We start from the raw sequence: 144,179 nt of genomic DNA on the forward strand, positions 1-144,179 counted from the left end.
GCGACCAAGCTGAGAATCAGAACAAGAGCTCAACCCCTTTTACAATCGCTGCAAATAATAATAATAAAAAAATACTTAGGAATACATCTAACACCTAACCAAGGAGGCGAAAGACCTCTACAAGGAAAACTACAAATTGCTGCTGAAAGAAATCATAGATGGCACAAACAAATGGAAACATCACATGCTTGTGGATGAGTAGAATCAATATTGTAAAAATGACCATACTGCCAAATTCAATGCAATTCCCATCAAATTACCATCATCATTCTTCACAGAACTATAAAAAGCAATCCTAAAATTCATATGGGACAAAAGAAAAAAGAGTTCACATAGCCAAAACAAGACTAAGCAAAAAAAAAAAAAAAAATCTGGAGGCATCACATTATCCAACTTCAAGCTATACTGTAAGCATATAGTCACCAAAACAGCATGGTACTGGTATAAAAATAGGCACATAGACCAAAAGAACAGAATAGAGAACTCAGAAATAAAGTTCAATACAGCCAGCTGATCTTTGACAAAGCAAACAAAAACATAAAGTGGGGAAAGGACATCCTATTCAACAAATGGTGCTGGGATAATTGGCAAGCCACAGGTAGAAGAATGAAATTAGATCCTCATCTCTCACCTTATACAAAAATCAACTCAAAGTGGATCAAGGACTTAAATCTAAGACCTGAAACCATAAATATTCTACAAGATGACATTGGAAAAACCATTCTAGACTTTGGCTTAAGCAAAGACTTCATGACCAAGAACCCTGAAACAAATGCAACAAAGATAAATAGATGGTACTTAATTAAACTAAAAAGAAAGAAAGAATCAGCAGAGTAAACAGACAACCCACAGTGTGGGAGAAAATCTTTACAATCTATACTTCCAGCAAAGGACTAATATCTGGAATCTACAAGAAACTCAAATCAGCAAGAAAAACAAAACAAATAATCCAATCAAAAAGTGGGCTAAGGACATGAAGAAAAAATTCTCAAAAGAAGATATACAAATGGCCAACAAACATGAAAAAATGCTCAACATCACTAATGATCAGGGAACTGCAAATCAAAACCACAATGCGATACCACCTTACTCCTGCAAGAAGGGCCATAATTTAAAAAATAAATAATGTTGCTGTGGATGTGGTGACAAGGGAATCCTTTTACATTGCTGTTGGGAATATAAACTAGTACAACCACTATGGAAAGCAGTGTGGAGATTTCTTAAAGAACCAAAAGTAGATCTACCATTTGATCCAGCAATCCCACTACTGTGTATTTTCCCAAAGGAAAAGAAGTCATTTTATTTAAAAAAAAAAAAAAAAAAAACACTTGCACATGCATGTTTATAGCCGTACAATTTGCAATTGCAAACATATGGAACCAGTCCAAATGTCGATTCAGCAACGAGTGGATAAAGAAAATGTGGTGTGTGTATACACACACACACACACACACACACACACACACACACACACACCATGGAATACTACTCAGCCATAAAAAGGAATAAAATAATGGCATTCACAGCAACCTGGATGGAGTTGGAGACCATTCTAAGTGAAGTAACTCAGGAATGGAAAACCAAACATTGTATGTTCTCACTTATAAATTGGAGCTAAGCTATGAGGATGGAGGCATGAGAATGATACAGTGCACTTTGGGGACTCCGGAAAGGGTGGGAGTGAGGGTAAGGGATAAAATACTACACATTGGGTAGTCTACTACGCTGCTCGGGTGTAACAGCAACAGTGTACGCTGCTTGGGTGATGGATGCACCAAAATCTCAGAAATCACCACGAAAGCACTTATCCATGTAACCAAACACCACCTGTTCGCAAAAAACTATTGAAAATTTAAAAATACCATTATGGTAACTGAAGCCATTTGTTTCTCTTATTTTTTAGTCATTGGATTTTGAATTCTGGTGTGCTGGAAAAATTTTTAAAATCAAATACCAGATGGTGTGTAATAAAAATTATAAAGATTATTTGAAACTCTAGATGATGTTATCATTCTCCAGAGAGAATTTACTTTCGTTTCTGGTGGGCAGTTGAGGTAGAGGAAGTTCATCTTAATTCCTTATCTGGGATCAAGCTGATTTATAGCTGGGTTCAGTCTTTACGAAGGCTAGTGTATATCTTGTTTGGTCTTACTCTCTAGACTTTAGCTCTTAAATGCCCCAATTTAAAGTCCAGGGTGTTTATCAGGGCCCTTTCTGGCCCTGGTCTTACTTTTGTCCCTTACACCCCATGAGGCCACCTACAGCTCAGCGTCTTAGCCTCTAGGCTGTCACTCACTGTCCGCCAATGTCTGGAGGAGAAGTCATGCTGAATGTTGCATCACCTTGGTGCTTGTCTTCTGCCTAGACTTGTGCACAACCCGCCTCAAGGTCTTACCACCTCAGTAGCTCTCCAGTCCCTTTGAATATATATTTATATAAATATAAAATATATATATTTTAATCTAGTGTTTATTTTGGTAGGAGAGACATCAAATCTGATACTAACTCCCCCCCCTCAGACAGAAGAACAGGGAAGGAGGAGATAGAGGGAACAGAGGAGACTGAGGCTACTGTGCCTTAAAACCCTGTTTTGGCCTGTCCATGTGGAACAATCACAGAGCTGTCTCACCATCCCAGTCACCTGGAGCCTTCCCTGTTCTCCACGAGAGTCAGCATGCGGGGCTGCTAACAGGATGCCCAGCAGGATGACGCGAGAGCCTGACAGGTGAGGGTGCACCCAGCTCACACCTTCTCACGGTGCAGATCTCAGCCTAAAGGCCCCTCCTGGGAGCTGCCATCCTGGACCCCTCTCTCCAAAGCAGATCTGTCCTCGCGCCCTCCCTCATACATTGTCTCTACCATGCTCTGAAATTCTCTTGTTTACTGTTTACTTGTTTATTGTCACCCTTCCCCACCTCAGCCTCATATCAGCATCCGCCCCCCCAACCACCACCACCACCACCAGCCTCGGGACTCAAGTGTTCTGGTAAGAGGGGGAGAGGACTGTGGCTCATCTCGACACGTAGACATCATCCCCAGCATCTCCTTCACCTGCAGCAAGGGGCCAACCCTCAGTACCAGCGTGCGCCACCTCCACTGTTTCCCTAAAGTCTGCCCACTCCCGAGGTAGGGTAGCTCCTATGGCACTGAATCCCATCCCAGAATATGCCTATTACGGATGATAATCACCTGTGTACAAGCCTACCTCCCCACGGAGACCATGGGGGCAGGCACGTGCCTTTTCTGTTCTTCATTCAAGTGTTCATGCCTGTCTCCCTCACCTGATGAGGCGGGGAGGAGTTTCTGCTCACTAGTCCTTCCCCCGCCCCCGGGGGCCGCAGAGCACCTGACACCATCCAGAGGTTCCCGTGGCTGCAGGCTTCCCTCCATGCTACCAGCCAATTGCTGAGCCCTGCCTCTGAGCCAGACCCGCGCTCGGTATGTACACGGAGTGCGTCATTCCATCGTTCCGACCTAGGAGACAGGAACTGCCATTCTGTGAGGTAGGGGCCGTGGGCCTCGTTTTACAGATAAGAAGGAGGAGGCACGGGAGAGATTAAGTCGCTCAGCCAAAGTTACGGCAGGGAAGTCCCGGGGCAGGGACTCATACCCAGGCTGTGTGGCTGTGGCTCCCACACCCTGAGTCCCTATTCGAGACCGCGCCTATCGCAGCATTCATCACACTGTGTTGTAGTTGTTTCTCTCTTCCCCTCCACAGAGCTTCTCCTGGAGGGAGCCAGTCGACCAGAAGAGTGAAGAATGCAGGAACGGGTGATTGGAAGGAGGGAGGCTTTGTCTTGCTTAGCTGACATTGTCCACCAGGTGGCAGTCACAGCTCTCAGATAAAGTCGTCCCGTTCTTCCCCCCTTCCCCTTTAAGAAGGAAACCCTTTTTTCCCCCGACACCGCCTCCCTCAATTTTTATTATTACCAAGAAGTGAAGTGAGTAGCCTCAATTCAAAACACGACTCCCTGCCTGAGCTTTTTGAAAATGGCACTTGGAGAAGGTGCGTCTCCAACCCGTGAGCCGCGGCGCAAGCGGAGAGAAGCAGGCGGGCTTGGGGATGCGCAGCCCGGGAGCCCAGGATCCATGATGTGAGATGGAATTTCAGCCCACAAAAGAGGTGACTGGCTCCTCCCTCCCCACCCCTCATCAAACAGCTGCGGGAGCCGAGTTAACCAAACGGTGCATATTCCTAGTCATGAATTCCATTTGGCCAGCGGCAGGTCTGGGACATATGTTCCCCTGAGGGACACCTCGGGAATGGCTGTCAGGAAAGGGCCTTCCCGCCTCATCTGCCTGAAATGCTGTTCCTTCACCCTCCGCTGGTTCTGCCACAGCTTCTGGCAGCTTCCATTGTGATTCCGGGTGAGTGGGGAGCTGAAACACACCCTGCTCCTAAGTCCCCCAACTTTCAAAATGCCAGCCCCAGGACTGCTCTGTGAAGGAAAGAGGCCCCAGGCCAATTCCATGGGTTGAGGGGAAGAGAGATTTCCTTTTTTATAATAAAGCAATTGTGGGCCGGGTGCGGTGGCTCACGCCTCTAAATTCCAGCACTCTGGGAGGCCGAGGCGCGCGGATCACCTGAGGTCAAGAGTTCGAGACCAGCTTGGCCAACATGGCGAAACTCCGTCTCAACTAAAAATATAAAAATTAGCCAGGTGTGGTGGCACACACCTGTAATCCCACTTGTTCAGGAGGCTGGGACGGGAGAATCGCTTGAACCTGGGAGGCAGAGGTTGCAGTTAGCCGAGATGGCGCCACTGCACTCCAGCCTGGGCGACAGAGCAAGACTCCATCTCAAAAAAAAAAAAAAAGCAGAAATTGATATATTTTAAATGTGTATGTTAAATAAATAAATGCTATTAACCCTCAAAGTACAATGTAACATCCTTGTGCTCTTGTTGAGAATTAGGGGAAGATTGGATTCTTTGTGGGTTACCGCAGAGGGTGTGATAATGGTACCAAGTTGAAAGGTGTTCAGGGCTCAGTGCTATGATACTAGGCAGTGGAGCTCTATGGCTATTGTTTAACCTTCAGATAATGTCAGCTGTCTCCATTTTCAGTCCTTTGTGAATGAAAGGACCCTGGGCCCAGGGGACCTGGCCCAACCCTGAAGGAATGGGAGGGCTCCACCCCTACAGGGAACTGAGATACAATTCTCTAGACCTGGTAGCAGGGAAACTGAGTGTTTCCTCCCTCCCCCTGCTGCCTCCACACCATTAAACCAACACAGACACACACCTGGGTTTTGCGCCCAGTCTCTAAATTAATTAAATTGCCTGCATCATCACTTCTATCTCATTTTCCTCCCAGAACCGTCCTTCCCGCCCCCGCCAAATTAGAGCAACGCTTGATCAGAATTAGAGTCTGTGTCATGCAACTAAGTATTAATACCACTCCTTACTTGTTGAAGCAGGATCTCATACCCTTTCAGATAAGCAAAGAATTTCAATGAGACTTCAGAGAACAGGGAGGGGATTGGGGTAACAGTCTCCCTTTGTAATCGATACCTTCCTTTTGAAGGTTCTGTGTGTCTAGGCAGGATTAGAACTGACCTTGTTTCCTTCTGACTTCATGAAGGTTTTGCCTCTGCTGAAGTGTTCCGAGGGAACGAGATTAGTAATGCGTTGTAAATTGTGTTTCCTCCCAAAATAGTAGGGCATGTGGGACTTTGCCAACTCTCAAGTCACGCGCACGTGTCTTCCTCACTGCCCACGTTCTCTCTGACACAAAGAGCTAACGTGGCCTGGTTCTGCTGCCATCCTGCACTGACACCAGCGACACCAGCGCCACTGCTACCCCCTCCTAAGGGCTTCTCCTGCCCCACTCGGGCTCCTTTACATTCTATTCTTCCCACAGTTGTCCTGGTGATCGCAAATCAGTCCCATCCCCCTGCCCCCCACAGCTACTTTCACTGACTCTCCCTCCGTGTAATTACAAATAAAATCTAAAGTCTCTACTGGGCTAACAAGGTCTTGTCTTGTGCAGCCCCTCCACCTCTCTGAGCTCAGGACCTGGTGCGCCCCCTGGCTCACTGTGCCTGGCCACACTGCTCTTCCTTGCACATTTATCAAGCTCAGTCTTGCCCCAGGACACTTGTACGTGCTATTTCCTCTGTCCAGAATACTTTCTCCTCACACTTCAGCATGGCTTGTGTTTTCTCATTATTCAGATCTGTTTAAATCTCACCTGTCAAGGAGGCCTTCTCTAATCGCCCAGTTAACATAGCCCCACTCCTTCCTAGTTTGCACTGTATTAGCTGGTTTAATTTCCTCAAGGCATAGCACTAATATTTTCCTACTTATGTACGTGTTTACTTGGTGACCGTCTGATGAGTTCCCTTTCCCAGGACATAAATGCCAAGGGAACAGGGACTTTGCTGGATTTGTCCCCACAACGTCCCCAGAGCCTGGGACAGTGCAAATACTTGTTGGATGAATGACTGAATGAATAAAGAAACTCCCTGATGCAATGTTCTTTTGCAGATCAACAACTTCGGGTAACAGTTATAAAGTTGGAAATTCAGATTAGTGGTTCTATGCATAACAGTAATGCCTTATCTTTTCAAGGCATTCTTTCCCGAGATCTTCCCAATAACGCCCATCACATTTCACTAAGGCTCCATTGCTGAAGCTGAAGTGACTCACCCAAATCCGACACAGCAACACACACACACACACACACACACACATCCCAGGGCTCAAATCCAGGCCTTTGTCTCCAGAACATAAATGCCAAGAGGACAGGGCCTTTGCCTGTCTTGTCCCCACAGCATCCTCGGGGCCTAATAACAACAAATATTTGCTGAAGAAATAAATAGATGAATGAATGAGCTAACTCCCGGATGGAATTCTTTCCCTGGGACTAAGGCAAATTCTAGAAAACAGATTCCAGCCTCAGCTGGCTGGTCTGCTCAGGCATAGAGAGGAGCCAGCCCTTCCTTTGCTTTTGCCCTCCCTGCCCCTAGGGCCTGGGTCAGGCAGGAGGCGCACCCACAACCCACCCAGGCTCTGCTCTCCCGGCCGCTGTACTCATTCTGACCGCGTTACTCCAAGGTCTGAAAGTTCACGGCTTTCTCAAGAACTAACTTCTATGGAGAAGCAGTAGCATGGAGCCCGCTGGACGGCTTGTTAGAGATGTAGTCTCAGGCCCCCCCTGCTACTGACTCCGAACCTGTGTTTTGACAAGATCCCCAGGTGAACTTTTTGCCTGTACTTCTCTGAGTGAGTGCTCCAAGCTACCTTTATCAGGCATTCTGATCTCCACTTTCCTTGTGAAACATCCAGCCTTGGGGCCCCAGAAGCTGTGGGCCTCTACTCCTGAAGCACAGCCCTCCTCTTAATGGCAACTTTGAAAGCAGGTCTAAGAAAGAGAGCTCACATAGGGATCCTGTTAGTCACTCATTCAGCAAACATTTAGTAAGTGCTTACCAGGAGCAAGGCACATGATGGGCCCTGAGGACACAGGCAAGAGAATATTTGTCTCCTCCCCCAAGAAAAGTAAACAAACGATAGGCAGTGACAATTATGCATCCTATTCAGTGCTGAGTCAGGAGTGCTTCTGATAACAAGTAAAAAGTGATGGCCAGGAGGGCTTCAGAGAGACCCAGGAAGTCCTCTCAGAGGGAGGAGGTGATGGTGATGTGCCAGCTGACTGTAGAAGGAGAAGTGAGGAGCCAGCTCCACGTGGAGCTGGGTCGAAGCAAGGAAGGGGGCAGGGCAGGAGCAGGCAGAGACTTTCTTAGGAGGCAGGTGAGAAGGCGGTGCACCAGGGAAGGAGACCTGCATTACCAGAACGGTGGTCCAGGCAGAGTGGTAGCAGCCCACCATCAAGAAGGAGAAATAGAAGGGCAGGTTGGGAGCCAGGGCCAGATCTTGCAAGGCCTTGGGGCGGATTTTATTTCCAGGGCAATGAGCCGCTGCTGGGGTGTTTTGCAAGGCAGGGGCAGAGGCGGTCAGGTTTCTGTTCCACCCTAGCTGTGGGGTGGAGGCTGGAGACCATGTCTCCATCTCTCTGAGAGGTGAGGGGACTTTCCTTAGGTAGCTGGGGCCAACAATGGTCAGATCTGGGGCAATAATGTTAACGATACTGGGGGCCCATAATGATTATGACTGAAGCACATTTTTCATGAATACTTTGTTGAATCCTAACCTCAAACCAGTGATGAAGATATTATTTGCCCTTCCAGTGCATGAGAAAGCCGATTCTTAGAGGTTACCTAATGTGGTCAAGGTCACTTGGTCCGTCAGCAGTAGTCCAAGGATAGAAACCCCATTGGTGTCACCCCAAAGCCAAGTCCCTAACCGCAGTGCTTCCTGTCTTTGGCGTTTGAGCCCAGCTATGCCCAGCTCCCAGGTGCAAGTCAGGTCTACTATCCCACATGGTGTCTGGGCTCCCTTCACCCACCTTTTGCACTTTATAAGGACAAAGGGGAAATAATTGCAGAACTAAAAATTCTGTTTCCTCAAAGGCAGTGTCATTGAGCTGTCGCTGAAGGACACAGGGCCTAATTTCCAACTCTTCCCACCTCCTGATTCTTTCCCTAAAGGGAAAGATTTGGGGCTTATCCAAAGTTTCCAGAAAACCAGTCCCAGGACACAGCCCCTCTGGAGTTTATGTCCAGTTTGGTAGCACACATTCAACCCCCTCTGCTGCCGCTCATGACTCCCAGACATGGGAGGAATCCTCCAGTTCCTAAGATGGAAAGAGGGAGACAGCGAGAGCTGGGCACTGCAGTAGCAGCAGGGCCTGGAGTCGCAGAGCCTTCTCGGCCACCATGGCAACTGTTGTAGGCTGGATGGGCTGGGAGCCAGAGAATCCACAGGAGGAAAGGAACATGGGACAGGGGCATCCCGGGGTTCCTAGCCCCTGCACTTGGCAGTGACCCTGCCACCCACCTCTGCCCTCAACTCAGCACTGGGACTGGCACTTCGTAAGCGGATAGATAACAGCAGCAAACAACAATGATGATGCTAATAATGAGTTAACACTTACTGAGTGCTTACTCTGTGCTAAACACAGTGCTACGTGCTACCAGAATCAGATGATAGACCCCGACTTCCAACCATTATGGAGCTCCACTCTCCATGTAGAATTCAAAGGAAAGAATATTACAAAACGTGTATAAGCAAAGCCAAGAAAAAATTCCAGTTTTTCCCCATTATGAGTGATAACTGTATTAATGAAAAATTGCCCCACCCTGGGGAGAACGATGAGGGTGCGATCAGGAGTGTGAAAGGCCTTAGATCCCTAGTTATGGGCCGTGTGTGTAGAGGGTGCTGTTGCCTTCTGGACACAAAATTGCATGCAATAGTTAAATTCTACTCCTCTCTCTTCTTGACCTCCTCATTCTCCCTACTCTCCCCCTTAAACTCCTCCTCCTCACCCTCCGACACCCCTTATGGAGGGCTGCTGATCCTAAGTACAACACTTATGAGACTAAATCTGATTTCCCAGGTTGCATCCTCTCCAGCTTTTAGAATTTCATGTTTGGTCTTTGTAGGAATTGAACTTTGGGAAGAGGCAAAGAAAAAGGAAGTTGCTGATGACTGTATTTGACCATGGTCTTAACGTCTCCCTCAGAAGGGCATTTTGCTGCAAATCTGGGTTCAGAGATTCTAAGTTGATTGTTCCAGGCTCTACAGCATCACATCTGCTCAAGAACAGCTGTTTAGGCTGCGGCAAGGATCAAAGCCATGTGTAATGCAAAGCTCTGCTGCTCTAAAAATGGCAGACACTGCCTCTCTTTACATATATACACATATGTATATATACACACACATATATATAAAAAATCAGGAATATAAATTCTCTGTAGAAATCTATTTTGATGCTTCTGACATCCGAATCCAAAAGCAAAACGTTCAAGTGCTGTTTTAAAATTCACGAGGACACATCCGTAAGTCTCTCCCCCATTCCTTTGGATTTCAGGACTATTTTTGTGAGATTACATGGACCGTGCAGATATCAAAGGATCAGATGCATGAGATGAGGCTTGATTTTCTATATAGAGCATGTTGGTCAATTATAGTTCTATAGAAAAAAGTAAAACCCTTTCTTCTTGGTGGGATTTTTCTTTGCATCTAAAGAACAGATACCTGAGATATATAGAGATATACATATCTCTATATATACACATAGATATATAGATACACATATAGAGACCCTGTGTCTACAAGAAATAAAAAATTAGCTGGGTGTGGTGATGCTCATCTGTGGTCCCAGCTACTCAGGAAGCTAAGGTGGGAGGATCACTTAAGCCCAGGAGGTCAAAGCTGCAGTGAGCCATGATGGTACCACTGCACTCCAGTCTGGGTGACAAAGTGAAACCCTGTCTCAAAAAAAAAAAAAAAAAAAAAAATAATAAAAAAAAATAATATATATATATATATATATATATATCCCTCCATCCACCTACCTATCTATCTGTTCATTATTTAGCAGGCTGGATAGACTTCCTCAGAACCTATGTGATTTGGGTTAGTTGGGCCACATCTTAGTCCCTTGATAATTTGGGGATGGCATAACTACAACACAGATTAGCTGTCACACTATTCATTGGTGAGTTTTTAACCAATGCAGGGGAATAAATGGAATTTTAATAAAATTTCTCCTTCGGTTGGACGTTTCTAAGGGGTGCGGTGAAACAGGCAGGACCTGTGTGCCTAGATTCGCATCCTGGCTTTGCAGATTAGTTAACGTTTTTGAAGCTTGGTCACCTTAAAGTGAGATACTGTATAATGACAGTATCTATGACATAGGATTGTGGGGAGGTAGAAGGGAGACCCCTGTATCAAATGCCTAGCACTTGGAAAGCACTCCACCAACGTTGTAGTTATTATTATTATTATTATTTTGAGATGGAGCCTTGCTCCGTCACCCAGACTGGAGTGCAGTGGTGCCATCTCGGCTCACTGTAAACTCCACCTCCTGGGTTCAAGAGATTCTCCTGCCTCAGCCTCCTGAGTAGCTGGGATTACAGGCGTGCACCACCACACCTGGCTAATTTTTGCATTTTTAGTAGACACGGGGTTTCACCATGTTCATCAGGCTGGTCTCGAACTCCTGACCTCATGATCTGCCCACCTTGGCCTCTCAAAGTGCTGGGATTACAGGCGTGAGCCACCGCCCCTGGCCTTATTATTATTTTTCTCACTCCTAAAATTGTGTTTCTGGAATTCTTGGGTTTACAATACTAGAGAAAAGGGCCCTCCTTTTTATTTGTTTCTTGCCCCAAACTGATGCGTCTCTCTTGGTGGTTGGATCAAACAGAAAGAATATGTACTAAGTCTATACTGTACTTCCTCAGAGTGAATAGAAATGTCATTTCAACTACCTTGTCCTTACTCCTAAAATGTATACCCAGTTCTGGCCTCTGAGCCATACTCATGGGCCAGTAAGGCAGACAAGAACTGCAGAGGTAGGCCTGAGCCACCTGAGCTTGACAGAGCTCATGGACTTCCCTCTGGCCTCCTTATCTGCCTCCCTACTAAGTCCTCAGTGGGACTTCTGGCTCCATAATGAAATGCATGGGGTTTTATAGATGAGCTTGAGGAGGCGTGTCTGATTCACTTAGGGCCAGAGAGATTGGTCGGACCAGGTGTGACACTTGCATCACGCACAAAGCAGCTGGCCATCCCACCCTAATGTTTTATTATGCAGATGGGGTCTCTACCTGGCCAACGCCATGTTGCCTGCCTTTCTACTGTACACATAGCGACAAAGAAAAGGAAGAGGGAGCCTCTCTTAGCTGAGAGTCAGTTTTTAAGAGAGGAAGTGGCCACATTTTAGGACTCACAATCATTTGCTCTTACAAAGTTTATTTTTATTTTTTATTTTTAAAATTAGAGACAGGGTCTTGCCATGCTGCCCGAACTCCTTGAACTCCTGGCCTCAAGTGATCCTCCCACCTTCCAAAGTGCTGGGATTACAGGCATGAGCCATTGTTCCCAGCCATTGTACAACTTTTGAGTTTTTTTTTTTGGTTTTTATTTTGTGGTGTTTTTTTGTTTTATCCCCCAAGACGGTCTCACTCTGTTGCTCAGGCTGGAGTGCCATGGTGTGATCGTGGCTCACTGCAGCCTCCACCTGCCGGGCTCAAGCAATCCTCCATCTCAGCAGCCCCCTTCCCCCACAGCAGCTGGAACTACAGGCACACACCATCATGCCCAGCTAAGTTTTGTTTGTTTGTTTGTTTGTTTTTTGTAGAGATGGGGTTTTGCCGTGTTGCCCAGGCCGGTCTTGAACTCCTGGGTTCAACTGATCCTCAGCCCAGTGCTCCGGGAGTGCTGGGATAACAGGCGTGAGCCACCATGCCCAGCCATCTTACAACTTTTGTTTTATCATCCTATCGCTATAGTTTCAAATATGACACTTACACCCAGATTAGGTTTAGGAATGAAACTTTTGTTTTAGAAACAAAACCCAACTTAAATAAAAAGCCCTGATCCTGTTAATTGCTAATCCAGCGGCAAGAAGGTTTAAAGGAGAAGATTTGAGATTAGTAGATGAGAATTGGGACCTAGGCACATCCCAGCCTTGGCCAAATCACCCACCTTCTCCATGAGACAGTTCTATGATCTGTTCAATACCTCATGGAAGTGTTATCCTTGCTAATGTATGTAAGGGCCTGATATATAACAGGTGATCAGCATTTACTAGTTTCTTCTGAACCAAATCATTCCGTCACTGCAGTCAGGAGTGCTGCGAGTCATCTGATGGATGTGACTATTCCACATTCCCCACCCCACCCTCACCCCCCACCCCCCACCCTCACCCCACCCCACCCCACCCCCCCCCCCCCCCACCCCACCCCACCCCACCCCACCCAGCATGCTGTTGAAATCAAACTTTCTGTCACCAAACACGCAAGGGCCCACAGCACTTTTCCCTCAAACATGAAAGGGGAATTGTGCCTTTGAAGCGGCGTCGTGGTCTGGGGTAAGTACCCGAGGTTCATCATCTCATGCCACGGGAAATCAACAACGCGGACATACAAGAAGTGAGTTTAACAGTGGAGGTTCAATAGGCAAAAGAAAGAGAATGGCTCTCTCTCTTACGAGAGAGAGGGGGTCCTCAGTGGGACTTCCGGCTCCATAATGAAATGCATGGGGTTTCATAGATGAGCTTGAGGAGGCGTGTCTGATTCACTTAGGGCCAGAGAGATTGGTCGGACCAGGTGTGACACTTGCATCACGCACAAAGCAGCTGGCCATCCCACCCTAATGTTTTATTATGCAGATGGGGTCTCTACCTGGCCAACGCCATGTTGCCTGCCTTGCTACTGCACACATAGCGACAAAGAAAAGGAAGAGGGAGCCTCCATGTTGAACATGCCTGGCCCCCAGCTAGCTTTTTCCTGTTGGCACAGCTGCCGGCATTTACCTATGCAGGCTTCCAGCTAGCTTATTTATGTCTGCAGCTCGATTTTACAGGCTGCTCTTTGTTAGAAAAGAAATGATTTGGGGGCTGCTTTTTGTTAAAAAGGAAGCCTTACTGAGGACTCTCTTACCCTCGCTAACTGCCTAAATAATTTCCTTTTAGCTCCTGTATCACCTTCATTCCTCCAAATAAGGAAGCGCCAGGTCTTTCCTGGATCCTAGCTAAAACATTCTTTACAGCTTCACATAATTATTTTACCACCACCCCTCCCGGTTCTCTTCCTGGGTAACTTATTTCACGAGTTTAAAATGCCCTATTGCCTTTGGTGGGTTCTGGGGAGTCACTCCTAGGTCTCACAGGGAGGTGGGAGAAGAGTTGAAAATAATCTCTTTAAAATGGTGACATTTGCTTGATCACATTGACATTTTTATGGTATCAAAGCCGGGCTTCCTGAAATAGAACTCCGATGAAAAGGATAAAGAAAGCTCAAGCTTAGCTGCTGGCATTTGCATGCACTGATTCACCACCTCCAGCCCAGCTACCCACAGGCAGTTTTTCCCTGACACTGAATCAAATTACACGCAATACTAAAGGCTGGAGGTTTGCTCACATTCTGATTTGGGATGCTGCTGTTCATTTTTAACTTCCTGAGACAATGTGTACTTTCCCAACTCTGGTCACCACGCTGAATCACAATAAGACACTTTTTCCAGACAGCCAACAATGACACCCAACTTGACTAGAGAAAGATGGTAACTCAAAATATCCTGAGAAGACTCAAGGCACGGCAAAGTAAAATGTTCTCTAATGAGGACGACTGAATTGGTATTGCAAGATAAGAGCTCCTAGTGGGGCGCCAATGTTCATTTCCTAAATTCTTAGAATTTATTCAAAGCCAGTGGCCCCTATTCTCAAGAGAATCAGCGGGTGCTGAGGGAAGTTTGCAAAAGAAAATTTTGAAGGAGGATATAGGAATGATGAGACAGGGAGACAGCATATCATAGAATGGCAGATTCAAAGCACAAGCTGCTTGTCTGAAGTGGCATCTGAGGCACTCGTGAGAAACAAGGGCTGGTCTGAACCAGTGAAAAGCATAATCAAAATAGCTTTATTGTGCAAAGTAACTTCTCTTTTTCTTTCTTCTGGGATGGGAGTAGAGGGAAGACGAATTAAGAGGATGCATTGGAACTAGGACAGGGGTTAGAAGCTAGGTAAGTACCTAGAACTCCAGTAAAGTAGGTGTGGGCAATGAAAACAGCTCTGAAAGTGGCTCACAAGTGGCAGGGCCAAGCACCCTTCCAGCACACATGTATGGATGCCAAAAAACAAAGTGGGGTTTCAAAGCTTCTTGAAACATAGCAAAATGTTACAGTGGTATATCCCAAAGTATGTTCCATGTGTTACCTGTAAACAGAATCTGTAGTCAGAGAAATTGGAGTGAGGGGGACACTTTCAACAAAGTAAATAGATTTCTAGATGGGCGCAGTGGCTCACACCTGTAATCCCAGCACTTTGGGAGGCCAAGGCGGGTGGATCACCTGAGGTCGGGAGTTCGAGACCAGCCTGACCAACATGGAGAAACCCCGTCTCTACTAAAAATACAAAATTAGTTGGGCATGGTGGCGCATACCTGTAATCCCAGCTACTTTGGAGGCTGAGGCAGGAGAATGGCTTGAACCCGGGAGGCAGAGGTTGCGGTGAGCTGAGATCACACCATTGCACTCACTCCAGCCTGGGCAACAAGAGCAAAACTCCATCTCAAAAAAAAAAAAAAAAGATTTCTTCATTGTAGAACTTCTCAAAGTCTTAATAAGCTAATGTGCAAATGTACATTATTTTGACTTTGCAAGAAACAAGGTGACCCATTTTCTAAGTGTATTTAATGGTAAAACTTTGTATTTTTTTGTCTTTTTCTTGTGGAAAGGACTATCCTAGTCCTCTGAAGATCACAGTCTGAAATATTAAGAGTTTTGTCTTATTATTTGGTCATACACATTTCAGAAAATAATTACACCTTAAAAATTTCTAACTCACTTCATTGACACCGTCAGTATTCTTCAATTTTTAAAATCAGAGATTACTTTCCCCATGACTTTTGATCAAACTATTTCCCAAACTTTAAAAAAAAAAAATCCCTAGAAAAATTACTTACTTTCTGACCTAGCTGTGGACACAAACCCGTTACCAAAAGGGGTTATGAAATAACTTGATTGTTAAGAATGTGGTAGAGAATTTCCACTGTTTATTCATCTGGTTAGATAGTAAAAACAAAAGATAAAAATAAAAAGAATTTTCCTTGTTGGGTAGGTTTAGGCAATCAGTGAATACAGAAATATAGCCCAGGAAGCCTCTTACGCCCTTCCAGACGCACCATTCTGTGATTTAAAACACCCAAAGCAATGCACCTATGTAATTTCAAGATAGAGTTGTTATATCACGTATCATTGATATCTCACTTACCTGAAATAAACATTTCCTAAAATAAACTAAATATGCTTGGGCTATCTTTTTTTTTCTTAAAATAGTGAAACCATCCCAGAATGCCTAGGAATATTTATAGACTTGATAACCAAATGCCACCCACATCTCCAGTGTCCCATCCCTGGGGTTTCCTCAAGGCCCTTCATTGAATGCTCAACATAAGGTTTGGGAATTGCCAGATAAGAGAAAGGGGAAGCTGTCCAGCCTGCCCTTACCCTCAGTAATCTCTATAGTTAGAAGAGCTGCATGTTGGGAAAGACAATTTAGAAGCCAAAGATCTCATAGTCCATTTCTCTCAGGACAAGAACCTCTTCTAGTCTTGAGAATACTATACTCAAGAAAGAACAGATATTAAATTTGACAAAACAGGATATTCTCAGTGTTATATTTTGTTACAATAAATCCTTATGTTAAAAGTTTGAGAATGCAGTTTACAATATAAATACTAACACATTACAGTACTTGGTAGTCCACATGATTAGTGGGTCAAAGATAATATTTTCAATTGACATGCCATAGAGATTATAATCCCACATACCGTATCCTATGACATTAAGGTCTATGGAGGAACTGGGAATTGGAAGTCAAAAGAGACTTGTTTTCAAGCCCTTTGGTAGTCTGGCCACAAATCAAGACTATTCATTGACAAAGACTCAAAACTGAACCTCCCAGACACGGACTTTCATTATTAACTAAACATTAGGTGTTTCACTTTTGTTGGGCATTTGGCCTTCAACTGATAACTGAATGCTTAGATCCTGGGCTTACTCCCCGTATACATATTGAAGGCTACAAATAAAAAGAACTCTGCAGGGCAGGCAGCAGATGAACTAATAGTACAGGCCAAAGACACAACCACCCACCGACGCTTATAGGCTTACATAAGAATGCACACTGGCCACAGTACTTATATGACTGAAGATTTTTTCATACTGGTTTGTGCTGCATTAGCTCAACAGTATATTCCTAATACTTTAAATTGTTATATTCCCAATCAAGAAAGCATCATCTACTTGTGTTAAAAAGAAATAAGTATATTAAAAGAAATCTGAGTTAAAAGTTTTATTCATTCAACATCTCACATTACAAATATTTAAAAATTATATGCATACTGGTATAAATAGTCATTTGCAAACTATTTAATAACATTAATTTTCCACTAGCACTTCAACAAATGAACTCTTTTAAAAAAGGAACTGTGTTATATAACTTAAGAGTAGAACATACAAAAATAGGAACTTAACGTGAAAATGACTTTAATAAAAAATGAATTACCCTTATTTAAAATGCTATAATAAATACTACAACCTCCCCATACACAGTAAAAACTATATGGAAATTCAGCCAAGTAGTACAATTAACTGACATACTTAAATAACTTTTCCTTCTGATAATATGAGCAATACACTGGAAAAAAAATTAGGGATTAGTAAAAACTAGACACCCACTTGCTAAAAGTTTCACTTCCAAAAAATATAACAAAAATCTGATGAAAATTATAAAAACTAATTATACTTTAAATTTTAAAAATATAAAAAATAAAACAGTTGAATACAATATTGTCCCGATTCTTACAATGCTATCAATCACAGTAGCTTTAAAATAATAAAATAAAGCAAATGACCAAAACCTCTTTTATTCCATTTTTAAAAATAATCTTAAATTTACATTAGTAGAAAGATTGATTTCTGATTCTTTTCTTTAGAAACACCAGCAAGAAAGAGGATTACTCTTAACAGTAGAAAATGACATTTTTAAATGTCTGCAATTAAAAACAAAGAATTACACTGCAAAGATCTTTCAAAAGTTTGAAATAAGTATTGCACATAACTTGAAGTTAACTTGCCACAATTCATCACATTCAAGTTTTAAATCACCTTTTAACAGAAGATTCAACTCTTCAAAACAAAAGGGGTGAATTATCAAGTCTTTCCAACAGCACTCTCATAAAATGCTAAATTCATTCACTGCAAGTTTTATTTTGCATTCTGCAGAGGTCTGTGTATGGAGAAGTATATATATTATACCAAAGCGCGGGGACCAGAAGGGGAAAGGAGAGGGTTCCTTTACATAGAAAATAATCAGAAACACTTTATTTTACATTGCAAAAATAACCATGTAATTACTCTGTAACTACATTGTAAGTACATGGCTGGTGCCATGCTAGTGCGCGAGAACTACATGCTTGGTGAATTGAAGTGATGCCCTAAAATCTGTAAACTAATTACATGTTAATTATGTTTGAGTTACATGGTAACTCCCAACTACAATCCCATGTAATCTGAAGAACATGTAATCAATAAAGTTCAGAGTAATAGATAATCATTGTTTATGCCCTGTAAATTGAAGTGTATCCAAATAATCTGTAAACACACTTGTCACACGATCACAAGTAAATATTAGTAGAATAACAATTTCTTACATTAGTCATGCATACTAACATTACACACCTGTCCCAAGGCAGGCTATTTTTTTTTCCTTCTATATAAAAGAGCAGACATCTCTGAATCAAACACTTAACATCAATTTATTAATATTAAAAATGGCTAAACATTCACCAAAAATGTCTGCATTTTATGAATAATTTTAAAAACTTAGTAAGAAGCTGTAGACAATTTTGTTATTTTAAATTTCTACCCTATGCTTATGCATTTAATTTTTCTTTTTTAGGAACTACAGTGTTATCTGTCATTTTCATGCGAATTTTTTTTCATTAATTTGTGACTTTACATAGACTATTTCTTAAATTATAGGTACACCAATAGCTGGTGCTGGGGAAGGATGTTTAAGCAACATGCTTTCTCTTCTCTGCAGACTCTAAAATAGCATTGCCAGTGCACGACATTCATAATTTAAAATGTATGCAGAGCACTGAAATGTATAAAAAGCAGAATATAAGAAAATAAAATTTATTAAAATTATTTATATTAAAAAATGAAGTATATGAAGATCTCTCAGTAATAAAAGTACAAAAAGCTACTCTTTGCAATATGAAAAATTGAGGTATTGCATAAAGAGATATCCCGTCAGTGAAAAGTGTGCCTAAAAATGTTCACTGTTGGAAAAACAAGATATACAAAAGTAGTGCATAACAAATATACATTATGTGCATGACAAAATAAGTTAGCTACAAAAACACTGTACCGAAATTCAGCAGGTCATGTACAAAGGGAAAAATTATTATTCAAAGCTAGTTCTCAAACAGTGTTATTTCTTGTTAACTCATCACACCAGTTTACTGAGTAGGAACAGCACGATAGCACACCCCAAGCCACCTACAAGCATTTAAAAGAGTAAAAAGAGGCAAATGAACATTCCAATTAGAATCACGTAGTTCAGGAGAAAAGAAAAAAAAGTCCCTGACCAGCTACACAAGAGCACCCTCCATTCGCATGACTGCTTTCAGTATTTGCAGGGAATTCTTTAAAAGCAGCTCCCTTTCTATGTTTGAATATTAGACAGCAAATGCCTCCATTTTGACCTTTGGAACTTAACAGGTATAGTTCATTAAAGCCTGTATTAAAAGTAAAGGGCTGCTTTTCCTAAAGATCATCCATAGGGGTCATAAGCCAGGTGGTTCCACAGCAGTGCTGGGGCAAGTCTTTGGTTTTGAAGGATCCAAGATGGTACTGTTAGGTAGCGCAACTAGCAAGATTGCCATTCGATCATATTATTTCATGTTTTGCCCACTGATAATAATCCTTTTAATGATGGATAGGGCATTTAATAAGAGAATGTCAATTAAAATAAAAGTTACTTCCATGACTAGGGCTTCAAGAGACTATTTTAAATTTACCCCTGAAGCATACTGTTCAACACATAACGCCTTTCAAAGCTAGAATTTTATTTATAATAAAGCATGCATTACTTGATGAAGTTGGCACTTCAAACACTGACTATGTCCCATGCTAAATTCTGAAACTGTAAGGTTATTTTAGTTTATAGGAAGAGTAAGATAAACATACGTACCTTTGCACAGATTTACACAGTTACTTAGTTCAACAGTGCAAAACACTTTGCAACTACTTAACTTTAACTTTTTTTTTTTCATTTTCTATGTTACAACTAAATTACAGGATACCCAAAGTAACTTTAAATCTAAAAGTAAGCCAATCAGCAGCCAAATTCTATATTGGTTTTGTCTTCCAGTTTTGGCTACAAGTGTACTGTAACACAAAATCAAAAATGATATCCTTGAGGTATCTCTAGATCTGTTGTTGTTTTTTAACGTCAAAATGGAGAGCAAAGGCTGACACCTGATGAGTATTAGTAAATTAGGATATAGAGTTTATATATAAACATCAAAAATAAAATTTATACATTTGTTCTTCAGGAGAGGAAATGCTAGGTTTCCCACCAGTTGTCATTAATTCTAGCTTTGGTAGGTTTCCTGGGGCTTTGACCAGATAAGTCAGTTAAATAAATAAGTGCACTCCCCTCAGTAGTAAATCTACCCAATTTCTACATTCTGAATTTTAAAAATTGTTTAAGAGAAAATAAACCTAGCTCTGCCTACTTTACTATTTTTTTTTTATTTTTTCTGATGTGGTAGTAAATTTTTGAGGGATAATGAAATTATGTTCAGCCTCAAAACCCTGAAAATTAATTATAATGCTGCTCAATCTTGCTTATGCATTTTTTGCTCTAACATGCTCTTTCCATTAAAAATTGTTAACTTCCTCCATTGCTGTTAAAAAAATTAAAAAGGGATGGAAAAAAGAGACAAAAAAGATGAAAGGAAAAGGCAAAAGCACTTCCCTGGGGGAAAAACTGTCAGATAGACCGATAGTGTTATTGTTGCATGGTTATTTTAATAAAAGTATTCTTATATGTTATATTATTAACAATAATTTAATTAAAAACCCAAAATACTCTATTGTTTCATTTCTCTTTTAATATTTCTCTCTCTCCTCTAAGAAAATGTTGCAGGAAGTTTGGATCCTCTTGGTTTCCAGCAAAACAAGAGAATAAAACTTCCATGCAACCCGATGGCAATACGAAAAAGGAGTTCATATTGTTTGCAGTGACACAAGAATCTACAAAACACCTATATTATAGGTCATTCTTTTCATTATACTATAGTTAAGTTACAGACTGCTACAAAAGGACATGCCAGCGTGAAGAGGTTGAGGAAGGGGTCAGAATTAACAGAAGAGTGCACTTATTCTGAGGCCTGAAAATGAGCACTGTAGTTATCCTTTAGTTCCAGCGGAATGAAATATGCCGAGGGCGGTCACCGCCTTCCTTCACCAGGGGCTTGTGGAATTCCCTGCCAGCGCGAGAATGGATAGCAGCCCAGCAATATTCACAGTAATACTGCAGACAGGTAACATTAGCACAGAAAAATGGAGCAAATTTCCCCCCACAACGGGCCCCCTGACATTCATCACACAGCTGATCATCCAAGACATATGGCTTAACTTCCACCTGCAATCAAAAATAAGAGTTTACATTTTTCAGTGACTAGGCCAGCAATGCTTACCATACATGTACATTTCCACCCACTATCTGAATGAATCTGTTCCAAGGTGCCCAAAGAGGAAGGACCAATTATTCATTTACTGAAATACGGATAGTTCATCTTTTAAGAACCTAGTAAGGCTTTTATTATCTATCATTTTACATTTTTTTCTTATTAAATAAACATCCTTCAAAGGAAAAAGGATTTCAGCAGACATCATGAAGTGAAGCCAACTGTTTAGACTAGAATGTTATGAGATTAAACCCACAGGAGATTTTTCATAGACACAAACCCTCATTTTAATTAGAGGATCTGGATTTTTGTCATATGTGGAATCATAATTTAAACAAAATCAACTAAGAGGATCCAAGTTCCACACAACTGCACTTCAATATTCAAGTTGGTGGGAAGATGCCTGACTACTGCGTCACAAGATTCTGAGCTGTCGTAAAGCCTGGCTCGTGGTTTCTATTTATAGTGTACACATGTTGGGTTATAATCACAAACCTGGAACTCTGTTAAAAAAAAAAAAATATGCAGCCATAGGATTCACAGTCTAAAACCCTGCTTTGTTCTTTCTCAGTAAGAATGGTTCACCTGAGTCTAAAAGTCAGAGGTGAATTTCTAAAACTGGGCCTGTTCCAGCGTTCTATCGGCCAACCTGTCATGTGAACCTTTCAAGCATTAACAGTCACCTGGTTATTAATTCATCAGCTAGAAAAGAGCTGGTTATTTTTAGTCTGGAGAGATTCATGGCTGAAACTCCCTTACAGCAGGCTGTCACCACCACTGGTGCCATCCAACTCTGACAAGGAATCCCGACCAAGATTAGCCATGAACAAAAGGAGAAGAACATGCAGTGAGTCATGATTGTGATTCTGTGCTCCAGCCTGGGTGACAGAGTGAGACCCTCCCTCTAAAAAAAATTTTTTAACTAAAAAAATAAAAGTACAAAAGGAGAAGAAGAGTGTCACGAAGTCCAGGAAGAGCAGGCATAAGGAGAGCACTGGGCTTCTGGCCTCTAGGCTGCTCCATAATGTCTACAGAGTGACAAGAACACTGGGCAAAGGATTTCATTGCAGAGGAACACAAATTCAGTCGGAATTTCTAATGACCAATCCCACAGCTCTGAAACTTATGTTGGAATGAGGCAGTGAGATGTAGGTATTTTTTAGTGTGCATAAAAAAACAAGTAGGCCGGGCATGGTGGGTGGCTCATGCCTGTAATCCCAGCACTTTGGGAGGCCGAGGCAGGTGGATCCCTTGAGGTCAGGAGTTTGAAATCGGCCTGACCAACACAGTGAAACCCTGTCTCTACTAAAAATACAAACATTTGCTGGGCATGGTGGCGTATGCCTGTAATCCCACCTACTCGGGAGGCTAAGGCAGGAGAATCACTTGAACCCGGGAGGCAGAGGTTGGAGTGAGCTGAGACTGTACCACTGCACTCCAGCCTGGGTGACGGAGTGAGACTCCATCTCAAACAAACAAACAAAGTAGGCATGTTAACATACTAATCTTGTCCCTCCCCCACGCTTGTAATAGAATAGGTACTTTTCTCTTTAATATATTCACCGTTTGTAGGCTGACCACCACTATCTTAAATTTTTTTACTGCCAATGACATAGACTGTACATGACATGAAACATAAAAAGCAGAAACTGCTACTGACTTGATCATTTTTACATCTTGAATTGAGAACAACATGATAAAATCAATCTATTTTAGCACAATGCCTCAGAGTGACGGATATCAAAGTCAGCATGCATGTGTTCTCACTCACAGGTGGGAATTGAACAATGAAAACTCATGGACACAGGAAGGGGAACATCACACTCCGGGGACTGTTGTGGGGTTGGGGGACGGGGGAGGGACAGCATTAGGAGATATACCTAATGCTAAATGACGAGTTAATGGGCGCAGGAAATCAACATGGCACATGGATACATATGTAACAAACCTGCACATTGTGCACATATACCCTAAAACCTAAAGTATAATAATAAAAAAAAAGAAAGAAAAAAAAAAAAAAGTCAGCATGCATGAAAGTGCCAGTGTGCCATGAAATAAAAAGGTGACCCCAAAATATAAATCAATATATTGCTTCCCTCATCAACAAAGGCTTTCTATGAAAAAAAAAATCGCCAGCTGGACCAAACATTGTGCCCAGTAATGTAGTTGATTACACGTTCTGGTCTAAATTCCTATCTCACTACAAACTAAGTTTACAGACTGGTGGTCAGTCCACAGGCTACACTTTGAGTAGTACTGGCAAGTGATACAGTTCTATCTGCTAGGAAATAAACTCATGAGGACAGGAACTTCTTGCCCTAAGCACTAAAACGTTTGTTGAATGCATGAAACACCAAGCTAAGGAATAAATTGATGAGAGGCAGTGGCTGTGGAAAAAGAAAAAAAAAGAAATCTATGAGTGCAGTTCATTGAGAAATAGGGCTTGCTGAGGTCTTTGCTATGTCCCAGGATTAAAAAACAAACAAAAAAAAAGGGCAGGAAACCTCAAGGGCATTCCTGTTTGTACACTTGATATAACACAGTACAAAGGATTCAGTAAATATTTATTGAATGACTTACAAACTAAGTGAATGAATGGATGGATGGATTGAGATTGAATGGAAGTTACAGTTTAGAGAAGATTAAATTAACTCAAGTAAATTGTAGTGTTCTGATTAGGCTACTCAAAAAACTGAAAGACAAAAGAAATTCACAGGAAATTCTTTCATGTATTATAGAGCATAATTAACTCTATAGGCAAAATTGTCAGCTGTCACTTTATTGTCATAAAATCCTCCCATTCTAATATTGGTAATCACACATTTAGAGGACCATTTCTAGAATTTTCCAAAATGTAGTGTAAGGCTTACCCGTTTATCTATCTCTCCATGCTGCAGCTGAACAAAGCGGGCACTGATAGCAGCTATGTAACTCTGTTGATTAGAGAATGCAACTCTCCCAGCTCCTTTTGGGTATTTTAGCTCAGGGTCAGTATCAATCCCAGCGTAACACACACCTCCGTATAGCCGATCCATTATCATCGCAAGCTCCACTAATTAAGAAAGGAACAAAGAGGATATTTAAAATCAGGAAAATTCATCTGGCTCACCAACGGTTTCATCAAAAGCAATTCATCTGTACTCTGAGCTCACATCATTATAATAATTATAATAATTATTAAAATGAAAAATTACTACTACCAGTCATCCATTGTGTTAAGCCTTAATCTTTTAATTGTGGGCAAGGGGTTGCTAGGTGTTTTCTAGTATGTTCTCTTTATTCTTCTCACAACTCTATGAAGTAGGTAGTAATTTCCCGAGGAAATTGAGGTGCTGAAAGGGTGATCCATCTGTCCAAGGTCATAGGTCACTAAGTGATAGTACTCCCATGTTTGCCTGCTCTGTGCCATGTTGCTGCCATAGATTTACCAGTTAATAATGTACTGATTAATGTAATAATTACTTGAACACTAGAAAACTAACTGGTAGACTCTTTGTGGGCCCTCCTGGCTTATTTCCATCAAAACCCTTTCCCCAATTTTTCATTAAAAAAACCTTGAAATAATGACTGCATTTTCTTCTTTATGAAGTGTTAAAATCATGCAGCTACATTCCTGTTCATGTTGTGTCTTTATATCTCGTTTATATTATTAAACCTCAAATTACTTGAAGTTAGGAATTTAATTTGTTCTGTAAGTACTACCCTAAAAATATGATGCATTGCTGAGAAGTCTATTATATCCCAGAGCTCAGTCAGTGGCTGTTGAGCAAATGAGGATGTGGGAAACAAATACTGACAATTTCAATGCAGAATCTATCCTTGAAGGACTTATTTTCTTTTCGGACAATGATGAGAGTAACAAATAGCATTATGCAACACTAGACTAAGTACTTTGCACTGGTCATCTAATTCAACCCTCAAAATAACACTAGGAAATACTTTTCCTAGTGTTATTTCATCCTAGGGATGAAACACTTTTCATCCCTACTTGACAGATGGGGAAACTGGGAATTAGAAAAGTCATGGAATTTGTCCAAGGTCACTGAACTATTAGAACACATGAATTCAAACCCAGATATTTTGATTCTAGAACTCTCACCCTTGGATATTAACTCCAATTCTTAGGAAAAATTTATCCTGAAGATCTTTATATTTCTTGTGCTATAGGATAGAGAGTTTGTTGTTTGTTTAATCATACCAGCTCGTAATGGTCGAGGAACACCACCAACAAATATAGTTTTTCGTGGGTCAAGTGGCTGTGAACCATCCATCACAAAGTCACTGTCACTGAGATTCCAAGGCCGAATCTGGACCTAGGGAATGTACAAACCAAAATGTCTCATTCTCAATACAGACAATTCATGGGCAAAAAAGTTAAAAATTATTACAAAGTATTTTTAAAAGCAATAATCCTATCATTACAAGTCAATAAAGCTGAGAAACTAGAAGATTTAAAAAGAGTGTATCCCAACCCATCATTTCATTTTTAGAAGTAAACTAAACCAAGGTGGGAAGTTCAATTTGATTCTCTATTATAAGCCAAATTACTTAACATGTCTATAATTATTTGTAAGTTAATTCACTGTTTTTCAGCTTATTTGGGCCTTTAGTTGGTCCAATGCCTCAATATCTACATAATTTAAATTTTTAGCATGGTATCCAATGCCAATCAACATATAATACTAAGTAAACAAGAATTGTGTGTCCAATCAGTGTATGTCTAGGAAATGCAAACTACTCCTGATACTATCAAATCTGATGCATTATTTCAAAATGGTTTTCAAAGTAAAAATACTGATGATATTTGCAATAGATTTTTTTTTTTTATGACAAATACTTCAGTGTATCCATTAGATCGGTCAATCAAGAATCATGTACCTCATTTAAAACTTTTCACATTTTCTAACTGTCACAAATGCCCACACCAAATGCTATGGGTTGACAGCAGTGTATTCCCAAATACCCACACCAACAGAGTCCTATGTCAGAGGTCCCAAATTCAAATACGGTTGGGGATTGGCAGAGAACATAAACGAGTCAAGCAGAAAGAGTCCAGACCACAGGAACTCTTCGAAAGTTTCTGACCTAGACAACCACAAGACTTCAGGAGAAGCTCCACAGATGTTATTTGCTTAAGCGGGGTCCACTGACAACTCCATTCTGCACTATCATCATTCACTGGGTGCTGGCTGAGTGATAATAAACTGCTGCTTTGCCAGAGTCATCAAAACATGCCAGCTCCTCCTCTTCCTAAAGACTACATTTTATGATAAACTTTTCCAGAAAGAAAAAACAGTATGCAATGTACCTGTACATGTATACACACGATTCACTCTACTTTGGAGAGTACCATATATAAAGTTAAGGATAATATTGGGTAAAATCTTCATTAAAGTGAGGAAAAAGCTAGAAAGACATACATATAGTATTTGTGATTTGAGTTCTGTTATTCAGAGTCGATTCAGCTATTTTATTAAATGCATTATCAAATGAAGTCTGGTTTTTTATTTTATTTATTTTTTCTGAGACAGAGTCTCACTCTTCACCCAGGCTGGAGTGCAGTGGTGCAACCTCTGCTCACTGCAACCTCTGCCTCCTGGGTTCAGGTGATTGTTGTGTTTCAGTCTCCCAAGTAGCTGGGACTACAGGTGTGCGCCACCACGCCTGGCTAATTTTTGTATTTTCAGTACAGACTGCATTTCACCATGTTGGCCAGGCTGGTCCCAAACTCCTGACCTCATGTGATCCACCTGCTTCGGCCTCCCAAAGTGCTGGGATTACAGGTGTGAGCCACCATGCCCAGCCGTGAAATCTTTTAAAAATAAAGATTTACCAATTATATTTCAACTAACCAAAAATTCGATGTCAAATTGATATGTGCAAATACACAGAATGTTAATGTTAAGAACTTCACAACAAGACTTTACTTAGTCTGCTTACAAACATGTCAATTAAGTACCCCAAACACATCAAGTTGTCTATGGGTTTTTCAAACATAACAGATGAATGGAGGCAAAAACAAGAAGCTATTTTATGCTAAACTACACTTACTGGCTTATCCTTGATAGTGGGACTTGATACACAAAGGTAGAGTTTTCCATCTTCTTCAATGCATGCATCAATGAGAGCCTGCACAGAGCTTTCATCTTGAAAGAGCAGGAACGCATAGCCTGGAAAAAAGGGGGAAAGAAGGCTTATATGTTTTCCTATTTTTTGGTAATTCTTCAGGGGAAAGGAATCATGCACTAAAACTAAAGAAAGGAAAAAGAAATAGGAAAAAAAATTAAAACAATATTTATACCAAAAGTCCGATAACATCAACATACAGTTCATTTTGGTAGCATCTTGAAACATCTTTTAGAGTAAAATTAAATTTGAATTAAAAGAATATTAGGTTGAAATTTTAAAGAGCATTTGGGAAAATGCAAGTTTAACAATGCAACATTTTACAGTGAAGGTGAACATTTATGAAAAGGCTACACATTAAACAATATAAGAATAAATTACATAAGTATAATGAATCTTGAGAATTACCTTTAGGAGGAAAATAGGATTTGCTCTCAGCTTTATGAGGCCAATCCACAATCAAAGGGCCAAAGCGACGAAAACTAGCTGTGATCTCATCTAATAAACAACAAAGGAAAACAGTAGATTTAAATATTTTTATGATCATTTTTTGAAAGTTTTAAAGTTTCAAATCTACTATTTACAAGAACAGTAAAAAGAACTCCTTTATCCCCTTCATCTAGATCCCCAACTGTTAATAATTTGCACATCTGCCTTCACCCTCTTCTCTCTTCCTCTTTCTCCCTCTATCTGTACATATGCACAAATCAATCTAGCCATCCAACCAAGCCAGCCAGCCAGCATCTTTTTCTGAAATTGTGCCCTGTAATCCCAAACATAACTATTGGTATCTGCTCAAGGCAAGGTCACTCCCTTATACACCAATTTTGATATAACACTACTATGCGATTCACAGACTTCGTTTACATTTCAAAATCCTTTCTGATCCACAGTGCTATCCAGAACACAGGTTGCACTTAATTATCATATCCTCAGAGCATCAGTCTTTTTTCAACTTGGAACAGCTCCATGTTCTTTCTTGTCCTTCATATTCGTTCTATAGAATGACTGCTATGGTCTAAATGTTTATGTTCCCTCAAAATTCGTATGTTGAAACCTATTCCCCAATGTGAGGGTATTTGCAGCTGGGGCCTTTGGTAGGTGATTAGGTCATGGGGGTAGAATCCTTTCAATGGGATTAGTGCCCTTATAAAAGAGGCTCTGGAAAGACCCTTCACTCCTTCTGCCATGTGAGTGTACAATGAGAAGATTATTATCTATTAGGAAGCAGGCCCTCAGCAGACACTGAATTTGCTGGCACCTTGATCTTGGAATTCCCAGCCTCCAGAATGGTGAGAAATAAATTTCAGCTGTTTATAAGCCACCAAGTCTATGTTATTTTTTATAGCAACCTGAACAGACTTAAGATAGTGACCCTCAACCTGGGTCTGTGCTCTGCCTCCTATGATCAGAATCATGCTATGTATTCCAAACTGGAATATCACCATAATGGTGCAATGCATCCTTTCCTACCATGCGCATGTTAATCTTTTTTCCCCCCAAGATAAGGGCTCACTATGTTGCCCAGGGTGGTCTTGAACTTAAGTGATCCTGCCGCCTCAGCTTCCCAAGTAGCTGGGATTACAGGTGCATACCACCACACCTGGAGGGCATGTTAATCTTGATCGCCTGGTTTCCCTACCACAAGGAAACCTTTTCTCCTTTTGTATTCAATTAGTGTTTTACAAGAGTATATTGTGTTGCTCACCAATATCCTGTTCCTTCATGAGCTTTGGCATCCATTGAAGACTCCTGCCTGTATTAACTACCACAATAATGGTTGCCAAATAATGATTATCTGTTTCCATCGTTCCTTCTACATATTATTAGTCAGTATTGTGCAGTAGGGAAGAGTTTTCCATCTGTCCCATTGATTTATTCATTTATTGATATCAGTTTGGATCTATTTTATTCAATGGGTTGTGATCCAATTCACTCATTTATTTTGATGCTCAATTTGTCCCAAAAATTGTCCCTGATTTGGGACAATTTTTGTCCTGCTTGTCCCATAGGTGTGGGAGGCTCCTATGTCCTTCGCACTTCTTGCCTCCATTAAGCACTTTCATGCTTTCTGGCCTAAGAAGATACTCCAGGCTCATCTTATTCTTTCCCTGTCCCAGCCCAAGAATCAGTCATTTTTTTTCAAGATGTATTGATCATTTTAGTGGCAAAAGATATTTAGAAACTAAGATACAGGTGCTCTATATGCTCACTGCTAGTGAGTATTCATTATTTCTAAGTCTTCACAGTGAAGGAAGCTAGGAAATAAATAAATACACGCCCAAACACAAATTTATAACTATTTCTGTATCTGTGTATGTACATACAAAAACTAATGAGTTCATATTGATATTTTCAATATGACTCCAACATCTCATGGCTTTTTCTAGCCTTCTGCCTTTCTATCTTTATATTCTCTTTTTGCAGGGAGAAACCTAGTTCCCAATACCTGTAAAGACATTTATTAATTTGCTCAATGTAACCAATCTTTCCCCTATAGCCTCCTCTACCTTCTACCTTTGTGCCTTGGGTCTTCTTGCCCTTATTTCTTGGATACCATATGTGATGCGGCTCAGGCCTCTGAGCAAGCCCCCTCTACATACATGTATACACATCCCCTCCACGTGAGACCTCTTCCCTGTCACCAGTCCACTTCCTTGACAGCAGTATCTCAGCCTTAGAGGGAGAGGAAAAAGGGATGAATGGGAAAAAATGATACACAAGGCAGGCCTGACCATATTTTGCTATTAATTTAAATGATACAAATTATGCTACATTATATATTTGGACACTAATGAGATTATGGAAAAATACATTTCAAAGAGACTTCTAGAAAGAGTAGGTAAGCATGTGTAGATAAGACCTGATAATAGGGCAGGGTAAAGGAACAGAAAAGAAAGATGAGGAGTATGTCTAAATTCCAGTCTGGTAGAGCTGTTTTCATCTTCCCCAGACTGTGAAAACAGTATAGTCTGCTCTGCTATGATACCTATTCTCGTAGGTATCACAGTGAGCCCTCATCTTGGCAGGAAAAAAGATTAACAGGCGCATGGCAGGACAGGATGGTATTGCACCATTATGGTGATATTCCAGTTTGGAATACATAGCGTGAGCAGAGTAAGTTTAGTTTGTGTGAGTCTAGTAAACAGGGAACAATGTCAGTATAACATGGAAGTTGTACTGGTTCATAAATGATTTTTCCTAGGTAAGGTGAGCTAGCATAGGGAGGAAAGAATTACAGACTTCATCAGGAAAGGAAAAAGCCCCCCACTTGTCTGATGTACAGGTACAAACCCTCCCAGCTCTATTATAAGAAAATTAAAAATAAGTGCAGCAACCAGAATTCTCTTGTCAGAGAGCTATGCCCCTAACCTTGCAGGGCTCTTATCTCCTGACAGTTTAGTTTGCGCTTCCTCAGGTGTTCAAAGGTCTGTTTCCATCTGCATTGTCTCCATGCTTGCAAGCCAGCATTTCTGCTTTATTGGTTTTGTACATTTTCAATATTCCCTGAAGCAGCCCCAAGCATGCTGAGCTACTTGCCTGAATTGTCCAAGTTATCTCCAAGGTACTAATTCTCTTCTTGTTAGTGCTTCAGGTACAAAGTTCATTAGCTTTCAAATGATTTGTCTTTAATCTTGTTTTCCCACATAAACCCTGTAACTTTTAGTACACAATTCTTCAGAACACAATATTCTTCAAGCTATGCTGAGGGCAGGATGGAGATTGATTCAGACAACCCTGAAATTTCAGCATAGCTTCCACCAAGACATTTTATTGTAGACAAAAAGAAAAAGCAAAAACCTCTATGTTTATTTCAATCTTTGACTTTTTAGAACCATTTCTGTCTCAACCTTCCAAAAGATAAATCATCTTAAAGAAAATGAAGTGACTTGATAAATTTGATCCCAATCTAAATGTGAAGATATTAAACCTTATTATTTATTAGATCTTACACATGTATAAAGAAATCTATTCTATTTTCCATAATGTGATTTAGTGTATTTCCATTTTCACTCAGGAAACGAAGACAAAAGAAATTAGGAAAGCAACGAAGAATATGCTATAAGGTCTGCTACTTTGATTTTTATTGGGGTCACTCAGACCCATGGATGAATAGCATATTCCTGAACAAGTCCCTCCAAGTCTTTGCATGGCTGGCTCCTTATTCAGGTCTCAGCTTAAATATCACTTCCTCAAAGAGGCTTTTCTTATCCACCTAATTAAAAAGAAACTCCCTGCGTCACTATTTTACATCATCCTGCTGTGTGCTTTTCAATACTTGCTCTCCAGTATTTTCTTGCATATTTATACACTGTTTATGGGCCTTCCCCCAATAAAATGTAAACTCTATGTAAGCAGGGACCTTCCATCTTGTTTACCACCTTAAATAAGATTATCCTTCTTGTAGTACAACTGTAGGCTATATTTTTCAAAAGTTCATGCTTAGTCTAAGATTTTAAACGATGAACTATACATTTGTGGAGCACTCATAAAAGGTGGGGAAAAAAAGGAAAATACATCACTGAATTTGTCTAAAGTAGCACACACAGACAAAAACGCAGTTAGTACCCATGTATGCCCACAACAATCGAGTGCCTTGGAAGCTTTCCCAGTGATGTTTACTCCTTTTCATATAGTCCAATCCCTTGCTCTAGTTGGTTTGCACAGTTCTGCTCCCCTCCCTTCTATGAATTAATCTTATATGCCATGATAGGAGGATAGGACAAGAGAATAATGCAAGCAGGGCTGACTATTGGAGCCAGATAAGACTGTTATTGTAACACTATCTATGAGTTTCCTACTATGTGCCACCATCTGGGCACCATGCTATAAACAGTTCTAAATATACCTTCATCAATGTCTGGAGGCAATCCACCTACAAACACCTTGCGAGAATATCGTTCCACTCTTTCCCCATTCTGGTGACTGAAGCAGTGAGGTGAACCCAGGCCACTGTGAAGAGGCTGATCCCCACGGCCATCATCCAAGAATCCATCTTCCATTGGAAACAGTGAAGACTGACCTGGAATAGAAAGCAGGGAAAAAACGGTAACAGAAAATGTTCCTTGCCACTGATTATCATGCAAAGAAACAAGGAAACAGCAGATTCAATAAAACCGCTGCTTTTATTTTTCTCACTGAATAATAGAAACACTGAGCTATACTCTTGAATTCCCACCAACTTAAAGTCCCAACTGAGACAGAGAGAAAGCACACGGTTAAATATTAATAGAGGGCGACTCAAGTATCCCACTGGGATCCAGAAACTTCAGGGAGGTGAACTGAAGTACAGGAGGAGAGAGCACACTTTAGCAGGCAGTCGGCAGCAGACTGTACTCCCTTGGCAGGGCGCCATGGCTATTGGCAACCTAGACATGTACACTAAGTATTAAATTTGGCTATAAAACATTGAATCACTTACATTTCTTTAAAAAAATCAAACAATATAGCTTGCACAATTTCCTCTAAGAATGTGCTTAAAATGAACAAGTAGATTTTTTTTTTTTTTTTTTTTTTTTTTTTTTTGGAGACAGCATCTCGCTCTTTTACCCAGGCTGGAGTACAGTGGCATAATCATAGCTCACTGCAGCCTCAAACTCTTGTGCTCAAGTGATCCTCCCACCTCAGCCTCCCAAGTAGCTGGGGCTACAGACACATGCCATGACATCTGGCTAACGTAACAAGTAGATTTTTAAAGTGACCACTCATTTTTATTTACCTTAACTAATGGGATATAATCAAAACCCACTTAATGTTATATTCCAACTTCATTGTGTAGTCTTACGAAATTTAAGATTATTAGGCATGCTAAAGATATATTTATTAGTAGCTGGGTAATTATCAGCTTGCTAAGGGTATTATCTATTTCTAAAAACTAGTCATTAAATTTACTGTTTGAAAATCTTATTACCCAGAATATATCTGCAGGAAACACCAGAGATGCCAATATGTGTAACAGTCTTTCCATATTTACCTGACAGCAAAATATAAACTTTTAAATCATAAGGAAAACACAGAGCTACAAATAGCTGCAAAATCTCCCAAGCACTGTTTTATCACTTTTCTGGCTGCCAATTTACTTCTAGGTACTACATGAGGAATTGGTTAATGGATCCTCTAGAAACGTATCTCAAGTGCTCTTAACTTTCATAGAAACATTCCAGGTTTTGCCACACTTGTCTTCAGTTTCTATTACTAAACACAAATAATAACAGTATATTTTTTATAAATTTATCCTATAATAGCATATGTCAAGTGACGACACAAACTGATTATAAAACCGGAGGTTATTTCATGAATGATCTTAAAAAATCACTTATCCTTTAAATCTAAGCTATTTAACTGTCTTACTTTCTCGTAAAAAGGCAAAATATAGGTGCCAAGAATAAGTTATTCAGGTACCTCTAGGAAATTATTCTTTAGAATTACCTAAAATTTCTAGAGCTTTTCCCCCAAATGTTTGAAATTTATAGGATTAGTCATTTATTTAGCTCATCTCATTTTACACCACATGTATTGTTTACTTAGTAAAAAAGAGAAAAAAAAGTTGACATAAGGCATTTAAGTATAATTAAACCTCCAAGATAATGAGGTATTTTGGGACTAGTGTGACCATATTTTTCTTTTTAAAGATTCTTTTTTTCTAAGAAATTCCTTTCAGAAAGGAAAAAAAGCACATCTTTAGATATAAATAAGTTGAGTTTCTCATTTAACACAGGGAAATCATTTTGATTCAAATCCAAATTCCACCATTCTGATAAATTTCTTTATAGCCCCTTAACTCCTTCAAAGTATGTCTAAAATGTTAACTGTAACACAAAAATTATGTAAGGATCAAAGCTATGCTTCATTTCCCCTCTCCCCTTCCCCACAAAGGTTAGAAATTAAACAAGCTTGGGTCGTCTCCAAATACAAGTGATACATTTAAAAGTTAAAAACAATGTTACCTCTCCTTCGCCCATATGTCCTTGCTGCATGTCAAATGAGAAAAAAACAAAAACAAAAAAACAAAACAACCTTTCAAACATTGTCAAAAGAATCAACTGTGATTTCATCTACCCGCTTTTGAAAATGAAAAACTGTGACTATATTCTTCATTTCCTGGTAAATGTCTAAAAAAACAAGGAATGGGATGGTAAGAGGTCAATTTTGAGCATTTGTAAAATTTCTTCAAGGACACTGTAAAACTTTATTGAATCTTATTTGTTTTAGGGGAAGCTTTTTGCTCTAATTGTTGCCCAAGGTTCAAACTATTATGAAACTAAGGCAGTATACAACATAATCAAAACCAACTATTACCATATTAATAACGTTTTCTCTCAGAATTCCCTGCTAACTAGCAATTTAGTAGATGTATCAATATTTAATTCATGACTTTTTCACCACCAGAAGATAAATAACAACTTTACAGTATTCCTCGGTTAATCCCTTATAAGAGAAAATCGTAACAAATGAAATCTTCAAGCAATTCATCAACTTCCTTTTAGCCAACAGTTCCCTATGCCTAATCAAGTCTTCTACCAAGTCCTAAATGTTGAAAAGTAAAAGACTTGGTATTTTTATTGCCAAGTAGGTTGTAGCTAGGGGCAAAGTAAAGGTAATTAATAATCCACTGGAATACTCAGGAAACGACAGTATAAACTTTAAATCAGAAAACCTTTGAGAAAATGTCTTCCCTGAAACAAATTGGCACTTATAAGCCCAGCCTGTCCAAACACCTCAATTCTATCCAACGAACATTTCTTGAATGCCCGATCTTGTGGATAAACAGTAAATAGTGCATGTCCCTGACCTCCAGGAACTAGCAGCTTTTAATGCCAGAAGGCCACATAAACAAACAACAGTGTAGCATGCCTATTGTTATACTAGTTATGTGATAGGTGTAACAGGAATAGAGGAGGAAGAACTGACTCTGACGAAAAAGTTGGGGGTGGGGGTAGGGAATTTGAGGTGGCCCTTAAAGGAAAAACAAGGGGAAGGGCATTCCAGGCTCAACAGCGTTACAGGCAGGGGTGCTGGTGTAGCATTCAGGGAAAGGTGGCCAGAACAGAAGCATGTAGAACAAGTGGGGACTTGGCTGGGGATGAGGTTTCAACAGCAAACTGGGACGGGTTTTTTCTTTTTGGAGACAGAATCTAGCTCTGTCACCCAGGCTGGAGTGGTGCGATCTCAGCTCACTGCGGCCTCCGCCTCCCGGGTTCAAGCGATTCTCATGCCTCAGCCTCCCCAGTACCTGGGACCACAGGGGTGTGCCACCACGCCCAGCTAAATTTGTATTTTTTTTTTGGCAGAGATGGGGTTTCACTATGTTGACCAGATTGGTCTCGAACTCCTGATCTCAAGTGATCTGCCCACCTGAGCCTCCCAAAGTCCCAGGGTTTCAGCCTGGGATAGGTTTTTGAGTTAGAAGGTATAGCTCCTTTAAGAAATCACTACACAAACTCACAAACTGGTCAAGGTTTTTATTCTTATTCTTCTAGATAAATGCTAAATAATTATAACTCAGAAATATTATGTATCTTCCAAAGTGAAATTATATCTCAAACCAAAATACATTTCTGCCACACTTAGACAGCCCTGGATTTCACCAAAGTATTTGAGCAAATGGATTCACACAACATACAATCTCCCTCAAGCAGTTGTGCTTTCACTTTAATAGATCTTAAGTTTAGGGGGTTGGGGAGGGGTAGGTATTTTCTGACTTAATCTGACAGAGATTAGAAAGACAAATAGCATCATAAAAGCAGACGCTGGTTTAAGAACATTCTATTCATACAACTGCTTCAAAGATTAGGGAGTCTGGGGAAACAAAGTAACGATTTGAAAATCTTAGTGCTGTCAATCTTAAAAAGTTGACTGACGCTGCTTGGATTTCTGAGAAAACAGATATTTGAAAAGAATAAGCTTTTATAATATAGCTATAAAATTAACATGAAAACTCTCATGGCTTCCATTATATCAAAAATAAATAATTTCCGGAATAGTAAGGGCTGTGGATCAAAAGTTACAATCAAATACTCTCGAAATCTTCAAATGTACACTCTCAAACTTTGATTGTATACTATAAAATTAAACTGGTCAATATAAAATAATTCATGGTTAAATTCTGAGATTAAATTCTGAAAGCTATGTAGATATTTTCTCATATTAAGGGAAAATAGGTTACAAGTGAACAATGTTTACAACTATAAAAGTTGTCCAATCAAATAAGGAAATTAATGTAAATTAATATTGAAGAAATAAAAACAATGACATTCTGGAACATGCAAAACGAGAATGTGTAATTTTTATTTCCACTTATTGTAATACTTATACATTATTTTTCATGTAAATTTTGACCTATGACATATACACAAAAATAAACCATAAGTTCAATGAATTTTCTACAAATTGAACAGATCTATGTAACCGGAACCCAGACATTAATAGAATGCTAAATAATGCCACTTTATCTTACACAAAAAAGATGTACTAAGCACTTTTCCTCACTTATTTCAAATTATATTGGCACACACTTTATGATGAAATTCTTGCAACATAGAACCTCTCTGCTTTCCTCAGGAAAATGTCAGACAGATTTCCAACCTCATGACTAGCAAGTGTTGGTTGTTATTTGATGTTTCTCAAATATCCGAGGAAGTGTAAGTTAAAAAATGACTTTAATTATGTTCAAAGAAATCTACATTTTGGAAAAGTTCTAAGTCAGCAAAACTAACCCTGCTCAGAATTTTCCTCCAGTTACCAAAAAGTAGACTCTTAAAAGATTTTTTAGATGCATGCTATTACCACTGAATAAAAATCTCCTAGTCCCCACCAAAGTTTAAATGAATACTATTTATATGTTTATCCACTTTTATTAGTTCTTAGTTTTGATTTATTTTATTTTTATTTTTGGAGATGGAGTCTTGCCCAGGCTGGAGTGCGGTGGCGCGATCTCGGCTCACTGCAACCTCTGCCTCCCAGATTCAAGCAATTCTTCTTGCCTCAGTCTCGCTGGGACTATAGACATATGCCACCACATCCAGCTTTTTATTTTATTTTATTTTTTTTGTATTTTATTAGAGACGTGGTTTCGCCCTGTTGAACAGGCTGGTCTCAAATCCCTGAGCTCAGGCAATCTGCCCACTTCAGCCTCCCAAAGTGCTAGGATTACAGGCGTGAGCCACCGTGCCCAGCCTAGTTTTGATTTATAAAGTCCTCAATAATTTAATGTTCAGAACTAACAGGATTCAAGAATGTTAAAAAAAAAAAAGGCTCAAAATATCATGGCCGTAAATTTTTATAACTTCTGGTTACCTGCTATTAGATCTATTGATATACTTTATTTCTAAAACGTCTTTACAGGATTGCTTACAAATGCTTCTTTTCCTTGTTATTAGCCCTATATGCAGAATCAAATTCCCTCTAGCAAAATATTCCATTAATCTGTTATGCCAGACTTACGAAGTAGGTACAGAAAGACTTGTCAGGGCTCCCCTGACTTTCTCCCTCCCCACACATTTTATTATACAAATAAAATATTATTTATCCCATAAAAAGTACTTTTTTCTTATTTGTTGCAACATTTGTAATAATCAAAAAGAAACAAAGTACCCACACATTCAAAAGAAGAAACACTTAGTATGTGGCATTTTTATGTATGTATGTATGTATGTACGTATGTATGTACGTATTTCAAAGGAGCAACCCTATTAACTGAGCATGTGGCATTTTTAAATGTGGCTCACGTTCATGTACCTAAAGCTCTCTAAGATGCTGGCCTGCATGCAGTGTCTAAGTGTGTATTGTAGAATCCTTATTGTGTACATTTAAAAATAAAGAAAATGTAAATAGATATGTGGGACTATGCATAAAATCTTTTTACTTTTTATTTTATTTTTATTTGTATAGAGATGGGGTTTTGCCATGTTGCCCAGGCTGGTCTCAACTCCTGGGCTCAAGAAATCCATCCACTTGGGCCTCCCCAAGTGCTAGGATTGTAGGCATGAGCCATTGTACCCGGCCATGAAATATTTTTTCTAGAAACAACCACAAGAACCTTTAGAGAGAGAAACTTCTAGAAAGAGGAAAGAAGGCATTCACTTCTTGTTTTATCCCTTTCTGTACCATTTGAATTTATTATTACTGCATATGCTATATTGCTATATTTGTTAATGAACCCTTTTTGGTTTTCCCCTTGGTACTAATATTAAAAATGAACAAATGACATTATTACTTTCATACAAAAGCATACTTTCCTACATGACAGCACCTAATCAATTCTGTCACGAATAGGACTTTAGGCCGTGAAGGATAAGATATTACTATGTTTTAGCGGACAATGAAGAAACGGATCCTATTCGGGTTACGCTGATCTACCTTAGGCTCTCCAACTGTGCACCTCTCTCTGCCCCATGGTGAGAAGACAAATAGCAATTCTATTTGGAAAAAAAAGGGGGGGGGGTGTAGCTCAGATGATAAGATGTTATCAAATAACTGACTTCTTTTGGCTAGGCATGGTGGCTCACACCTATAACCCCAGCACTTTGGGAGGTCGAGGTGGGCGGATCATTTGAGGTCAGGAGTTCGAGACCAGCCTGGCCAATTTGGTAGAACCCCGTCTATACTAAAAATATAAAAATTAGCTGGGTGTGGTGGCACATGCCTGTAATTGCAGCTACTTGGTAGGCTAAGGCAGGAGAATTGCTTCAACCCAGGAGGTAAGGGTTGCCGTGAGCTGAGATTGCACCACTGCACTCCAGCCTGGGCAACAGAGCGAGATTCCGTCTCAAAACAACACAAAACAAAACAAAACAAAACAACCTGACTTTTCCAGGAGGACTAAAAGAAAATATATGGGGAGAGGAGTGTGGAAATTAGCCAAATTAGTAAATCAGTTGAAAAGATATAAAACAAAGGCTTGAAGCTAAAAGGAATTAATCTGTGAACAAAAGAATAAAGATGGTAGAACCAAAAAGCAGACACAATCATTACATAGATCAAAGCACACAATTCAACAAAGATGCAAAGAAACATTTTAAATGATTTCATAAATTAATCCCTAATTTAATAGGCTCACTGCCACAAAATTAATTTACATTTGCTTTATAGTTAGAAATTCCTATCACATTGGCTTATCTTTATATTAGCTTGTTGGTACAACAACATTCAAAGAATGTTCCTAAGATATGATAAAAACACTATTATTTGTAAGGTCTACCTTAGAAAAGAGCAGAGAATGCAACTCTAGTTTCCTTATGTCCCTAACCCTCAGTTTCTTTATTTATAAAAATGGGAAGCAAATGAGAGAATAATGAAAAACACAATGTGTATATGTAATGGTCAGTCACATACTCAATAAATAATCTCCTCCCTTTCCCAAAAGTAAATTCATATGCATATATTCTTAGTATGATCTTCAACAATTATTCTAAGCTTTTCATTAGCATTTTAAGGTTAACAATTGTAGCGCCCTTTAGAGTTTACAATTTGTTTTCATATCTTTTCAACGAGGGGATCTTTCAACATGCTTATTATTGTAGCAACTAGAACCATATTACATACATTTTCAGTAAGTGATCGTCATCTACATTTCTCTTGAGTAAATTACACCTTCCTTTTTGATAGATTTCTTCCCCCTCCCAAGCAAACAATCTTCCTCTTTTCATTCCAAAAAACTATAATTAAGAGATGTTGGGCCGGGTGCGGTGACTCACGCCTGTAATCCCAGCACTTTGGGACGCCGAGGCAGGCCAATCACTTGAGGTCAGGAGTTCGAGACCAGCCTGGCCAACATGGTAAAACCGCATCTCTACTAAAAATACAAAAATTAGCTGGGCATGGTGGCAGGTGCCCGTAATCTCAGCTACTTGGGAGGGTGAGGCAGGACAATTGCTTGAACCCGGGAGGTGGAGGCTACAGTAAGCCGAGATGGAGCCACTGCACTCCAGCCTGGATAACAGAACAGACTTCATCTCAAAAAAAAAAAAAACAAAAGGAAAGAAATGTTGTTCTGTGCTACCCTTAATAGATCTCTTACTAATCTCTTCCTCAAAGGAAAGAAAATATATATATGAGTTGTTAAAACTTAACAGGTTTTTTTTGCTCTATAACTTTCTCCTGCCACAAGGTTCATTTTTGAAGTAGCTAATCCCAAGGGCTAAAGCAGTGGAATGAAAGGTTAGAGAAAAAAAAAAAAGTATAATGCACAAGCATTTTTATACAGAGGTGGTGGTGGTTTCTTAGGTAAAATAAAGTTTCAAGCTGGGTAAGAGGAAAATTAATCTTTTAATCCAATGTCTATCTCAGAGCTAAGCCAAGATACTCCAGAGGAATTTGAGGTAACTGGCCTATGTTTAGCACTTCTTCTCACTTAACTGGGAAACTAAGTTTTAGGCTTGCTTCTCATAACCATAAAATGGGCATTCTAACTATATCCCTACTACATGAAATTTACTAGTAAAAGGCATCTATTATGGGCTGAATTATGTGGCCACCCCCTACCCCCACCCTCCTGCCCAAATTCATATGTTGAAGTCCTAACCTCCAGTACCTCAAAATGTGACTATATTTGGAGACAGGGTCTTTAAAAAGGTAATTAAGGTTAAATGAGGTCACTTGGGTGGTCCCTAATCCACTATGACTGATGTCTTTATAAGAAGAGTTTAGGACACAGACATGCACAGAGGGAAAACCATGTGGCGACACAGCTATCTATAAGCCATAGAGAGATGCCTCGAAAGAAATGAACCCTGATGACACCTTGCTTTTGTACTTCTAGCCTCCAGAACTTGAGGAAGTAAATTTCTGTTTAAGCCAGTAGTCAGTGGTACTTCTTATAGCAGCCCTAGCAAACTAATACAGCACCCAAAAAGTAGCTTTAGAGAGTTTGGTTTTAAAAATACATTGAAAATCCAAGAACTGTCCCCAAGATTGCCCCTCAAAAAAATCTCTACAACTATTAACACAACAATAAATTGAAAAATTCCCTAGAGTGTGAACTGTAACATTCTTAACACAATTACCAATCATTGTTGAATTATATTGGCACTGCCTTTTAACATGAGTAGTATATGAAGGTCATTGTATGAAACTGTAGGAAATTGATGATCGAGCAGGGCAAAAAAATAATTTGATCCATGGATGAATACAACCTATGTATCTTTGTAAAGGCAAATTACAACATTAGTCCAATATAAACCACTGAAAACTGGTTGGTGACTCTGACTTTTTTTCTTTTAATTATCGTTATGATTTTTCCAATAAGAGGCTGGAGAGGGGATTTTCTTTTTATTTATTGAGGATTTAAACCTCTTTCTAAAAGCTTTGAGGTTGCTTAAAAATTTCAAAATAAAGCATAGAATAAAAATCAGAGAGTCAAAATTCAAATGTTCATGTGAGAAAGAGAATAAACAGCTGCTCTACATTTTTATCGAAACAAAACAAGAAACGGCTTTCAACAGATAACTTGGAAGAAAAAGCTCTGAAAGTTACATTGAAACAAAGCAGAGTGGCTATATAATCACCTTATTAAAGGTTTTTAAAAGCCGGAATAGATTACGGTGGACAAGGAAGAATAGCTCCTTACAGCACCTTTCAGTCTTAAAATTAAACAATGACTATAAAGTGACATAATATATTAGGCTTTTATTTTCAGTTTTAAGAAAAGGCTGCATGGACACAAGACATGAAGGGAATGCATTTGAAAGTGCATAGTTTTAGATTATCTACCTTAATGACAGACAACGAAAGCATGTTCAACTTTCAACAATTTTTACAAACTCATATTAATCCTTTGTTCTGTATTTTTTCCTTATATATTTTCAGCTATTAAGAATCAATACATGAACAAGATTAATTCCTAACCAAAAATATTACTTATTCTAATTCTCTTATTTTGACTTACTACGTGCCAGGTGCTATGCTAAGTGATTTACACACATTGAATCTTCACCACAACCCTATGTGATGGGTAGTACTTGTAATTCTTTAATTAATCTTCACTAAGCACAATTCATTATGCCAGATTTGCAATACAGGTACCCCCAAAACCTGAGCTAAAGTGAGAGCAAAGCTACTGAGAATGAATACATGAATGAGGTTAATTTGTCTACAGATGTGATCCACTCTAGAAGATATTTCACAAACATGACTGACAGAATGGGCAATGTGCATATCTTGATCAAGGTCACTAAAAAATTGTCTCAACACCTCTCCTCCCTACCTAGTTTTAATTTCATGACTTTCAAGCAATCTTCTGCTCTAATCTGGACATTGCTACTGGAGAGAGAATAGGTCGGTTGAGTAGTCACCTCCGGCATCTGGTCTACCTGGAAGTTTTATGCTTCATTATAAATGAATAAATTGGCATCTGGTCCTAGTTGGTTGGTTACTAAAAAACTAATCCTTCATCAAATCTGACAAAATCAAGTTTTGGGGCCCCATGAAGCTCAGTACTAGACCTGAGACCACAGCAACTGTAAACCCCACACTCCTGGGTCTTGCTGGAGGAGGCAGCAAGAGATGTTTCTTAAAAGAAAGATATCTCTCTTTGTCCTTTATCTTCATGTCTTTCAGCTTGAGGCAATGTTAACCCAAGTCAGTATGCCTTTAAAATAAACAAAATTTCCATGTATACAACATTAAAAACTATCTAGTCTTCTCTTAGAGTTCATGCACCAGTAAAATTTGAAAACATAAATATTTTGGGAAAAAGTTACTTTTATTTTTTTATTGACAAGTAAGATCATTAAAAATAATCTATTTATGAAAGAAAGGATAGTAATGAAGAAAAAAGGAAAGGCAATCTCATAATAGTATACTTTTTTTCTTTTTTTGAGACAGGGTGTCACTCTGTTACCGTGGCTGGAGTGCAGTCGTGCAATCATGGCTCACTGCACCCTTGACCTCCCCGGCCCAAGCAATCCTCCCAACTCAGCCTCCCAAGTAGTTGGGACTACAAGCATGTGCCACACACCTGGCTAGTTTTTAAAAATCTTTTGTAGAGACAAGGTTTGGCCGTGTTGCCCAGGCTGGTCTTGAATTCCTGGGCTCAAGGAATCCTCCTGTTTCAGCCTCCCAAAGTGCTGGGATTACAGGTGACTTTTTTTTCCTAGTTAAGTGAATTTAGCTTTAAGGAAAACCCACTAGAGAGAGCTTATTTTTCTGGACAACCCTCAACAAGATGGGCCCCAGAGGCAACTAATCCAACAGGAACACCTTCATAAGGAAACTGGAACAAAGAAGAGTTGATCACTTTGCCTAAGATGACACAGTAATATCTCCAATCTTGGTTCACTACAATTTCCAGTACTTGGAACTGACTTGAACTAGTTCCAAAGGAAAAGGTAAACTCTTCTGCATATATATATATATCCCTTATGTTCTCCTTATCCTGATGCCACTGTCGCCACTGGGTTTGGTTTTTGACCTAACACATTTATGCTAGAATACTACATTATGGTATTATTTCTCGCACTGTAGCATGAAAAGACCTACTTCTGATGACCAAGTAAGATTTTATAAACTATTTAGTCTCTAGAAGATCTGATGTACCCAGCAATTCTCAAAAGTCAAATCTCCTGCTAACTTCTCCTGGCTCAACAATCCTACGACATATTGATTTCAAAAGGAGATCCAGTTATAAAAATAATTTTTAACTCCTCATTTACAACATACTAAAATCAAGGAATGGAAGAATTTTTATTTTTATTTGTTTGGGGAATTATGAGAATATAGCTATTTAGTCCATAACACTTCTTAGAGGTCGTGGGACTTAAAATGAGCTTTGACAAATGGAAGACATTTTCTACACACAGAAATTTGAAATCCACATTCCATAGCAAATTAGTAGAAAAGAAGTAAACAAGACCTCTGTATTTCACCCAGTTGATTTAGACCATGATACTAAAAAGACAGACACTAAAATTCTTGTGAGTGGATATTCCCTCCTCCTGGTGAAACTTAGCTTGCTTCACTATGCACATAAAAAGAGAACTCAACAGAATATTAGCACAGGAAAGGAGAATCTAATGAAGACACTGGAAAGCCAATAAAACTTCATGTTTCTTGTTTTTGTTAGACAGCAAACAGCAAATGACCTTGTCCTATGCAATGTCAAGCACTGTGGTTTTAGGCTGCCTTTTTCTGGTTTTAGATCTCTGCTTATTCTTTCCTCTTGGAACATTTTTCCAGCCACGTGGAAATGGCTTTTATGTTGACATTTCAAAGGTCACTTTACAGAAGCTAATATTAGATAAAGCCAATCTTTAGGTATCATTATGGGATTTTCATTCTCATTGTCACCAAGTTCAGGACAGGGAATCAGTTGGCCCTCATATTAAAAAGAAAAGTTCCTGCCACAATTGTGAGCTAAAAGAATCATTCTTAAACTAGCTGATAGTTTAATAGCAACTTACAGTTATCATTACAGAACAAACTAATGTCATTTCTCCACTGCTGAAGCACAACTACTATATCAGTTTTGTGCACTTCACTAGGGTAAATCAATTATCACTTACCATTAATAAGCAGAGAGCTATCGGATCCTGGATATGAATAGTTTAGACGACCTGAAGGTAAAAGAAGGCCGTTACTAAATTTACTTTTTTCATAGAGGGTTTAAACTTATTCAATAACAGAGCTGAATTGACTTGCTTTCAAATAGGCAAGGTATTTGAATCAGAGGATATATCAATCAGCATGTTCATCAATATTCAAAAAGGAAAAGTTTGAAAGTAGGAAAAGAAAATATCTCTCATATTTAACTAGGTCCTTCTAATTTGCAAATCCCCATCCAAGGCAATTTTCTTTATACCATTATGTAATAGCAACTCATTATGACAATCTTCACACTTCTGCCCCAATAAATGTGAAAATTTTTCTTCATTTGTGTGGTGTTTTGTTACTTTTGAAACTATGTAATTGGCAGTAATATTTTCCTATGTGACTCATAAGAAAAGTGCCAGGCTTATGGCTACATGTACAGACAGGCTAATGGGTTTAATTTCAGGTTTGGGGGAATATTCTCAGAGGGAAGAAGAACATTTCACTAAACTTACACTTGATCTTAGCCAAAAGGCCGAGAAGCGATTCACTAAACTTACATATGATGAAAAATATCAAAAGCCCAGGTCACAGTAGGCACTCACTAAATGCTGGGTTACTTTCCTCTGAATTTTGAAGTGTGTTAAAATCTACTTTTGAAACTAAAATGGGCACCCAAGATACCCCTCAAAAAAGAATTTGTGAAGGTACTAAAATTTTTGTTGGATGAACTGTCTTCCAAATTGGTAGCTACAAATACATGGGGGGAATGGCACTGGGATTTCTCTATGTTGAAGGAATTACATTTCCGTTTTGGAAGAGTTTTACATGTAAGTTGAGTTATCTACACTACAAATCCTTACTGAGTACACATATGGACCTAGTTCTATACTGTAAGTTATAAAATAAGAATCATCATGCAACACTTTTACGTCTCCAAACCCCACATGCCATCTGCACCCACCTTGAGAAGAATGACTGAAGAACCCTCAACAGGTCTTCCTCATCTAAGAAATGGATAAGGGGACCTAGTTGTTAGTTCTCTACTATAGTTCTACCTTCTATAAAACAGGATTTAGAACAGGACTTTTAAAGTGACTCAGAACTACAAACATTCCTTTAGGAAACAGCAGTCTGAACTCTGACCCCACAGAACCATGAATCTCAAAGACTAAGGAAAAACGGATAAACAGAGGTTCTCCGATGGCTTGCGGCTGGGGCAGGCCTTCCAGGATGCCAGCAAGGACTCTACCTAGTTCCACTAAATATTCTGGGAACCAGAGCTAACACGGGGTCCCATCAATCCAACAGCTGCATATTAACAACTCTTTAGAAAGGAACTTAAGGTCTTCAATGTTTTCAAATGCTGCTTCTTTGAAACAGTCTCCATAGTAATGAACTCATGTCATGAAAAGAGGAAACTATTCTCTATTGCCAACAGCTTTAATTAATCCATATCCAAAACTTGAAGTCTGGATAAACTCTAAACTTTATACTTTTCCTACAATTTTTTTTTTTTTTTTAGACAGAGTCTCGCTCTGTCTCCCAGGCTGGAGTGCAGTGGCGTGATCTCGGGTCACTGCAAGCTCCGCCTCCCAGGTTCACACCATTCTCCTGCCTCAGTCTCCCGAGTAGCTGGGACTACAGGTGCCCACTACCACGCCTGGCTAATTTTTTTGTATTTTTAGTAGAGACGGGGTTTCACCATGTTAGCCAGGATGGTCTCCATCTCCTGACCTTGTGATCCACCCGTCTCGGCTTCCCAAAGTGCTAGGATTACAGGAATGAGCCACTGCGCCTGGCCGCCAATTTTCCTACAATTTTAAAACCAAATAAAAGGATTTAAAAGAAACTAAGTTGGTAATCATTCCATTTAAATTTCAGCTTAGTCCTATGTAGGGGGGAGTGGAGGTAGGAATGGAGATGGAAGAAAAAAAGGTAAAAATTAATTTTGATATTTCAATTTCTTCCTAAAAATTGGTTTCATTCTTTAATGCTAATGTACATAGCCAAGCACCCAAATCTACTGAATTCTATCTAGGCTGCTTTTTAACTAAAGCCTGGATCTATGGCCTGTCACAAGCATGTATTTTTAAAAGGATAGACTTGAGATGCTAGGAGCAAGAACATGACCCTGTTAAAAACTTGGGGGATGGAGGGCCAGGTGCGGTGGCTCATGCCTGTAATCCCAGCACTTTGAGAGGCCGAGGCGGGCAGATTGCCTGAAGTCAGGAGTTCGAGACCAGCCTGGTCAATGTGGTGAAACCCTATCTCTACTAAAAATACAAAAATTAGCCAGGCGTGGTGGTGCACACTTGTAATCAACCCAGCTACTGGGGAGGCTGAGGCAGGAGAATTGCTTGAATCCAGGAGGTGGGGGTTGCAGTGAGCTGAGATCTCGCCACTGCTCTCCAGCCTGGGAGACAAGCACAAAACTCTGTCTCAAAAAAAAAAAAAAAAAAAAAACCTGGGAGGTGGGAACAGAGTACTGTTTCTGAATCACGACTAAAAGTAGCAGCTGATTTTCTGTAATGGAACATATACAGAGATTTTATACTTCTAAAACTCTCTAGTAAATGAATAAGAGCTATCACACACTTTCATTTATCATAAAACATTTTCAGAAGAATGACTAAATCAATATAGAGACAAAAATATTTGATAACATTAGTTGAAATATTAAGAGGAAATGTCTTATTATCTCCAAGAAGATATTCCAATTATTTAATACTAACATTGCAATAGAAACCAAGGCTGTTCTATATGAACCATAATGCCTCTTACTTGATGCCAAGGAAGGATTATTATTATTATTATTATTTTTGAGACAGGGTCTCACTCTGTCGCCCAGGCTGGAGTGCAGTGTGGTGCTATCTCAGCTCCAGCCTCGACCTCCCAGGCTTAAGTGATCCTACCACCTCAAGTCTCCCAAGTGACTGGGACTACCGATGCATGCCACCATGCCTAGCTAATTTTTTATTTTTTGTAGCGATGGGGGTCTCCCTATGTTACCCAGGCTGGTCTTGAACTCTTGGGCTCAAGCAATCCTCCCACCTCAGCCTCTTCAAGTGCCAGGTTTACAGGAATGAGCCACCTCACCCAGCCCTAAGGGAGGATAATGAACAATGAGAATCCAAAAGACAATTATTAACAGGCTGGTTTCACAGTGAAGTTTCACAAATGAAGTTCCACTTTATCACAAACTCATATTTTGGGTACCTTTTAAAGAGAAAATTTCAACTTGACAGTAACAAAACGGTCTCTTAACTCTATTATGAGATTAACTCAGCCCATATCTCCTGAAGAGACCTCCTGCAACCAAACTAGGTGACCTTTAATGCTTTCCCTGTCCCTTGGCCTTATAAGTTACAGTCATTCTACCCTCCAGCTAAGACACAATGCAACACTGAAGAATCACTGGCAAAGTTCACAATTGAACTCTGAAAGTGATACTTGTTTTTAATTTTTTTGATTCAGCCTTGTGATATAATTCCTGTTGTCAGGTTAGAATCAACTGCAGTCTCTAGTAGCAAACACACCTGTGACATTCTGTTAAACAATCAGCTATTCTTTCTACTTAAATTTTAACATACAGGCAGTGACATTAAGTGACATTGATTTGTTTTCTTTTTTTAACTTTCATAATGCTTCCCTAACTTGTGTGCCCTACTCTTCTGTAAATTCTCTCCACAACTAAAATATCTAAAGAGTTGTCCATAATCTATTATGGATAACACATACCATTTCCTTTCTGGAAATCCTCCAAAAGCTCCCATTAAAAGTGCCATGGGAATTTGGTTATCTACAACCTTTTTGCACTCTCCTTGTCCTTTTTCCTTTATTTCTGTTCTAATATCCTCTCTGCTATATTGGTGTAAGTTTCTACAGCTTTTCTATTCCATGGCTAGCTAGTTGATAATCCCCTCCCATGCCTGAGACAGTGGCCCTTACTCCATGTTCCCAATGAAGACTGTGTGTCTCGTTTATATATATATATATATGTATTTTTATGTTGATATATAAATATGTGCTTATATATAAGCATATTTGCATACTTACAAATAAATATATAAACGTCATTTTTAGAGCATTTTAGGTTCACAGCAGAATGGAGAGGAAGATACAGAGATTTCTGATATCCCTCTGCCCCCACATATGCATAGCTTACCCCATTATCAACATCCCGACCAGAGTGGTATAGGTTGATGGCAAAAACTGCAATTACTTTTGCACCAACCCATACATTTGTTACACCCAAAGTTCAGAGTTTACATTAGGGTTCACTCTTGGTGTTCATTCTGTGGGTTTGGACAAATGTATAATGACATGTATCCACCCATTATGGTATCAGACAAAGTAGTTTCGCTGCCATAAAAATTCTCTGTGCTCCCCCATTCATCCCTCTTCGCCAGCCCGCAACCCCTGATCTTTTTACTGTCTCACAGACTTGCCTTTTCCAGACTATCACACAGTTGGAATCATAAAGTATGCAGTCTTCCAGATTGCCATCTTTCACTTAGTCATATGCATTTAAGGTTCCTCCACATCTTTTCATGGTTTGATTGCTCATTTCTTTTTAGTGCTTAATAATACTCCATTGTTTGGATGGATCACAGTTTACTAATCTATATTCACCTACTGAAGGGTATCTTGGTTTTTCCAAGTTTTGACAACTATGAATAAAGCTGTCAAAAACATCTACGTGCATGCAGGCTTTTGCATAGGCATAAGTTTTCTCAAGGATTTTTTCAAATCTATTTTTTTTTTTTTTAGATGGAGTCTCTGTCACCCAGGCTGGAGTGCAGTAGCACAATCTCGGCTCACTGCAACCTCTGCTTCCTGGGTTCAAGCGATTCTTCTGCCTCAGCCTCCCGAGTAGCTGGGACTACAGGCAAGCACCACAACACCCAGCTAATTTTTGTATTTTTAGTAGAGTCAGGGTTTCACCATATTGGCTAGGCTGGTCTTGAACTCCTGACCTTGTGATCCTCCTGCCTTGGCCTCCCAAAGTGCTGGGATTACAGGCTTGAGCCACCTCGCCTGGCTGGAAACATCTTTTTAACGAACTCATCAAATTTTATTTGTAGCTACAAAGCAACAACTAACTTTCTTACCTAATCATTTCAGCTTCTGGCTAACCTTATCTCTTTTACATTAAAGCCTCCTTCAGAATTAGAGCTTTTAATACCTAGGCATCTTGAGTGTCCTGTTTGGGTACCAGGTGAGCATTTGATGAGTTCATTCCACTGAACTCAAAACACCAGTATTTCATAAGTAAAGTATAATAAAATAAAAATTGAGATGTCTGAATATTAATATAACCCAGTACCTGCCTGCTGTTTTGTTTGGTTGGATTTTGAGAAGTCATCTTTATTTTATTTTATTTTTTCAGACAGAGTCTCGCTCTGTCTCCCAGGCTGGAGGGCAATGGCGTGATCTTGGCTCACTGTAACCTCCGCCTCCCAGGTTCAAGTGATTCTCCCACCTTAGCCTCCTGAGTAGCTGGGATTACTGGCACCCGCCATCATGCCCAGATAATTTTTTTGTACTTTTGTAGAGACAGAGTTTCACCATGTTGGCCAGGCTGATCTCGAACTCCTGACCTCAGGTGATGCCTCTGCCTCGGCCTCCCAAAGTGCTGGGATTACAGGCATGAGCCACGGCGCCCAGCCAAGAACTCATCTGTCTTTAATCAGTATCCAGGTTTGGGCACATTCAGAATTTAATTTCTCAAAGGAGAAGGAAGGCATTAGGATTTCGGCATGTGAACCTATTTGATGGGCAAAATTCAATCTTTGAAGGCTCTTGGTATTGATTGTGTTATAAATATAAAAAATACTGCCTGGTCAGCAGCCCTCATCTTAAGGAACATTATGACAGGAAAAGTAGTAGTCTCTGGAGGCCAGCTGCAGAATTTGGAACCAGAAGCCTGGCATACATCATGCCAAAGGCATAGGCTATATTCGGTGACATGACTCAACCTAGCCAAATATAGGCAACAGATACAGTGTGACTCTGGGGATCTACACTACCAAATCCTACAACCTAGAAAAGATCCATACGTCAACTAGGCAATTCCATGCTAAGCATTTGCCAGTTGGAAGAACCAATATTTACCAACAGACTGACTTAGAATAGGTGGGGCAGGAGGTGCTAAAAAGAACAGTATGTACTATCATATCCTTTTAAGACACTAACTAAAGTAACCAAGTCAAAAAATAAAAGGAGAAAAGACTAGAGGAAATCCTCCTTTACATTAGCAGTATATATAAGTATTACTTTCATTAATTAGGTAAAATAAGTTATTTTCTAAAGAATGATCCAGATATTACTACTACCAATAATTCAACAGGAAATAATAAAAATAAATGCTGCCATTTCAAACACACAAACACCAAAAAGTATCAAATGTATCTGCAGCGCAATTAGATTTCACACTATCTATAAGCTTTTCTTTTTCACAGTTATGCCAACAATGTTGACAACATGGTGCAGGCCAAGGAATGATAATAGGGAATAACTCTAAAGTGACAGCATAAAATTTTTAAGGATCAACTTTTGGTTGATTCACCCTATAAAAACGTGGATACTCCAAAGAAAAGCAGGGTGTTTGCAGAGGAGTCTTCAGTGAGCACCATTAAAAGTTTCTAATACACACAAATATATACATACACGTACATTTGTTGTTGTTGATTACCTAACTAGAAGTGCTGCTCCTACCTCTGCTCCTGCTAATTTTGTTTAGCTCACATCTAAGTAAATCAAAACTATACTGTCGTAAGTAATATTTTAAAGGAGGTAGTCCTCCTACCCCTGCACATCTTCTGTTTTTACAAACTCCGCTTGAGACTTGCAGCAAGATGGCGCTGTGGGGACCTGGACATCGGACAGCAAAGCTCAAGAAATGTGTAATAAATCCACTGGTTTTGAATGCCAACTTTATACTTACACAAATGCAGAAGACATAGCAATATGAACAAAACAGCATTCCATATGTTCTATAATTTAATTTTTAATAATTTAGTCTATTGACACAAAAATAACTCCCCAAATCAAAATCAGGAAGCTTATTCTACCCCCTTATCTATCTGTGCTACAACCAACTTCCAACGAAGACATTCCCATGCAAAATCACAAAGAAGGAACTGGCTGAGACAGGTATCAGCTGAAGTCTTGTCCCCTCCCAAAGAGCCACTTAAAAGTCACTAAACACACGGAGTTTAGGCTAAACAAAACCCTTCTCTGCTACAGATTTGGCTTTCAGCTTAAAAGGCAGTACTTACAAAAATCTTTGAATTAATGGCTTTCCTAACTCTCCACACTGCCATTTCCCTTCCCACATCAGGCACTCCAGCCATTCAGAACTGCTGGCCCATAACTTCAACTTCTGGGTAACTCCCTCTACCTAGAATGCCCTCCTCTCTCTCTCTGCCCCTCAATGTCTTACCACTCAAGCCTCCACACTTTTGTCCCGGCAGTTGCCCTGTTAGGCCTCACATCTTATGAGAAGCCTTCCCTGCCCCACATCATCCTTGCCTTGATTCAGATAACCCTCTGTACTCCTTCCAGTATTCTTTACACTTATTATACCATATTTACATTACTTGTTTTAATCTCTTGCTGTAGGGCAATGAGATCTTTATGGATTCTGGGTCTGATATCCCAGAGCCTGGAGCAGAGAAAGGTGCTCAATAAACAACTGTGGAAAATGAATGAAGCAAAGTTAGCAATTGATGGTCTCTCTGCCATGGAAGATGCAGTGTAATGGGTAGAGTCAAGCTGGTATCATCTTGTGACCTAGGTCAAGTTATTTAGCTTTGCTGAACCTCAGGAAAACAGAGATAATTCCATCAATTCACAAAGCTGTTGTGAGACAGTCTTGAGATAATGTTTGCACAATGCCAAAAAAAGTCCCTCAATATGCAGTAGGTACTTAACCAAATTAATTCTTTTCCCTTCCCCAGTAATAAGCCGAAGATAACCAACAATTTTCCACTTGTAAGAGAAGGGACAAGTAGGATTTCTTTTGGCCAAAAAGTTCTGAACTGGAACCTTGGAGAAGGGAGTGGCAAATCTGGGGGATATTTCAGCTTCAGAAAAATGAGAATTTGCTAGTGTCCTTGGTTAAAAACAGGGATACAAGTCTTCTCAGGAAGAGAGAGAAAAGAACAAAACCTAACCCCTTTTATCAAAGCCAAACTGGCAAAGATACATAATAATTTTAATGAAAACTTCAAAAATTCAACCTAAAATTTTTCTTTTCAATAAAACCAGAGAAGATCTTCATTTTGAACCAAAACCCCAAATTTAATGTTTCAATTGTGATATGATGATTGAAAAACAGATTGTAGTAGTGGCAAAAGAAAATAACACTTATCTGTAAGATGGGTGAGGTCAATGGAATATGTTTCTACAGATGGAGGAAGGTTTCATAAAAAGGAAGCACTGCTTTGACTACAACTCGGGGCAGGTGCTAAGCTGCAAGATCTAAAAGCATCTAAGAATTTCAGGCGGAAGGGAATGTCTAGAGAGAAACTAGTAAGAAGCTGACCCAATTAAGGAATTCAAAAGATTTCCTACTGCAAGTAAAGCTAACAACAAACCAGCAAGCAGGAAGGCTATTTTTATCCTTGCCAGAAGCCTTCTGACTCTAGATGCTACATTTAGAGGACAGAGCAACAAGATAACTTGCCTTAAGAGGATGTTATGATACCAGAGATTAATGGCAATTTTTTAAGCTCTAAAAAACTCGGCAAAACTAGGTGTAGTTTTTGTCCAAGCTAAGCCAGCCAAAGTCAGTTGGAAAAAAAAAGGTGAAAAAAATATAACGGAAAGAAAAGTGGAAAAACAGACCGAGTAGCAGAAAAAATTAAAGCAATCCAGAAAAAAAGCCAAGGCAGTAAATTAAAATTCTCCTACTGTGCAAAAAGTTTGATTAAAAGAAGCATGTGTTACAAGAGACATATATTAAAAGAACTAGTGAATAAACATAAAGAAATGGCTCCAAGGTGAAAATAATTTTGACAAATGGCTCTCTGTACTGACATGAACATAAAAAAACACCAAGATAAACTTATGAAATCTCTAAGGACCACAAGCTAAGTCAGTGTAAATGACTGAGAACTTTAGAGATAAGAGAGAGAAGCCACAAGAGATCTAATTAGACTTTTCTCTGACTACAGAAACTGAAAAGAATTAAACTGAGTTTCTTATTTATAACCATTATTTTATAAAATGGAATGCTACTATACTGATAAAAAGCTGCATTAAAACTGTTTACTGAAGTCCAAACCCCAAAAGGCAATCTGCAAAGTCACTAGTTGGCTTTCTGCATACAGACCTATCCATCATTGATAAACTCTAGTCACTTACTTAACATGAATTCTGACAACTTTCCTGAACCTTAATGAAAAATGGACTTGCATTTTATATCTGATATAAGAATTTCACCTTTTGTTATTTCTCAGAAGGCCCACTGCCTATTTTCTCCTATCAATACTCTGGGTTCTTACTTTTCCTCTTATTAATCTTCTAAATTAAATAATAAACAGGATATTCAAAGATGTCTGGTAATTATTTGGAAAATAAGCTGGGTGAAGCCAGGAACCTTTGTTTTTAATTAGTCCCTGATATATCCCAACAACCATAGTACCTGGTGCACAGTAGATGCCTGATGTATATTTGTTGTATGAATGGCCTCAGACAGCTCTGGACTTTACGTATACATCCAAAGCAACGCAAAAGTGGGGGGTGGGAAGCGAAGGAAGTGTATCTGAATCACATGAAGAATGCACATGCTTAAGTCCCATGGCAAATCTGGTGAATCAGAATCAGGGAAGAGAAGAAGTCAACTTGGAAAAGTTTCCACTCCCAATAAGGCACACTTCAGTATGAAACCAGCCAACTGTGAGGTCTGAATCTTTCATAGATTATGATAAAATACAGACTTTTAAATTTTGTACCATCTCCCAAATTGAAATTAAGAAATCTTGGCCGGACATGATGGCTCATGTCCGTAATCCCAGCACTTTGGGAGGCCAAGGTGGGTGAATTGCTTGAGCCCAGGAGTTTGAGACCAGCTTAGGCAACATGGCAAAGTCCCATTTCTGCAAAAAATACAAAAACTAGCCAGGTGCACTGGCAGGCACCTGTAGTTCCAGCTACTTGGGAGGCTGAAGTGGGAGGAGCGTTTGAGCTCAGGAGGCGGAGGCTGCAGTGAACCAAGATTGTGCCACTGCACTCCAGGATGGACAGCAGAGCTAGACTCTGTCTCAAAAAAGAAAGAAAGAAAGAAAAAGAGAAAAAAAAAATTGAATGCCTACCCTCTGTCAAAGCATACTAGACAAAAATGTTCACATATTCTTATGTTTGTTTCCTTCTCAGAGGCTACACAATAAATACTCAGGCCATTGAACCAGGAGCCAGAAGCTGTGTGTGCCTCCTATATTGACCCTTGTAGGTACCAGGAATCTGAGTGACTTTACAGAAGCTGTTGCATCTTTGAGATCTCCAGTTTTTTTCAGCTGTAAAATGAAGACCACAAAATATACATAAAAGGTTACTGTAAGGATCTGGGTTAGAAATAATTCTCAGAAGGGGCACTGAATAAAAGAGAAATGGTATCAGAGGTAGGCACCCTTTCACTTGAAACTGGTTAATGCTGCTTCCCCTACAGAATGTCCAGGACTACCTTGAAAAGGAAAAATGCAGCGCAGTATCAAAACTATCCTTCAATCTACCTGGCACATCGAATATGTTCAAATATTTGTGGAGGTGGAGTATAAGCAGAAGCTAAAATATAAGACACTTCCAAACCACGTGGCTTAAAGAGGTTTTAGTAGCACCTGCCTCCCCCTCCTAACAAGAACTGCCACGTTATACAACACGGAGCACACCCATCTCGTCAGATGGCTCCCTCTACTCCCTGGCATCATGCAGGATGTAGCCTCAGCAGCCCATATTCTTAACCCTGCCACAAAGGAATAAAGATGGCTTCAGATGTCAGGAAGCTCCAAAATGCTACTTGGTGGAGAGGACAATTTAGGAGAGCGTCAGTAGCCTCCTCACTCCTCCCTGTCCTCCTCCTCACCATTTCCTCTGTTAAATTCCTTTTTTATGTTATGTTCTTTTTTGTAAAAAGGAGCATTCTAATGGCAGGAGTATAAAGCAGAAAAATTAGGGAAGTTCTCTAGAGCAGTATTTCATAATCTATTATAATAACTATTAAGACCTACTTTGATCAAAATATTTCAGAGAGGCTTTCCTCCATAATAATAACTGAAGACTCCTACCCCGTCTCTACCCTAATGAATGCTACAAGTAAAACAGAACAAAAACAAAAACAAATCTTAATATCAGAAGGCTACTATGAATTCAGCAACACCTTTAAATGTATTTTAATTGCATTACATCAGCATCCACATGCTTTTGGAAGATAATCATGCATACACAAGTGACATCTATCATCTAACTGGAATGCCTGATCACTAATGGGTTCACAGGCTCTATCAAATAATTCCCATGGCTGAAGAGGCCCATGGTTCACAAATGGAGAACAAAAACATTTCACGAGGCCAAGTTTAAACAACGGTTTTCTAAACATAATATTTTTAGGCCTGTCTCAAAAAGAAAAGATGTAGTTTAGACCCAAAGCCTTCACTCAACCGACTAAATCTGATTTCTGATTATATCCCTTATGCAAATCACTCCATATGAAATACTGCCACACCCAGACTCACATGATATTCATGGGCTACTTTCAGTCATTACACCATAAAAACCTTCAGTTTTAAAATGTAAAACTGTACCTTCAGTTTTGTAATGTAAGACTGAATTGCTGATGGTAACGTAAAGATCATTAAGTTCAACCCCTCCATTTACAGGTGAGGAAATTGAGGTCTAGAGAGAAGTGACCAATCTAAGGCACGACTAGAGGCCAAACCAGGTTTGAACACAACCCTAAACACTTCTTTTATTTCATAACATTTGGAAAAGTCTGTTATATGCTAACAACTTCTGATCATTACAATAAAGAAATCGGGTAGCTGGTTTAAATACCTCTATTTAGTCAACCATGCCAGACATTTATTATTTGGAATATTATAGCCAGCAGAAGTTATATTTTTTAAAGCTATTTATATTTGAATTAATCACGGCTGCTCTTCAGAATTAAGATTTGTTCTTTATTGCTGGTTTCTCAAGCACTAAAAGGGGGCTCTAATTGGTTGATTCCTCCTTCTCTTTTCCAATATACAGCAACTGGCATCAACCCAACTGGATTCCAAAGAGATTATGGAACTGCTTTCCCTTCAGAGTTCTACTAATGTTCTTAATTGACTGGTTACCAGGTAATACCCAGAATAAAACAAAGCCTTGCTTTTAGAACTGAGTGCACTGGTGTAGGACTGAATTCAGAATCAGTCAATTAGATAAAATAATGAAGCCCAGAGGCAGCCTGACCATCTCAACGTCTGATTTGAAAAGTAGTAACTAGTTTAAACCTTCTTAAAAAGTATTCCTTTTACAAATTGTATGGCTAATTGTACAGGGCTAAGCAAGAACAATTTCAGAGAGTTTTCTCTCTCCCCCTTTTTAGTTTTGGTAGTAAGGATAATGGTAATGTGAGGGGGAAAAACAAGAAATTCACAATCCAGGCACATACAGTTGATAAATGCATCGACTTCATACAATATTCAGGTAGAAAGTCCATGCAGGAGTTTTGGGAAGTAATAATTCTGTGGCACAATTGTGAACTGTTCCCTCGTTCCTGTTGCTAAACTAAATGCAGAGAATCTTGGATATTTTTATGACAACCATGAATCAGGCGGCATTTCTTCCCCTCCCCCAAAGTCAGCAAATAACATCGTCATGGATTACATAACAGGATCAAGGAAAGCCTTAAGACCTTCATAGACAACAAAGGGCTTTTTTATTAAGCAGATATTTGGGCTGTTTTTGTAGCTGTCAGGAAATGAGACAGCAAAAGTCACCTCTATAGAATTTTATTATAGAAGGAAAACATAGAAAAACCAAGTGACACTATTAAAGGTGCACAATACACTCTATTAATTTAGATGTAGCATATGAATGACATGTATCCCCATAAATATTGTGGGCCCCCTTCTCTTTTTTACAGTAGGAAGGTCCCTAATATTTATCATTGACAAACTGTGGACAAAGTCTGAAAATCTTACTACTTAATTGTCATTCTGATTTCATTTCTGAGTGGAGATTACTATTTTTGCCTGTCCAGATGGTAAAACATAAGCTTAAATTGTACACAAAACTTAATATGACAAAGTAAAACATTAAAGTACTTGTTAATTTGTTACCTGATTGTTGCTTGTTTTCTTATTTATCTCCAAGTTTTTATCTACCACATATAGTTAAATCCCTGCCCTGAATGTATGTCGAACAATATTAAGTCATAACAACCATAGAATAAGAGAACTTTACTACCACTGAAAAGAAAAAAATAATGTTAATGAGTTAAAAAAATCTTTTAAATGTATGTTTAATCTTCTAATAACATTAAAAGTTTACTATTATAATACTTCCCCCATCCACTCACCCACCGTTACCCTCACCTCTCACTCAGGTAACAGAATAAAACGATAACCAATTTTCACGGCCTCAAAATAGGATTCCTTGTGTTCAATGTTCAGGATTAAGATAAAGGGGCTGCTTAAGTAATTACGGACCCACATCATGGATGACATAAGACAAATTCCCCCTTTGTGGCAACTGCTTATTTGATTTTCAGACCAAATAAAAACAAGGGTTAAATATTCAATCACGAATGTGTGGCAGGTAGAGGGCAGAGGATCACTATTTTCGATTGACTAGTATGTGTTATGTAAGTAAACGGGGCAGATGAGGATCTGGCCCATGCACAAGATGCATTTAGTTTGAACTGAGTTGGTTTCCATTCAGAGGCTAGAGGGAGGAAGACTTCAGTCCGATCCTATGACGATGTCAGCATTCACATACATCACATGATTTTCTTTCCTAGGCATTTCCCCTTCCCCTCCTCCCCTTATAAAAACCCAAAGACAAAAACAACAGCAACCCCAAATCTGAAAGGGGGTAATCACACTGCTCAAAATCCACACCTTTGTAAGCTCAACCTACACAGTACAGTGAGGAATCCAACAAATCCGGATCAAAAGTAAATCAGAAAGCAGGCAGTTGTTCAAAATTAAGAATAGACCCTTCACTTTTCATACAAAAAAATCATGCCACACAATTTCGCCCTCTTCTTCCTCACAATAGAAGTTACCTCAACACAGAAGCCCAGGTCCCATCCTACAGCACAGCTAAGCCAAGGCAAGAGAAAGACTGTTCAGGATGTTCCATTTCCGCAGTCAAGAGAGGGGGAGTACAGGAAGAGAAGAAACACGCTTCATTCCTACATAGCCACACACACATTTAATTGTAGCCCAGTTTAAATTATACTCTTTGCTATTTAACGTCCTCCATTACTTATGAGGCTTTGAGAAGTAAGGCAACTTTCTAATTCCTAGGAGACTTAAGTCACTTCCCTGTTACGCTACTTTGAATTACTTGGTATCATCCAAACCGAGCAAGAAAGAGCCAGCCTAGTTCAGGAAGGCTTCAGCCAGACAAGCAGGCAGCTGCCGGCTGACTATGAGTCCTAAAGACCTAATGATATTTTAAAGATCCCTCAATTCGCCAGACATATTTGATACCACATACTAATAATTTACTTGGAAGGAGAAATTTGATTATAAATCCGAGTAAAATTAACTGGTTTGCGTTATCCATTTCTTCTTCTTTTTTATTTCTTTGAGATGGAGTTTCAGTCTTGTCGCCCAGGTTGGAGTGCAATGGCTTGATCTTGGCTCACTGCAACCTCCACCTGCCAGGTTCAAGCGGTTCTCCTGCCTCGGCCTCCCAAGTAGCTGGGATTACAGGCGCCCGCTACCAGGCCCAGCTAATTTTACATTTTTAGTAGAGACGGGTTTCACCATGTTGGCCAGACTGGTCTTGAACTCCTGGTGATCCACCCACCTTGGCCTCCCAAAGCCCTGTGATTACAGGCGTGAGCCACCACGCCCAGCCTATCCATTTCTTCTTTATGGTACTTTGAATCATGCCCCATTAAATGTCCCTTAAAGGAAAATGTCCATCTAATCCTTTAAAAAGGTTGGAGGTTAGGGTACCAGTAATCTGTTCTTATTTTGCCACAGGCAAACCAATTTAAATAGAAAAAGATTAAATACTGTAAATTATATACCCTCCCCACCATTCCTACCTGAAATAAATCATTCTAATATTAAAGCAACAGAACCTATTTTAGTAGGACTTCCTTTCATTTTGAAAAAAAATTTACTTATTCCCAAATTACTTCAAATTTATAACATATGAAATAAATAAGTGACAAAATTTAGCAACTCTCATAGCAGGTTTCTAGAGCTATTTCAGCCTGCATAGAGTCAGTATCTGTATAAAATACTTGTTCTAATGCCTCTCTACCAGTATGCAACATGTGTTCTCTAAGTCAACTAAGTGACTGCAATTTGGAATACAGGAATATTAGTAAAATGGTGTATCAAAAGAAGAGTTAAGGTTTCCTATTATTTATCACATATTTTTAAGTAGCACTAAATTAATTCTATCCCAACTGTAAAGATACAGAATTTAAATAATCCCCACAGCCACTCTCTTACAATGATATAAAAAAACTTTTATAAAACTGATGAAACAAGCTTTGTGTACTAAACTTTCAACTTGAGTTTCATGATTTTCTTCTAGAAAGGCTATTATAAATTCTTTTGCTTAGCAACAAAGAAAAGAAGCACAGATGGAATCATCACTCACCCACTCATTTAAGCATTTGTTTCAAACAAATTTACAGCAATGAAAAATAGTCAGGGAAGGGTCTCTGAATTTAATATGTAGATAAAGTAAGAAAAAATATGAAAGTGTTTTAAAATGCAAGGTCACAACACCTTTGGCAGTCAGGAATTAAATAAATAGCATTTTTGGAGTAGATCCATAGCTCTTAAAATAAAGCGATGCATGAAACACGTGAGGCAGTGATGTATAACGTGCTTCCACTACTTACTCTACATATGCAATAGGTTTCCTGGGCACCATGGGGATATGTAAAAGACTGGCATGTTAAACAACTTGCATTTTTGAATGCAATCATTATTGCTTACATTCAAATTAAGTACTTGAAATGCCTGAAACTCAGAGGAATTGTGGTGGATATGTTGAGCCTTCCTTTCAAAAACTGAAAGCAAGATACATTCTACAACAATATGAAGAGAAAAAGACTCCATTTTCACACTATTCAAAGGAATAATATGATATCTAAGTCATAATTTAATATCTGAAGAACAACTATAATGTTTTGACAGTCTGTAGATTGCCTTTGTTCTCTCAATAATTTTGCTGTCTCGTTTTGGCGTTCTAGTGAAATGAAGCAAATTGAATATTATATTGTTTTCATATATTGGATTTAAAATACTCAACCACATCGTGAAACTGTGGATTGTTATATTCTGTCTGACGTCTAATTTTTAAGCACTATTTTTGTCTCTTTATTCCCTTCACATACAGAAAAGAAAAAAAGGCTTCCTAATTTTCAGAGGTCTCTCTATACACTGAATATAACACTGCCTCATGAATCTTTCTTTCACTGTGTCCAACCTATGCTTCAGAAGGCTGAAAACAGATGTACTCGCATGTGGTTTTAATCTATTTCATGCTGCTCCATTTCTAAGTAACAAGTACCAATTTCATAAGTGAGAAAAAACACGAATAACAATAAGATACAATATTCCCCAAATAATCATCTAGGCATCTACAGCAACAAAATATTTTTCTGTCCAGGTGAAGAAAAACTTGATAAGCCTAATAATATTGTAGCAATGCACAAGCTGCCACCTGGGAGATCAAAATTCAAAATCAGCCTGTAGCTTAGGCTCTAAGCTTATGAGACTGAGTGTGCAGCAAAGAAAATGAATTTGGTCTCTGGGGAAGAGCTTCTGAGGATTGTCACCGGTGTTGGTTATGGAGAAGGCAATACACAATTTCGCGGATAAAAATAACATCCAGACTTGCCAGCTGACCAGAGAAAGGAGAGGGAGATAAGGAATGAGGAGAACCCTTTCCCCACCGCACAAACAGCTAAATCCCTGTACATAGAAAAAATCATAGTAGCCTCAAAATTCTTAGAAAAGCAATTAAAAATAAGTTATAAAAAAACCTAATACAAATTATGAAAGCTATGTATTCCTTTGAACATTTGTTAAAAAAACATAAGTTTTCTAACAAACCAGTTGGAATCAATAACACATTCATAAAGAAATTCAAAAACTGTACTTGAAGGTTCCTAGGACTATTAAGCATTTTGTTGATAGCAAAAATAAAGTTTTTTAACCGCATTACAGTAAGGGAGATTTTTTTGTTCCAAAATGAAAAATACAAATTAGGTTTTCTAGCTCTTTTGAAAATTTAAGTTAATAATAGCCACACCAATAGATTCAACTTGTAGTTCCTGTAGCAATTTTAGGCCTTATTAAACACATACAAACTGCATATCTATGAGGAACCAGAAATGAAGGAGAAAAATAAATGAGGTCATTCATAATTTTTTATGAAATTATTTTTAAGATTATTAAAGTTGTTTTTGAATTGTAAAGTCTTTAAAACAATCAAATCTTTTAATTTTTTTTTTTTCTGAGAGGTATACTGTTCTCTGCTAATCTCAGAATTAACACGAATTTTCTTTTTTTTTCTTTTCTTTTTGTGACGAAGTCTCTCCCTTCTGTCGCCCAAGCTGGAGTGCAGTGGCCGGATCTCGGCTCATTGCAACCTCGGCCTGCCAGGTTCAAGCAATTCTCCTGCCTCAGCCTCTGGAGTAGCTGGGACTACAGGTGCACACTACCACGCCCAGATAATTTTTCTATTTTTAGTAGAGATGGGGTTTCACCATGTTGGCCAGGCTGGTCTCGAACTCCTGACCTCAGGTGATCCACCCACCTCGGCCTCCCAAAGTGCTAGGGTTACAGGTGTGAGCTACCACACCTGGCTAATGTCAATTTTCTATTTTCTGTTTCTAAGGAAGCAGAGCACTGGAAGAGTATTTTATTTATTTATTTTCAAAATGAATTGGTAGGTGTTAGATACCTATTTCAAAATGTCAATGTGTTTTTTTTTAAGTTATTCAAATTTTATTATCTTTATTACCTTTAAACAAAATTTCACAATAGAATGAACCACTGTTAAAATCAAGCATAGTATTCCTAAAATAGCTATCTAAATCAGAAGATACTTTGACAAGAAATAAAATGTTACCCTGAGCAAAAACAATGTCTTGGCAGTGATAGGCTACAATGATACAAAGGTCATGATCTTGTTTGAAAAAGAAAACAAGCGTAACTATAATCTGGCATTTTAGATCCATGCACTCAGCTGTGAATTCTTTACTGCTCTTTGTAGGAAAAAACACACAAGCTTCCTGTAATATACTCAAGCCAGACTGGCACCTAAACTTAAACTGAAACTGGCTTTTTTGATGAGCATGAAAGCAGACTTACATGTTTAGTAATAATACATGTAATTTTTTTAGTGTCTTCTATGAACTAGGCAATATGCTGAAATCTATAGCTGCATCATATTATGTCATCCTCACAGCCACCACAGACTGTAGTGACAGAGTGGCAGTTTAACCAGATCGGATTCCAAAACCCACTGTCTTTCTATTCCGTCATCACGTTGCAGTCTATAAATCACTATTTTACAAAATCTGTATGTTCCCAGATTAGATCAATCAGACTTAATTTATTCTGTCATCAGACCTAACTTTTGATTATCCCTATAATATCAGCTTAAAGAAACTTAATTTAGTAAAAATTGGTAAGGAGAACTTAAAAAGATAATACAGAATAAAGGCAGAACTTTAAACAATTACCCGTTGAGCAAACTAGAAGAAAAAAATCTGATAGAGATATCCTGGCTAAAACTGATGGCCAAGGAAATTCTATTGTTAATCATATCAGAATACTGTGAGCTGGCCAGGTGCAGTGGCTCACGCCTGTAATCCCAGCACTTTGGGAGGCCAAGGTGGGTGGATCACCTGAAGTTAGGAGTTCAAGACCAGCCCAACCAACAAGGTGAAACCCCATCTCTACTAAAAATACAAAAATTAGCCAGGCGTGGTGGCAGGCGCCTGTAGTCCCAGCTACTTGGGAGGCTGAGACAGGAGAATTGCTTGAACCCAGGAGGCAAAGGTTGCAGTGAGCTGAGATCGCGCTACTGCACTCCAGCCTGTGCAACAGAGCAAGACTGTCTCAAAAAAAAAAAAAAAAAAAAGAGAATAATGTGTGCCAACTCTTTTATCTAACCTAAGTATTAGTTAGAGGCTTGCTTCTTAAAATGTCACATAACAAGTTGTTTCTATCCACTGCTGTTTGTAAACCTATGCTTTCTGTGATAAAGACCATAGGCACTTAGAAAATGATTTCTAATTACTTATTATCTGTAGTACCTAGTGTATGGGAAGCTCTTTTAAAATGTGCTGAAAGAATTAAACACATTAAGAACGTACAAATGTTCTTTAACTACTTTTTCCATACTTTTTTTTTTTTTTTGAGACGGTCTTAAAGAGCAGGAACACAGCTCACTGCAGCCTCAACTTTCCGGGCCCAAGTGATCCTCCTGCCTCAGCATCCCGTGTAACTGGGAACATAGGTGTGGGTTGCCATGCCTGGCTAATTTTTTTTTTTTTAATGTTTGTAGAGACCAGGTCTCACCATCTTGCCCAGACTGGTCTTGAACTCCTGGGCTCCAGCCATCCTCTACCCTGGCCTCCCAAAGTGCTGGGATTATAAGTGTGAGCCACCGCACCAGACCTTAACTTTAAAAAAAAAAAAAAAAAAAAAATTATTTTATTATATAAAGACAGGGTCTCACTATGTTTTTTTTTCTTTTTCAAATTACTTTATTATATAGAGACAGGGTCTTGCCACGTTGCCCAGGCTGGTCTCGAACTCCTGGGCTCAAGTGATTCTCCCTCCTTTACCTCCCAAAGTGCTAATTATAGATTCACGGCAAGTTGCAAAAGTAGTACAGAGAAAGCCTCATGTACCCTTTATCCAGTGTTCTCAAATGGCAACATTTTACATAACTATAATACAAAACCAGGAAATTGACATTGGTACAACCCACAGACCTTATTCATATTTTTCCTTTAGCTATTGTTTAAGAGTGTACAATTTTTCTGTTGCTAGAAATGGCACCTTAGACTCTTCATTTTTCTGAAGAGAAAACAAAGGGTCCAAGAGGCTGAAGACTACCCAAAGTCAGAGTGCTAAAAAGTAGCAAAAATAAAGCCAATTCTGAGTGGGAGATCATCTTTCCACAGCTATATAGCATGCATCTACACTAGAGTCATCCACCAGAATTCCATGAGAAATTCAGTAAAGACCTTCCAAATATTCTTATTTCAAATGTCACATCAGATGGATGCCTATTTTTTACACATTATTTTTTTTCCCCTCTCTCCAGAAACCTAAAAGCTTTCCTCATTAAAAAAAGTTATCACTATTGGTCTACTGAAAAATACATAAAATGTTTTTCTGCATCAGTAACATGGTAAGCCAGACTCAAAGGGAAACTAGGCTAAGCAGGTCACCAGTTGAAACAACAGGCTGCCTTGTTACCTTTGACCTCCGTGCAAAGCTCTATGTCTGGCACAAAGCAGTGTCATAAACATTGAATCACTGAATGAATGAATGAACGAAGGAGCCAACAACTTCAGTGGGATGACCAAATGTACCAAACATTCTAAGTTTCTTAAAAAAAGAACAAAAAACAAAAAACCTGCTTTCTAATAAACAACTGATATTTTTATCCAGAAAAATATTTTATTTTGTGAGATACTTTTCCCAAAATCAGAGGAAAGGCCCTTAGGAAATATCTAGTCTTGCAATTTTCATTCTTGGCTACATGTTAGCATCACCTGAGATATTAAAAAATAACTTTGGAAGGCCGAGGCGGGCAGATCATGAGGTCAGGAGATCGAGACCATCCTGGCTAACACGGTGAACCCCGTCGCTACTAAAAATACAAAAAATTAGCCGGGCGTGGTGGTGGGCACCTGTAGTCCCAGCTACTCGGGAGGCTGAGGCAGGAGAATGGCGTGAACCCGGGAGGCGGAGCTTGCAGTGAGCCGAGATCGCGTCACTGCACTCCAGCCTGGGCGGCAGAGCCAGACTCCGTCTCAAAAAAAAAAAAAAAAAAACATGCAAGCCCACACCCCATGTATGGAATGGGGTCCAGACATCTACATTTTATTTTTAAAGCACCCCAGGTAATTCTACGTCTTTATAAAGGTGAAGAAACTGAGGCCTAGTCAAACAGAATGTCTTATTCAAGATAACACAATTTTCAGTAACATGAGACCAGAATCCATGTAGAAACAGTACTTTTTTTTTTAACATAATACATAGAAAAAAATTCTGAGAACTATGAAACTTCATTTTAACTTTGAAACTATTGGTTATTTTTTAAAACATGAAACTAGGCAAAAATTCTACCAACATGTGAACTCTTCCTGGGACATAATCACTGTCATAAGTAGGTAGACACAAACAATTGAGGCACTGAGAAGTTATTGCCTGAGATATAAAAAAAATAATAATAAGGTATGTGGTTGGTGTCTTTGAGCTAATTGCCCATTCTTGGCAATTAGTACTCTTGTCGTACTCTTAACTGGTATCACGATGGCTCCACTGTAGAGGTTCATCAAATATGTTGGATTTTTTAACAAAGAGGTGTATGTGTAAAATTGATAGAACTTACTGCATACAAAGTGACTCCATAATATTTGCCATACTGTGTATCAGATTAAATAGTTAATACACATTTAAAACTATTGTCTAAAATCAATTGGGTGTATTTCTAAACTTACCTTTAATAGTATCATTTTCAGCTCTCATTATGTCAATGAGTGAACTCTCCAGTGAGTGCATGTCGAATGTCCTGGGGCGATCCTGTAGACACAAACAGCCACAAACCACTTTTTAAAATAGCATTTAAATATAAAAGAAGACAGTAAGTTTCATTAGAAGGGACACAGATCACAAAGTAGCAATTTTACTCTCTATATAAGGCACATTATTACTAAATGTTATTATTAACACCAAACATCAAAAACCACAAAAGTAAGTACACAGCGCTCAGCAAAGAGTGATTTGATTTCTAACAATAATTTCAACAGAAGCATCACATTTATTCAGAAAGCCAAAACCATTAAAACTAATTTCTGGATTAGTTAAGAACATTACATAAGTATAAAAAAAAAAAAAATCTTTCCCATCACTTAAGATTGCAAAAACGTGGCAAAGCTTTCCAAACTTGTCCCATTAGTTATCTGCTAGACTGGTACCTGTATGTGCTGTTCAAAATAGCTATATTTTCTTATAAGGCAAAGTTTAAAAATAGTCATCGAATGATTGTAAGACTATTAAATGGTAAAGTATACAAAAAAAAAAAAGAGAAATCTTTATTATTTTTTTTTTTGAGACAGTCTCACACTGTTCCAGGCTGGAGTACAGTGGTGTGATCTCAGCTCACTACAACCTCTGCCTCCCAGGTTCAAGTGATTGTTGTGCCTCAGCCTCCAGAGTAGCTGGGATTATAGGCACCCACCACCACGCCCGGCTAATTTTTTGTATTTTTAGTAGAGATGGGGTTTCACTATGTTGGCCAGGCTGGTCTTGAACTCCCGACCTCAAAGGATCCACCTGCCTAGCCTCCCAAAGTGCTGGGATTACAGGCATGAGCCACCAGATCCATCCAAGATAAATTATATACTTATTTTAAGAAAATAAAAATATTGATTTATTCATCTCTATATATTATCAAAGTTGTTCTTGACTGTTAATGATTTGCCTTCTCTAAAGATTTGTTTTTAAAACTAATAATCTATATAGAAAGTTGAAAAAAAATCTCCTTCCTTCCAAAAAACATGTAAAAAAAAAAAAATTTGGTAGACTCTCCCTTCCCCCAACATAAAAATAAATCTGGAATAATGAAGCACAGAAGCTGCTCTCATTACTGTCACGAGGTTTTCTCTAAGGAGAAGGATGAGAATAGCAATAGAGAACTGCTGAAGCATGTTCTGTCCCTCCCTGCCCCCAATGCAACATGTTATTAGGTCCCCAAACAAACCAGTCATTACTTCTGGTAAATAAAGGATAAAAGGATCAGAGTTAGAATAAGAGTTAGAATCTAGATGAGAAAGCAAAACAAAACAAAATAAAATCTCAATTCTTATTTACTCTCAACTTGCAAAATTAGGCTTGATTTTGTTGCCATTAAAATTAAAGAGAAGGAAGAGTGTGGGGTACATTGCTGACCTAAACCCCTGGCTTAACCAAGTGCATTTCAAGAGTGGGTATGGAATCCTAAAATATACAACATCCCAAGTGCTCTGACATTCCTCAGGATGAAGAGTACTAGAGACAACTAAAATTAAGGTTTAGCTTGATACATTAAAAGTAGGAGATGAAAACATTTTAAAATTAAACTGAGACAAAGCAATAACACATGCTCTGACCCACCTTAAGGATACTGTACATAAACACACAAAGGCCACTGCAAGAATATTAAAGAAAAAGGGGATCCCAAAGGAATCTGCAAGCAGAATTCTAAAACTTCTATTCAATTATATTTCCTTTTACATTACTATTTAAATTCAAAGCTTTGACTTTATTTTTTTAAAAATCACCTCCTAATTGTATCCCCTTTATTTTTCTACTTTCCTAGCTAACTTCTAGAACCTCTAAGCTGACGGAGGATGTCCTCCACTTGAGAGCATTTTTTTTTTTTTTTTTGGATGGACCTAACATTTCTCTTCTGTGCTTTTATAACACATCTTACGCCACACGATTATTCTGCTTCCCTGAAATAGGGACCTCTCCTCCTGACCCCATCTCATCATACAGATATTCAGTAATGTGCGCTGAGTGGTTTTATAACGCCACTGCAACTTGAGGAGTCCAGGGACAGTATATTTAGGTAGAATCCAATATTACAAGTGAGAGACAGTATTTCAAGTTTTCCCCCAGGGGTGGGAAGGTTAGGGTGAGGATGAGGATGGGGAAGAGTGAGCAGGTGCCTTACCATTCTATCCTGCTCTAAACTGGTATGACTCCCTCCAGAACATCTTTGCCCCACCTCTTCCACCAGATTCTTTCATCATTATCCTCATCTCCTGAACAAGATCCATCTACAGAGAGGCAGGAGTACACATGGCCAGGACCAGACTAAGGGTTAGTATTCCCAAAAGAGAGAAGCTGTTCTGTGTTTACACTTCCTCATCTCAAGCACTAAATTAAGTCAAAACCTGCATATTCTTTCAGAAGCCAAGTAGACTTGAGGCATAATTTGAGGTTTAGAAGTTAATATAAAATTACACTATCTCATTCTATAGTTGCTGGATATGTTCTATTTCAGCAATGAACCACACCTTTAAAAGGGCCATCCATTTCCATCTCTAATACAAACCAGTCTTGGACGCAATAATTCCTGGTGTCTGTTCACTTGGCTGTGTCCTCTGACTGTGAGCTTCCCAAGAGCAGGAACTATGTCTCACATCAAATATGTCCAGTATGCCTACCACAACAGGGTGATGATGCACCAAGTCAGTCATGTCCTAAGCCCACAAGACTGTCCAGAAGAGCCTGAGGTGGCAGGAGCTTCCTGGCAGATGAGCTCTGTTTAAAAATTATCATTTTCTATGTGTGTCATGATGTAAAACAGGTTAAGAAGCACTGTCCTGTATTTCTGTATCACTCTGCCTCACATAGGTCTTGGCAGGTAGAAAGCATGCAAATGTTTGCTAAATCAATGAATGGATGTATTCCTTCATGTAATTTTTAAACATTTAAAATATTTATTCTCTGCTACTTCCTTAAGATTTGTCTTCATATTTCCCCCTTTCCCTCTAAAGAGCTGTATGTTTGCTTTTGGGGGAGGGGAGGAATTAAGTTTAGTGTTGTTTTTCATGCAACTAACAGAGTAAGCAACCTTACCAATTTTTGGAACATGCATTTTGCAGTCACTGAATGACAAGAGCACTGAAAAGAAGCAATTGATAAAAAATATAACATAGACTGTTTTTGTTTGGTTTGTTTTATAAGAACTATTTCCAGTAAGTCAAGAAGCCTCCTTTTTACCTATTAGCTTTTGTTTTTTTACCTATAGGTTTTGCTGTTGTTTTGAGACGGAGTCTCGCTCTGTTGCCAGGCTAGAGTGCAGTGGCGTGATCTAGGCTCAATGCAACCTCTGCCTCCCGGGTTTAAGCGATTCTCCTGCCTCAGCCTGCTGAGTAGCTGGGACTAAAGGTGCATGCCATCACGCCCCATTAATTTTTCTATTTTTAGTATAGATGGGGTTTCACTATGTTGGCCAGGATGGTCTCGATCTCTTGACCTTGTGATCCGCCTGCCTTGGCCTCCCAAAGTGCTGGGATTACAGGTGTAAGCCACCATGCCTGGCAGCCTATAGGTTTTTAAATGTGGTATTATGAATGGAATTTAGTAAACTATTCCATACCTTCCTCCCACTACCCTGTCCCATGGGCAGCCCAAGCATATTGTGGGAAACATAAAGATTTTTGCTGACTTCTAACTGGTAAAATACATTAAAGCTAAAATCCTAAATTAAATTTTAAATTTTCAGTAATGTTTTATGAAATGAAAAGAAATTCTCCACCCTTTTTACACTAATTTTTAGTAATGATACTAATTTTTTCATATAATTTGTTACAATTTAATACAGGGATGACAAGTAAATACAAACACACAAAGTTTGTTCAATTGGTACTATTAGATGCAAGGTGTTTTGAGAAGGATTCTCAGGCTCTACAGGGACTCAGAAGGAAACTGCCTCCACAGACTGCTGCAACGTATAAGGTCCAATGGCACGAGTACTACATTCTTGCCAAATCTAGTCTAATATGTATTCTTCCCCACAACCCAAACTTATTAGCAAGTATACTTACTACAAACATTTTGTTTATGATGCTTTGGTAATTCAAAGAGATCAAAAGCCACATATTTTGTCAAGTAAGCATTCTGTTCTCAGAGCAGGTTTTAAGACTGCCATTCTTGATTTACCCCCTCACTGATCTTTTCTGTCCATTTTTAACATCTAATTTAAAAAAATCCTAAAATGTGTCTGTACCATTAGGAAATAGATAAAGGGGACACAGATAGACAAACAAACCCAAAGTATAAGAACAGTACAAACAATGCTGGTTTTCCTATGCAACAACGAAAGAGTCAAATCAAAAGAATAAGAGTGCTTTGATTTCCATATTTCATTCTTCAATTTTGCCTTTTTAAATTGTTAATTGGATCAAATATAACCACTGACCTATTTTCTAGGATCCATTTCCCAAAGATTAAACTAACTGTAAAATAGAAACTTTGTTAGGTGATGCTCTTGATTGAACTTGAGCTAATGACCAAAACATGAACATTAGCATAAATGAGTGGAACGGGCATTGGACACTAGGAAGCTTCAACTCTGCCTGTCGTATTATATGAGCTTGGGCACTTTCGTCCTTTATACCTCTTTCCTGGTCCATAAAAGGAATGGTTTGATTGGATCTCTGATGTCCCTGTCCTAACTCCAAAATACATTTGTATTCTAGCTTTTTGATATTCTAACATACCTTGCTCTTTCAAGATTTACAGTTTAAATTATGACAATTAAGGCAGGAACCAAAAATAAGGATGAGAATTTATTAATCAAAGTCCATCACTTTTGTCCACAAAAAGGCAAGGGTCAGTGATCAGTTAGTAGGAAAATGATCATTTAGAATCTTAAAAGGACAATCACAGCTGGGCGCAGTGGCTCACACCTGTAATCCCAGCACTTTGGGAGGCTGAGGCGGGCAGATCACGAGGTCAGGAGTTCGAGACCAGCCTGCCCACAACATGGTGAAAAAATACAAAAATTAGCTGGGTGTGGTGGCAGGTGCCTGTAACCCCAGCTACTTGGGAGGCTGAGGCAGGAGAATCGTTTGAACCTGGGAGGCGGAGGTTGCAGTGAGCTGAGATCGCACCATTGCACTCCAGCCTGGCAACAGAGCAAGACTCCGTCTCAAAAAAAAAAAAAAAGACAATCATGGCATTTTAATTATGCTACACAAAACATAAAATAAGCTTCTTTCAAAAAAAATCTACTTAAAAAATTTGCTGGGGGAAAGAAGAGTGAAGTGTGCTGGTTTCAGATAGATGATTAAAGAATCTCTCATAAAACAAAAGATACTGACAACTCAATTTGCTTTCAACCCCACTGCCAGTTTCTCTTGGCACCCTAAAGGGAGAAATTAGAAAAGCAGAGCCACCCTTTATTGAGCATCTACTAAGCACCTGATATTATTCTAGGTACTTGATTAACACTGTCTTAATTAATTCTCAAATCTTCTAAGTTACATTTTATTATTCCTTTTTTTTTTTTTTTTTTGAGACAGGGTCTCACTCTGTTGCCCAAGTTGGAGTGCAGGGGCACAATCACAGCTCACCACAGCATCAAACTCCTGGGCTCCAGTGATCCTCTGGCCTCAGCCTCCCAAGTAGCTGGGACTATAGGCATGAGCTACTACACCCAGCCTATTATTTCTATTTTAATAATAAAAACTGAGACTAAAGAAAACTTACACAATTTACTACGCAGATTGGTTACTGCATAGTTTAGTGGCATAGTCAGGATTCAAACCCAAGTCTTACTATAGACCAAGTGATCCTTCCTTGGGTAGGGTAATGATCATGGCAAAGAACCATACTAATTAAGACATACATTTGAATAAAGGAGGCACTCTAAGGGTTCTGAGGGTATGAATATGCTGGCTAGTGCCTGGCAAACAGTAGGCACTCAAATATTACTTATATTTTACTTATACAAATATTACCTTTTATATTTTATCTATACAAATGATATATATCAGAGGTACTAAAACCATAAGAAGAGAAAGAGAAATCTTATCTTCCTTCTCCCCACTGAGATGACAGAGTGGCACACAAATTAGAGACCCATCATAAATGCATCTCTGGGTTATCTACTAACCACAGGAGTACTGGTGGTAGTAACAGTACTAATAGGATTACTATCAGCAGCTAACATTATGGGTTACATTCATAAGCTCATTTATTCTTCACAAAACCCTGATACAATTAGATATGTTCAGTTATTATCCCATTTCACAGATGAAGAAACTGAAGCTTCGAGTATTTAAATAATTCCATCAATGTTAGGTAAGTGGAGGCAGAATGTGAACCCAGACCTTCTGACTCTAGAACATGTGAGCTTAGTAATCATGAAGGAAAATAAAAGATCACCAATGATTTTCAAGGCTAAGTAAAGCAAACTTTATCACAATGCTTAAACCTCATCATATTTTGTAGTCTTAATTATTATATGTAATATACTAAGTTGCATGTCAGTAACTGGTTAGTTTCAGTTTCTGTCATCTCTACTTCACAGGACAATTTCTAAAAGACCTTATGATATCACTATGAAAATCAAATTTGATAGAAATAAGCTTCTGACAAAACAAAAGGAATGTTTCAGAGAGGACCCTTGTTTTTAGTATACACCTGAATAATACTGCCTGCCAGGGCAAAATGGGAAGACCTACATCAGTATATAGCTAATGACAAGGCTTTTCATAACATTCCAGAAGCTGCCACAAGCAGCACGTGAACCTGCTGGTCTGTTTCTATCAGGAAAAACAACTAAATTGTAATTATGCCACAGACCAAAATAATCATTTGTGGCCATTTTTTTTTTTTTAACATCCAGATGGTTGATCTAAGCCAGCGTTTCTCATACTTGAGAGTACATCAGAATCACCTGGAGTTCTTGTTAAAATACGGATTACTGGGTCCATCCCCACAGTCTCATTCAGCATTGGTCAGGTCCAAGAATTCCCATCTCTGACAAGTTTCCAAATGACACCAGGGATTACTCTTTGAGAACCACTGAGTTAAGCAAATCCATTCAACAGGTTAACTTCATTAGATCCTTAGGAGTGTGCTTTATAGCTTTTATCCTAGTTGGCCAGCTATGATGCAGTCCAGCTTAAATATTCTACAGGAACTACTGTAAGATTTCCTTATGAAGAGAAGGGCTTTGCTCTCAAAACCTGAAACAGCTCTGTCTTTCAAGTTCTAAGGTCCATACCTTTGGAAAGATTAAAATAAAGTTCAATTTCACCAAAACAAAATTCCTTGAGAAAAAGCATCAAGAGGTGAGTGGCTCACCATTAAGAACAAACAAAGTACAAATTTGGTGCTTGAATTTTCACAATAAAATATTATCTCTGGCATCCATATACCCCATATCTTAAGCAGATAGCTTTTTTTTTTTTTTTTTTCATTCAGCGACATGGAATATCTGCCCTTCAGATATTTACTACTGACATGTCTTCTCTCACAACTGGTCAAATGCCCTATAAGCCAAGATAAACAGTCTAAACAAAGGATATGCTAGTTACTCATTCCTTCAGATTCAACCTATTTATCAAGTCACATCATCAGAAAATACATAGTATATACTGGTCCCTTTGGACTTGCTTTTATAGAATTATGGCTTAACAGCATGATCTCAGACTTTAATAAGCAGAAAATATTAGTAACTGCTGTTTGTTAAACATCTATGAATTTTCTCGTAAAATTTGTCAGCAACAGAAAAATTGTCTGTCAATGCCCCATGATTAGAAACCTGCAAGGCAAATTTCTCTCAAAAATATTTCACTCTTGTTTAAAAGTATGCTTATTTTCATTAGAGAATGAGATCTACATCACCCATCATGTTACATTTTGTCTTGGATGCTGGGATGTTCACAGTTAGGTTATGTGCTCACAGGCAACAACTGTACTGAGCTTAAATGTTCTCATCTAAATAGAACCCATGCTACCCACCACCAGCACCAGCACCACCACTCTATTATTGCTTCTTTTTATACTTGAGCTAGTGTGTTTTGGCATTACTAGACTAAGTCTAAAACACAAAATGTAATTAATTGAATGTAACCACATTATTAAGAACCAAAGCCAAAATTCAGCTATCCCTTAACTCATTCTATTTCTATAAAAACATATATTACTGTGATCACCACTTCTCAGACTGCTACATATCTGTACCAGGCTACAGAAGTTTCTCTTTCTGGCTTAAACTTTCCCTGGTAAAGAAGGGAAGGGAAAATATTTTGGTTTGAAAGGGAAGCGTACGCCAGTGTGTCAGCTGCCAAAATAAATAGAAATTTTAAGATGCCAGTAGAGCCCATAATTAATCAAAGGTAACTATAGGAGTTTTAATTCAAGATTTGCCAAAATGTAAATATTCCTCTTGAATTAAATAATATGTAAATTCACAGATCATCAAGAGTGGACTATCCAGTCAACTTTCAAGATTCCACTTCCAAATGACCCTCACATCCCTACACAGGCAGCCAATCCCTTTTCCCTTATGTCTCCCTAGCACTCTGACATCCCACAAGATAGTGATAAGCTCTGTATGACAGAGCTTATCACTATCACCATGCGCCATGAGCTTCACTCATTTCCATATCCACAGCTTGTAGCATGCCGTAAAGCCATCGCCACTGATATAGAAAGTGGCTAACATGTTCCTCCTGGCTCTGTGTTGTGCATCTTACGTGAATTACATAACAATTACATATATTAGTTCCGCACAACCATCATATGAAGTCAGTACTGTCATTTATTTTCCCCATCGTAGGCAAATGAAGCTAGGAGAAGTTAACTAATTGCCCTACAAAGTCACACAGTAAGTGGTCGAGTCTGACTTCAGAGCAGATGCTCAGGAAAAGTGTTTTAAGTGAAGTTTTGTTTGGGCCTAGAATTTTTGCCCTATTGTTACCTGTAAGGTATGAAATCCTTCCCTATATATACGTGGCCTGAATGAAGACAATGAGCATCAGAGATTAAAGTTAAAGCGGTAATTATCTGAAGCAGGAGGGACCACATTTAACAGCATCTCATATTTCTTAGCAAGTTCCCTCTTCAATCAGTACTTTCTCATTATGGCTCCTGTAATGAAGGTAGAGTCTAACAGATCTTAGGTTACCACATGTTCCCTAATAGAATTATGATCTACAACTAAATGAATGAATGTCTTCGGTGTATTATCTTGGATCAACAGCTCCATTTGGTTGCCATGTGAATTGACAAATAAGATCTCTCCAGAAAGCCTCTGAGAACACTTTTTATTGCACCTTTACTAAATAAATCACATTCATTTTGAGAATTATAAATCCTTAAAATGATAAACATTTCTTGTCATCACTTATTTGTATTAAAAAAACCAAATGACCATTCTAGGCTTGATTAGTCAGTTCCTGAATCGATAGACCTTTTCTTCTTCTTGACAATTTGTTCATACTAATCTTGCCTAGCAGAGAGAAATAATTAAAATCTATCACAAGCTTTGATACTTGTGATACTAAGTATCAAACATACTAAGCAAGTGATCTTGAGGCTGCAATATCACTGAACCTTAATTTCATCAGCAAAACGAGGATAATAGCACCTCCCTTATACATCTGTGGTGAAAAGCCAATGAGATAAGGTATATGGGCAGCAGGAGCACAAAGCATGGCAGTTAGTGAACTCATTCAAAACAATTTCTCTGCCCCTTCTATGGTGCAATGAAAAAAAGCATGAAACTCACATTTTAAATTAGATATCAGTTGTATCTGAATAAGTCAGTGATTCTGTGCTATTTTCTATAACCTGTTTTCATAGAGATAATCAAAATAAGTTCAAACCTATGACCCCGAAACTATCAGTATAAGACTTCTCCCTAATAAGCTATTCAGGGCAAGAAGTCATTAGTTCAAGGAAAGCAGGTAAACAATACTAACACTCAGCCTTGAGGAATGAAGTCATTTAGACCTCGACTGGCTGTTAGAGTTCCTGTTCTCCTTGTCTGCTAGGTCTGAGCAGGGTCCAGAGTCAGCAAGGAGAGGGGTCCACCCTAATACACAACTTTTTTTTTCTTTTTGAGACAGAGTTCCGCTGTTGTTGTCCAGGCTGGAGTGCAATGGCGCGATCTTGGCTCACTGCAACCTCTGCCTCCTGGGTTCAAGTGATTCTTCTGCCTCAGCCTCCCGAGTAGCTGGGACTACAGGCGCCCGCCACCGCACCAGGCTAATTTTGTATTTTTAGTAGAGATGGGGTTTCTCCATGTTGGTCAGGCTGGTCTCGAACTCCCAACCTCAGGTGATCTGCCCACCTCGGCCTCTCAAAGTGCTGGGATTACACGCGTGAGCCACCCCGCCTGGCCAATGCACAACCTTTATTCCTAAACTGAAGCTTATGTCTTGTAACCCTCGGCATCTCTTCTCTTTTGTGAGCCTTGACAGTGATCTCAAAAAGCAGCCTGTGCCCAGCCTCCACATTTCCAGACTCTCACAACACCCCCCAACCCCCATCCATAGTTCTCCAGAATCTCCTGGGCAGAAGGCACTCCTCAACACTCAAGCACAAAGAGGATGTCACCGGCCAGTGCACTTCAGGAGCAGAAGGATCACGTTTGCCATAGTTAAGCATCCTCAGCCCATGGCCCTTCAAAAGCATCAAACATTTGTGCACTGATAGCAAGCAAGAAATTTAAAAAGTTGATGCAGTCTAAAAGTCTGCAAGGGACCCCAAACCTCTACATTCCTCTTAAAAAACAGAAAAACAAAAAAGACAACAACCATAAAAGCTCAGTCCTGTCCTGTTCTCTCGCTCATCTTTCCTTTCAGAGGTCTTGCTCACAAGTCCACAGAAGTGTGAACCTAGAGAAACGATAGGATGAAGGGAGGAAAACAGTATACTCTCCTCCCAAATTTCAAATCATAGCTGGTGTTTGGGTGCTTTAACTGGATCTCTTATTTTTCTATGTTACAGAAAGAGAAGATGAAGCCAATAGTGGTCCACCACTATTGGCAGCAGGTTGAGCAGTGAAACGGGCTGAGCAGGTACAACAGAAATGTGGGCTTTGCTTCAGTTTCTCACTACCCTTCTTTAAAAAAACAACTTGAAAAAAATTTTAATGTTTTCTCTTAAAGACTCCTTCTAGAGACACATACTGAACCATTTACAGATGAAATGATATGAAGCAACTGCTTCAAAATAATACCAATGGGGAGAGAGAGGGTTAAGGGTATAGATGAAACAGGGTTGTCCAGGAGCTGATAATTGTTGAAGCCAGGTGACATGTACATGGGAGTTCACTACACTATTCTGTCTACCATGGAATATTTTTAAATTTTTCCATAATAAAAATTTAAGAAGACATGGGTCAGGGGGTGCTTTACAAACAGAAAAAAAAAATATCACCAGTTGGTCACTTTCAGCAGTGTTCAAGAAAATCAGTGTGTCATCTACCTCAGTCCCACCATTATTTAAGTATAGTGACTTTAGGAATTGTATTTTATTTATTTAAAATTAAGTTCAGGCCAGGTGCGGTGGCTCACGCCTATAATCCCAGCACTTCCAGAGGCCAAAGCGAGCGGATCACCTGAGGTCAAGAGTTCGAGACCAGCCTGGCCAACATGGCGAACTAAAAAGTACAAAAATTAGATGGAGCTGGTGGCACATGCCTGTAGTCCCAGCTGCTAGAGAGGCTGAGGCACGAGAATTGCTTAAACCCGGGAGGTGGTGGTTGCTGTAAACCAAGATCACGCTAATGCGCTCTAGTCTGGGCGACAGAATGAGACCTTGTCTCGAAAAATAAAACTAAGTTCAAATTATCACACACCAGTTATACATGGGTTTTCAGATTTTAAGAAATTGTGCTATACTTTGAATAAAACTTTGACTTAATATTTCTGTTTGATGACTTGCTTTCTTAAAACAATAGAATATTCTAGAGGTCAAATATTAGACATATCTCATTTTATCCTCAAAAATACCAGACAAAAGAAATGAGAAAATAAAGGACCCAGAAGGTGCTGTAGCTTGCCTAGGTCACATAGCCAATGAATGGCCGAGCCATATCTGGAACCCAGATCTGACTTCCATTAACCAAGATAGTTTTCTAATAACCTTTTTTCAGAGTATATGAACATTCTGAGTCACGTTCTTATATTGAGTTTTATTTTTTTAAGGTCTCATAGACAATAAAATGGCAGCAACTATTTTACTGACTAATTACCATGATCCTATTGACTAGATGCATTCCTCAAGAATACCTGGAAGAACTATTATTTAAATTGTTACATGGTATTTTTAAATAAATATAGATTTAAAATATATAATACTGAGGAACTAATTATAACTTAGTTTTGGTCTACCAAAAAATGATTGGAATATATCTGATAAATCTTCAGCAAATAGAAATTGCCCAACCAAAATACCCTACAATATAAAATGTGCTTGTACAGCTTAAAGCTTTGAACTTGAATAATTCCATTTGTAAACATGAATGAGCACCTATAGGTAGCTGATGGAGTTTTTCTTTGGCATGTAACGGGACCAGAATTCTGCTATCCAAGTTAAAGTTTGCCTTTTGTGGTACCATTTTGTCATAGAACGTAAATAAGCACATGTTATATATAAACATACAGGTAACTTATATTAGTGTGTATTTATAATTGATAATTACTTTTTCCAAATATTTTTCCAAAAAAATTATAAATAATTTTCTAAAAATTTAAAATTTCCAAATATAAGCATATATTTATAAACACATTAATGACTATGTTAATAAAAATGTTTGTAAATGCCATTTATACAATTTTTTGTTATAGCTAAAATTGAATCTGTTAGTTTGCCTTAATGATTAAACAACTTATAGATTAAAATGAAATGAAACTATTGGGCTAGTTGATAATTTGTTTATAATATTTAAGAGGAAAAAAATGCATGTTCAGTCTTACTCAAAGATTAGCACAGGTCAAAAATATATTACAAACCATGTTACTGATTCATTTTTTATGACAGTCCTGTGCTTAGTTCATAACATAGTAGGTGCTCCAATAAATGTGTGCTAAATACATTAAAATATTTTTTAAAAACTCTTGATTCCAGGATAAAAGCCAAACTATTCTCAATTTAAATCTATGGCACCCTTTCATATCTCTTACTGAAAAATCATAAATTCTCCATTAAAATGTAGTCTCCTTTAATGTATGCAAAAGCAATCACATGTTCTAAAGTTCTTAATAAAACAACTGTGGCCAAAATCTTTCAAAATACTGAAAGAAACAGGCTGTCAATGCTAATGAAAGTTTAAGCTTATATTTAATTAGAAAACTTCTCTTCAAGAAAATTGATAATTCTGCTAAATATTTTATCTGTCTGGGGTTGTATCTATAGCTTATTCAATAAAGCATATACAGCAAGATAAGCACGACTAAAATATTTCACAGTAACACGAGCTATATTTGTAACTAATTTCATAACTTTATTCAATATTAGAAAGCCATATTTTAAATTTAAAAAGTTAATCAACCTAATATGGCCACATACATAAGGTGCCTCACATTACCCTTCACTGTTAGGTATTATTATATTTTAGAAAAAGTGTTTTGTATTTTTTCTAGAGACGGGGTCTGACCATGTCGCCCAGGCCTGGTCTCAAATTCCTGGGCTCAAGTGATCTGCCCACCTCGGCCTCCCAAAGTGCTAGAATCACAGGTGTGAGCCACCGTGCCCAGCCAGGTATTATTTTCTTGATACGGTATTTTCTTCTGGAATTTAAAAGATTTACTCAAGGTCACACTGCTCATTAGAGTTTAGAGACAAAATTTTTAAAGCTTTATATATGCATTTTATTTATTTTTCCAACAGCTTCATATAGTAAATAATTATATTCAAATTCAGAGTCAAACTTAAGTCTGAGTCCACAGCCTATGCTTCACTCTACATTTTCGGGCTCACAAAATAGCCTTTCTCAATAATTATTCACTTTTCACCTTCAGAAATTGATTGAAAATAGTATCAACACCTTTATCTTTCCATCTACTAAGTATTTTTTGCAAACTTAAAGGTGGAACTCATTCTGTTTCAATAAGATAAAATGCGATGAGAAAAAAATGGATGGGAATCTCCAATAAATTTGAATTTTAAAAAATATATTGCTCTAAATTTATCACGGTAAAACATACTTTTAATTTCTGTAAGGCAACTTTGAACAATTAAACATAAAATAAAATGAATTTTGTCACAAAAAGTTAAAATGCTCACATTATAGGCTCTCTGCCTTAAAGAGAAACACATTATTCACATTATCTTATGTGAATAATGAGACCAAAAACTGAGGTACAATACAGCGCTGAAAAAAATATGACAGTGAATTATCAAGCTTATTTTCCTCCTAGCAAAATAGAGAAAAAGTCATAAGGAAAATAAACTGAGACTGTCAAATTCAAACCTAGGCACATGTTAATTTAAAAACTAGGTTCCCCATTTCTTTCCTATGAACACCAACAGGATGACTTTCAAAAACTTAAACTCATGAGCTAAGTAGCATCTTTCTAGTTGCAACCAGCAACAACCACATTTATTAGGCTTGCGATAAACAGGTTTTTCCTGAAAGGTGTTGGAACAATGTGCTGATCATATTCCGTGGCTTCTCTGAAGATAGAAAAAGAAAAAAACTCTACCCTGGAATTAGTTTTAATTTCATCAGAAAAGCTATCTAACCTAGTTAAAAAGCCTTCTACAAAGAGGAAGACTTTTCCAATATGTCAGTTCTGCTAGATCTAGAACCATCCGACTCATAATTTACAGTTAAAAAAACTGGTTTCTCCCCTTCTAAGTCAAAGAAAATGTTTCCTATGCAAAGATCCCTCTTGGAACGATACTGTATTAAGAAACAAGAAAATGTAATGAGGTTGCCTATTAGACAATTTTAATAATCCACCATGACTTTCAGAACTGAAGTACCGCAGCAGTGTTCTGTTTGCAAATATAAGATGCAGTATATAATTTTGAGGATCCAGACACTTGTTTCCCTATCAAACAAGTTTTAGGATAGTCTTTGTGACATACAGATTTTGTCTTTTTCCTTCCTACCTGACTCTTAGCTAATGAAAGCGGCAACATAATTGAGCTGTAGTTAAGAGGGTGTCAGCACATACACTAAGTAATTCTCCTTTACTTTCCTGTAAGGACAGAAGATCCAGGCACCCCTCCAAAGAAATGCTATACTCAAATATAATTATTAGCAGGTGCCCCAATATATTATCTGCTTTGGATGTCAGAATTCTAAGATATGTTTGGTAAGACAGGATTTTTTTTTTCCTTACTGTAAGGGTCAAATCATGCCTGTAGTCACATGAATATGGACCTTCATTTTGAAATTGGGACAATAAAACCAAATGTCACAGGGCTGAGGAATCCTACATAGGAAGTGAAATAACATATTTGAAAGCACCTAGCCCAGTGCCTGGTATATAACGTGCTCAAAATTTAAAACAAATCATTGACCAAAATACTATCTAAGTTTAACATTTAAAGTTGATAAACAAGTATACTCAATTATTTTCCCCTTTCAATACTCTATCTACAATCAGCCTTTGATCATCATGTATCACTAAAATTTTTCCTCTCATCTTACATGCGTCTGGGAGGCACTCTCCCTTCCGGCCCCACCTGCACCCACTATCCCCCTGCCATATTATCATTATGTGAAGAGGCACTGTAGTATAATGATTAAGAGCCAAATCTTGTCTGTGACCAAAAATAATAATAATTTCTGCTTCATAGGATTGTTGAGTGAATTAAATGAATCAATACATGTAAAACATTTAGAACACAGGAGGCATGTTAGTTTTTTTTTTTTTTTTTTGAGTCGGAGTCTCACTCTGTCCCCCAGGTTAGGGTGCAGTGGCATGATCTCAGCTCACTGCAACCTCCACCTCCTGGGATCAAGCAATTCTCCTGCCTCAGCCTCCGGAGTAGCTGGGATTACAGGCACCCACCACCACGCCCAGCTAATTTTTGTATTTTTAGTAGAGACAGGGTTTCACCATGTTGGCCAAGCTGGTCTTGAACTCTTGACCTCAAGTGATCCGCCCACCTCAGCCTCCCAAAGTGCTGGGATTACAGGCGTGAGCTACCACACCCGGCCGCATGTTAGCTATTATTATATGCATATTACTTTATCTGTGTCTAAAAACAGGATTTCAGTCAGGCACGGTGGCTCACACCTGCAATCTCAGCACTGCGAGTGGATTGCTTGAGCCCAGGAGTTTGAAACCAGCCTGGACAACATGGTGAAACACTGTCTCTACAAAAAAATACAAAAATTAGCTGGGCATAGTAGCGTGTGCCTGTAGTCCCAGCTACTGGGGAAGCTGAGGCGGGAGGATCTCTTGAGCCCAGGGAGGTTAAGGCTGCAGTGAGCTGTGATTATACCACTGCACTCCAGCCTGAGTGACAAAGCGAGATCCTGTCTCAAAACAAACAAAATCAGGATTTGAGTGATGCCCTCTGAATTCATGTAATGAAGCTTTAAGCTAAGCAAAAATAACTTAGAAACACCTTTTAATATACAAAAATCCTCCAAATAAAATGTCTTCCCCTATCAGTTATTGGGGGGGGAGGATTATGAATTTAAAAGGTTATTAATTTTAATTCATTATATGTACCCAAACCTGCAGTAAACAAATGTAAAAATCATTCTGGTTCGTTTCAAATTAAAATAAACATTGCCTAGTATCAGTTACACTTCAGGTAAATTATTTCCTTTCAATACAACAATAACGTGCTGGCCTTTGATTGAATACCATTATTATAATGTACCCATGTAAGCACTATCCTTAATGTCTGTGGTAAGTTTCAAGATCTCTCTATCACACCTAAGGAATTCTTTTTATTCTTTTTTTTTTCCCCTATGAGGAATATTGCAGAAGAAAGGAATTCTTTTTAATAGTAATTAAATTGAAGTGCTAATATCTATAAAATTTCTTTCCTAAAATTAATAGTGTTTAAGTTATAAATTTTTTTTTTTGAGACAGGGGTCTCACTGTGTTGCCCAGGTTGGTCCCAAACTCCTGGGCTCATGCAATCCTCCTGCCTCAGCCTCCCAAGTAGCTGGGATTACAGACATGTGCCTGCAAGTTATACATTTAAATAAGACAAATTTAACCAAGTTACTTATACCAACTTAAAATGATACTTTTTCTCAAAAATAACTAATTCACAACAATTACTGGTTTTTAAAAAGCAAAAAGAACTGTATCCATTTAAGTAAGAATCACAGTGGTCAGTTTACTTACTTCTTTAGACTTTTTCAAAACCCAATTAGGAGTTTCTTGTCATAGAGATTTTTTTCAAATCATTTATTCTCTTGTGACTTTCAAATCACCCCACTGCTAGCTCTCTCTCCTCATATATGTGTGCGTGCGCTCTCTCTCTCTCTCTCTCACACACAAACACACACACACACACACACACACACACACACACAGAGCTACAAATGGTGGGGATGGGGAGCAGAATTAACCGTTTACTTTTGAATCTTACCATATTTGAAAGTCAGGTACACTGACCCATCCTTTTCCCATAATCAATATAAAAGACAGCAGTTCTAAGGGAAGAGTTGGTTTCTAACAATATATTTTAGTATCAATCTTAGTCTAACTATTATTTCATAAATCAACTTAATCTCCAAAGAAACTGTTCAAAAAGATTTCACACATAACACACACTCTATTAGCCCAATAGGAAAAAAATATTAATGTGCATATATGTATATTTTATTCATTGTCTGAACTTTTCATTTTTCCTAAAGCAATCTTAACAAAAGTCAGTAAGCTGAGAATGGGAACCAAACCGTGAGGCCACATAAATTCACTGTGTCAGCATATAGCAGCAAAATAAGAAAAAAAGGTGTATTTAGTTCTGAGCCAAATCTTAATCCAGTTAAAATGTACTGAATGTTAACTTACATTTTTTTAAATTAGCAAGATAAGAATAATTCATAAAACTTATCTTTGCATTAAATTTTCTTTAAGTTTATGTTCAAAGGAATATCAAAGGCAACTTTTTAAAAATAGACTTCATGGGATTGTCAATGTCTTAAACAGCCTTTTTACGTGGCCACTAAAGCACAGTAATTGGTCTTTGGTTTTAACAACCGAAACCCTTTAAAGCAAATGCCAACAGCTTTTTGATAGGCAAAAAAAAAAAAAAAAAAAAAATCATTTTTAGAAGTCGAAAACTAAATATACCCACATATTTTAAGATGCACTGCACCTGAATCCTTAGGGAAAGAATGACATAGGGTTCTCTTAGCAAACTTCCCCTCCCTCTCAGTCAATTACTAATTAAAACAAATAATTCTGCTGGGGCTAACATCGTATTTGGGAACAGTGCAATGATTCTAAAATCTGTTTTAGCCTTTGCAGAAATATTTCTAAAGTAACCCTCTAGCTGTAGCACATGTATATGTGCACACATGTATGTATACATATTTTCAATCCTTGGGTTTTTTTGTTTAACTTAGAATTTGTACTCTTGACCAGCTGTGTACCCTTGGCTAAGTTATTATATATTTCTCACATTCAATTTCCGCATCTGTAAAATGGGGATAATAACAGAACTCACCTTGTGAGGTTGTTGGGAAAACTAGATTGAATGCTAGATTCTTACCCCTTATAAATTTCCTAAACACATATAATCATAACCTCAAAGTATACACATTTAGTGGAGCATCTGACGTTCAACCACCTATGAAATTCCCTTTATCTAGTTCATATCAACCTAACTTGCTGCTCATTAATTCAAACACATCAATGACTCTTGCCAGAATAAAGATATTCTGGTAGCAAGAAAGACAAATGATCTTTGCCTGGATCTATTTTTAGGAATGGTTTAATTATCTACACCTCCAATGTTAACATTGGAAAATAAACAAATGGGTGAAAGGCATAAAGAGTCACTCTGAGATGAACAGTTTCACAGTGTTCAAAAATAAATGGGGATGAAGAAAACATTTAGATCATTTCTCTCACTAGATACTCCTTACTGATGAAAGGTAGGCCAAAATTTGCAGAGGTTTAAGAGGAATTGCCAAATCCATCAATTCAGGCTGTTCAGACCTACAAGGTTCAGAGAGTTTCCAGGTTTAAAATGTAACCAACCACTGAGAAAACTGTAATTCAATAGCTGGTTTTCAGTGAATCACTACCTTATAGTGTCAAAAGAAATTTGTTTAGTTATATAGTTACTTCAGAAAACATTCATTAGTTTCTGCAATGAAATATATTTATATCTATATATTATTTATTCTCATCTAAATAAGTAGGGAAAAAACTGACCCTGATTCTCACGTCAGGCAAGAAAGGTATTATAGTTAATAATTACTACATCACCAGCTACCAGGTATTCATAATTATCTATGACAAGATTAAGGCTACAATTTAGAAAACTGCCAAAGAAACAGCTGAATATTTTGTTCCAATTACACTCCTGCTAAAATAAAGTCTGGTTATTGATTCATTTTCTATCTAAGAAAAGCTCTGATGTGAATACGGGCACTTCAAACTCTAGTTACATAGATATTACACCATGCTATTTCCTTATTCATCCTAATCTATTAGTGGAACATAATCTTACCGGAAAAGGAAAAATGTTGTCAGCCCTGTTCAAGCTATCTTCCATCCAGGATTTAGGTGCAAAGGCAGAGCTGGGGCGAGCATACTTCTGGAGCTGAATATGATTGCTTGCAAAATTTTTCTTCAAAGGCGAGATGGAGTTCAGGGGCGTTATTCCACCATTCAGCCCTCTGCGGTGATCTCGGCCTTGGGAACCTCCCCAGCCACCATATCCACCACCGCCCGGGCTCCAGGAAGAGGAGGGTGTTGGTGACGGACTCTGGTAGCTGCTCCACGGAGAGGGCGGTTTGTTAAGATTATTCGCCAAATGAGGCAGCTGGTTAAAAGCAGCATTTCTATGTGTGAAGGGTGGGGGATGGGGACTGGCAGGAGACCTCCTTTGCTGCTGATGCTGGCTGTGATGATGCTGGAAATGAGGGTGATGTGGGTGGTGCTGTGAGAGAGGCCCGATCTGAGGAGAGAAGCTGCCTCCAAAGCCAGGGCTGACATGATGGGGAAAATTTTGAAACAACAGAGCACCGTTATTAGCCGAAGCAGCAGGGACCCCTCCCTGGTGAAAGAAACTTGCATCTTCATTGATTATTGTAGAGGAGGAAGGCGCTATCGCTGCTGACCAGTTACTGAAACCAGTAAGAGACGATGCACTAGATGTCAAGGGTTGGGTTGAAGTACCTAGCCCAGTGGCTTCTTGATAATCAAACCCTGTCAACACTGGAGATTCGATTCTTATTTTCTCCTTCCCATTGCCATTTTCCGAAGAATTGTCCCCTTGATTTTCTTCTGATTTTGCCTTCTCTGTTTCAGGCAGTATTCCAGCTTCCTGACCTGGACTTGGGGAAAGCTGCTGCTTTTCTAAGGGATCTTGCTGTTCCTGTTGCTGACTTTTTGCTTTTTCTGACCCCAAGATCTCATCCTGAATGTTATGGGTAGCTGGAGCAGGAAAAAGCCAAGCTGACCCAGCACTGCTGCCATTGGCAGCTGTGTTATTATTTATAAAAGCAGCAGGGCTGGGGGTGGCATTTTGGTGATGGTGTGGAGGCTGCAGATGTGGATGGAATCTGACTGGAAAAGCAGATTTATTCCCAGTATTGCTTTGCACTAGCACTCCAAACCCGTAATCCCCCATTTATTATTTTTAGGAGCAGAATCTCACAATAAAAAATGACAACCTGATGTCTCACGCCTTTTTTTCCTCTACCCCAAATTTAAGTTGTTTGCTTGCTTGCTTGAAATGTCTTATTTATAGCTAGCTCAAAGATCGCAGCTTATCACCTTAAATTGTTCTGATTTGGAATTCTGGTCTCTGAAAGAAAAAAACAACTCTTAAAAAAATCTCTTAAAACATTGACGTGGATCCAATTGGGCTTATTTTTAGGAGGGAATAAAAATGAAGAGGGTAAAAATCAAGTCTTTGGTTAGTAAAATAGGCGCTTTCTTTTTCCAAAGGAAAATGTACATGAATGACAAAAACAGAGCTTCTCAATCATCTATGGATGTAGAAGAATAAGCCTTGCGCGGAATAAAAATATAGATATATATAATTTAACAATCACATATGGTTTTCCTCAGCAGTTTAGATTCACTCACATAAAAATTAGAATAGGGCTAAGAGGGGAATACGTTCTTTTCTTGGCAGCTTGGTTAAAAAAAATCAGGAATAATTTAAGAACATTATATATTATGTATTTATATATATAGATTATATTAGGTTATCTGGGGTGGGAAGTGAATTCCTGGTTTCGGGAGAGGAAATCAGCATTGACTAATGGAAAGATGATTGCAGGGAGGTTTCTGCTGTTCCTGGTCCTGTTTTCTGCTCTTTCGCAGGGTGCAGTTTTGGCCTCTGGGGCTGTTCCTGAGGCTCCGGGTGCAGATCTTGCTGCGGTCGCTGTTCCTGGGCTCCCCGCGGCTTCCTCTCCCCCATGAAAGGGGTTGGAAACACCCGTTTCTCCCTCTTGGGGGGGTCGCGATCAGGAGGGATTAGCGAGACTCGACGAGGGTGAGCGGGCGGCCCGGGGGTGCAGGGACCGAGGGGGCGACCTGGAAGGTCCTGCGGTTTCTGCCTCTTCCCCTCTCTGCGGCTCCGGGGTTTTTTTCCCTCATGGGACCCAGGGGCGGTTTGTTCAGTTCCCTCAGTTCGATTCTCCGCAGAGAGGGAAAAAAGACGAAAAGAAGGAAAAACCCACTACCGTAGTTATTTTAAAGGAGAAGGGCCTCCCCCCTCGGCTTTCTCTCTCTTTTCCCCCAGAATTTTTTTTTAAACTATAATTTAGAAGGCTTTTGTTTCTCCTCACGGTTGCTGGGCCGTCGCCGCCGTCGCCGCTTTACCCTGGTCCCGCAGTCCCCGCTGTCGTTGTTGAGGACTCCTCCTGGTTCTTCTTTTGCTTTCCTTCTTCCTCCTCTTCCTCCTCTGCTGTCGCCGCTGCTGCTGCCGCCGCCGCCGCCGCCACCGCCTCCCGGTGCCCGGGTCCCGCAGCCGCGGCTGAGTCCTTCTCCTCAGGACCGAGCCGAGTGAAATGACAACCAGCTGGAAAGACCCAGAGACACTTCCGGTTCGAAGAGGGAGGGGTGGGGTAGCACTCATGCCCCACCTATCTGCCGGAAAACCAATCATCTGTTAGAACTCAGACGAGACCACGCCCCCTCGCTTCAGCGCTACTCCCATGAAGGTCGAAAAGTTACCTCCAGAGACGCCTCTTCCGTCTGCGCCTCGCCTAGTGAGGCCGGGCGCCTGGAACCCGCTTCCCCCACCCAGAGTGAGCGCAGCAGGTCGCCATCTTTTGTGTGGGCAAAGGACTCCTTTGATATTTCTCTTCCCTAACTGGGCTTTGCAGGAGGAGCAATAGGGACGTGTCAAGGAGAACGGATTCCTCGCTCACGAAGGCATACGGTCAAGGTGTTGGAGATCGAAGTGGCGGCCCGTGAAACCGCGGATGAATGAGAAGAGTGCCCACAGTAAAGGTGGTGCTCCAAGCATCACGTGCTCTGGCCTGAGCTCCGCCCCAGAGGGATCTGGAAGGGGAGGCGGGTCTTCCCAGCAGCTGTGCGGTGCCTAGAACTGCGTTTGCCCTTGCCCAGAATGTAGACCTCAGGAGGGACTCTCCCCTAATCTTCCATTCACTCACCCGCACCTCCCACTCTCCCATTTTGCTAGGCTCGCATCTGGTGCAGTCTCCCAGGCACAGAGATGCAGCTGAGGCGTCTGTGGCTAAGCCCCCGTATCATCCCGATCTAGTACACCTTACACGCAATACCAGAGGGAAAATTCCAAAACTAAAATTTTTTCTTCACCCTCACATGCTCCGATTTCTTCTATGGTTGCCCATTATTTTGAAGATAAAGGCCAAACTTGTTAGTCTGGTATTCAAGCCTTTCTACCTAATGGGTGGTATATCTTAGTGTCTCATCCCCCTCCAAACACACTCTCAATGCCTTTTTACATGTCCTTTCCACTCTTCTCCTTTGGTAAATTCCTATTGATTTTTAGGAATCAGTTCAAAAGCCACCAACGGTATCTTCTGAATTCTCTCTTATAAGTGTCCACAGCCCTGTGTACATCTCGTGCTTGTTTCTCATACTATATTGTGATGGTTTATGTCTTCCAGACCTGTGCTGGACAGTGGGCTCTTTCAGGAGCAGACATTGTAGATAGGAGACATCAGTGAATGAATCCTGAAAACGTGAATGAACAAACAAGCAACAATGAAGTCTTCCCTGAGTGACAGACCCCCAACCCACCGCCACCTCTTCCACCCATCACCCACCCCCCACCCCTCACTCCTGTTTCCAAGTCTGAATTAATTATTTCCTTCCTTTTGCCATTTGGTTTGGAGCTCACATATCAGACTTTTCGTTATTAGTTTGCTACTCAAGGGCTTTAATGTCTTGTTTATCTTTGTACATTCCCAACGCTATGACCACCATCAGGGCTTAGGATAATGCTTTGCTCTCAGCACAGCTTTAAAGATGTTAAATAAGTGAGTATTTTCCTTTAGCAGGAAGAAAAATGAACAAAGAAATCAGGGTAGAGCCAGAAGTAACTGGCAAAACTAGAGGGAAAAAAAAAATACCAAGATTAATGAAGAATAGTGTGAACAAAGGTGGCTTCCATTTCATTTCCATAGCCTTCCTCTAATGGTCTCAACTTCTGCCTCAGTCTGTCAATCCTCCCTCACTTCCGTGTAGAACACCTGAGGGCCTTCAATCGGTGATTTTATTCTCTTTCATTGTGCCATGAGCATGAGTCTTGCCTCTGTAACTCTACTATGAATTCTTTGAGCGTAGAGATTGGGTCTTACCTGCTGTTTATTCCCTACAACTGGACATGCCTGGAAACTTAGCTGGTTCCGTCAGGTGTCTTTTCCAGCAGAATGGTTTCCTTGACTGATCCTCTCTCTAATGTCTTGTAGATTCCTCTCTTAATTACTGCTGGTTGTCAGTGGGTTAGTTTCTTAGGGGCAGAGGTTGTGTCTGATTTATCTTTATGTTCCCAGTGGCCAGAAGAGGGTCTGGCACAGAGCAGACTCAAAATACATTTATTGAATAAACAAATGAATGTTCCATGCCCAGAAGATGGTTTATGGTCCCTCAGAGCTACTAATTATCAGTGGCTAAAATGGCAGCCATGACTTGGAAAAAAGAGCACCTTTGGAACCAAATAGCCCTGAATTTGAATTCCAGCTCTGCTGCTTCCTAGCTGTGCAGAACTGGGCATCACCTCTATGAGCCCTTGGTTCCTCCTAGATAAAATGTGAATGATATTTCCTCTCTTGCTAAGTTTGTAAATTACATGGGATACATGTGAAGTGCTGGACTCCTAAAAAGTTTTATTAGTCCATTTTCACACTGCTATAAACAAATGCCCAAGACTGGGTAATTTATAAAGGAAAGAGGTTTAATTGACTCACAGTTCCACGTGACTGGGGAAGCCTCAGGAAACTTACAGTCATGCCGGAAGGCGAAGGGGAAGCAAGCACTTTCTTCACAAGGCGGCAGGAGAGACCAGAGTGAAAGAAGAACTGTCAAACACTTAAAAAACCATCAGATCTCAGGAGAACTCACTATCAGGAGAACAGCATGGGGAAACTGCCCCCTTGATCCAATCACCTCCGTCTACACATAGGGATTACAATTTAAGATAAGATTTGGGTGGGGACACAGAGCCAAACCATATCAGAGGTGATCAAAAATGTCACTTCCTTTGTAACACATTAAATGCAGGGAATTCCTTCACAAGTGTCTTTTGCCTAGAAGCAGCTGCGTGCACAAGGGAATCCAGGAACTTGTCTTGGTTGATAAAAGGTGGAGACGCCCAGGGCCACAGTCAGGTGCTGCCAAGTCAGGCTAATCTTTTAAGGCTAAGTCAGGTGTGGGCAGTAAATTGGGATGGTTTGGAGCCAGGATGATCACTAAAACATCAGACTCTTGCTTAGGGACTAGAAGTATGGAAGAAGGAAGGGGGAAATCTATTATTTTCTTTTCTTTTCTTTTTTTTTTTTTTTTTTGCATCAGTTGCCTACTCAGGAACCCAGGATACCCAGAGCCCAGGGCTGCGCTCCTTGAAAACATTCTGGCCTCAGAAACGTCCCATGGTAACCATGACAACAATTCAGCACCTCCATTTAGGATCTCCAAAAGGATCTACAGATGTAGGTGAGTGGTGGCTTGAGCACTCTGCTAGCAGAAGAGAGCCTTTTTCATGAAGTGTGCTCACCAGAAAGTTTTTGGGTTGTAGGGAAAGCAAGTTCTGCCCAAACATTAAGGTGCCACTAGTTAAAAAAATATATATATTAAAAAGCTCCATCCCTGTCTAGTACGATGAGGGCTAACACACCTTCAGAGAAGTTGTAGGCTGGGGAATGCCTGTAACCTGCTAGCTACTGCCCAGCCCCCTCTGGGGTTTGAGGTCAACCACACCCAGAACCTAGAGCCTTCCAGGAAGCAGGGCATTAATATCTCCTTCACCAGCCTCTTTTAAAGCTCAGCAAGCAGTATAAATCTCACTCCATAATCACACAAGGTGAACTCTGCCCCAATCCAGCTCTAATGTCTCCCACCACTTTCCTTGAAGCATACATTGTCAGCCTTCTCCCAATAGGCCACACCTGAGCTCCCCAGAGGCCTGTCTAATGACCAACAATCAGGACCACTACCCAAGGCTGCCCTGGTTGTGCACTGTGCAACTTCATAAGGCACCACAGACTAGTATGTGAATGCATCCAATGGAGTTGTACAAGGCAGCGGCCCTGTTTCAGTTCTTTTTTCTAAGACACAGGGGCACATTATACAAATATGACACACATACAAAAAAAGCTCATTACATGAGCCATGCTTATTGCCTGCAGAAATATTTAAAGCACTTGATCCTTTTAGAGTTAGCAGCCCAGGAACTTTCTGTAATTGAATTGAAGGACACTGTGTCCTTGGTATTGGTTTTGGTTAGTGAGCTGTAGCGAGAAGACAAGTCTGGACAAGTATATGGTCCAGGCCTCCAAGAGATTAATACCCAGCAGTTACTTTGCCTGGCAACGTTAATAAGCATTCTGATGTAGTGGTGGAATATATGTTTTAATGAAACTAAAAAATAATAATAATAATATTCAAAGGCAGGGACTGTGAAGGTAGGGGAAGAAAGAAAGGTGAAATTACCTTTGGAATATCCTCTTCTCCAAGAGTACCTGGAAGCTCACTACCATAAGGCAAGCTTGATAGAAACAAAACCAAGTCGTGAAAGCAGATTTCATTAAACCCCACTTCTGATCTTCACTCTCTTTCAGTACTGGAAAGTATGCATGTTTACTTAGAAAGAACCAATTTTTTTAACTAATGCTGGGTCATGTTTTCTTCTTTTATTGGTTGTTTTGCAACCTGTTCAAGCCCTCTGCATTTTAAACATGATTTTCTTCCGGCCTTCCCATTTGCGGTATTATCATTAACGTAGAGTGGATAGTTAACAAGCCATTTTGACAGTGAGTGGTGAAGCCAATCCCTCCAGTGCATTGTTATTGAATAAATGGTTTGGAAAGGTCCAGGACACAGATATGCTTCACTTGAAATTGTCGTATCCTGGCAAAGATTTAGGTGAGCTAGAACAGGGGATTGATCTTCCAAATTGTGCCATGCATCACTTTGGGATGAGTTGGATTCTTTTGTGGCTCCAGTCACCTGTGTGGCCGGGCGGCTGACCTAGATTACCCTTTGCTGTTTTGATTGGACACACTTCGCTTCATCTATCAAAACTGGCCATGCTGCTGAACAGCTGCCCTGTAACACTTTGTGGCTAGGCTGGAGGATTTTCACCTGCAATGCTGGGAAAAAAGTAACTTTTCAGAGGTTGCAGGGAAGCTGCAGGGTCCAGAGGTCAGACAGCTGGGAGTCAGGGATCAAAATCCTAGCCCCAACATGGCCATAAGCTCACAGGCACTGGTCCAATTTGTCCGATGATTTCCTTATGGGCAGAATTTGAACTACAAAGAGTTTCAATTCCGAACCCTTAAGCAAACAAAATGCAAACAAAGTCATCAATATGTGTAAAAACAAAAAACAAAATAATCTTTTTAATATCCAAATTTCTTACTCCCTTGTTCTTGGAGTATATATATATTACTATAAAACAATATGAGTTAATTCCTAGGCACCCAACCTCAAACTTTAGAGTTCATCAGTTCCCAAGGGAGGTCATCAAGTGCAGATTCCTAGGCCCTGCCCCCAAATATTCTGATTTGGCTTTCTCATAGTATTTTTTAATAAAAGTATAAGGTACAAGGGATTTTCTAGTAATAATGTAGGAGCAGAGAAAGTCAAAAATAAAAATGGCTAGAATAAAATAGTTCCTTTCTCACATAAAAGAAGTTTAGAAGAGTTAACATAGAGCTAGTGCGTGGTTTCAATGAGTCATCAGAAATCCAGCTTCCTTCTAACTCATTGCTCTTCTCTCCTCCAAGTGTGATTTCTCCCTCATGATACAAGATGGCTGATCAAGCTCCAGCCATCATGTCTGCATTCCAGACCAAAGGAGAGAGAAAAGATGAAAAAGGACAGAACTCTTCTCTTTGAGGAAACTTTTCAGACGACACACACATTACTTCCATTCTCTGCACATTGTTCATAACTTAGTCACATACCTGGTGGCTAAAGAGATTGGAAAGTATGGTCTTTATTCTGGACTCCCAAGTACTTGGTTAAAAATTGGGGTTCTATTACTAAAGAAGAAGGGGGAGATGGTAATTTAGGGGTGAAGTACTGAGACCCAGTGAGGTTTGGTGACTTACTGGAGATCTTATAGCCTAGTCAATCCTTCATTTTGCAACTAAGGAAACTGAGGCCCAAGGAAAGGCCTTGTCTAAAATAATCCAAATTTTTTTGTCCAGGTATCTTGACTCAGAATTCTGTCTCCTGCCCAGTGGTCCTTGAATTTTATCATGCATCAGAATCACCTAGTGAACTAGTTAAACCAGACTAGAATTTCTCATTCAATAAGTATGGGTGGTGCCAAGAATTTGCATTTCTAGCAATTTGCCAGGCTATGCTGATGGTTTGGTGAGCACACTTTGAGAACCAGCGGTCTACAGCACCATCTGGGTTTAATGAGAGGCTGTCAATTCAATGTGGCCAACTGCACCCATCACCCTCCCTCCAGCCCTAGTCCTCCTCCCATTTTCTCTAGCTCATTTAATGGTGCCGTGATTCATTCTTTCGGTTACCTAAGCCAAACTTTGGAATCATCCCAAACTCCTCCCTCTCCCTCTCCATCCTTTTATTCTTGGTCCCTAAGTTTTCCTCCTTTTCTCTCCTTAGCATCTCCTTGTCTCCCTATCTCCTGCTTTGGTTCCAGTCTGATCATTTCTCATCTGAAATTTGTTTGTTTTTTTTTTCAAAAGTCATTTTCAGGCTTAATGCCTGGCCTTGTCCACTAAATCTTTGTAAATGGGGAGTCTAATTACATTACTCCATTGCTTAAACACTTTGAGTGGCTCCCTGATGTACTCAACTGTATTTTTCAAACTTCAGTGTTTTTCATTACAGCGTTGCAGTTTTTGCCATGTATGTGTAGCTCCTGCACTATCACCTATTAATATTTTTCAGTAAGTTGACTTACTTTAAAAAAAATTTAAGTAAGTATACATTCAAGGAAACTTGATTCACCAGCCAAAATGAAAAACAAGTACCACTTGCTATAACCAAAAGGTAATTATCAAAATTCTTTATCATTGTTGAAAAGGAAGATGAATAAGGTTAGAGAGAGTAAAGACTTCCTAAGCCAATTTTTTTTTCCTTTTTTTTAACAGACAGGGTCTCTCTCTGTCACCTAGAGAGAGTACAATGGCTCTCTCACCTTGTCTCACTGCAGCCTCCCCTTCCTGGGCTCAAGCCATCCTCTCACCTCAACCTCCTGAGTAGCTGGGACCACAGGTGTGCATCATCATGCCCGGCTAATAATTTTTTTAATTTTTTGTAGAGGCAGAGTCTCACCATATTGCCCAGGCTGGTCTTGAACTCCTGGGCTCAAGTGATCCTTCCACCTTGGCATCCCAAAGTGTTGGGATTACAGACGTGAGCCACCTAGGCCAATTTTGAAAGATCTTCTTTACGTAATTAGAAGGACTGAAAGAGAATGCAAACAGAGCTAAATGTCTGGTTGTGTGATTCAAGATTATGCATTGCCTTATATGTGTGCTGCCTCCATCATCTCATGTATCCCACTGGGAAAGGACCCATTGCCTGGAAAGCACTGCTAAACTCCTTTAATGTGGCATCAGGGCCCTCAACAGCCTGGCACCTGCTTGACATCTCAGCATCATCCCTTGCAACCCTTTAAGAGCATTGCTTCAAGCACCCTGAAAAACTTGTGTTTCCACAAACTTGCAATAAGTCATGAATGCTATTTGCAGCAAGTAACACAGTGCCTTAAACAATTGGAGGTTACTGCTCTCACACATCAAGAAGGCTGGAGGTGGGTGGTTGCTGGTGCTGGAAGGCTAGTGATGTCAGGGATCTGGGTTGGAATCTCTAGACGTTTTTGGTCTTCCCTCCAAGGTCTTAAGAAATCTGCCACAGTCCCTGTCATCACGCAGGCATTCAGAAGCTAGAGGGAAAGGGCTGCAAAGAGCCTAGAGTTTCTCATCATGAACATTCCTCTGATCAGATAGGAAAGGGCTTTTCCACTTGCTCACTCCCTATTACATCTTTTTGGTCAGAGCTGGGTCACAGTCCTTGATCTAGATCAGACATGGACCCCCCTTCCCTGAGACCAAAGGAGCTCAACCTGAAACATAAACAAAATCAGGACTCAGCTAGCAAAGGAGCAGGGAAAGGCTCTGGAGGAATCAACAAGTGTCTCACATGCCCACCATAAAATTACCGTAGGTCTCGCCTGCCTTGTTTGCCCAGGGATCTCCTACTTAAGCATGCATGGCCTTCTCTGCCCTTGGAACAGAAGTGAGTGTCTTCTCCTAGTTGGAATGGACACTTAGCTGCATAATTGGCAATTATGGAATTGACCATTTAGATCCTACCTACTGGAGTTGCTCCTCCGGATCAGGGACTCTTCTTTTCTCTTTGGTGTTCCCTGGGCCCAGCATTGTGTCCAGCACATAGTAGGCCTTTAATGAGTGTTTGTTGAATTAAGGCTGAATTAATTAATTTGTTTCTTCTATGCAAGTCACAAACAAAGTCCAAATACTAAATGTTAGGTTGAACTACAAGCATGCTTTGGAACATTTTACAAACAGTACTCTCTATTTCATTGCTGTTTTGTGTTGTTTTGGAGGAAAATATAGCAATTTCCTAAGAGCATATGTGAAGTTACTGTTAGCATAAAACTTCTACCACACTGCTGATCTTACAGCAAATCAGTCACTGTAAATCCTGGAGAGTGATTTTATAAACTTAGTAAACCATTTCCATCTTGTGTAAAACACATTATACGGGTAATAGCTTCATTTGGCCGAGTCATCTTAGGTACAGTTCCACGATTGCATTAAGCTAGTTTTTATTGATGTACCCTCAATGTTAAACAGCTTCTTAATGAAGTGGATTGCCTTGAAGCCTTTGGATAGTGCATGCACACAAACACACACACACATAAAGTTATCACCACCCAAAACAACTGCTGAGGCAGTAATGATGTAATATTAATGAGTAATATCACATACAATTGGATGTGCTAGTTTCTAATGTTGTTGAGTTGATTCTCAGTAATGGGCTTCTTGAAATGACCTGGCCCCCAAAGAAGTACCTTCAGGTTCAGCAGCCCATGTAAAATATAATAAATGCATAAATAATTTATCAAGGGAAATAGGTAGCATTATGGCCACAATTCTGTGCTGCTGTTATTTAAAAGCCTGGCAGCTTGGTAGTTAGAGACCACTATGTCCAGGGGTGTTGTAATTCACCATTTGCACAGAGTTCAAATGAGACAGAAGAGAGATCCAGGCCCCTGGCTCATTTTTTATTTAGAGGCAATTTTTAAAAATCCATTCAGCCATTTAAGTTCCAAAAATAGAAACAGGAAAAAGAAATAAACACACTTCAAAGTTAGAAATTTAGAGACTGCTTGGAGTCTTCATTAGGCAGGGTCTGGAATATTTTTTTTGAAGCAACGTTCTACAAACTTGGAAATGCAAGTTGCAAGTGAGAGTGGTGAGAGTTTAAATATTAGTTTCATTGTGTGTGTGTTTCTTTTAAACCCGTATATGGTGGTTTCTGAGGCAGTATTTTTCAAATCCTAGTCCTTTGTATATACTTGATACATAATTTTTATTGTATTATTGTACTACATATCATATTTATTATTCATTCAACATTGTTTGTAAATGGACTCAATATTTTAGAGCTTAAGTAAATAAGTTAAAAGGAAAATTCTGTATTACCAATGTAAATGAAAAATCAATATGATATGCCATAAGAAGTTACTGTTATTTATTTTTCCTAATATATACTGAAATAAATGCATATTGAGTGGAACAAATGTCTAGAAATCAAAATAAGAGACAGTTCCTCTGTGTACTATCCAAAAGAGCTCAAGGACATTTAGGGAAGCACCGACTTCCTGGTTAAGAACACAGACCTTTCAGAGCAGGCAGGATTGGCTCAAGTCCCACCTCGCCCATTTGCCAGCTGAGAGACTTGTGAGCAGGTCTTTTTGTCTTTCTGAACCTCAGGTTCGGCATCTGGAAAATGAGGATAACATTTTTTGAGCAGTTAGTTGAAAGGATTATACGAGGTAACATGTATAAAGCTCTTAGCATAGCACCTAGCCTATAGCAAATGTCCAAGAACTATCAGCTATAATTATTATTCATTTGTGACTGGGGAGATGTGGGTCATCGTGGAGAACAAAACACCAATGAATTCAGTTCCAGAACAAACAAAATGTACTACGTGTCTACCACATGACAGGCTCTGTGGTAGGCCCTGGGGACATGGAGATCATTTTCAAAGTAACAGCCATGTAAGGAGATAATGGCATTTAAGCAGCCATGCAAAGAGATACGAGCAGTGCAGTGAGAGCTTTGTGCCCAGGTTAAGATGGAAGGTCAGAGGGGAGAGCATGATCAAAGTCAGCATCAGGGAAGAAAAATGTGTAGATCCATACATCAGGTCTTTTCTGATGGCTTATGGGGACATATATCAGTACTGGAAGGTGCCAGGTAAATTGGATTTCTGCTGGGGAACAAGATATGCATGAAATTCAAACATATATACAGCCATGGAGACATCATCATTCACTTATGGGCTCAAGTGACATTAACGAGTTGGAGAATAGAATTTTCAAAACTAAATGGTGGTCAAGCAACACGTAAACAGAAGTTTGGTTTGCTTTCCTTCCATAGAAGTCACAGGCAGGTGGTTCACAGATATTTTTAGTTTGGCCTGCAGAGTGATTTCCGTTTTTATTCTTATTACCTGCTAACATGTAAAAATTATGAAATTTCATAAGAAAACCCAGATTTGTGTCTTTTCTTCAAAAAGTATAAGACGTGGCCATCTGGATGCATGTTCCTACGTATGATAATTTGGGGCTGGCGTTGAGCAGCTGCTGCCATTGTAAGATGGGGCGTTTGCTGTCCAATTCACCATGGTCTCTACTCAGTCTTTGGTGAGAAGTGGGGCCCCTGCCTTGGCCTGCTTTAGAGCGTCCACCCTGGCCCTTCTCCATGCTGTAAGAAGTCTGAGGAGCCAATAGATGCCTGCATTGCCTCTTCTAGATCATACTGCAGGTACTAAGAAACCCTGAATGCCCAGCCCAAATTACCCGAGCCTGCTTCTGGAGCCAGCAGAGACCTCTTTTCTTGGTTAATTCACCCAGCACTGCCAGGGTGCACACCCTGGGACCCAAGGGGTGGCAATGAAAAGCTGTTTTATTATTATTATTATTATTATTATTATTATTATTTGGTGAGGAAGAGGATGATGCTTGTATGTGCAGGCCAGAGTGTCCACCCACCTGCGCAAAGCCCCCTGCTGTATGAAATGGAGTCAGATATGAGAAGAGAAGAAGAGCGGGTGTTGAAGAGGGAGGACTCTGGACTGGGGACCAGTTTTTCCTAAGTCATCATCTTCAGGCAAGAGAGAATTCTAAATTTGAACCTGGCCTTCCAGGTGGTTATAAAGGTATATTTGTCAAGATAAGAGATTTGGCTGGGCACAGTGGCTCACACCTGTAATCCCAGTACTTTGAGAGGCCGAGGTGGGCAGATCACCTGAGGTCGGGAGTTTGAGACCAGCCTGACCAACATAGAGAAACCCTGTCTCTACTAAAAATACAAAATTAGCTGGGCATGGTGGTGCATGCCTGTAATCCCAGCTACTTGGGAGGCTGAGGGGGGAGAATTGCTTGAACCCGGGAGATGGAGGTTGCAGTGAGCCGAGATCGCACCATTGCACTCCAGCCTGGGCAACAAGAGTGAAACTCCATATTAAAAAAAATAACAATAAATTAAATTTGATAACTTGATTTAGAGCTTGTAAGTATTTAGATTATGTTGAGTGGGCTTCCATTTATATTCTTTCCCTGGACCTGCAAATATTAGGAAATATTGGGCATGAGCCTGTTGGTGGATTTCACTGCTTTCCCCTTGCTGCCTGGCCCCTGTTGATACTTGAGTTTGTGGCTTTTACTAAATTATGAGCTTCCTGAGGGTGAGAAGAGTACTTGACTTGTTTAGCAGTATATCCCCTTCCCTCAATACAGTCCTGAATGAGTGACTATCTAATCTGAGAGTTGATATTTTTGACTAGTTCTCTTGCAGTTATTTTATCCTGTCATATGTATGCAAATCACAGAGTATTTAAAATTTTCTCCTTAGAAGCTTGATTAATTGCTGAAAAATTTTTTGATTATTTCTATTTATGGCTGGACACGGTGGCTCGAGCCTATAAATCCTAGCACTTTGGGAGGCCAAGGCAGGTGAACTGCTTGAGCCCAGGAGTTCAAGACCAGCTTGGGCAACACAGCAAAACCCAGTCTCTACAAAAAATACAAAAATTAGCTGGGCATGGTGGTGTGCCTGTAGTTCTAGCTACTCAGGTTGCTGAAGTGGGAGGATCATTTGCACCCTGGAGGTCGAGGCTGCAGTGAGCCGTGATCGTACCCCTGCACCCCAGCCTGAGTGTCACAGTGAGACTCTGTCTCCAAAAAAATAGAAAATTAATACAAACTGAATTTATGTTCATGGTAAAATAATCAGAAAAGTTTTTAAAAAAGAAGAAGAAGAAAAGAAATTTGCACAGCATCCCGACCCCATTGGAGCAACCATTATTAACATTTTGATATATTTATTTCCAGTCTTTTTTTCATGCATTTCTTTTCATAGCTGAGATTCTACCCAGAGATTTATGACAATACAATCACCATATTCCAAGTATTTGAGTGGCTTTCTTGCTGCTGTTTATCATTCCCTGGGATGCATTTTAAGAAATAAATTGCATAAAAAGCTTCTAGATTTCATAAAGAAATATCGAAGCAAGAAGTGGTATAAACACTTTCCAGAGAGGAGAATGTGGTTCTCAATTTTTGTACGTGTAAGAGTTCGTGATTTACTTTACTCACCAACTGTTTATCATTTTTATTAAGATCATGGTCACCATGAAGGGTCAATTATTAGCCATCTAATGTTTTTGCAGCCTTTTTTCTGTGAAGCTGTCTATGAAAAAAGCTGCATGTGCTTGGTCCCTTCTCTTTGGAAACCGACAGACTGCCATTCGAGCACATTTGTCATTCAGTCAGTGGTTCATATTTATCAGTTGACACCCAAATGCTGCACCACTGAAAGCCCAAGACTGTCCATTTTAACAGGGTAGAGATGACTAAATTCCAAATTGCAATAAGCATGACAAGCCAATAAATAAGGGTGCCATGGGGACACTGAAGAGAGGTTGCTTTACACAGCCTGCACTCTAGGGAGGGCTTCCAAGAAGAGGGGACATGTGAGCTCTATCTGGAAAGATGAGCAGGGTCTTGGCAGGTGCTGAAGGGAACCAGGTGTCAGGTTGGGGCTCGGAAAGGGTGGGGCTGGGTGAAGGGGAAAGTGCCTAACCCACATTCATTGACTGTGTACTACGGGTAAGTGGCCACCCTGAGCCCAGAGCAGATGGAGATGGAGGGAATGAATGAAGACATGAAAAGACCTTTGGGTGACATCCTACATAACAGAACACTTTAGAACTACATCCTTGATAATTAAGCTCAAATCCATAGCATTCTAGAATATTCCTAATAAAAGTAATTTAAAATGTCCTCTATAATTTGGACTCATTTTTTTTTTTTTTTTTTTTGAGATAGAATTTCGCTCTGTTGCCCAGGCTGGAGTGCAGTGGCGTGATCTCGGCTCACTGCAATCTCCTCCTCCTGGGTTCAAGTGATCTTCCTGCCTCAGCCTCCTGAGCATCTGGGATTACAGGCACACACCACCATGCCTGGCTAATTTTTGTATTTTTAGTAGAGACGGGGTTTTACCACGTTGGCCAGGCTGGTCTCGAACTCCTGACCTGAAGTGATCTGCCCGCCTCGGCCTCCCAAAGTGCTGGGATTACAAGTGGGAGCCACCATGCCCAGCCTAATTTGGCATCTATTAAAATTAAAAGTGTGCATATCCCATGACCCAGAAATTCTACCATTTGCTTTCAAGTAGAGAAAAATCTTGTTCAAATCCCTTGTGTAAAAGTGTATATATTACATCACTATTTGTAAACATGAAAAAATTGGGAGGATCCAAATATGTAGGCTATATGTAGCCCATGGAAACATATGGAAAGTTAGACAGCATGAGGTAGATTTATATATACAAAGGAAGAGCTCCAAGACAGACAGCTGAAGGCAATAAACAAGTCACATAATACCTATGCATTATGACACCATTTATGTAAAAAATTCAAGCACAAATATACTGTTTCCGACGGTTATGGAAGTATGCAAGTTTTTAATACTTTATAGATAATGAAATTTTATATAAGAACACAGATAACTAAATAAATGCATTGTTAGAGGACTTTTGTTAAGCTGAAAACTGTGGCTACCTCAGGGATTGGAGGGGGTGGTTAAAAGAGACTTAGGCCTTACTTTCTTAAATTTTGTACCAGGAGAGTGTATTCCTGTGAATTACTTGTGCAATTAAAGACTAAATAAAATAGTGAAAATGTTCTAACTTTCAGGATAAATCAGTACCACCTATTTGGAAACAAATCAAGCAACATGAAACAAGATACTCTCAGATGTTCCTACCCTGTGGCCTATTAGTTTTCCTTTTAGGACTCCATCCCAAGGAAATAACCCCAGATAGTTGCAAAGATTGTCACAGAAAGATGTTCAATGCAGTATTATTTATAATGGTGAAAAAATTGAGCCATTTGAAATGTTCAATAATGGGTGAAAGCTTAGGTAGTACGTTTACATAGTAGAATGCTGGTTACCCACTAAAAGCTTGCTGTGGAATAATTTTCATTAACTTGTAAAAAGGTTAACAAAATAGTATTAAGTCAAAATATAAAAATATGAACGCAGTATGATCTCCAATGTGATATAAGTACAAATGCCCATGGGGTTATGGGAAGGGATCCAGGAGAGCCATTTGACCAGGTCTTATGTTCACTAATTGAGACTTTGGATGTGACCTGTAAATGCAGTTATACAATAATCACAGGAATACTCTAAACACTGTTACACACAGTCACAGATATACTGTTTTAAGAGTCACATGATAAATGGCAAGAGTACATCTGTGCACAACATCTCAAGAGTATACACATTTAAAATACAGCACAATGGTTTTCATTCTGTTTTAGTATTGCTTCACACTCAGAGCTTCACAAATAGAGGAAGCCCAGGTCACTCTCCCTCTTGGAGAAGACCTGTTCTGCCGCAGGCACAAGGGGCCAGAAGCAAACACCCCAAATGTCAGTGTGCATGCGGGTAATCTCTTGCTAGTGGGATTATAGATTTAATTTTAATGGATAGTTTTCTGCTTTTTCAAAATATTCTACAATGAGCCTGTGTATTTCTTTCAGAATGTAAAAAGAGCTTCTACAGTGAAAAAAGCAAAACAAAACAAAACAAAAAAAACAGAAGAGGAAATGTCCTCCTTTAAAACACAAAAGCAGCGCCTGGCTCTAGAATGTGCCACATCAGGATGTGTCTGGGTGGAGACCTCAGCAGGCTGGCACCAGGGCTGGACAGAAAAAATACAGCTGGACCCTGCTCCAGTGTGTCACAGAAAGGCCAGTGGCGACTCCTGCCCCACGTTGCCCTTCTAGGTGAGGCCAGAGCAATGCTGTCGGCCAGAGGGGCAAGATGATTCAGGTTTAAAGATGGGCCGAATGTTTGCAGGGGTCTGGGAGATAACCCAGGCTCCTGACAGGCTGGGTGAACCTGAGGCCCTGGCTCAGTGGCTCTAAACCAGCGTGTGTGACAGCTCAGAGGCAAGGAGGAACCACACATTTGCAGGAGCAAATGGGATAACCAGTTTAGGCTGGTAAATAAATCCCTTTATCAAGGGACTTCAGAACAGAGGACTTATTTGCATGGTAGACAAGCTGCACATGGATGATGGGCGCAATAGAGTAAGATACAAGAATCACTAGATTATGGTGGAATCTCTTATTAATGGAGTTGGGCCTCTGGGAGCGTGTGTGTGTGTGTGTGTGTGTGTGTGTGTGTGTGTGTGTGATAACCTCTTCCAACCACCACTCTCCGACCCTACCCCCATGCTTTTTCTTCCCACTAACAAAGCGGGTGTAACTGGTTCTATCAGCAGAACAAACACAAGGCCTTTGGTTTTTCTCCTTGTGAGGAAATCACTCCTGCCTCCTCACCGGAGAAGCACAAATGCTGATGGGTCAGGGAGCAAACTGAGTTTCTAGTGCCGAGCAGCTGGGGCCAGGAGCCAGAACCCTCATTAGAGGAAGCTGCTACTATTTCCAGGCTGTGTCTATTCAGTGAAAGCAGGTCATTACAAACACAGCACGTTTTTGCATATTAACCAAATTAAAATAATAATATGTTCTCTCCTTTCATGTGCTATACTGATAAATCCCAATTTATGAATGAAACATGCTGATTAATTAGTTAAAAAATAATTAGTCCCAGAATGTGCCTCTAAGTTGGAGACTTAATGAATGCACACAAATACGTTCTTCCAAGTCCTCAGCGGATTAGTCTTTTAAAGGAAAATATTCATAAGATGCATTCATGAGAGACAAATGATGAAGTAGCCTGATTTTATTTTTCTTTCTTTCTCTCTGTGTGGGATAATATTTGGATGTTATTTAGCGCCTTGTCAGGCTGAGTCACCTTAGAAAAACAGGTCCAAGTAATGGTCCTCATCCTCGATTAGGTTCTGATGTTCAGATGTCAAGAGAAAGGTCTCAGCTCGGCAGCTCCTTTGTGCCCTGGAGAGAGCTTTCCAGCTCCGTTATGGAGCCTTCATTTCTGGGAGCCAAAAATTAATTACAGAAAGACCAGGGTGGTGGAAAGCCAAGAGATGGCATCCACAACACCAGAGTGTGGTCCATTTGGTCTTCATCATGTTCCCATAGCTGAGAAAACCACTATTGGGTTTCAGATAATATCTGGTTGTTTTGGCCGCTGAAAATCAGAACACACTTGGCACTCCAAGCACAAAAGGGCACAAAGATGGCTGCCAAGGCAAGGGTCTTTAAACCACAGACTAGCTGGCCATTCCTAACCTGGAGACTGCCCTGGGCATAACTGCACCTTACTGGGGCCAGTACATTCCAAAGACAACATGGACTGCATTGATATTGTAAAAATCACCTTCAAAAATTTCCTAACTTGTCTATCAGTGTGCATGATACAGGAAGAGTGACTGTTTAATGTCCATGGTTGGACCAGATACATCACTGTTTCTTTGACTGAGCCCAAGTAAAGTAGTGGGCTCGCATTTAGGAACCTTGTTGTATGGAAATCATGTGGACACCTAGACACATTGGCCATGAGAGGCCCAAAGGAACAGAGAGGAGTGAAGGCAACCTTTTCAGATTCAGGCTCTGCCCCACGTTTACTCCACGGCATAAATCATGATGAGAAGAATGGTCCATGTTCTTAAAATTTCCTTTCCCACCACCCCCGCAAATGTGTATAGTGAAATTCATGTAAGTTAAATGACCCTACTCTCCTCTAGGATTTGGGATAAGAGAATGAGATTTGGGGTCAGAAAGACCTGGCTGTACAAACTGTTACCTTATTTCTCTGAATTTCAACATGCATATCTGTAACTCTGGGGTAATACTAATACCTGTCTAACATGCTCTGTGTGCCTGGGACTGCTCTAGGTTCTTCACTCCTACCACATAGACAATTTAGCTAGCCCTGATGGGAAGGATGGAATAAGATAATCTGTGTAAAGTTCTGGCACATCTCAGACTGCAATAAATGGTAGCTATCTTATTGCCTCCCTGCTGCTCCTCAGCCTCACCCTCTATGCCTCCCTACCACACGTTTTCCACTTCATTCATTCACTCATTATTCTTTTATTAATTCAATAGATATCTACTGACCACTCTGGGCTTCCGAGGGATCAGAGACGGAGAGGTCCTGATAGTTCCCCTAATGGACTTTCTCTCCTGCCTCTCTGCCTTTACTGTTCCCTTGGCCCAAAACTGCCACTTCTCAAATATGCCTGCCTCACAAACATGCCCTTTGCAAGTCAGCTCAGTCTTCACCTCCTCCATGAAGCTTTCTCTTATTCTACCATGAGCTGATAGTCACCAAATCCCATGTAAAGGCTGGAGTCCATTCTAATGGGTCAGGCAATCATTCTATCTGGTCAGTCAGCACCAGTGGTAACATATCGTGAAAATCCCCTGTGATCCCACCTGCGCCCTCCCCACTTTATGTATATTTCCTTTGCTCTATTAGTGTCTTGTCTTTTTTTTTTTTTTTTTTTTTTTTTTTTTTTTTTTGAGACAGAGTCTTGCTCTGTCACCCAGGCTGGAGTGCAATAATGTGATCTCCACTCACTGCGACCTCTGCCTCCCGGGTTCAAGTGATTCTCCCACCTCAGCCCCCCACGTAGCTGGGATTACGCCACCATGCCTGGCTAATTTTTATATTTTTAATAGAGACAGGATTTCACCATGTTGGTCAGGCTGGTCTCGAACTCCTGATAACTCGGGTGATCCACTCGCCTCGGCCTCCTAAAGTGCTGGGATTACAGGCATGAGCCACCCTGCCCGGCCCTATTCACTCAGGTGATCCACTCGCCTCGACCTGCTAAAGTGCGAGGATTACAGGCATGAGCCACCACGCCTGGCCCTATTCTGTATTTTCATTATTGGCTTTTCTTGTCTGTCTCCCCACTTGACTGTAGGGCTCTGGAGGCAGGTTTGAATAGCTCATCTCTGTAGCTACTGAAAGGTAGCTGGCCAGGGCTGGCCACTGAAAGGTATCAAAAACAAAAAGGGGAAAAGGAGAAGATGGGTGGAAAATGAGAAACATGGGGGAAACAGAGCCGGGGTATTTTCAGCCCATGAAGTGGCCACAGGCTGTAAATCTGTCTTTATAAACACCCCCCCCAGCCATCTGCCCCCAAAACTTTGGCACAAGAAGTCTCTGCCTTTTCTATAAAAAATTCAGCTCATATGAAAATTGTATATACGTGTTGAGTATTATCTGGGCTTTGCATTTAGAAAAGAAAAAAAAAATCTTTTGCTCTTGCCTGTGTCTCTTTGTCCGGCCCTTTGAGGCTCTGGTCTGTAAGTGTCTGTGCCAGTGTGCATGGCTGAGAATGGATGCTTTATGTGCAAAGGAAACACGGCTTTTCTTTGGCTGGTTCTCTGAACTCAGCTGCCAGTCACAGGGCTGGCTGCCTCGATCTGCTTCAAGGAAGTCTCACGTTTGTATTTTAGCTCTGTATTGAGGAGGCCACTGCCTTTCCAGGGTGGCTTCTGGGACATCCCCTGAATCAGGAATGCCTGGGGGCCATGGAAGTCTCAAGTGCCAGGCCTCACAGATCAAGGGCACAGGGCCCTTATATGTCTTTCCCCTTGGGAGGCTATCTCTGGCAGTGAAAAGGAGTCAGGTAGACATGGGTGCAAACCTGAATCTCAGTTCCCAGATGTGTGATCTTGTACAAGCTCCTTGACCCCTCTATGCTTCAGTTTCCTCATCTGAAAAATGGAGAGAGCAGAATTGCCACCTCAATAGAGCTGCAGTGCAGAATAGGTAAGATAATGCATATGATCACATTTTGGGCTCCGAAAGATTAAGTGCACGTTGATTTATTATTAATGTAACGGGAGGTTAAAATTAAAGTTTTAGCTGAGGAACTAAGGTATGACGGCTGCTGCAAGCCACAGGTGGGCTGAGGCCAGCCCAAGAGTGCAGGATTTACAAAAGTAAAATGCAAAAACCAGTCGCACATTTATCAAAGCTTGCCACCCCCTTGGAAGACAGAAAAGGGTTGGGTTGTGAAAAATTTAGGAAAGATTTTGTGAAGACTTCTTTGGAAAAGGAGTTTGTGCCTTCACCCTTAGCCCTAGTTCCTAGGACTCCCAGAGAACGTGTTTTGTGTGCCTTGCAACTAGGGGATTGTGGTGGGCTGGGGTCTGACTCATGCTTAAGGAAGCTGTAGTTGGTGGCAGCAGAGGAGAGGAAGTAGGGACATGGCCTACAATGGTTGGGCAACGATAGATGAGGCGGAGGGCAGGGGAAGGGGGTATTACATTCCTAGTAGGAATGTCAGCCTGGGGTCATTGTGAAAGGGATTCTGTCCAGAAGAAAGTACCGGGAGAGGCCAAGAAGGGGAATGGCGAGTTACTGGGCAAACAAAAAGCTCACCTGCATCGAGGGAGTTGTAATCATTGGTGGGGCAGCAGGGCTGTCCCCAAATAACCTATAGAGCATTCAGGAGGGAAACTGTCAACTTCAAACATCTATCAGACTCAGAGAGGACAAAGCCAGTCTTTGACAGTACCATCCAATTAGGAACTTCCTCATCCCCTTTACCTCCCTTCTCTATCCCCACGTGATTCTTGGAAGCACCAGAAAATAGGTTAGCAAGCTAGTCGAGGAGCAGAAAAGCCAGACCCACAGGTTTCTGTTGGCAGCAGGCCTTAGGGGAGAGGGAAGAAAATGTAAATAATGAACTGAAGCAACATCCCTGATTTAAAGCGACCACAGGATGTTTTGTTACTTAACAATGATTAGAAAACTCAAGAATCTGTCCATATTCTCATTCTGGGGCAGAGAATGGACTGAACACAATGAAGAGTTCTAAAGAGAAATGGGAGACAAAAATAAAGTTGCTTTAATGAGTCCTGCTTATTCAATGTATTGGATACATTATTACTTATCTAGCATTAACCATGTGCTATAAACACATTATTACTTATCTAGCACTAACCATGTGCCAAACACTGTACAAAGCACTTTATGTTTTCAAAATAAGCCATGGAGATGGATGCTATTATAATTTCATTTTGCAGAGGAAGAAATTCAGAAGGGTTAGATAACCTGAGTTGGGTTTCAGGGACGGTGGGCAGGAGCCAGGATTGGGGTCAGGCAGTGAGGCCCCCCTATCACTTTCCCTCTGCGGTGTCTCAGTTGGCAGATCAGGCAAGGTATTTGGGGAAGGACTAAAGTTGTGCCTCATGCCTCCAAGTGCACTAAGCTAAAAATATTTAAGGAGTTCATGGGACTTTTCACCAATCCTTTTGGGAAAGGATTTCAGGGAGACATGCTGTTTGGGCTAGAAGGACTTGGTTTTAAATATGAAGACCCACTCCAGCTAGCTTAAGGAAAAAGAAGAACATTATCATAAGGATACTGGGATGTATTCGGGAAGCGTGTCACCACTCTCTCTGCCTCCATTCTTCTTGCTCATTCTCTTCCTTCTTTTCCCATCGCACGTCCATTTTGCAGAGCAGGACTGCCCCAGTTTCCCAGTTAAGGGAACTTCGGTTCCAGTTCGAGGGAGACCAGTTGGCTGAATCCTGACTTGAAGTGTAGAGCACGAGAGACTGAGCAACTATTCGGTTCTGGGTTTTATTTTAGGCATTTAACATGTAGCAGTGCACAAAATACATAAAAAGGGCGGAGAGGAACAAACACCAAAACAAAAAAGTCCTGCCCTCGAGGTGTGGAGAGGCGGGTGGTCCCACTGGAAGAGTGGGGTTCTGATTGGTCTTTCTTGGTCAGCTGACCTCTTCTCCTGGCTCAATCATCCGTGCCCAGGGGCGGGGCCACAGGGTATCGCGGAGGTGGCTGCATGCCGGTACCTGCGGCTGAGCTGGGATCAGAGTTCGGCCGCTTTTCCCTGAAACCGTCGGTCCGGGCCGGAAGACTTCACGCACAGTCCAACTGGTCCTAGTAAGCCTTCAGCCCCTGAACAGTGGTGGCGACCAGCTGCTAGATCCTATTGACGTTCTCTCTCAGGTGGGCCCCCACTCATTAGCCTTGCCCTAGTATCTTTCATATTGGGTTTGACACACAATTGTCCTTTATCTCACCCCCATTTGTGTTGGATGAAGCTAAACCTTATTTTACCCGTTGCTTTTTGCTCTTCTTTCCTTCCTGATGAGCCTTTTAAAGGAGGAAATGGGGAAGTCTCCCCCTGGCCTGGTGCGGGCAGCAGCTGAGGCGGAGCCTGGGGGTGACAGAGCACACAGAGAGAGGACAGACTATCCCGGAACTGTTGTCCCCCAGATGGTCTCCTCCGAGGCAGTGACACTGCTTTGTACAGCTGGGCCTGGCTGCGGGAGCTGGCTGAAAGGGCCTTGTCAGAGTGCCCTCAGCCTTCCTTGTCCGGCTGGCTGGGATTGGGGAGGACCTGGACAGCCAGGGTCCTCGCCTGCTTCCTGTTTGATGGGCACTGCGATCGACGTTGGTAATGCCAGTTGCTGCTTTTCAGCTGGCCGGGTTCTGGGCCTCCCCGCCTTCCAACCATTTCTACAGCGTTTTTTTTTTTTTTTCCGTTCCTTTTTTCTTCTTTTTTTAAAACATGAGCTACTGCACATTCAGTAATGCAATAGATTGCATCAGATGCTGCATTTGCCAGCCTCAGCACCGAGCTACACTCCTCACTGCTGCAGCAAGGATGCAAACCTGGTTTATGTTAGGATGGGGTTCACAGTGCAGAATCCCTAGACAGGTTTCTGTGGGATTTCTGTTTTGTCAGTTGAGCAGCATGCTACTCTGTCTTTTCTTGGTGGTTAAGAGCATGAAATTCTGAGTGGAGAGACCAATATTCAATCCTGCGAGAGCTGCTTTCTATATGTATGACCCTAGGCATGTTACTTAAACCTTGGTACGCCAGTTTCTCACGTAAAATGAAGTTAATAATGGTTTCCTCTATGCATCATTGTGAGTTGAAATCGGGATAATATACATAAAGTGCTTATCATGATTCTTGGTACAGAGTACCCACCCAACACACAGCAGCCATTGTTAATATATTTGTTCCAGCTCTCCTTGAATTCTGGCCCCCAACATGATCTCCCACTAGCTGGGATTGTGGAGGGCCCGGATAGACAGGGTCCTCGCCCGCTTCCTGTTTCATGGGCACTGTGATCGGCTTTGGTAATGGCAGCTGCTTCTGGCCATAATAAGAGCGTGATGAAACCAGGCTTTGTAGTCAGACAGATCTGCAAATTTGTGACAATCACACATACCTCTAGGGTTATGAGAATTAAATGAAATAATGGGTATAATCATAATACATGTATATAAGCACTTTACACATCTTATTCACTTAATCCTCCCAGCAGCTCTAAGATGCAGTTAATATTATTATGTGTATTTTACCGATAGGGAAACTAAGACATTAACGAGGGTGCTAAGTAACTGGTTCAGGCTACAAGCTAGTAAGTGAATAAGGGAAGAAGTGGGTAGGGTAAGCATGCCTATTCACTGTACCAATTGCCACCCTGTACCTTACTGCCTGAAGTGCCTGGCACCTAGTAGGAGTTCCAAAAATGTGAATTACATTTCTATACATTGCAGGTGTATAAATGACAAGGCTACAGAGCAGAGTGGATGTCTGGGACAATATCCATGGGAATTATTAGGGAGTAAAGTCAAGCCAATGATATGATCTAATGAAGTTAAGAGCACCTACTCTGTGCCAGAGGTTCTCCTGGAAGATTGGCATTGTGTAATTCAAATTAATCCTGAGATCATGGTGTGTGGTAGACGAATGGGTCCCTTTAGTTAATGTGAATTCTGTCCACACATATCTCTGAGCTTCCTGATTTCAGATTATTCCAGAAAAAAATCACTCTTCCTAAGGACTGGGGGGAAAAGTGACTCTTATAGCAGGCCCAAATTGAACAGCAAACAGGATGTGCAAAGATTTGGAAGGACAACCTTGTAACGGCCAAATTTCCAGCCTTATTTTTCACTGGTCTAGAAAAATATATGCACAGTGCAAAGCAGTCTCCAGGCTGAGAACCTGGAGGTGTCAGTCAAGGGCTGGGAGGAAACAGATGGCATGCTCAAATTAGGCAATTTGAGGCACGTTTAATAAAGGAGCTATTTACAAAGGTGTGGGGAACCCACAAGATACTGTGCAGTTTCCTGGGGCTGATAAAAGCTAAGTGCTGTCACCTCTCCTAGGCCTGAGGGGACAGGAGACAGAGTGCTGACCTGGACCCTGAGACAGAGAGCCTGGTGTGCAGAACCTGTGGCCTTTGGTGGAGGGACTCAGCCAACCCATAGTGGCCCAGCAAGTGGAGGCAGGGGAATAAATACTCCAACCTCACTTTCCGTCTCCTGCCCCACCCGCTGTTGTTTGAGCCCAACCAGAGCAAACGGGCATCGTTGATTCTGGTCACTGAAATCAGCTCCCAGAATCACAGAGCAGGGTGCAAGAGGCTAGACTGTGGGTCCAGAGAGACAAAGGGAAGATTTCTGAAACGCCGGTTCTCAACTGGAACCCTAGAGAGGCTGTTGTCCCCCAGAACTGGAGATTTAAAGGAAAAGTCAAGTTTGGGATCCCAGTGATAGTGGCCTGTTTTCTGGGATTGTGGAGAGAAGTGGCAGGGCTAAGACTAGGTTTGGGCTGGCTGAGCTGGAAGGCTGACATGACCTCTAACCCTCTATACTAGGGGTATGGGCCCTTTACCTATTCAAACTGAGTTTAGTATTCAACCTAGGTTTTCTCTATGGCTATAGTCTTAAATGCAACAGATAGCCAAAGGGAACTTTCCAAGATCAGAAGTGACTCTGATTGCAAATTCCTTCATGTCCTTCAAACCCTGCTTCATTTCTTCTGTGGTGTCTTCCCTGATGTTTGTGTATGCCTGTTCCACATACACAAATCAAATGAAAATACAGATCTAAAATGCAGACTCCCCACAATGGTGTATTTTACTCATCTCCACATGCCCAGAACCTGACACAAGGCTGACATATTGTAGAATACCCATAAATATTTGTTAAATCTTTATGTTTCTGTAGTCCTTAGCAGATTCCAATTTAGCCAGCATTTATTAAGCCCCCACTACATTCCAAGCACTGAATCAGGCCATTTTCATATCAACTCGCTGATTTAATATTCCTGATAACCCTGGTTATATTTTACTCATTTTTACAATGAGGAAACTGAGGCTCAGAGAGATGAAAGAAGCAGACGTGAATTTGAAATAGAGTTCTGCTTCCTTGGTATAACGCCCTTTCCTTTCCTGCTCAGGAGCTGTCCCTTGATTGGCCGCTGAATAGTTACTTTATCCATATGCATGAACTGGCTGCATGAATGAGCCCAGCAGAGCCTCTGCAGGTATGTGTGTATGCTTTGTGAATCTCTGAACCTATCAATTGATGGTGCTGGCCTGCTCACAGGGCTCGTCCCACTTTGATGGTTGCTGCCAAGTACTCATGGATATTCTCCCCTTTAAGTCTACGTTAAACCCATTGTTCAATATGAGATGGGGTCAGATGGATGCTGTGCTGAACTCACGTCTCAGTTGGATGCCGGGGTCTGGATCCTGCTTGTTCCCATTAATCAACACATATATTTCATACAGTTTCCTCTGTTGGACAGTAAAAACATAAAATTGTCAAGGGCCTACCCTTTTGTTGTTCTAAAATGGAGCTGCCAAAATTCTAATTGGCCAATAAAATGCACCTGCCATAGAAGAGCCCCAAACACTCCCCACTTAGCAAAAAGAGAACAAAAAGTAAAAGTTGGTCCTTATTATATAGATTCCATATGCCCTGAGCTTGCATACAGTGCTCTCTATCAATCCTCATAACAGCTCTGAAGACAGAAGCTATTGTTAGTTGTATTTTTTCTTTTTTTTTTGAGACAGTCTCACTCTGTCACCCAGGCTGGAGTACAGTGGTGCAATCTCAGCTCACTGCAACCTCTGCCTCCTGGGTTCAAGCAATTCTTGTGCCTCAGCCCCCTGAGTAGCTGGGATTACAGGCACCTACCACCACACCCAGCTGAGTTTTAGTAGAGACGGGGTTTCACCGTGTTGGCCAGGCTGGTCTCAAACTCCGACCTCAGATGATCCACCCGCTTCGGCCTCCCAAAGTGCTGGGATTACAGGCGTGAGCCACTGCACCTGGCCTTAGTTATATTTTATAGGTGATGGGCCTGAGGCTTCAGGACATTGGGGGATATTTTTCCAAAAGTCACATAGCTTGGAGGTGGCAAAGCCAGGACACAGGGCAGACCCAAATGTCTGGCTCTTGCCCAAGGATGAGACTAGCCAAGGGCTGCTTTCTACTGCTTCTAAGCCATTGGCCTCAATCACACATAGTGTCATCTCCATTCTTTCTCATCACCTTCTGCCCTATTTTGCTGAGGATTCAGGGCAGATTCAGATCTGGCCTAGAAAAACATCCTCCTGACCCCTCAGAGAGAGGGAGAGACACAGGAGTGTGTTTCTAGGCTGTTCTGTAGAACCTAAGGTACTTTCATGACAAGCATTTCTCCTTCCTGTTAGTCCTCAGGACTCTTTATCTGCCCCTTTGTATGGCCTTATCACAGGCTGCCTCACTTATTTCTGCCTATCTCCCTTTTTAGGCAGGGACCTATTCAAGGGCAGGGCCTGCGTCTGACTCTTCCCCTCTTCCTTCCCACCTGAAGTCTCAACGTTCATCAGACATTTACTGAGAACCAATTATGCGCCAAGCTCCATGTCAGATACTTGCACAACTGTGGCTATGTTTTCTATCTGTGGCAACCCATGAGCAGTAGATTGTAGGATTTGCCCATTTTACAGATGAGGATGCTGAGGCTGGGAGGAGTGAAAGAACTTGCCCAAGGCCCCAGAGCTGGTATCTGATCATAGGCCTATTTTGCTCCGCTGTGATGGTCTTTCTGCAACATCGTACTGCTAAGTAGGTGTTCAGCAAAAGTTGGTTGACTGAAAAAGGAAGGCAGCAAGGAAGAGAAGAAGACAAACTATTGAATGAATTTCAAAGACAAGAAAATAAAAGGAAGTAATTGAATACTTCAAAGCAGTAAATTGGTGGAAGATGAAATGGGTTTAGGGTGTAACTTCCTCTCTTCTAAGGTCACAAAAAGAAGAACACCTACCCAAGATCAGAAAATAATCAAGGTGGCAGCAGCTGTAGTGTTAGCTACAGAGCGGATCTTTCACTGGGCTTTCTGTGAGGATGGAACTACTCAGATGGTCATCACAACATGAGGTTGGACCGTGTAGCATGTGTGCTCTATGTGGAAACATCAATATCCTTTTCAGGGAATGTGCATAATTTATATACATGGTATATGCATATACCTATATGTGCAGTGAAGTCAGAGAACTCACTGCCCTTGGTGTTAAATGACCAAGGTTCAAATTTCAGGTTAGTTATTTCCAAGCTGCCCAGTCTTTGGTGAAACCTCTCATCTCTCTTAACCTTAGTTTTCTCATTTGTAAAATGGTATGAGCAGATTTCTCACTGCATAGAGAGTTAGTAAAGTGGTGAATATTTGCACTGAATAGGGGCTTAGTTCAATGTTGCCCACATCATTCTAATATCTAACTTATTTATTTCAAATGCAGAGAGGTAAAATAGGCCTCTCTGCTACTGGCTTCCCCTCCTCACCTGGGTTATCACCTGGAAGCAGTTCCAGAGAAGTGGGGGACACCACAGACCCTGGAGCCAGACTGCTTCACCATTTCCAAGCTGGGTGACCTAAGGGGGTAATTTACCTAACCTCCCTTTGCCTCAGTTTTTCCATCTGTAAGGTGGGAATAATTATAGGACTTCCATCTTAGAGTTCTTAAGAAGAGTTCCAAGGTTCCGGGGTTCCAAGGTTTCTTGGAACCCTGCCTGGTACATAGCAAGTGTTCAGAAAATGTAAGTTATTACAGCGTTGTTATTATTTTTGTATGCTGAGTGCTTTCTTGTGGCTGCGTTTCAAGGGTTGCATTGGCCCCTGCCCCCATCATATTCCAGCTGCCAAGCCGGGGAACCCAGATCTGCAAGGCAGCGAGGAGAGAGGGTTGTTGTCTTTCAATGATGTCAGGAGAGTTCCTTATCAATAATTGAACAGTTTTTCCAGGAACCCAATCTAGAGCATGCAGTGCCCTGGCTGCAGCAGGGCCTGGCTGGCTGGCGTTCCCGGAAGGCTCTGGGCAGAGGGGATTGTTATCTTGGTGCTGGTCCTGCCTGCTCTGTGGGGGAAGGGATCTTGTTGCTGGTGGCAGGGCTTCTGCTGGAGGGTGGGACTCAAGACTCAAGCCTGGCGCAGCGTTCTTAATCTTCACCCAGGCCCTCCTGCACTGTCCTGCTCCAACAGTCCTTAGACCAGCCCTATTCTTCACCCAGTTTGCTCAAGCCAGGAGCCTGGAAGTCATTCTGAACACCTCCCCTCCCTTGCTGCTCACTTTTAAGCTGTTGTTGACAACTCTGCATTATTTTGCTTTTAAACGTGTCCCAAATTTGCCCCATTCTTCCTTTCTCATTGCCATTGCCCTCATTCAGCTGTGTCTGGGCTTCTACAGCACCCAACTGGCTTCCCAGGTCCTCACCCTGCAACCCTTACCCCACTACCCTCTTTCTAACACACACACACACACACACACACAGAGAGAGAGAGAGAGAGAGAGAATAATCTTTCTAAAATGCAAATCCGGTCATGTCATCTTCATGCCTAAACCCTTCAATGCGTCTGTGTTGCCCTTAGGAAAATATATTCAACCCCTTTATGTGATCCTCAGGCTCCGTCGCCAACCTCTGTCCAACTTCATCCCGAGCGCTTCTGGTCTTCATTTGTGACCTTCTGGCCACATTGCCCTGTGTTATTCCCTGTCCCGGGTGAGCTACATCTCACCTCTGGACCCTTGTCCTTCTTGTTCTCCCTGCCATGACTGGCTCCTACACACCTTGCAGTTCTCAGATAATGTCACCTCCTCATAGAAGCTTTTCCTGATCTTCCTGTCTAAAGCAGTGACCACGTACCCCACCCTTTTCCCCTGCCCCAGCCCTTGAATATTTCCACCATGAGATAATCCCAATAACAATAACCTTGTCAACCTACCAGCTTTCTTATTTATCATCTGTCTCTCGCACTAGAAGGTGAGCCCCTTGGGAACACACAGATCCTGCCTGACTTGCTCATAGCTACATCCTCAGGCCATCCAATAGCCCCTGGTGTCTGGCAGGTGGGCAGCAAATATTTATTCACTGGGCAAATGCAAGCGGGGAGGTTGTGTGGTGGAGTGGCGTGAGTGCTGGGCTTGGTTCCCCAGCTCTGTTACCTGTTCCCTGTGTGCAATGAAGCACGTCATCATCATAACTCTCTGAAGCTTGTAGCTGGAGTCAGGAGATCTCGGATCTAGTCAGACTCTGCCACTTCCCTGCTGTGTGAGCTTGGGCAGCTACACTTATCTCTCTGAGCCTCCTGTATTCCTCATCTGTCAAATGAGGATCGTACTGCCTCCCTCGCAGAAGAGCTGTCAAGATTCCATGAGGTGAAGAGTGTGGAATCCACGCGTGTAGATGGAATCTGGCACATTTGGGGGTCTGCCAAATCCCACCAGCTTCTTGCACTGAGTGGGGCAGACAGATCCTGTGTTCACCCCACAGAAGTCACAGCCAAAGAGGCTGAAAAGCAAACATCCAGCCAAGAGCATGGTTAGACAGCACCTCACTCCAAAGGAACCAAGCCAAACCAACAGCACCCAGAATGTCTGCTTCTTCCTTTCGGGGAAGGAGGGCTCCCTCTAAATTTCACTGTATTTCCCTTTGGGAAGGGGCTGCCAAGGAGCTCAGAGAGACCTTGGACACTCAACCACAGGCTTTGCTTCTGCAGTGGGAGTGCCCATCATGCCAACTGGATAACCTGATGGATTATTTATGGTATACAACTGGCCTTGCAGGGTCCCACCGCTGAGAGATCCACAAGGACAATAGGTCAAATGGCTTTGCAGTGGTAACATTTGCTTTGTTTGCAAGACTTTATCATAACATTGGCTGGAAAAGATGATAAAAAGGATTAGAAAATGCGTAAGATGCTTTGCACCAATGTCAGAGCTGGTGGTGATAAGGAAGGTGCCACGTGATCCTGCACTGTAGGAGCTGGTGACTTTAGGTTTTATGGTTATGAACTCTCAGCTATAAAAACACCTTTACTGTTGGGACTCCTACAGGAAAAATTATTTTTGTTATTGTGACTGTAAAGCTCTCTAGCATCAACTTCCCCCTTTTTTGGATCCCATTGCAACAATTTATTTTACAACCATGACCTAGAAGTCAGGGTTGCTCTGGCATTAGAGCCAGAAAGGGCCATCAATGCTTAGCAGATACACTTCTGCCTGCTTGTCAGGGTGCTGTATTTAAGAAAAAATAATGTGAGGTAGGGCACTTAACACAGTACCTGCTGTACAGCAAGCCCTATAAACATCAGCTGCTATTATTCCTACTCCTATTTTATTAACAGTAATATATATACGTGCACTCTGTAGCCTCAGATCCTTTTTTGGAATGAAGTCAGTGGTAAAGAAATTCTAGGAGTCTGGAATGTATTCTAACAGCCCAGATGAAGTGAATTTGGTTCCAGTGCAGGTGACCCTTAAACTGTCATCCTATATCCATCCAGATGACACCTAGTTATCTCTCACTCCTAAGGCTGACCCAGATAAGAAACTCCTGATTAAGTGGAAGGAGGGAACTCACATAAAGTAAACACCTGTCAGCTACCTCCAAACACCTGATTGCATTTAAGTCTCATGGCAATCTGGAGGAGAAGGGCTGGTTTTCCTCAACTTACAGATAGAGAAACTGAGTCTCAGCACAATTTGGTTACTCACAAGAGGACTACAGCTAGAAAGCAGCCAGGCTGACTTGAACTCAGGTCTTGATGCCTCTAAAGGCTGAAATTCTCTACTGTCAGAAATGAATTCTCAGGTCTTGGCTACTTATAAGCCTGTAGCAAGTCTGAGCTTGTGAAGTTTGCATTTGTTTAAAAAGTGGCATCCTTAGTCCTGGCCAACATCGTAAAACCCCATCTCTACTAAAAATAAAAAAATTAGTTGGGCGTGGTGGGGCATGCCTGTAGTCCCAGCTACTCAGGAGGCTGAGGCAGGAGAATTGCTTGAACCAGGGAGGCAGAGGTTGCAGTGAGCCGAGATCGCGCCGTTGCCCTCCAGCCTGGTGACAGAGAGAGACTCCGTCTCAACAACAACAACAACAACAAAATAGTGCCATCCTTAGCTGCAATGTATTTTCCAGTGTCCATTCTCCATTTTAAGGGCAGCCCTGCACCAGGCCTTTGACTTCTCTGCCTTAACTGGTCAGCCTTCTCATCTGTAACCCAACCCACGGCCAAAGCAGAATCCAGTCAGAGTAAGTTATCTGCTGTCAGGGCTGCTTAAATATTTCATGGTGGCCTGGATTGCTCTGCTCCGGGGGCAGGCAAGGCAGCTAATGGATCAGCCACAGGCACCAGATGTCCAGGGGTTGGGGATAGATGGGCTAGAGGAGGAAGCTGGCAGACGATAGATGCTCAGGCTAAGCATCTTGTTAAGGATGAAGCTGTGTGTTTGCAAGGGGTCAAATTTTAAAATGCTGGACTTAGATGGGCCCTTGAACCTGGACTTAGAGGAAAGGCTGCTTTTGTGTGTTTATGGCCTTTATATCAGCCCTTGCATGATCTTCTAAGAAACACACACACACACACACACACACACACACACACACCCCCTCTGAGGAAAATGGCTGAGTGCCTCAATCTGCAGATTGGTAAATTGAGGCTCACAGAATTGAAACAGCTGACAGGTTTGACTCACATGAAGGGATGGGAGAAGTCACATGGGCTGGACGTGGTGGTTCATGCCTGTAATCCCAACACTTTGGGAAATATAGGCGGGAGGATGGACTGAGCCCAGGAGTTCGAGATGAGCCTGGGCAACATAGGGAGATGCCTTGGAAGTAACAACTTTCAGTTTACTGCATCTCTATCTAAAAAGAAGTAATGGATTACTGGAAAGATCCTGGAACCTGGAGAGAGAGGAAAGCTGAGTTCTCTTCCCATGTCTTCCAACTACTGCCTATGACCAGATCACTTTCCCTGTCTGAGCCTAAATGTCTATTTTCTGAGGAATTCTTGGGATCCATGGTGCCATCACCATCAATGCCCCCACCCCCAATCCTGCAGCAGATTAGGTGGGGGCTACTGGCAGAGAAAGCAAGAAGGTGGAGCAGAGGGATGATAAGGCCATCCCAATTCTGTGCCTAGGATTTTGGCCTAGAGAACACAGCCACCAATTCAATCCTGAGCTGAGCAATGGAGTGCAGGGCAGGCAGCTGCTTATGTGTTGGTTGTCTCTTTTTTAAGAGTTCACCTGCAAAGAGAGAATGCTGATGCTTAGGGGGAAATGGCAGGGAGGTGAATCCACTGGAAGTTGCATCTGTGAGCAGGGCCTAGCTAGGGAAACAAGGAGCCTGAATCCTAAAACAGGGAGGTAAAGAGTTCTGAAAGGTGGCATCTAGCAAGATGTAAAATGCTTGGGTTTAAAATGCCAGCTCTCCACTTCTTGATCACTCAGAGATGATTTACTGAGTGTCTACTCTATGGCAGGCACTGAGCTAAGTCCTGGAGTCCTGGAGTGGATAAGACAGGCATGTCCCTGCTGTCTTGGGACCTATGTTCTAGTGTGGGGGAATCGAGTGCTGTCCCTAAACCAGACGAGTTTAATGAGTCCCAAGAGCTCTGCGGGAAACAGAACGAGATGGAGTGACTGGCGGGAGCACATCCAACAGGGAGGTGACAGTAGTGACCTCTGAGTTGGGCCTGAAGAATGAGGTGGAGCCAGCCAGGGGGAGAGGGTCAAGCAGAAAAACAGTGAGAGGAAAGCCCTGAGGCTGCCTGTAAATTAGGAGACCTTCAGCTGAAAGTCACAGAAAACCCTGACTCAAGGTGGCTTCTACGATAGGCACATTTTTATCTCACTGACCTGGGAGTTCTCAAGTAAAAGGGTGGAAAATGGGGAACACAGCACTGCTGCACCACATCATCAGGGCCTGGATTCCTTCTGTGTCTCTGCCCATCCCAAGGCTGGGTCCCTTCATGGTGCCTGTAGTGCCAGGCACATCAAGACATAACTGTCTAGCGGAACAAAGAAAACTTCTGTATCTTCTAAAAGAGAAGAAGCTTTCCCCAGGAGTCCCCAGTACACTTTTCCTTAGACCACAAGTGACTCACAAGCCCAGCCCGAACTACACAAGTGAGAGAAATGGTATTTTCCATGATTACATTGGGTATCTAGTTGATATGGGGTAAGATAACCTATCTTGATCAGTGGACACTTCTATCAAATCAGAGTCCTGTTGGCCAGGAGGGAAAAAGGAAAGAGTGTTTACAAGGCAGCCTACAGGGCCCAGTACAAATAGGAACAAAATGGTGGTTAGAGGGAGGAAGAGAGGGCAAATGTAGAAAGAATCAGGTGTCGGTCAGGCACAGTGGCTCACGCCTGTAATCCCAGCACTTTGGGAGGCCTAGGCAGACAGATCACCTGAAGTCAGGAGTTCAAGACCAGCCTGGCCAACATGGCGAAACCCCGTCTCTACAAAAATACAAAAATTAGCTGGGCATGATGGCGGGTGCATGTAATCCCAGCTACTCAGGAGGCTGAGGCAGGAGAATCTCTTGAACCCAGGAGATAGAGGCTGCAGTGAGCCCAGAGCCTGGGCAACAGAGCGAGACAAAAAAAAGAAAAAGGAAAGGAAGAAAGAAGAGAGAAAGAAAGAAAGAAAGAAAGAAGAGAGAAAGAAAGAAAGAAAGAAAGAAGAAAGAAAGAAAGAAAGAAAGAAAGAAAGAAAGAAAGAAAGAAAGAAAGAATCAGGTGTCCTAGGAGGAGGTGAGGTCAGGGGGGTGGGCAGGGGACCACTGATTTGCTTGTGAACAGGCTGCATTCGTCATCTGTGAAAAATGAAGCTGATAATAATATATTTCATAAATGTACCAACAGTACATGATAAGGCTCACCATTGTGTAATGTGCCATCAAGAAAGAATAACAACTGTCAATTAAACTCTGACGTGCCATCAATTGTAAAATATACTCTGATTTTTGAGATGTTAAAACGTGAAAAAGAAAACAAAAAGTGTGTGTGGTAGAACCATGAAAATTTGGTGGTAGCAACCTATGGGGCAGAGGCAGAACTGGGATTTCCCTGCAGGATCCCTCTTTCTGTTCTTCCATTGTTGTTTGATATTTGTGTTTCTTCCAGTATGGTGAAATTGTTTCTGTAGTTTGTTAGGGCCATATCTTGAGAGCGGAGCCAAGAGGTTTGACTCACATGATGGGATGGAAAAAGTCACATGGGCCGGGTGCGGTGGCTCACACCGGTGATCTCAGCACTTTGGGAGACAGAGGTGGGAGGATCACTTGTGCCCAGGAGTTTGAGATCAGCCTGGGCAAAATAAGGAGATCTCCTCTGTACAAAAACAATTAAGTCACCCTGGCTTGGTGATATGTGTCTGTAGTCCCAGCTACTTATGAGGCTGAGGCAGGAGGATTGTTTGAGCCCAGGAGGTTGAGGCTGCAGTGAGCTATGATTGTGCACTACCCTCTAGTCCGGGTGATGGAGTGAAACCCTGTCTAAAAAAAAAAAAAAAAAAAAAAAAAAGAAAAAGGAAAAAAAGTCACGTGGTATAGCGTGAAAACAACATAAGTTTGAATTCCTCTTGGGCCCCCCGGCTTTGATGGGACTTTGGGCAAGGCTCCTGCCCTCCCTGAGCCTGTTTCCTCTTCTCGCTCTCCTGGTTGCTGTGAGGATTCGCTGAAGTGGTGTGCAGGAGCCTTTTAGCTCATACTCAACACACAGTAGGTGCTCTATCCGTTCCCTTCCTTGAAAGTGGGGAGAGATTGGAAAACAGCTCCCCCAAGATAAAAATAACCTTTGTCTCAACTCTCCTTCAAAACCCACCTGCCCTAATGAAGCTCCATCTTGCATTTTGCCTTTGAGCCCACAGTTCCTAGAAATGGGCACAACTTCTCAGTACTCTGCATGGTGGCTGAATCAGCTCTCGCCAATCTATCACATGCAGCCGGACGTACTTGCTATTTCAGTCACACTCGCTAAGTGCTTCCATCTAAACCTCTTGAGGCCACAAGGTACCAAATGTTTTGAATTAATTGGCTTCTATTTTCCTTTCTGTACATGTGCCTCAGTGCCTTTTTAGGGTGAGATTGACTCACAGAGTCCTTCCTGAATTCTGGCAGCCCTTATTCAACTTGGAGTTAATTATCTCTAATATGCTGTACAATTCCCTCTGTACCTTTTATGACATGGAGTTGAGGCGTAATTTATCCAAGTCTATCATTGGATAATTTTTTTTTTTAGAAAAAAAGAATGATGTGTGTGCCTCATAAGAAAATCCACTCAGCCCATTAATTGTTTATTCACTGGGTGTTTCTCGAGGACAATCCTCTTTGCCCAGCATTGTGCTATGTCCCTTATAATTCATGACCAATGATAGGCATCTCACAAGCCTAGCAGTCAGTATTCTTACTCCCATTTGGCCAGGGAAATACTTAGTTCGGAATGGAGAATGGCTTGCTGTAGTCGTACTTCTCCATTTGCTCTCTCTGCCGTCTCTGTGCTGGGGTCCTTGTCCTCTGGGCTTCCTGCTGGGTTCAGCCAATGGAGGCACTAGCAGGAGAAGAGAGAAGTTGAAATCTTTCTTCCCCATCCTTACCTAGTTAGGTGCCACCTGTCTGCCAGTCGTTGAGTCCCTCCATGAGCGTAATGCCTGATAGACGCCAATACCACTGTTTCCTCCCTCTGTCCCCTCTTCTCTGGAGGGGTAACAACTCCTCCCTGTTGCTCTTCTTTGTGTGCTTCGTCATTACTGGTTTGCTTCCTCATCCTCCCAGCACCTGTGTGGTCCCTTCCCTCTTTTTCTCTTTTTTTTTTTTTTCATTTTAGAGTAGAGAGATGGGGTTTCAGTCTGTCACCTGGGCTGGAGTGCAGTGGTGCGATCATAGCTCAGCGCAGCCTTGAACTCCTGGGCTCTTGTGATCCTCCCACTTCAGCCTCCCAAGTAGCTGGGATGATAGGTGGGAGCCACAGCACACAGCATGTGGTCCCTTCCTTAAAGTCTCTTCACCTGACCCATCTGTAGTGAGTGGCGTTTCCTCCAGGACCCTGACTGACACACTCAATCAAGACCACGCAGCTGATAGCCACATGGTGGGCCTGGGATTCCACATTCGCTACAAGTCCACTGTCTCTTGAGTTCTGCCCTCCCGTGTCTGTTATCCTGAGAACTTGGGGTTTTCTCGGATAAGGAAAAGAAAGATGTGTTTTATCTTCAAATGTCTTTGTATTTTTGATAGGACACTTGGAGGAAATCAGGCTTTTTGAGAATTCAGTGAGAGCACATGTGTTTCGCTCCCAAAACTCTATTCAGATTCATCCCATTGAAATCAAACCCCTAGTTCCTTTTGAAAGACTATTGTCCAGCGGTAGCTTCAGAGGCAATAGCAGGAAGCTATATCAACCTGCTAGGGCTGCCATAATGAAGTATCACAAACTGGGTGGCTGAAAACAATGGAAACGTATTCTCCCACAGCTCTGGAGGCCAGGGTTGGAAAATCATGGTGTCAGCAGGGCCCTGTTCCTCTGAAACTCTGGGCAGGTGCTTCCTTGCCTCTCCTCACTTTCGGTGGTTTGCTGGTGATCTTTGATGTTCCCCGGCCTGCAGCTGCATCCCTCCGGTCCCTTCCTCCGGTGTCATATGGTGTTCTTCCCTTATGTGACTGCACGTATGTCTCTTCTCCTCTTCTGCGAAGGCACCAGTCATATTGGATTAACGGCCCATCCTACTCCAGTATGACCTCATCTTAACTAATGACATCTTCAACAGCCCTACTGTCAAAGAAGGTCACACTCCAAGGTATGGGGGTCAGGGCTTCAACACGTCTTTTTGGGTGACACAATTTAACCCATAACAGAGCTGTCACTGAGGACGGTACTGACTTGGGGCAAAGAGGGTCTGATGGCCACTTGGAGACTGGTTTAGCTCCAAGTCAAAAAAGAAAAAGATTTAAGAAAAGAAAACAATCAGGAGCTATGATAAACATTTAAGGGTGGGCAGACCTTTTTTTCTTAATGGCCACAGGCAACATTCTTTTCTCAGGAAAGCCATCTTTATATGAATTTCTCATCTGGAGTGACAGGGATGGGGTGGTGGAGACTTAGAGAAGTGAATGATTGGAAAGTTCATCATTTTCACAGAGCTGAGAGGACCTGTGGAGGCATTCAATGTGTGTGTGTGTATTGGTGGCTGGGCAGTGGGGAGCTGGGGAATGAAGCAGACGTTTAAAAAAATTCCCTTTCCTGTCTTTCAGAGCAACATTTCTCAGTCTGCACCAGCCTGTACAATACGCAGGAGTGGGAGACTGCAAGGGTAGAGAGGACAAGAGAATCCCAGGGCAAGGGGAGAAAGGGGCATGGAGGAAAAGAGACTTTGGAGAGGTTCTAGAAAATTGCAAGAATCAGTACCTCATCCTTCCTCTTTCCTCCCTCCTTTCCTGCCCTCCTTTCATCTGTTCCTCTTCCAGACTTCCCCTCCCCTCCTTGACTGGCTCCCAATGCATCACATATCATGATCTTGCTAAAGAAAGATGAGGAATTAGGCTGCCTGGAGTCTGCAAATTAAATGATTGAGCCAAACAGAAGTGAGGGCCACCGAGGGGGCATGTGGCAAGGAGGCTGTGACAGTGTATCGAACACGTCATGTCCAGCAATGACAGGACATTGCCTGAGCTGTCTCCAGTCTGAGCAGGCATTTAATGAACAAATGCAGAAGCACCCCAAGGATCCAAGGGGAAACTGCCACAGGGGTGGAGAGATAAGAAGCCTCAGAGCCCCACTCCGGGTGCTCTTTTCAAGGCTTCGTGTTATAGGAAAAATGTGATTTACATCTTTTTTTGTGGCTGTGAATTGCATTAATGAACAGCTATGTGCTCACTGAAGTCACTGTGACCCAGAAGAAATTGTTTCAACAGTATTTGAATTCCTCATATTTAAATTCTCTTTCTCTCTTTCTCTTTGGAGAGAGAGACCTATAAGAGAAATATTCACACAGTGCCAACAAGTACAGAGTAAAGCACACACTTCCCTTCCATCTCTGATTCCTGGTTCCCCAGAGGCAACCTCTATTACTCGTTTTCTTCAATCAATTATCTTCAAAAAACAAAAAGTCTATGTCTTGTTTGTTTGTAGTGTTGTAACTGTTTCAAATGAAAGTGCTCTAAAGTAACATAAGAGGGTCCACCACCCCTGCACCACCAAAATAAAACTTGTTTCTCTGGGGAGTAAGTTTTTCTTCTACCAGGTCATATCACCTCAAAGTGAACAAGCAGGGCTAGAACACATGACCAATTAAACCTGGAAATACCCTGTGAGGTGGGTGTTGTTACTCTCATCTGTAGGCCTAGTTATCCCCATTTTACTGATGAGGAAACTGAGTTCCAAAGACTAAGCAACCTACCTAAGGTCATAAGAAAGACAAAGTCTGACCATAGGTCTGGTGGACTCTCTTCAGCGCATTGAGCTGCCTTCTAGTGTTTTCCAAGACTATTGGTCTATTTCATGGTCAATGATTCCCAAATAAATTAATAAATAAATGATTAAATCAGGCTGGATGCGGTGGCTCATGCCTGTTATCCCAGCACTTTGGGAGGCTGAGGCAGGTGGATCACTTGAGGTCAGGGTTCCAGACCAACCTGGCCAACATGGCAAAACCCTGTCTCTACTAAAAATACAAAAAAAAAAATAAAAAATTAGCCAGGCATGGTGGCGAGTGCCTATAGTTCTAGCTACTAGGGAGGCTGAGACGGGAGAATTGCTTGAACCCAGGAGGCGGAGGTCACAGTGAGCTGAGATTGCATCACTGCACTCCAGCCACCATCTCTAAATAAATAAATAAATAATTGAATACATTGATCCCCAACAAATTTTTATTAAGCACCTATTATGTATCCTACTCAGTGATTTAGGAGGATATACAAGTAAGGGATGGTGCATATAAAGATGGCTGCACATTTTTGCCTCTCCTTTCACGAAGTAGAGGAGTCTATTTTGAATCTGAACAGGCCCTCTTGCTTTGCTTTGACCAAAAGAATGCAACAGAAGTGCTTCTGTGTAACTCTGAAGGCTGGGCCATAGGAGATCTGCAGCTTTCATTTTCACACCCTTTGAATGTTCCCTTTTAGAATCCAGCTGCACATGCCACATAGAAAGACCACAGGGAGAACTGAGAAGCTCAGTTGACACCCCCAGCTGAGTTCCTACCTGACAGCCAGGACCAACCACCAGTCATGAGAATGGGCGGTCTCAGCTGAGTTGAGCCTCCAGGAGGCTACAGCTCCTGCCAAAACCATGAGGACCAGAAGAACTGCCCAGCAGAGCCCAGTCAGCCCTGAGTCATGGTATACAATTGGTGTTGTTTTAAGCCACTAAGTTTTGAGATGGTTTGTTACACAACAGATGACTGAAACATAAGGCACATCCTTTGCCAAACAAAAGGATGATGATTTACAAACAAAATTCTGATGATTTGTTGTGCTGCTGTATATCCTTTTTATACAACTATTTTCTGTTTAAATAGCTAGAGTTCTGATTGCAGTAGGAATCCTGACTGACACAGGAGACACTGAAGGGCTTTTTAAAAAAATTTTTCTGCTAAGAAATGCCAAGATTAAGTCTGCACTTGAGGAAGACCATGGCTGTGATGTAGAGAATAGCTAGAAGAGGAAGAAGCTGGAGAGAGGGGAATATCAGGAGGCCATTGGAGGTTATGATGGCGGGGAAGTTGGAGGATGAGCATGTTGGAAAGATACTGAGAATGCAGACTCTGTAAGTCTTGGTGATACTGAGGTAAGAGAGAGGCAGATGTTAAGGAGGATGTCCCTGACTTGATCAACTGGGTAGATGGCAGTGTCATTTCCAGAGATAGTAAACCCTGGAGAAGGAGGGCAAATAGGAGTTTCCTTCTTTCTTTAGTGGGCAATAGCACAGAGCAGTCGCTGGGCTCCTATCCACCCTCCAATCATCTGGTCATGTCACATCTCTCCTTAAGGCCCTTCATGGTGTCTCCATTCTTTCAGGATGAAGCCCACCATCCTCAGTGACTTGCTTCTTACTCCCACAGCCTCATCCACAGCCTTCCTCTTTGGTTCCAGGGACATGTCAGTCCACACATACACCATGTTCATGCCTACTTCCAGGCCTTTGCTCCCGCTGTTCCTTTTGCCTGGATTGCCCTTCTCTTCTTTGTTTGGCTGATTCTTATTTCAAGATTCAGTCACCACCTCCTCCAGAAACTTTCCCATCTCAGGATAGGTGCCAGTCCTCCAAGACCCAAGAACACCCTATGTTTACCTACGCAGCTACCCTGATCAGATTGCATGGTCATGACCTGTTTCTCTCATGGCTCCCTTGCCAGACTGAGAGTCCCCTGAGTTTGGGTCTTCAGAGCTGGCACAGAGCTGGGATAGGGCTTTTCCCATGCATGACCTCACTTCTTAGCTATACTATTATCAGCACTGTTCTTCTTGTTGTTGCTTCTACTTTGTAGTGAAGTGCTTCTGGGGAAATGCCATCCAGATGAATTTATACATGGACTTAAAGAGTGGAAGAGGGGATGATACGGTTTGGATGTTTATTCTGTCCTAATCTCATGTTGAAATGTAATCCCCAGTATTGGGGGTGGGGCCTAGGGGAAGGTGTTTGGGTCATGGTCAGATGCCTCATGAACAGCTTGGTGCCCTCCCCATGGTAATGAGTTCACATGAGAGCTGATAGTCTTTTGTTTTGGTTTTTATTTTTTTGAGGCAAGGTCTCACTCTGTTACCCAGGCTGGAGTGCAGTGTCACGATCTCAGCTCACTGCAGCCTTGACCTCCTAGGCTCAGGCAGTCCTCCCATCTCAGCCTCCCAAGTATCTGGGAACACAGGCGTACACCATGCCTGGCTAATTTTATTTTTTTGTACAGATGGGGTCTCACTTTGTGGCCCTGGCTGGTCTCAAACTCCTGGGTTCAAGTGATCCTCCTACCTTGGCCTCCCACAGTGCTGAGATTACAGGCATGAGAAAACTGGTTGTTTAAAAGTGTGTGGCATCTCTTTCTCCCTCTTTTGCCTCCTCTCTTGACATATGATATGCTTGCTCCTCCTTCATCTTCCACCAGGATTGTAAGTTTTCTGAGGCCTCATCATAAGCAGATGCCAGCACCATGCTGCTTGTTCAGCCTGTAGAACTGTGAGCCAAATAAACCTCTTTTCTTTATAAATTACCCAGCCTCAGGTATTTCCTTATAGCATTGCAAATGAACTAACATAGGGGGCCGGCATTTCGGAGTTGAAAAGTAAGATAAAGAAATAGGTCCAAAGTTTATACACAACTTCTTCTGGTGGTGACTTAAGCTGGAAGACAATTAGTCCCCAGGTGTTGTTTTGCAACTACAAGTCTCAGAGGGCATACGGAGACTGAAGAATATAAAATTGCATAGGAAAATTGGGGAGCTTCAGGAGAAGCTAGCTTCTGGGAAGTAAAGCAGCCTGGCTTGTCCTTACCTCCTTAATTCCAGACCCTATCCCCAAATTGCTTGCTGGTTCAGGGCCCTCAAATGACACCCAGAGCTTTATATCCCAGCCCTGCCTTCTGGAGTCATGTCTCAAACTGCAGAGCAGTGACTATAGAACAATCCTAGGGAGTCACAGTGCTGTAGGCCCTGCAGGAAAATTCAAATTCACTCTGAAAGCTCCTACTGTCTTTTCTCTTTCTCTGGAACACTGGGCTGCAGGTTCTGGGGGCTAAAGAGGGGAATAGATGCTATTGGACCTTACCATTGGCATTGCAGTATTGAACACATGGGCACAGGATTCAGGTTGGGGGGCAACATGCCTGCTAGGACAAGGCAAGTGATACAAATAGGTGAACTGGGCCAGGTGTAAGGCCGTAGAGAATGATGGGAAATGAGGAAAATTAGGAAGCCCCCCTCCATCCAAAAGGAGCAGGTACCACTCAGCTCCCATGAATTCCTGCCACAAGGGCATGTCAGTCCAGGGTGGCCAGATCCTCTCATTTTTCTTCAAATGAATTTAGAAGTCAGAATTTGTATGTGAAGTCTTCCAATATTAAACATGGAACATGAATTTTAAAAACTTTTAAAAACTTTTTACCAAATGAAGCACAAGGCCCGCAGATATCCAGGTGGTGACCTCTCTTCTACCGACATCCTGTGCTTCAACTTATAGTCCATATCTCAATGTTTGCTACTGCATAAAGTCACAGAATCTACCTCTCATACTTTCCAGCATTTGGGTCGCTGGTAAGTTTGCAGGTGAAGTAAGGTAGCAGAAAGATTTTGGGAGCCAGAAACAAAAGTGAGCTTTGAATCTCAGCTCCCCTATTTTCTAGCTATGTAGTCTTCACTGAGCTTTACTTTCCACATCTGTAAACCGGGGACAACAATTGTAGTAGACACTGTTAGTTGCATGCAAACAACCATCCCTACCCCCATGCCTTGATCCTTTCATGGTAATAGGAAATAATTTTGTTCAGGCATTGGAGGAGCAGCAGTGAGCTCAAGGGGATGAATTGTGCTCAGTTTAAATCATTGTGGGGACCGCATTCCACTTTGCCAATGATTTGCCTAGGGACAGCCACGAGACCCGGCTTGGAGAATGAGTTGGGAAAGGAAGTCTGCTGAGGAGGTTCCTGAGATGTATTTTCCTCTCAATAAGAGAGAAAGTCCAAATGAAGAAGAGTCCCCTTTCTGCCATCACTCTGACCTTCCTGTTTGGGAAGCTGCAAGTTGAGAATGTGATGCTTAAAAGCTATGGCAGCCATTTTGTGACCATGAGAGAAAGGTCAAAAGAATCACGGAGATGCTGGGCCAGAGTGCTGGCCGTATGGAGCTGCTTCTGAACATTTTGTTGAGAAATGTTAGTGTCTCTATTGTTGAAACCACTTTTCTCAAACCTATACATGCACCAGAATCATCTGGAGGGCTTGTTCAAACACAAATTGTTACCCTCACTCCCCCAGGTTTCTTATTCAGTAGGTCTAGGGTGGAGCCCAAGAATGTGCATTTCTGACAAGTTCCTGGGTGATGCAGAAGATGCCAGTGAACCACATGTATTTTGTTTTATTTTATTTTTTTGAGACAGTCTCACTCTGTCGCCCACGCTGAGTGTAGTGATATGATTACAGCTTCCTGCAGCCTCGATCTCCTAGACGCTAATGATCCTTCTGCCTCAGCCTCCTGAGTAGTTGGGACTATAGGAACGCACCACCACATTTGGCTAATTTTTGTTTTTTTATTTCTTTTGTAGAGACAAGGTCTTGCTATATTGCCCAGGCTGTTCTCAAACTCCTGGATGCAAGCTATCCTCCTGTCTCGGCCTCCCGAAGTGCCATGATTATAGGTGTAAGCTACCATGCCTGGCGTGAACCATGTTTTGAGAGACATTTTTTAAGCCACTGTTAGCCAGATGTCCTATTAGTTGCTGCTGAACACCTCCCGACTGATGTAACGACACTTACCTGAGAGAGGCATGGTGGACGTGAATGGAGATATCATATGTATCAGGCAAAAGCATAGTGCTTATTTGCGTAGACTTTAGCTTCTTTCTGCCTCTCGTTTTCATCTGAAGGTACTGTTGTCCATTCAACTCTCATCTAGCTTGAACCAACAGTGAAATGAACCTAGAGAGCTGCTCTCTCTCTCCCCAACCAAAAAAAAAAAAAAAAAAATCCATGATGCCAGTGATAAAGACAATGAAGTTTCTACAATGTAACTTCTAGCAAAGATCTCACCTCCAGCATGTCTGGGAAATCTCAATTTAAAGTACCTTATGGGACTGGCTTCTGCCCTCAGTACAAGATGTCAATTTACACCATTGGTAAGTTTAATCTGTTGAGACACAGCTCTGATTTTACAATGTAAGGGCTTGTGATCAAGAATTCAATGTATGAAATTTCCCTATATAGCTCTCTTCAGAAGCCTCCCGTGGGCTTATCTCGTAGACTAGACACCTACCTGGTCATGCTCAGAAACCAGCACAAACTATTTACCGCCATCTCCCATCCTAGCCAGAGCCTTTGTAAAGCTTCCTGTTCCAGACCTGCCTCTGGGATTCTTGGCCTGCTGTGCCCCTGTGATCATGCTCTTTCTTGTCTTTTTTCCTTTTCACAGATGTCTCCACTCCTACTGCCTAGGAAGCCTGTTCCTATTCACCGAGCCCTCAGCATTCTCCTTTTTCAGGTTGTGCTGGTCTTTTCTGCCCAATGTCAAAGGCCTTAAGGGGAGGCATTGTGGATCAGTAGGAAGAGTCTGGCAAAACTACCCTTAGGAGGACCCCAACCCTGCCCCCGGTTCAGCTCTGGTCCTCTCTGGGTCGAGTCAGCAGGTCAAAGGGGTATGCTCAAGAACCTTCTACAGCAGCCAGCCTCTTTAGCTCTAATGTGCAGATCATCACCTGGCGATCTCGCTAAAATGCTAATTGTGTCTGGGTGGGGGCCTGAGATTCTACAGGTGCTATAGCTCCTACTTGTCTCGATCTCGTTTCACTGCAATCTCCACCTTCTGGGTACAAGCAATACTCATGCCTCAGCCTCCCAAGTAGCTGGGACTAGAGGCATGTGCCACCACACCCAGCTAATTTTTTTGTATTTTGATAGAGATAGGGTTTCACCATGTTGCCCAGGCTGGTCTCGAACTCCTGAGCTCAGGCAATCTGCCTGCCTTGGCCTCCCAAAGTGCTAGGATTACAGGCATGAGCCACTGTGCCCAGCATTTTTTTTATTAAAAAAAAATGTGAGCTATTAGTATACAGTTGACCCTTGAACAACACAGGGTGTCAGTTGAACTACATGGATTCACTTACCCATGAATTTTCTTCCGCCTCTGCCACCCCTGAGACAGCAAGGTCAGCCCCTACTCTTCCTCCTCTTCCTCCCCCTCCTCAGCCTACTCAATCTGAAGACAACAAGGATGGAGACCTTTATGTTGATCCACTTCCACTAAATGAATAGTAAATATATTTTCTCTTCTTTATGATTTTTAAATAAGCTTTTTTTCTCTAGCTTGCTTTATTGTAGGAATACAGTGTATGATACGAATAACATACAAAATATTTGTTAACTGGTAAGGCTTCTGGTCAACAGTAGGCTATTAGTAGTTTGTTTTTGTTTTTGTTTTTTTGTTTTTGAGACAGGGTTTTGCTCTGTCACCCAGGCTGGAGTGCAGTGGCGTGATCACAGCTCACTGTAGCCTCAACCTCCCAGGCTCAAGTAATCCTTCCTCCTCAGCCTCCCAAATAGCTGGAACTACAGGCTGCACTACCACACCCAGATAATTTTTCTTTATTTTTTTTTTGTAGAGACAGGATCTCACTAGGTTGCTAGATCTGGTCTCAAACTCCTGGGCTCAAGCAATCCTCCTGCTTCAGCTTAGTAGATAGGTTTTAAGGAAGTCAAGTTATAAGCTGGTTTTGACTGTGATCGGGGGGTACTGCCACTAACCTCTGTGTTATTCAAAGATTAACTATATTTTAAATTACACATGTGGCTTGCATTTACGACTCACATTATGTTTCTATTAGATACCAATGCTGTAGATCATGGTCTATGCACACACTGGGGACTAGAATGCCTTGCCCAAACAGCCATGAGCTTATTTTCAGAAACTGCATGGACTCCTTCCCCAGGTCTGTCCTCCTAAAGGCTGAGCAAGCCGCCCATGCGCAAACCTTGAAGCCCATTGGTGGCCAAGGGTAGCCGTTGGTTGGGAGGGGAAATAGACAATGGAGTTTGGCTATGAGGCTGGGGCACCCTCAGGTATTTTTGCCTGCACAAGGCCCATCTCAGTACAGATACAGACCAAGGCGGGGAGAGAAGTGGGGCAGGAGTCGGGCCTGGGGCTGGGGATTGGCTTTCCAACGTTACCACCTGTAGGCATAAAATGCTGAGGCATCTGAGATTTCTAAATTCAATCTTGGCGTTCCAGATTGTTAGGCAGATATATTTGTCAAGGTATGCAGCTAGCATATATTTTATTTAACAGTTCATTAGCTTGATTTATAACTTTTAATATTTAGACGTATAATACGTGGGTCTCTGTTTGTACTCTTGCCCTGGGCAAGTAAAGTAATTACCATACAGGTTTATAAGGGCCGAGATACAGGATGTACGTGGTGCAGTGGGAGCCTAAAGGAGGGACACGCTCTGCCTGGGATGGAGTGGCCTCTGAATAACAATGAAATCTAGGGGAAAGGGTCATGGCTGGGGACCACGACTACAGTGAAAAGAAGTCAAACCTATTTTTCTTTTCCTTGGCAGAAGGCAGGAGGAATACCTGGGCATCTGGCTGCTGGGCTGGGGACCCTGGTGAGCCAGCCAGTCTTACCCCCCTGCACTGCCTCACATTTGCAGCCATGGGGCACCTGCTTGTGTCCCATCTGTCTGGTTCTTCAGAGTAAAAAGAAGATAGATTCAATGCTGAGGGGGCCCAGAGTCTCATCTGGGCCTTTTACCAGCCCTAGTTCTTTTACACTTCCCAATGGCAGTACCATGCACAAGATGATACGACATCCTGGGGAAGACTTTGGGGTAGACCTCGGTGTGGGACTGCTTGGGTTTGAACTTCAGGTCCCTTTCTCTGGGTCTCGGTTTCCCCATCAGTAAAATGGGTTTGAAAATAATAGTACCATAAGAGAGTTCTTAGGAGATGAACTGAGATAATATTTGTAAAGAACACAAAGCACTGTATACACCCCAGTCCTTACTAACTTTATTGACAGATGGGTCGCTGTGGGGTAGAAGGTGAGGGACCTGGCTTAAAGACCACACCAGGTTTTAGGACCGAGGTTTCAACTGTGTTCTCCTTCTCTCCAAAGCTTGTGTTCTTTCCTGCTCTCACATGTGAGCGTTTCTCAACCACAAAGATACATTCATCTTCTCTTGCATGTGAGGTGTATTCATTGAGCTGGAGAGAGAAGACTAAAAATAACGTTAGGTGTAAATTTGATCCAGTGAGAAGGGCTGTGCCTTGGCTGGGCTGGGCATGAAAGGAAAGGCTTAGCTCTCCATTTTCTCCTTGCTTTTCAACCAAAGGCCTTTGGCCTGAAAACACACCTGAGTCTGTGATGAGTTTTGGAAACCACAATTGTGATGACAGGGCAGAAGACCTTGCTAAGGCTCTCCGAGACTTGACCCTGCCATCCCTGCTGCAGAACTCCCCTCCTGCCCCCTCCTTCTCCTCAGAGTGCTAGAAGGAGCCAAGCGGGTGCTCTCCTCAGGACCTCATATGCATGCAAAGATCCAGATCTTCCCAACGCTAGCCACTGTTCAAATGTCACAACAACAGAGTCTCCCCGACCACCCTACCTCAAGCCTCTTCTACCTCCCCACCCCAACCCACTCTCCCCATGGTGCCCCCTTTTTAAGTCTCACAGCCCTTAGAGCAATCTGAAATTACCTTGTTCATTTCTGCATCAATCTGTTTCTTGCATCCTGCCCCTTTAGCGTGGGAGCTGGAAGACAGCAGACATGTCGCTCACTGCTATGTCTCCAGAGCCTCCAACGTGCCTGATGCCTATTAGTCCTCAAAATTTTTTAGTAAATAAATGTATGCATGGAGGAATGAATGAACAAATAATTGAAACCTCAGTTCTGGTCCCGACTGTGCCACTAAATTGCTTTACCTCTGGGTCGCATTCGTCTCAATTATGAAATGAGAGGGCTGCATTTGATTAGGAATTTTTTTTTTTTTTAGGGGTACTTCGAGGGTAACACTGAAGGGTTTAAGCAGGAGCATCATGTGGTCACATTTGTAGTGAAGACAAAACGAAAATGACCCTGGGACCCAGTAGAAAGTGGATTGAAGGTGCCTATTCTGGAGTCCAGGGAGTGACCAGGAGCTGTGACAGACATACAGGCCAGAGATAAGTGAGTCACCCAGGTTTATCAGGAGACAGCAGATAAAGCTCACAAACCTTCTCTCAAGTGACAAACTGCTACCAGGAACCCAAGCAGATTCTGGAGTTCTATATGGGGTGGTTGAAGCCTCTCTGTCTCTATCTCTTCCCCACACACATATAAATACTGGCCATCCCCTCCCCTGCTTCATTGTCACCTGGGGCTTACCATATGATGACAGAGTAATCAGGTGATTGTGACAGATTTCAAGAATATTTAATATTGATGAATCTTCTTCCTAGTGACTACTTATATATCATCGACCCTTTTCCATGTGGGGCTTATAATAGTATCTATAATATTATATATGTACAATAACACAATACAATACAACAGTAAACTAGAAAGCTATACGTAGAGAACAAATCAAGATTAGGGAAAGATAGATTTAATAGATCAGGACCAGGAAGGAAGTTAGGACATAAACAAGCAGACAAAGGATTCTAGGCATTTATCAAAGTTGGCCACATATTTAGATTGAGCTTCCCAGTGGCCAGAACAAAAAGGAAAACATGTTGATGCTTGAGAATACAAAAAAAATATGATGCTACATTATTTGTGCCATATAAGGAAAAAGTATACTAATGTCTCTGGAGTAAAACTTTCTTTCTTTTTTTTTTCTGAGATGGAGTCTTGCTCTGTCACTCAGGCTGGAGTGCAGTGGCATGATCTCAGCTCACTGCAACATCTGCCTCCTGGGTTCAAGCAATTCTCTGCCTCATCCTCCCGTGTAGCTGGGATTACAGGTGCCCACCACCATGCCTGGCTAATTTTTGTATTTTTAGTAGAGATGGGATTTCACCATCTTGGCCAGGCTGGTCTTGAACTCCTGACCTTGTGATCCACCCACCTTGCCCTCCCAAAGTGCTGGGGTTACAGGCATGAGCCACTGTGCCCTGCCCAGAAGTAAAACTTTCTTTGGCACCTAAGTTGGAAATGACTTACTTTTTTTAACATGAGATAATCCTATTTATTTTTAAAAACATAGGTATACACAGACAGAAAATTTTGAGGAAATACACAAAATCATTGATTATAACTATTTAGGTAGTAGGATGAGAATGTTAGTGACATATTACTTTCTCAGTGATCTTAAGAATTTTCTCAATTTTCTGGAATACATGGTTATTGAATTTTTTTTTTTTTTTTTATTTTATATATTCAGGCTGGAGTGCAATGGCATGATCAGAGCTCACTGCAGCCTTGAACTCCTGGGCTCAAGCAATCTTCTTTCTTTAGCTTACCAAATAGCTGGGACTATGGACACATGTCATCACGCCTGGCTAAGTTGATTTTTTTTTTTTTTTGTAGATTCTTGCTATGTTGACCAGGTCTTGAACTTCTGGCTTCAAGTGATCCTCCTGCTTCGGCCTCCCAAAGCACTGGGATTACAGATGTGAGCCACTGTGCCTGGACTGGATGTTGAATATATAATCAAAAAACTACAATGAGTTTTTTTCCAATTTTTAAATTTGTGGTAAATATACATAACATAAAATTTTACTACCTTAACTGTGTTTAATACGTACAGTTTAGTGCCATCAAATATATTCATAGTATTGTGCAACCATCACCACCATCCATGTCCATAATTCTTTTCATTCTGTAAAACTGAAACCATGTACCCATTAAACTAGAACTCCCCATTTCCACCTCCCTCCAGCTGCTGACAGCCACCATTCTGCTTTCTGTCTCTGATTTCTAGTACCTCTAAGTACCTCATCATGGGTTTTTATATAGGGAGAAATAAGTGATGTCATGTGCATTTTCCAATTTAAAAAATAGAAATCAGTGGTAACAGAGACATTCCTGAGACTGGGTAATTTATAAAGAAAAAGAGGTTTAATGGACTCACAGTTCCAGGTGGCTGGGAAGGCCTCACAATCATGGCGGAAGGCAGGTCTTACATGGTGGCAGGCAGAGAGAATGAGAGCCAAGTGAAAGCAGAAACCCCTTATAAAACCATCAGATCTCATGAGACTTATTCACTACCACAAGAACTGTATGGGGGTAACCGCCCCCATGATTCTATTATCTCCCACTGATTCCCTCCCACAACACATGGGAATTATGGGAGCAAGATCAGATTCGGGTGGGGACACTGCCAAACCCTATCAGTGGTGTTAGCAATCATTTTATAGGAGGAGTAATTGTTTTTATTAAGAAAAGGAGACAGGGCTGGGCGCAGTGGCTCACGCCTGTAATCCCAGCACTTTGGGAGGCCGAGGTGGGTGTATCACGAGGTCAGGAGATCGAGACCATCCTGGCTAACACAGTGAAACCCTATCTCTACTAAAAATACAAAAAAAATTAGCCAGGCGTGGTGGTGGGCGCCTGTAGTCCCAGCTACTCGGGAGGCTGAGGCAGGAGAATGGCATGAACCCAGGAGGCAGAGCTTGCAGTGAGCCGAGATTGTGCCACTGCACCCCAGCCTGGGTGACAGAGCAAGACTCTGTCTCAAAAAAAAAAAAGGGAGACAAAAAGTGGAAGGACTGGGCTACTTATATATCAGCAACATGTGTTTGAATTTTGGGGTATAAATTAATTAAGCCAATAATCATGAGTTTAAAATCAACTCTTCCTCTCAGTAGAACAATGAATAAAAAGAGGTACAATTCTTTAGGAGGGTATGTGCCAGGCACTTGACTAAGCATGGACAGAAATGAGTGCAGCCCTCCTCCAGCCCTGAGAGGCAGGGTTCTTGTCCCATTGAGAGATGGGTTTAGCTAGCTCCGGCACTGTGTTGGAGTTACACAGCTCTTCACACTGGTCCTTCTGACCCCAGATTCCCGGCCCAGTGGACGACGGGACTCTTCCTCTCTTGAGACAGCCTGCTAAGTGTGCTGAGGATATGGGTAATGGTGGCAAAGCCCATTGTGTTTCATATCAAACCAAAAAGGAGGAATCTTGCAGGAGGTTCCATCCCAGGAGAAATGCAAAAAAATGTCCAGATCAATTTCAGGAGGAGAAATTGATCAGTCCACCAAGATGTAGCAGATTACTACAATGTGGTGGCTTTTTATTCAGATAAAAAAAAAAAAAAAAAAGCCTACTACTGTTAAGGGGCATATATGCCTTACCTTGCTTGTAGGAGGGAGGACAATCTTGCTGATAAGCCCTGGGTAGCCAGGCTGTTCAGCAGGTCCCCCCAGCCCCTGGTTTTTTTTTTTTGGTTTTGGTTTTGTCTACATGGCATCACAACACTGGCCTCACTAGAAGACATAGTGAAAAGTGTTGTTGTTGGGAGAAAACAGCCACAGGGTGCTCTATGTCTTTGTTAACACTTCATTGTAAGCATGGGTTCTGGAGTTAGAAAGTATTGAATTCAGGTTCTGACGCTTTTCTCACTAGATTCCTGTAGCAAGCTACTAACCCCCTCTAATAATAATAGTGCTGACCTCATAGGATTATTGTGAGGGTGAAGTGAGATGCTGGTTGTCAGGGGTTTTGCCCCATGTCTGGCATACAGCAAGTGCTTAAAAGGTGAGAGTTATAATTATTCACTAGCTTAGATTACAGGCCATCCCTCAACCAGCCATGCCGGCCAGGCGATGTCATGCTGTGATTGGGTAGCCCTGGGTCACTGTTGCATTCTGAAAAGATGATACTGTTGCATGGACTAGGTATTGCAGGAAGGCAAGGGTGTGGACAGCGACTAAGAGATATTGCAGGCATTCAAACAAGAGACGATGTAGCTTGAAAGAGGGGAGCGACTGTGGTGCCAGAGGTGAAGGCCAGGCATTGTGCTTCTGGAAAGCTGTAGGGAGTGAGTCATGAGTTCTCACTGGGTGCCCCAGTAGCTCTGCTTCTTCTTCTCCATGGGAACAGGGAAGGAGGAAAACGCTAAGTATCAAAGGTAGAGGAACACATACCATCAGGCTAGCTTTCCTGTACCAGATCAGGCCACCAACATTGCCCTTCTTGGCATCTTAGATTTCTAAGAAAATGCAACCCCATGGAGGGAGGGCATATGGTTAAGCCAGAAGTAGGCTCAAGAGCACACTGCCAGCCAAGCGAACCACACGCCACAACCAGCCCTTTATTCATGGGGTGCTGGGAACTATCTTTCTCAAGCCTCTACAACCCATCCTTGATTGCAAGCAAGTCCCTGCGTTTCAAAACAGGAAGTAGCCCAACTTGAGTTACTCTTCTTCCTGGCAGCGTCCCTTCCCGGCAGCTCCTCCTCCAGACAAAGAAAGAGGCAGATGTTTTACAAAGAGCAAGAGGACACTCTTCATGGAGCTCTGGGGCAGGAGACAAGATATACAATGGCACAGGACGGGGGACCTGGGTAGAGGACAGCATGGCAGGGCTGAGGCATGGCCCAGCAACTCTGTACGAGGCACACCTGGAACTGATAAAGCAAGTATCATACAAGATGGAGAGGGACGTTAACTGGCATTGAGAGCTGTCCATGTCCCAGGGATTGAGGCCACAATATTTTATCTTGGAACCATCTCTCAGTGGTCCTAGAGGTGGGCATTCTGTCTCTCATTTGACAGGCTTTGAGTTAGAACAGCCAGGATTCACATCTCGGTCTGACTCCAAAGGCCCAGACTTTATTAGTCAACCACCTGATTGTTTTCACCTGCATAATACCTCATGACTACAGCTGATATTTTTCCCACTAGGTTGGATGAACCAGTGGGAGAGAAATCAGAGACCACTGGCATCCATTGCCAAGAGAAAAGAATGGCTTTGTAGCTGTCTATACACTTATATGCATGTACTTTGCATATTGCAGAACATAATGGAAATGTTAGAGCTTATCACTATGAGCAGTTCTACCATTTATCATACTGATTCCGCTCTAAATTAGGACAGTCTAATTTCTTCGAAGTCAGAAAGCACCTCTATCAGTTTCATCTTGTTCATCCAAAGGATGGTACCCCATCAGTATCTCACACATGGCAGTTCATTGTATATTGCTTTAAATGGAAATGAATTGCATTATGTGTTTTATCTGTGCTCCACAGTTCTTCGGAATTTAAATGATTGCCTCATCAATGTTAAAGAGCTTTTCAGAAGCGAACATTTTCTCTAAACTCTGAAGGGGTTGGTAAACACTAGTTTCAAGGAGTGTAAGGCCATGATATTGGGTCTCAATACACAGGGGCACGTTTCTCAGAAGGAGACTAAGACACGCATGACGGTGCTGTGTCCAAGACACTCATTGTGCCTCCCAGTTTGACTTTGACAAGAGTCTGACCAATACCCAAAGCCCTCCTCAGCTTAAACTAAGGCTTGTCTTGCCAGAAACCAAAGTTCCCAGCCATTAATCAATGTCTAGTCCCTACCAGGCTGAGCATAGACTCCTTGCCTGTAAAGACATTCAAGGAAGCTGCCAGTGGCTTCTGGTAATCGCCAGTGTGAGTGGGAAAGACATAAACTATCAGCAGGTTGGGGGAGAAATGGAACATGAGGGGCTACTGTTTTTGGCTTCATGCAAAGCAGGGTGTAATTTTTCAGAAAAAAATAGTGAAACACGAAGAACATAACAAGGTCAATGTCACTTCCTAGTTCACCCTGAGTCAGACTTCAAACAGTGAGTCCTTGTTTTCCGTCTTTTCTACGGGGCAAGATGTGATTGCAACTGAAGTGCATTGATTAACCCAAAATAACTTTCCCTCAATTTGCTGGATGCCTAGGAATACTCCGGAGACCCTGCTTTTGTTTTGAGTTAGCCATTTGGGAGCTTGGCACTGATCCCCATGTAGCGATTCAAACTGAGTGAACCAGAAAAATGTCAGGAACTACACAAGGACATATAGTACAGTTTAACTCAAGCAAATTGTTTTTTTTATGGTCTTGTTAAAATAATTTCATGGTTGCAGTGTCGTTCTCATACTAACTAAGCAGGACTGCGTGGTTATTAAAAAGGGTAGTCAGCCTGGAGAAGGTGGGTGCATTCTGTTTGCTTTTAAAAAACATAGGAGTTTAATCACCTGGCTTGTGCAATGACATATTAAAGAATGTCAGTGCAAGGCTGCAGCTCCTATTAATAATAGTCGTTAGCTAGGAAATTCTTCTGCTGACTTTAATCAGGAATTTTCCATAGTAACCAAGGCTGCCCACGGGTAGCCAGGCAGTGCGGATTTTCATTCCATCACGCACATTTTTCTGTTCATTGTGATACAGAGAACATTACTTACTGGAACATGTGAGCAGAGCTATGCTCTCTGGGAGTGGAAATCTTTTACTGCTCCTCTTTCTTGGAACAATTCCTCAAAAAGATTGGAGAACTGTCGTCTTTCAAGGAAGACGAGCCACCTGTTTCAAAATACAGGCCTGTGCAGTTAATTCCAGGCTTCTGCATCTTTCTGGCGTTTCTCTCTCTTCTGACATAAATCTTGTAGGCATGACAAAGATGAGAAATCAGGGCAACCCTTCTACCTTTTGTGGGAACCAGATTCTGATTGCACAGAGACATCACTCCCCTGCTGAAGAAACTTCCATGGCTCCCCATGGCCCATGCGATGAAGTTTGGACTTTTTTAGCCTGATGTTCAAGGCTGTTCATAATCTGGCCACAAACAGTTTCTGGCTTTCTTTCCCTTTTCTCGTCCCACCAGGATAGACCTCAGTTACACTGAGCGGCTTTTTGGGGCTTCCTTAACATAGGCTCTTCTCTTCACTTTGGAACATCATTCTCCATGTCTGTTGGACAAAATCCTTCTTATCTTTTGAGGCAAAGCTCAAATGGCATCTCCTATAGCGAGTCTTCCTTAAAATCTGTGCAGTAGGGACATTGAAGCTGCCTCGACAGCGCCTTGTATAGCTACTCTGGCTATGGCATTTAGAGATGGTGTATGTGTTTCTGTGTGTGAGTGTGTAACATCAAACTACTTTTTATGACATCTACCCTTCAGAGAAGATGGTGACTCCCCAGAGTATTGCTGCTCTAAACGAGGTTGACAGCTTCAGCTTCCTCTGGGAGTATATTCGAAATGCACAATCTCAGGCCTCACCCCAGATCTACTGAATCAGAATCTGCATTTCATCAGATCCCCAGGTGAGTCCTTTGTGCATTCAAGCTTGAGAAGCACAGGTCTACAGGGCCCAAACATCATGAGGGTCTTGAATTCCTCCACAGTACATGGCTGCATAACAAAATCAGCAAGGAATGCTTTCAATAGCACATATACTTAGGCCTTCCTTGATTCAATAGGTCTGGGATAAGCCCTGTGCATGTTTGTATTTTTAAATACTACAGATGATCAAGGTGCACAGCCAAGATAGAGAATCACTGGCTGAGCCCAGTGATCCCTAAACTTGAGTGTTATATTGGAATCACCCAGAAGGCTTGTCAATACAGATTGCTGGGCACCATCCCTGAGTTTCCGAACCATCAGGTCTGGGGTGGGCCTTAGAATTTGCATTTCTAACAAGCTTCTAACAAGGTGCTTATGTTGCTGATGTGGGCAGCATGCTGCAAGCCATTGTCTGAACACATAGGTAGGACATATTTTTTGGATGTGTAAGTGGAAGAGATGATTAGAAAGAAAATTTAGATTCAAAAAAGTCTAGTGTTTTATTATCAATCGCTGCATAATAAACCATTCCAAAACACAGGGGCTTAGAACAATTCGTGTGTTATTTCTCACAATCTTGTGGGTTGCCTGGGCTTAGCTGGTATGGTTCTTTTGTTTCATAAGGGGTAGCT

General features: G+C 41.2%; 1 protein-coding gene and 1 long non-coding RNA gene across 5 annotated transcripts; one reads left to right on the plus strand and one right to left on the minus strand.

Moving 5' to 3' along the window:
* Positions 1–16,911: 16,911 nt before the first annotated feature.
* Positions 16,912–89,184, minus strand: CPEB4 (cytoplasmic polyadenylation element binding protein 4). 4 transcript variants are annotated; one of them, XM_030824956.1, is made up of 10 exons: positions 86,611–89,184; positions 66,930–67,011; positions 44,962–45,012; positions 34,411–34,434; positions 32,313–32,486; positions 27,872–27,961; positions 27,389–27,507; positions 25,536–25,650; positions 24,208–24,389; positions 16,912–21,291 (listed from the first exon to the last, which is right to left on the minus strand). In XM_030824956.1, exons 1-10 carry the CDS (start codon positions 87,733–87,735, stop codon positions 21,064–21,066), a joined length of 2,190 nt encoding a protein of 729 aa, XP_030680816.1. In that variant the 5' UTR covers positions 87,736–89,184; the 3' UTR covers positions 16,912–21,063. The 4 variants fall into 4 exon arrangements, with proteins under 4 accessions (XP_030680816.1, XP_030680829.1, XP_030680823.1 ...); XM_030824969.1 differs by lacking the exon at positions 44,962–45,012; XM_030824963.1 differs by lacking the exon at positions 34,411–34,434.
* On the plus strand, positions 46,885–58,058 carry LOC115837655. The gene is made up of 2 exons (XR_004032708.1): positions 46,885–46,924; positions 55,279–58,058. It is a non-coding gene; the product is annotated as an uncharacterized LOC115837655 (long non-coding RNA).
* Positions 89,185–144,179: the final 54,995 nt, after the last annotated feature.

Source organism: Nomascus leucogenys, chromosome 2 (genome assembly GCF_006542625.1).
Source record: "Nomascus leucogenys isolate Asia chromosome 2, Asia_NLE_v1, whole genome shotgun sequence".
NCBI lineage: Eukaryota > Metazoa > Chordata > Mammalia > Primates > Hylobatidae > Nomascus > Nomascus leucogenys.

Coding starts and splice junctions, on each gene's coding strand:
- CPEB4 (XM_030824956.1), bottom strand. CDS start 87,735: ATGGGGGATTACGGGTTTGGAGTGCTAGTGCAAAGCAATACTGGGAAT. Junction 67,012..86,610: donor ACAACATTTTTCCTTTTCCG/GTAAGATTATGT, acceptor TTGTGTCTACAG/GATCGCCCCAGGACATTCGA. Junction 32,487..34,410: donor GACATATGGGCGAAGGAGAG/GTAACATTGTTT, acceptor TTTCTATTCCAG/GTCAGTCTTCACTGTTTCCA.